The sequence below is a fragment of the Grampus griseus genome (genome assembly GCF_964374135.1).
Source record: "Grampus griseus genome assembly, chromosome: 14".
NCBI classification, from domain to species: Eukaryota; Metazoa; Chordata; class Mammalia; order Artiodactyla; family Delphinidae; genus Grampus; species Grampus griseus.
In genome coordinates, this window is record NC_139008.1 from 65,187,653 (window position 1) to 65,307,832 (window position 120,180).

Below are 120,180 nucleotides of genomic sequence, written 5' to 3' on the forward strand. Positions count from 1 at the left end.
TGTTCCACCCTCCACCCCCAATTAGAGTACAGCCCTGTTGTAGGCTCTTTCTCAGATGGTGACTGGGAGGTGAAGGAACTGTTTCTGGCCACAGGGAGAGAGAAAAAGAGGGAAGAAGCAAGCCAGCACAGGTCAGTGATTCTGGTTCCCGACTGTGAAGACTTGAGTGAGCCTCTCAAGGCTTCGGCCTCCCATCTGTAGAGCAAGAGGCTGGAGGTCTCCAAGTCCCTTCTAGTGCTCACATTGTGTTCTATCACTTTTTGACGTTACGGGTCAGTGCTTGAAGATTCCCTTCCCGGAAATCCCCGGCCAGGATCTCCAGGACCTTTTCTCGCCTCATCAGAGGGATGGAGGCCCTTGACCTGGGCAGGGTCTGGGCCCTTGGGCTCAGCAGCGTGGCTTGAGGGAAGTCCCCTGGAAGCCACAGAAAACTTGTGAGGGGTGGTTATCACCAGGGCGGAGTGGGGGGGTAGAAGATCATGGTCAGGGGCCTGAGGTCTGGCCTATCCTCCCTAAGGCCAAGTCCATGGTGTCAGTGGTCAGGGCACAGTGGGATGCAGTGGGAGAAGGCTGAAGGGGGCAGAACCAGGGTAGCAAGTAAAGGGCTGCTCCCAAGGGAAGAGTTCACTTTGGGACTGTCGGGTTCTTGGCCCACAAACTGCCCACTCCCCTTCCTTCCCCACCTCACCCCAAGCGCTGATAAACTCTAGGTTCCCCGGGCATGGAGACCAGTGTGAGCTCCCTTCCCTCTGGGCCCTCACCTCAGAAATCACTTGCCCCCAACCTGTCCTCCAATCTCTGGTCTCAGGAAAGGCTTCCCTCCTCCCCTCCAAAGCCAGGCCCTTGTTCTCCAGACCAGGCTTCCACTTCCAGAGGGATCTAACCCTAATTCCTCACGTTTGAGAGACGCTTCCTACTCCACTCATTGTGTTACACTTAATCAGACTCCTCCGCACCCCCACGCACATCTTCAGTTCTTTCCTGTGCTGAAAACACCTGCTCTCCTATCTCCTGCCCGATTCTTCTCCGTTTCTTCTCATCTAGGCACCTCCCAAGATACCACAACTATTGCCATAACCTGCTCTCAAAAGTCTTGTTCTTGGGGCTTCCCTGGTGGCGCAGTGGTTGAGAGTCCGCCTGCCGATGCAGGGTACACGGGTTCGTGGACCGGTCCGGGAGGATCCCACTTGCCGCGGAGCGGCTGGGCCCGTGAGCCATGGCCGCTGAGCCTGTGGTTCGCAACGGGAGAGGCACAACAGTGAGAGGCCCACGTACGGCAAAAAAAAAAAAAAAAAACAACCTCTTGTTCTTGGAAGAATCTAAAGCCCTTAAGCTCCACCCACTTACCCCCGGTCCTATGCTCTGCAGCACACAGCCTTAAGAGCCTCCTCCTCCTGGAAGGCTCCACCCACACCGCCCACGCCTGGCTTTTTGATTCTGCCTCCTACGCTGGTTCCTAATCTCTTCCTACCCCGTCCCCACCCTCCCCCGGTGGATGCTTTCTCCCACGCCCACCCCACTCCCTTTTCTACCCTCCACATTTCGTCTCTGGGAACTCATCCAGTTTCATGACTTCAGGTGTCCCTTCTATACCCAAGACAGGGCCAAAGTCCTTGGCCCCGAGGTCATCATCATCCCCCAAGGTCCAGGCCTGCCCTATGCCCTTGCCCTCCCTGATGCATCTTCCGTCAGACCAGCTCCCCATAGACACAACCAACATGCACCAAAGAGGTGGGGTGGGGCTTGAAGACATGAGACTGGTCAGCTTCGCTATGTAAGTGGTTTCTTGCACCGGTAAGTGGTTTCTCCTCAGTGGACCTGCTTCCCTAGTGCATCATGGGGGCAATGATCCCTGCCCCATCTCATAGGATAATGTAATTAGCACCCGAAAAAAACCACAATGCAAAGAAGATTCTTCTTTTCACGCTCCTGTCTTCTGCTAGACATCACCATCTCCCTGCTTCCAGGAGAGCCCTGAACAGCTTTCTTCAGGCTTCAGGTTCAGTGAGGCATCCAGTCCTGACGATTTTATCCCCTGCAATGCCTCTGGGGTTTGAACTTCCTCTGAATTTCTACAATCGCTCCCAGGCCTTCAAGCCTAGATGGCTAGAATCCTTCCTGACTGCACCCATCCACCCTGCACGCCGCTGTGCACCTGCACTCCCATCAGGTCACAGTCCCTGCCACATGCAGCGTTACCCAGGCTTCCCTGAGCCGTGGCCCCATCTGGATCTCGGCAACCTTTTCTTCCCTGGCAACCGACTCAGCTGCTCCACTCGAGTCTGAAGTTTCCTGCTCCGTGCCGCGGATCCTCACTTCCTATTTTTCTTTCCACCTACCTAAACCTTGCCCATCCTTTATGTTCCAACTCCTCGAAGGCTTTTCTGAACCTTGAACCTGAACTCCCTTGTTCTGACTTTTCCTGTTAGTATGTGTATGCGCCCACAGAAGCCCACATGGCTGGAATACTGCTTTAGTTTTCCTTTTACTTTTTTTTTGTGTGTGTGGTACGCGGGCCTCTCACTGTTGTGGCCTCTCCTGTTGCAGAGCACAGGCTCCGGACGCGCAGGCTCAGCGGCCACGGCTCACGGGCCCAGCCGCTCCGTGGCATGTGGGATCTTCCCGGACTGGGGCACGAACCCGTGTCCCCTGCATCGGCAGGCGGACTCTCAACCATTGTGCCACCAGGGAAGCCCCTCCTTTTACTTTTTAATGTAGCACAACTGACCCTTTCCCCATCTAGTACTCCTTTTCTAGAACTAAAAGCATTGGACTTGGGTGTCAGAACCGCCTGAGTCCGCATGCAAGGTAAATCTGGGCTTCCCTGAGCTTCAGTCCCCCTCAGCAGTAACAAGAACTTATTAATAACACTTACCTCACAGAACTGTCACTGAGGATTAAATGAGATACTAACTGAAAACGCCAAGCAGCATCTGGCGCAGAACAGAAACACAAAAAACACTGGCTGAAGTGTAGCCTGGGCTTTAATCTCAGCTTGATGTAAGAAAGCAATACTTGCAATTTTTAAAATTTTAGGCAAATCTGAAATCTTAGGGGTACTGTTCACAACATTGTTCAGTGTTTCTCATTTTAAGACCCTATAAGGAAAACATTTGTTTCTTCTGATGAATAAGTATAATTCCTTTCGTGTGACAATGGGAAGTACATAACCTTCAGCCTGTCTCATTTCTGCCTTTGGCTTCCAGGGAGCTCAGAGCAAGGTTTTATACTCAGTTGCAGATTTCCTCACTGACCTGTGGGAAGCAGTGTGGGGTGGGGAGAGAGCAAGGGCTCCAGGGATGAAGATGAGGGCTGGGCACTCTAGGCCCCTTCTTACCCTGGTTCATCTTCCAGGCCTCTCTGAGCTGTAGTCCCGTCTCGTCTCTTGTGTAAAGGGGATAAGAATCAGAAGAACAATACCTGTTGTACAAAACTGCTGCGAGACAATGCACACCTGAGATCACACTTTATAAATTGCTGAAAAAGTCACGTGAAAGTTGGTTATTAGCGGGCTAGGTTTTCTAACCTACCAATACTTGCATCTTATCTCCTTTTTTTTTTTTTTTTTTTGTGGTACGCGGGCCTCTCACTGTTGTGGCCTCTCCCGTTGCGGAGCACAGGCTCCCAACGCGCAGGCTCAGCAGCCATGGCTCACGGGCCCAGCTACTCCGCGGCATGTGGGATCCTCCCGGACTGGGGCGTGAACCCGCGTCCCCTGCATCAGCAGGCAGACTCTCAACCACTGCGCCACCAGGGAAGCCCTTATCTCTTAAACTGTGTTTCAATTGTTTTGCAGTTTTTACACCTGTGTCTCTTAATTTGCTGTGATCCTTTCTGGACATATACAGAGTACAAATAAAGTACAAAATTATTCCTAGAGAGCAATCTCCCTGAGAGCAAAGAAAACATGTCTTTCACTTGTTCTGTATAATAACAATTTGCAATAGAAAAACGTTTAGCTAGAGCAAGAACATCTGGCTTTCCTTCCTATTCGAAGGCCAAAGGAGGTACTTCGTACTGAATTATTAAAATAAGCTGAACTGTAGTACAGACTGAGAGAATGGTCCAGAAAGGGGCTTTTTGTTGGGCTTGTATAGATAATGATTGGTGATTTAGTCATTCATTCCTTCTTTCATTGATCAAAGCTTACACTGATGCCTACTAAGGTCCAGCCATGCTGCTGGACGCTGGAGAAACAAAGGCGACTGATCCAAACACCAATGCCCACTCTGAAGGTGCTCACAGTGCAGGATGGAGAGTGGGTATGTAAAAAATAGTTCCTCTGGAGAACACTGCCTGGGGTGAACAGGAGAGGGTGGTATTAGGGGACGTGTGTAATTTCTTTAGTCAGAAGAGCAGACAGGATTCCAGGCAGAGAAAACATACAGGGTAGTCTCCTCAGGTAACCCCAAGTGGTTCAGTTGCTCAGAAAAGAAATGGGTTAGAGACTCAAAAAGACAAACAAGGATCAAACTAAGAAAAGCCTTGCAGCTTCCAAGGAGCCTGGATTTTATTTTGGGGGGGCGGGTGTAGTCAGTGAAAGATGCCTACGGGCAGGAAGTGAGGGCTTCGGGACATCACAGACATGACAGATCGACTGGCTCTTTGAAACATGGCTGCGTGTCATAAGTTGCAGTGTTTGGTGATTACTCTTCTTATGGAGACAGGACTTGGCTCTGCAGGTGGGGGCTGTCTGCTGCTGGAGGTATTCATATAGGGCCCGTATGAACATAGGCAACTGGGATGTTGAGAAACGGCGTCAAGTTCTGGACCAGGGCTGGACTAAATGACCGCTAACGGTCCTTCCAATCTGAGATGCCATGATTCTAAAGCAAGCCCGGTAGCTGAACTGGTGCTGCAGGCTGGGATCTGTGGCTGGGGAGCTGCCCTGGGCAGCAAATGGGTTAAGGCTCAAATAACTTTTATATATAAATTAATGTGTAGAGTTGAGAGCCAAATCTGTTCCATTAATTTTTCCATCCATTCCAGGAGCAGTTAGGTACACACTGTAAAGTTTATTTTGGTGCATGGTATACTTCACTCCATTAAAAATAAATTAATCAGCAAATTCCTGCCTGGCCCAGCTCTGGTTTATGTAAATAGTGCCCAGCTGTAATGAGTTACAAGGTGTTATTATCTCACACACACAGGAGGCTTCACTCTAGAGCTCCTTGTGCAACAAAAGCATCTTAAATAAACTCAGGGAAGGTGGTTTGATTTGTAATGTTTTCACAGAAGTGAGATATACCTCACCCTTATAGAGTTTCTTTATATGACTCATTTTATAGCAAGTTAAATGAAGGAAGTTTGATGGGGGGAGGGGCAATATGGTTCTCCGCCCCCTTTCTTCAATTTAAAGAAAATTCCCCCAGAGATGACCCACACTCAGAGGGAGGAGGGGACTGGTCCTCAAGTGCCCAGACCAAGGTGGCTCTGCAGCACATGCTCCTCGAGTTGGGAAGGGGGTGGAAGGCTGGGCACGGGGCTGGGTCCTGGGGCGGAGCAACGAAGCCAGGAAGAGTGTGTTCTCCTCTTCTCCCCTTCTCCCCAGTACCTCGTATAAGGGGGAGCCAAGAGAGGAAAAGGCAGCATGTTCCTCACCCAGTTCAATGGGAGTGTGTGTGACAAAGGGACCTTCCTCTTGAGGCCTCTTTCCAAATGACTCAGGATGTGACAAGCCCCCTGGCCATAGAGGCCTCCTGGGTCCCCAAGGTCGTGGCCTGGAAGGCTGTACCTTGGCCAGAACAGTGACATCTCCATGAGCTGGAAGCAGAAGCAGCAGCAGAGACCCCCCTGAGCCTCTCCGCCTCCCTGTCTCTAACTGAGCTGGGCAGTGCTCCTCAGCTCGTGGCATCCACCATCCCAGGTAAGTTTCTAAAAGACCCAGGAATAAAGAGCCATGGCAGAGAGAAGTCTCTGTTTGTTTTAATGGCCAACTCAACCCCACAGCTCAACGCCGGAGGACAGAGCGTGGTTACCCGTCTCGACTCAGAAGCATTACAAACTGCTCCTAGGCCACAGTGGGCCCTTGGGGGGGGAGGGGGTGTCCCCTTTCTAACCTACCCCCATTCCCTTCTGTGGCCTTTGGGAAAAGCTGTCAATCGCATGTTTCCTAGAGGGGACCTGGGGAGTGTGGGCAGGGGAGCTCTTTCTCAGGGCTTCTCTTGAGGGAGAGGACACCTTAGAAGGGCTAAGGGTTCTCCCAGCACCGTACCCCACCCAATCAGACTCCTGGGCGTACTAAGAGGAAAATCAACACAAATGGGGCCAGGTATTTGACAGATGCTTTCAAAGGTCAGTTCAGGCCACTTCCTGGGCCAAACAGCCACCTCTCTTCTGGCAGTTCCTCAGAGCTAGTTGGCCAGCTGTTTGGAGGGACCAGCCCATCAAAGACCCTCGTCGTTGTAAGTTGGGGAATGGGGCTTCAGGATGCTCTGAGGATTCTTCTCCACTAGAGGGCGCCAGCTCACCTCCCCTGTCAGAAGCAGATCCTCACCGTTCATGGAGTCCAGGTACTGTATCTGCAATCAGAGGAACAGGAAACAGGAAAGGGACAAGGGCAGGATGGACGTGAGATGGCACAAGGAACCAGCCTCCCAAAGGAGAGAACGGGGCGGGGGCACGAGGGGCTACTGACCATCCCAGCTCCCAAGCCTGAGGCGGGTGGGGGCGGGGGGGCACGGGTAGTGGTCTCTGATCTCCCGGATTATTTCATTTAAGGGGGTTCGAAGAAACAAGTCACTAAGGAAGCTTTCTCAGGCTTTAGGGAATTCCCCATTGTGCCTCTGAATGGACAAATGTCTGACACACAAGCCCTGACTTTGTGGACCAGAACTGTGTGTCTGATTGCCCATTCAGGGTAGCGATGTTACCCAAGGTGAGCCAATTCCCTTCTCTGAGATTTAAGTTCCCTTGTCTGAGAAAGGGGCCCATAATAGTAACGTGTACCTCACAGGATGAAGGACACTGCTAGTCACTGGAACTTAAAAAAAAAATGTGTAGGCTTCTACTGTCCTCTAGTGGGCCCTGACCCCATGGTTAGTGGGCCCCAGCTTCACCCCTCTAGGATGACTGAGGGAGTTTATCCCCCTGAACAATGCGGAGAGGGGACACCTGTGATGGAGAACAGGAGCAGCGCAGGGAGGTGTGGTCGGGCAGTTTTGCAAGAGGCAGGTGCTCTAACAAGTGGCAAGTCTTAGGCGATACAGGCCACCTCTGGGAGGATTCCCAGGCTTCTGCTGGTAAGGAGATGAATAAGGACAAATGCTTTCAAGTGCACAGGCAAACTCTAGGGTGAGAGCTGGATCAGAGCAGGAGTCAGCACTGGATTCAGAAAGATGAGGCTCCATTTGAGGGTAAGAAGGCAACTGGGGGGAAAGGAGAGGTGGCAGGAGTCCAAAGTCCTCATCTTAGGCCTTGCATCGACTCCCTCTTCCAAGAATTCCTTCACTTCCGCTGCTTTGTTTTTAGGCTGCAGACCCTCACACTCACCCCCAGTCTCTTACACACACCTCAGGTCTGGATTTCCACATGTCTTCAGTGCAAGGAGGTCAACTGACCTGTTATCTCATCTAAAAGCCACTCCTCTTTCCAATTACTCCATTTCTGTCCTTAATGCCACCACTATGCCCATCTCCTGGGTTGAAAATCTCAGCATGATCTCTGACTGGGCCTCAGGCCATCTACCAGACCAACTGGCATCATGGCCCAGGACTAGCCTCCTGGCCTTCCCCGATCCACTCGCTCAGACTTAGTCCCTCCTTTCTTTAGCCTTTCATAGACTCTGCTCCTGCCTGTATACATTGCAGACTGACTTACTCCAGGGTTAGCCTTGTGCCTGACTGGCTTCCTTGCCAAATCATGAGCTGGATCCTTGAGGGCAGGACTGGGTCTTACTAATTTCTGCTTTCTCAACAGAGAGGCTGGTAGAATAGGTGCTCAAAAGGTTTGCTGACAGAACTGGGTCCCCATCAGAGCTCGCTGCTTCCCTAAGAGCTCCATCACTGTTTTCCTAGTGCCTGCCTCTCACTGGGGCAATCTGGGCCTTCTTATTGGTGTGGCAGCCCCTTCCTTCAGGGCCTTCAGAGAGGTCCCAGCTGTGCCCTTGTTGTGGCCCCTGGCACAAGCCCACCGCGGCAGATGGAAAAGTTGGGCTGGTCTCTCAGAAAACACAGCATTTGCTCTGCCAGTTGCTACTCCTGTCTGAGGGCGAGTCGAGTCAACAGTGTGAGTCTCAGAATTCTCTGTGGGTGGGGTCCTCTGGCCACAGTGCCTTCTTCCCGGATCTGGCAGATTTGAAGAACGGTCAAACAGCAGTCCTGGCTTCTGGGGTTCTCTACCCTCTGAAGAGCCTTAGTATGTAGTTTTCCAGTAATCAACCAGCTGGGCCTGCTGGCCCTGTCTTCTCCTTGGAGCCAGAGCCTGGCCTTCCCTCTCCTGGCCGTTGGAGGCTTGAAGGCCGTGACACAGGTGAATAAGAGAATAACTGTGAGGTGAGGCCCCTTTGGCTCCAGGGGCCAGGCCCGTGAAGCAAAGGTGTGACTCATGGGACAGCCTGAGCTGATGAGCGGTCTGGAGCAGCTGAGGCCTCTAGTGGCTGCATGAATCACCCAGCTGGGGGCTCTAGACCAGCTGCACAGCCTGACTCACTGGGAGACCCTGGGAAAGCCTACATGTGCCTCTTCCCTGCCACTCAGCTCTCCCTCATCTATAATGTATGGATTTCCCATCAGTACAGGATCCGGGGGCAGAGAGCACAGGAGTGAGTTCTTCCTGGGCTCGAGGAAAACTATGTAGTTAAGCAGTCCTCACCCTGGAGCTTTCTCTTAGAAGCTTTCGTGTCAGGGAGCCCTGGGCAGCCAGAGGGGTGAGGAATGAAGCAGGGGAACTCTGCTTGATGACAGATAGCACCCAGTGGGAAGAGGCTTACAGGATGTTGTGGAATGCTGCCTGGAGCCCAATCCTGTTGGAAGCCAGGAGCTGGAAACATGAATCCTGGGGCTCAGAGTGGGTACCTAAGGGGAGCTTTACTGCACCCCATGCTGCTATCTTACAGGAGGACTGTGTGTGCCCAGGATCAGTACGGCACTGCGCACACAGCAGACAGTCGAACGTGCAGTGAATGAGAGGCAACAGGTTTATAAAAGCAGCAGACTTCTCGGTGCCCTTTATTCTTCTATTCCTACTCCCTGACCCCTGACCTGGCTCATGGCTGGATCCACAGAAGGTGTTCTTGATCGGTGCCCACTGCTGACATGATCTGGTCAGAATTCCCTCAGACTGGACTCTGGGAACTCAACCTCTCATGATCCTCTGAAAGTCCAACATCCACAGACCTCAAGAAGGACCTGTTGTCCGGGAGGCTCTGGAGGGGAGGGGAAGGACTGCTCACCTGTTTCCTCACATACTCCACCAACAATTCAAGTTGTCGAGGGTCTTCACATTTCTGGTTAAAGAAGGTTCTCCAGAGGGCAGCAGCCAGCCCACGATCATCTGAAAGGACCCCCTAGAATACACAGCACAACTGTTCTTCTGGGGCATACGGCAGAGCCAGGATACAAAAGCTGGGGATACTGTGAACACGCTAGCAACACAAAATCAGCTCAGAGGGACCTTACAGATACCATGAGAGAGGAATGGGGCAGCTACTTGGTAGAGCTTGGAAGGGGTCTTCAGAGAGCATCTGGTCTGACCCCTTCATTTTATACAGGGGAAGAACATGGGACCCAGGGGGGCCAAGTGACTGGCTAATAAGGTTGATACAAAGATGGGGCACATGTCTGATGGACCCTCCTAGGCCACAACTCCCTCTACAGCCTGCCTAGGCCCAGGCAACACCTGAGAGGCAGAGAAGAGAGATGGGAGCAGCAGTGGTTCCACTGCCGTCCACAAGGAATGGGCGTGGAGTACTGTGAGTATATATTTCTTCCCAAGAACAGAGGTGAGTGTAGGTTGCACCTTCTCCCCTGGTCCAAGGACACACATCTGCAAGGCAGCTAGCTCTTTAGCAATGAGAGCCAGGTACCTTGGCCTCACTGTCACCCAGCTCTGGGCTGGCTATGGCTGGCCCAGCCTCTCCCTAAGCAGAGGAACAGGCTGCTCGGCAAGATAGCCATAGGCCCCAGGGGAATGCTCAGAGCCTGTGTGTGCCTAACGTCGGCTGTCCTGGCACAGAGGAGAGAGAGCTCTGTTGGGAAGCCCAAATATCACAGAGACCTTCATCCTGGACTAGGGCCATTTTCTAACTTGGAGCTCTGAGGAGGGAGAGAGGAGGGTCTTGCTTCCTGGGCAAGGGTGACTAAAGGGAAAGGCCCTGAGAAGTTGCTCTGTCCAGGTGCCAAGGTAGTGTACGGAACCAGACAAAGTGCTGACTGGGGCTTGGAAGTCAGTTAGAAGACGGGATCAAGTCCTGGCCCTGCCAGTACCAAGCTCAGAGACGGTGGGCAATTTAATAAAGCTGAGTCTTGACCTTCTCATCTATTAAACAGAGACTAAAATGCCTGCCCTACTTACAGCACCTTTGAATGATAAGAGATAACACACAGGTGTTTTGCTAAGTGCACTATGCTAGGTACAAAGATTAGGAGCTTGTTTTGGCATGCAGCTGTGAATACAGTTGAAACAACAGTGAGATCTGGGGATCGGACCACCTGAGTTCAAATGGCAGCTCGGTCACTTGATAGCTATGTGGCCTTTGGAAAGCCACTAGCCCTTCCTGAGCCTCAGTTTCTCACAACCTAAACAAGCAAACTAAAACCTATCCCACAGAGTTGTGAGAAGAGACAATGGCCATGAAAGGCTCTGTAAGTGATAAATCATTACACAAAGAGCCAGGATCACTTATTCGATGTCATGCTGTGGTCTGGCCCCCGAGGCACTGCAATACATGAGGTCTGGCTTTAGGCCTGCTGCCAGGAAGGGCCATGTCCAGTATGGGGTACTGACAGTTTGGTGGAAAAACCATCCACCTGTCCCAAATGTCCCCTGCTAAACACCCCTACAATTCCAAGAGACTGTCCTGGCACAATGGCTGAGTCGGGAAAACCAGCTTCTTCTGGCAGATGGGGACAGGAGCCAAGGACAAGCTCGGGCACATCACTGTTCTCCAAGCTATTTGCTAACACAACAGCCTGCCTGTGTCTGAAGTGCCCTGGGCACATGCCGCAGTGCTGCTGGCAGCGACTCACATACGCTACACGAGAGGGAACACGAGTGGGAGTGAGTGTTATAAGGACTTAGAAAATGAGCCCAGAGCACAGGACAGCAAAAGCCCTGGGAGCCACGGCCTGCCGCAAACAGGCAGCCTTGGCGATGGGTGAGATGGCTGGGAAGGGCCAAGTCCATAATCAGTCAGAAGGAAAAGGATGACTCAGAACTCAGATTAACAATGATAGCAACCTGACTGTTCCAGACTGTCAGGACTCCTTCACACACCTGGCTCTGATGGCGAGGTAGACCAGGAAGAACAGATGCTATTACCCTCGTTGGAAAGGTAAGTACACTGAGGCTTAGAGCTTCTCTAGCTAATTGGTGGTAGATTTGGAACCAGAATGCACTGGTGAGGTCAAGGGATGATGCTGACTGGCTCTAGTCAGGATGCGGTACCTGGCACAGAGTGGGAGTGCAACACAAATGGCTGAATAAATCAACGAACCCAACTTCTGCCTTCTTTCCACCACACTTCTAGTAAGTCAGTGAAAACAAACTGGTCTGAGAGAGGAAGTGGGAAAGAAAAAGGGGTGCCTAGGAGGCAAAAATTAGTTTGCATAGCAATTTTCCCACAATCTACTGGGATGCCTACTTGTTTTCCCTCACGATACAAAAAAAGCATCCTTCAGGAAATTGAGACACCTAGATCTAGAGTAACTAAGAGGCAGCCAAAGGGACTGTCCTGGCCCCGGAGGACCCTGGTTATAGTTAAGAGTTTAAAGTGGTGGCGCCTCACTCAGTGAGGGCTGAACTGACACCACTACGTGCTTAGCACGATGGTAAGAACACAGAGTCACAGTGATACGGTCACAGCTCACAAGCAGCTTGCCATCTAGTTGAAGGGACAAAGCTAGAGCACATCAAACAGCAGCACAGAATTAAATCCTGGAGAATGAACAAATGCTAATCTGTACAGGAGACTCTGAGGAATAGTCAAGACATGGTTGGTTCCTCAATCTTCAGTCTTAGCGTCTATGAAAACTCCTCAGAGACCTTCCCAGTCCACACTAGGTACACCCACCCCATTATTCTCTATCACTGTGCTCTATTTGTAATTAGATATTTATTTGCTTGTTTACTTATTTACCGCCTGTCTCTCCATTAAGAGATAAGCTCTGGTAGGAAAGAATCAGACCATGTTTGTTTTATTTACCAGCATATCCCCAGTGCATCACACATGGTAGGCACTTAATAAATACCTGTTAAATGGATGGATGGATATTGAAATTCAGGGTGAAAAAACACAGACCTAGAGAGGTCAGGGAAAGCTCTGTGGAGAAGGGGGCCTTAAGAATGGAGATTATTTGGAGAGCTACAGGACATTCTAAGCAAGAGAGAATAATATTAGTTCACTGAACATTTACAGAGAGAATGCCTACCAAGTGTGAGACCCTGAAATCCTCAGGTTCAAAGCTGACAGCCTCAGCTACTGCCCCCCACACCTGGTTGTCCAGGACAGCCTCAATCAGACACGGCATATCTGTGGAGCAGTGAGGCAAATGGTCTCACTCAGAAAGAAGGCTACACACTGGAGGGCCATGGGAGATAAAGGTGGACAGGACATGTCACAAATGGGGACAGTTCACAGAAGGCCTGCAAGTTCCATGGAGGAATTTGGACCTAATGTAGTAGAAAACAGGAAGGTTCCAGAAGTGTTCAGCGTTGGGGCACAACCCAAGCACGATTCTAGGAACAGGGTGCTGTAGAGCAGCACTTGTCCAATCGAACTTCCTGTGATGATGGAAACAATCTACAGCTGCACTGCCCAACACAGTAGCCACTACTAGCCCCAAACAAGTACTGAGCACCTGAAACGCAACCCGTGTGACTGAAGAACTGCATTTTCAATTTTAATGAATTTAAATCAAAACAGCCACATGTGGCTAGTACTGGAAAGCACAGCTCTAGAACGTTGTGACTCCCAGTGTGGCCTGCAGAATGGCTGCACGTGCCCTACAGCTCGTGGGCCACGCAGAATCGCAGGCCTCACCTCAGACCTGCTGGGTCAGAATCTGAATTTTACCTAGGACTCCAGATGATCGGCATGCACACTAAAATATAAGAAAAGCTGTTCCAGAATTATACCTTTAAATTACCTGGGGAACTTCTAAAACTACAGATGCCCACCTACAGTTAAATCCAGAACTTCTGAGGGACAGGGCCCAAATAATGGTATTTCTAAAGTGTCCCAGGTAATTAGTCTATTTCCCAAACTTTCCCACTCTGAAAAGTCACCTGGTGTGCTTGTTGAAACACCAGGCCCCACTCCCACTGAACTGGAATATATATATATATATATATATATATATATATATATATATATATATATATATATATTTTTTTTTTTTTTGCGGTACGCGGGCCTCTCACTGTTGTGGCCTCTCCCGTTGCGGAGCACAGGCTCCGGACGCGCAGGCCCAGTGGCCACGGCTCACGGGCCTAGCCGCTCCACGGCATGTGGGATCTTCCCGGACCGGGGCACGAACCCGTGTCCCCTGCATCGGCAGGCGGACTCTCAACCACTGCGCCACCAGGGAAGCCCTGAATTGGAATATTTAGTGCAGTTCTCAATAATTAGATTTTAAAAGCACCCCAGGTGACTCTTGCACTCAAGCATGTTTCTAAGATGGCTCTCCAAGATGGATTTGGCATGGGGGGACAGAACATCTTTATTAATGTGGGTAAAAGGAAACAACTGAGCCATCTGCAATAAAGACCACAAACAACTGTTAAGAGAAAGAAAATTATATTTCTTCAATTCTAAGCCTCATTCTTTTATATACTGTAAGGTTTCTGAAATCAGAATGTATCTAATTTAACAACTGATGCATAGATTTAAGCAGTGTTTCTCAATTCCCACCCCACAAAGCTCATATTGAATTAATGATGTATGCAGTATGCAGTCTTAATTGCTCTCTTATAACTGAGGATATTTAGTAGACTGGGAATTGGGAAACCTCAATTTTAACTAGTCCTATGACCCTAAGCAAATCATTTAACTTAATTTTTTTGTAAGCTCATGTCCTGGCTTTAATTATTATCTACAGGCTGATAACATTTCCTCCAGCCTGAACTCTAGTTTCTTACTTTCATCCTTTATGCATTTCTTCCCTTCTTCACTCTTCACCTGCCATGTGCCAAGCCCCATGCCAGGCAACAGAAATACAGAGTAGACACTGTAACTACACAGGAGAAATCCTCACCCAGTGGGGTGACAGTTAATGCTAATGCAGCAAGTGCTGTGGAGCCCAGGAAGGGCAGAAGGCCTTGGGCCTGGGGGGGAAGTTCTTGGGCCTGTGTCCCAGAAGGGGTGATGCTTGCATTAAATCTGCAGGTAACCACAAAATGAATAGAAAAGCACATGGTTTGTTAAAAAGATGAGGTATGATGAATCCTGGTGGTATGCATACAGGTTCATTACACCATTCTTTTGCCTTTTCCATGTGTCTGAAATTTCTATAACAGTTGAGGAGAAAAAGATAAGAGAGATGCTACAACATGGATGAATCTTGAAGACATTATGCTAAGTGAAATAAGCCGATCAGAAAAGAACAAAAACTGTACGACTCCATTTACATGAGGTACTTAGAGTAGTCAAAACCATAGAGACAGAAAGCAGAAGAGTGGTTCCTAGGGGCTGGTGCAGGGGAGAGAATAGGAGAATAGTATTTAACGGGTACAGAGTTTCAATTTGGGAAGATCAGGAAAAGTCCTGGAGATGGATGGTGGTGATGGCTGCTCAACAATGTGAATGTACTTAATGCCACTAAAATGTACACTTAAAAATGGTAAATTTTATGTTATGTAAATTTTACAATAAAAAATGAGATAGATCTAAATGTTCTCATGCAGAAGGATACCCAAGATATATTGCTCAGTGAAAAAAGCAAGTTGCAGAATAGTAGTATATGCAGTGTAACTTACATTTGCATGAAGAAAATAAATACATAGGTGCTTGTGTGTGCACAGGTAACACTTGTAAGGACACCCAATAAACTATTAAGAAAGTTTTCCTCTGGGACAGAGAATTGGGCAGGAGAGGAAAGGGCCCCTTTATTTTTTATTTCAACCATTTATGCACAGTTTTATGTATTTTTTAAATGAGTATGTATTGCTTTTATAATTAAACCAAAAAAGAAGTGTGTGATTTGACCATGATGTTGATGTGTGCATGTCTTCCTCTCTCTGAACGCATCTGGGGCTGAGACTGTGACTGATTTGCCTTTGTCCCGCCATCCAGCACTCCACAGGCACTCAATAAATGCCAACTAGTTGAATGATCTGACCATATTACCTAGTGCTTTCTTTCTCAAGTGCTAGGCAAACTGCTGGGCACACTCATTCTAGTTGCTGAGTCAGTGAAGGTGAGGAAACAGTAAAATACTAAGCCATAATGGCAGGCAGTGATGGTGGCCCCTGAAGCTTCTCTCAGAGGCTCTCATCAAATGCCTTTGTTGGGGAAGGCCACTGTTCTGCCTAAGGCTTGGTAAATAAGCTTACCTCATCATATCCCAAGATTGCCACATAGAAATTATTTGTCATAAGCATCATGTTCTTCTTCAGGATATAGGAATTAACCTACAGAAACAAAATGGCAAAAACAAAAGTATGAAAGAAAGGAAAAACCCAAAAAGTATGATTTTTGGCTCTTAACTTAGCAGAACACAGAAAGAGGGCCCCTAACAGGTCAAACTGCCAGTCCATCCTCATTTCCCTGATCTGTCAGGATTCTCCCCAATTTGACAGCTTCTTTTAGATGCTGGTCCCAAATTATACAAAGCAGTAACTCAGTTTTATGAACTGAGCCCCAACTACGCGTCGGGCTTTGTGCTAGATACTATGAACACAAATTAAAAGAAACGTTTCTTGACTGGAGGAGCACACAGTCTAGTAAACACAGACATGTAGAAAATAATCACACTGCAACGTACTGCCTCAAATTCTATCCCAAAGGTGGTGAGTGATAAATACATTTTAGTATAATGGTCTCCACTTGGTGGGGCTGGGAAGAATTCTCTAGGAGGTAATGTTTAAGTGGACCTCAGAGGCGGAGGAATCTGACAAGAGAGGGTTGCGGGGAGGAAAGAGGACATTCTAGACACAGGGAATAAGCTGTACAAAGTGCAGGGGCAGGAAAGAAAATGGGGAGTGCCAGGGAGGGTGAATGGGCAGGAACACTGGAAATGGGAAATTATGGACATCATCTCCTCTGTCACCGGGGCTCAGAGAGGCAGATATGCTACAGTCATGCTTTTAAAGACACAGAAAACTGAGACTCAAACAAGTGAAGTGACTTGCTCTAGATCCCACAGAAAATTAGTGATAAATCCTCCAGGTCAGTCTGAATTCAAAGTCCATGTGCCTGACATTCCATCAGGTTCCTGCCTGCAGGAAGATAATTTTACTTTGGATAATAAATCAAATACTGAATGATTTCATCCTGTTGTTCATAACTGGTCTCTGAAGGAGGGCAGAAAGGAGTAGTGAAAGGATCTGGATTTAGTCAGAAAACTGGGTTCAAGTCATAATTCTGCTGTATACATAGGACGTGATCTTGGGCAAGTCAAGTAACCACTCTGAGTCTATGTCCTTGTCTTTTTTTTTTTTTTTTTTTTGTGGTACGCGGGCCTGTCACTGTTGTGGCCTCTCCTGTTGCGGACCACAGGCTCCGGCCGCGCAGGCTCAGCAGCCATGGCTCATGGGCCCAGCCGCTCCACGGCATGTGGGATCTTCCCGGACCGGGGGCACGAACCCGTGTCCCCTGCATCGGCAGGCGGATCCTCAACCACTGCGCCACCAGGAAAGCCCTGTCCTCGTCTTTTAAATGCCCTATACAGAGAGCTGGTTTGTAGAGCAAATGAATTAGCATGTACTTCATTCACTCATTCATTCATTCACTCCACAATGTACACTGAAAGCCTTGGTAAGCTGCAAAGTGCTCTGCAAATGCAAGGAATTATGAGTAATACCTTCTGGTTTGTTTAAATAAAACTAAAACCAGCTCCAATACTTTATAGTCATGGACAATTTTCAAAAAGGGAAAGAGAACTGTGAAGCTCAAGACTGGAAAATGTGAGATTGGATGCAGCTGTTTATGAAATCCATGACCTTTCCCACCCCACCTTCACCCTAGGCCAAAATAGCCATCCATCCTCTGTGTTCCCAGAGCTTTCTGTCTACACTTCTCCTGGGGGCACAACACACTTTAGAGTTGTTTTTGTACCTGCCTCTCCCACTAGTTTGTGAGCTGCTCAAAGGTCCTCTAAGAAACTCTGTCTGATGAATCTCAGCACGCCTGACACCTAGGCCAGGGCCTGGCCAGAGCAGGGTTTAAGACTGGCATGCTGATGACTGAATCCCCACAAGGCCTGAGTACCACACATAGTGTGTTCTATCCAATAATATCCTTTTGTTTGTTTCCTCTTTTTTACTGCTGAGTACCTTCCATGTTTCTGAAATTTCAGAACTGCCAAACTTCTTACTGCACCATCTTTCAGAATGGGCTAAGGTAAAAGAAGAATCAAGGAACAAGCCAGAGCTAGAGTTAATTCCTTCTGTAATGAGAGGATGGGACTACAACCCAGATCTGTTGATGCCCATCTTGAGGCTCTCCCTACTCCCATACTAGTCGTTCTCCTAACTGTGCAAGAAGAACCAGAGCCACAAAAGGACAATGTCAGAGAAGTCAAGCACAAAGGCAGCATCTCTCAGAGGTAAGCGTTCACTGAACCTGCTCAGCAGAGCTGGCTTATGTGTTGCATCAAGCCAGTAAGCTTTAGAGCTGGAAAGGCCCTCAGATATCACCTAGCTCATCCCTTTGAGGAAATGGTAAACTGAGACCCAAAACGGGAAGGGACTTGTTCTGCAGGTCACAAGAACCTGGTTTCTGGACGAACGCTTTCCCTATTTCACCATCTGCAGGGCATTTCCAGAGATCACCAACACATTAATCTGCAAATTTCAATTCCAGCTTTCCAACAAGGCTCGTTTACATACAAACATACTTTCTCCTCTTGGGATGCACCTGCATTCTGGCTGGCTACTGCCCAGAAAGAATGGAGAGCAGGAGTAGAATTCCTTATTAGCAAGGATCCTCTGCCTCCTGGTCCTATATTCTAACTCCACTGACCTATAAGCTGCCTCTCCCCCTCACCTCTAGCTAAGAGATGGCAAGCTGCCACAGCTAGAAATGGTTTTCAGATATCATCACCCAGGCTGGATTAGGTCATGAAAAGGGCCCTTCCTGGAAGAGGGTGGAAGCTCCATCAGTGCAGACACATGATCTGTGGGCAACAGGTGAGGGTAAGTGAGAGCAGCTTCCTGAACTACTGGACTCGCCCTGAAGGGCCCTTCTAGCCAGCCCAGCAGCCAAGGGGAGCTGGATATTCCCTCTGGTGAACCTCTGTTGGGATCTTATTCCCTCACTTAAGCTTTTGTTTGCTGGTGCGCAGGTTCTGTGTCCTCACTGCCAGATAATTCCATATGGAGCACCCTGCCCATGAATACATAGATGGACAAACCGGATGAGAAACTCTCCCCGGTTAGCATTGGGTTGTTCTCTTATTAAACTCTTATCCTTTCCATAATGCTTTTCTTTTTATTAAAAAACCATATATAAGGGGCTTCCCTGGTGGTGCAGTGGTTAAGAGTCTGCCTGCCAACGCAGGGGACACGGGTTTGAGCCCTGGTCCAGGAAGATCCCACATGCCGCAGAGCAACTAAGCCCATGTGCCACAACTACTGAGCCTGTGCTCTAGAGCCCGCAAGCCACAACTACTGAGCCCGTGTGCCACAACTACCGAGCCCGTGTGCCACAACTACCGAAGCCTGTGTACCTAGAGCCTGTGCTCTGCAACAAGAGAAGCCATCACAATGAGAAGCCCTCGCACCGCAACGAAGAGTAGCCCCCACTCACCGCCAACTAGAGAAAGCCCATGCACAGCAACAAAGACCCAACGCAGCCATAAATTAATTAATTTAAAAAATCTATTCAAAACAAAACAAAACCCATACATATAGCACCACCACAAGGAAAAGTTTCCTTGTATATCAGTTACTCATATTTTCCCATTTATTTAAGCTATTAAAATTCATGCAGATATTTATAAGCCATCAGGATTTAGTGACTGGTATTACTGAATGTTTAATAATAAACTAAACAGAAGAAATCAGAGGGTTAAATGATGACTGCAATTCCTGTAATGACTTAATTAAATTTTTATTGAGTACATAAACTATGATGTCATTTCTAGCCAACCATGGGTCTGCTTTCCTAGCATGTCACAGGGTGGGAGCACTCAATAGGAGGCGAGGCTAAACGAGCATCAAGTCTCGGCCGAAATGGGGAGGGGAGCAAGGCTCATGTGGCACACTCAATAAATTATCCGTTCATTTTTAAACAAAGTCCACAAGTTATAATATATTTGCCATGCACTTTTTATGACATAATAAAAATGTTACCTTAAGGATTACTTAACACATACTACAGATGTTATAGCAGAAGCAGGCACCAGGGGCAAAGGAAACAAACATGAGCAGGCCAGGGACAGGTCCCGGAGTTTACATCCCAGGGGGACCAGCACAGTATATTGAAAAGGGAATGCAAAAATGGTCAGGGAGTGGGGCACACAAGAGTTCAGGGTTACTAATCAGCAGATTAATGAATGAGACAACCAACGGGGAACACAAGTAAAGCAATAATGAATCTTTCAAGGCACATGTTTAACTAATGTAGTATTCTCAAGGAGGAATATTTGCTTTAAAGAGATGCCAGTTCATTTGAGGCCAATGCGCTGCCCTCTTTCCCCTTTTCCCTGTTGCTGCTCTTAAAGACATTTACGTGACTGCTTAACAGAGGAACCAGATTATGTGGACGGAGGGTCTGACGGAGGATCAAGTTTAAACTCCTCTGTGAGCTCCGTGAGGTTTTTCGTGATCTGTTCTTGGTCATCTTTCCTGCCTCACCTCCTCCCACCTCCCCACTTTTATCTCACCCTCAGTCAGAGTAAACTATGTGCAATTTCCACAAACATGTCATGCGCTCTTATAGCTCTCAAGCACACTGCTGCCAGGAATCCCTCTCCCTTCTTTATCCACTGGGATGCTAACTCCTTCTTAACCTCTAAGACATAACTTACAAATTATATCTTCTGAAAAGCCTCCTCTCTCCCCAGTCTACAAAAGTGTCTCAGAAACAGTTCCCATAATTCACTGTTTACCATGTGCCAAGAACTATGCTAAGAGCTTTATACATATGAGCTCACTTAATCCTTCCCAGTGACTCTCTGAGATAGGTGCTATTACTGTCCCCACTTTAGAGAAGAGGAAAGTGGTGTTTGGGAAGGTTAAGGTTATACAGCTAGGAAATAGTGGGTCAAGATTAGAATACAGTGCAGTTCAATTCCATTGCTTATCTATGTTGGAACAAACACCATAAATAATGCGGCTGCCCTTTCATATGCCCTATACCTCAGGTTACCTGTAGAGGCTGGGCGAATGCTACTACGGTCTTGGGTAAACACAATGCAGATACTCCTGATCACAATGGTCGCTAGAGATGGGCTACGAGATGGGTGATCAGTGGCCAATTACTAATACGTCATACATTTCTAGCATAAGCTAAGCCCCACTCCTGGGTAAACTGGAGGAAAAAAAGTATAATTATGGTGTAGGAGGGGAGAATGGAAGAAGGTTGGTATGGGTAACACAAGAACTGATGAGAATGAAGATAAGAATAAACTTTAAGGCTACTGAGGCAAAGCTGCTAACAGGGCTAATAAGGATTTGTTGCAATGAGTGAATGATAAAGCGTGCCTAGAGTTGCTGACTGAAGCATAAGGAATATATCAAATTCACCATAAGGCTACAATGCAGCACAAAAGATGGCAGGTCAGGTTTTAGTTGTCTTTCTAGGGGTTAGTAATGACATCAGCAACACTCTGCAATGTCAACACCATGGGCTACACAGTCACTGCATGGCAATAAACTAGTGTGCACTGAACATCAGCCAGTCTATTTTTTTTTTTTTTGCGGTACGCGGGCCTCTCACTGTTGTGGCCTCTCCCGTTGCGGACCACAGGCTCCGGACGCGCAGGCTCAGCGGCCATGGCTCACGGGCCTAGCCGCTCCGCAGCATGTGGGATCTTCCTGGACTGGGGCATGAACCCGTGTCCCCTGCATCAGCAGGCGGACTCTCAACCACTGCGCCACCAGGGAAGCCCCAGCCAGTCTATTTAAGTTTAATGTTAGAAATGAGCTCACTGTGCAATATTATATGAAATACACAGAAACGGGTGGAAGTAGACAGAAAGAGAGAAGGGCACATGGAGAGACCAAATACACATGTGTGCATGTAACTCACTCGCATTATGACTAAAAGATCTACCGAGGCTCTTTCAGCAATGATCACAAAATACAAGAAATAAAACTCTGTGTGTGCGTGCGTGTGCATTTGGTAGGTCCAGAGAAAACTGTGTTAGTACCAAGAAGAAAGAAAAGGAAAAATAATAAAATATGAAAAGATGGACAATTTCTTTTCCTTTTTTTAGAAAATGATGTGAACATGAGTATAGCATGTTCCAGCTGTGATGAAAAGCCAACCTAAACAAGGCATGAGATAATCCTTACATCTCATTTTAATAAATCACTTCAAACTTTTAATGCACCAGAGAGGCTTGCTACATTGAAATGCCTTTAAAAATACTCTTCCTTATTAGTTATTTGTTTATTTATGTGTTTTGAAAGTCCCAGTTTTATTGCTTGGGATCTGAATATTCAAGATCTGCATAGCTTGATAAGGTCCTGAAAAACAAGGTACATGGTTGTTACTTTCTCAACCTTAATTTCTAAATGGTTACAAAGCACAGGAGCCTTTTCCTCAGGCTTGGAAAATAGCAAAACAAGAGATGGCTGTCCTTGGAAATTACAGTCATTTACCCTCTTAATAAGGCATTCAAACATATCAGTAAGCCTGTAATCACCTTGAAAAGAAGCTGATGAGGTACATTAAGGTCCTGGGAAAATCAAACTATCATGCCAAGTTCATTTTCTTCCATGCCAAGACATACAGCTAAGAGGGAGATAGCTCTAATCTACTCTGATTTCTGAAGTTTTTGATTGTATCCCACAGGACAAGTCTCATGCGCTGTTGTCCCAATTCTATAAACAAGGAAACAGAAGCTCGAAAATGCTAAGTTATTTGCCCCAAAGTCACACCCTGCTTGTGTGCTAGCAGTGTTGGAATTTTTATCTCCGCTGGTACCTAAATCTAGTGTCTTCTCTACACTGTCACACCTTTCTGCTTCTGATAAGTCATAATCAGAAATGGAGAATCACATAAGCAAAAATTGCTAATTTCAGTACGATGGAAAACAAAAGTAAAATGGAAATGACCCTGAAGTGTTGAAAAATCATCCTAGAAACTGAGACGAGATTCAACAAGGTCAGATGCACAGTAGCATGTCTAGGCCAAAATAAACAAACAAGTAACAGGATGAAGGAAGGGTCTGACTATGTGGTCATAATTAAGACCTAGAGCAAATCCCTGATCATGAGCTGATAAATGAGAAATGTGAAAAGGTAATCATAATTGAATACATCAAAAGAAATGCAATATACAAAGCTCAGAAAGTTTTCCTTCCTCTATTATTGTAATGGTCAAGAGTCTTTGTTTTAGCTACAGTACTTAATAAACATGAAGAAACCAGAAGAATTTCAATGAAGAATGTCAGACTGGAATGATCACATTGGGTTGGCACTGGTCACAAGCCAGGACAGTCGATTCTATGGCCAACAGAAACACCCAGAGGCCGTTCCATGGGTTGGCCTGTTTGCTTACATCATCAGCCTCAATGGATCAGTAGATCTTGCAAGTACTCTGATACTGTCTAAGGTGAAAATCACTCACTCTCTCAGCATCCCTTCCTTAGAGCCTTCCTACTCCTCTCCAACTCCATATGAGTTAGTAGGCTGCTGATCCTAGAACCATGTCCCTTCATCACAGAGAGGGGCCCAGAGTCCAAGCTAATCTAATGAGACTTGTTTCTGACTAGAAACATCCAAAGATAAAAGACAGCTAAAATTGGATCATCCCAAAGAGATTACTAAATTCCTATTACTAATACTAGGATCCCTGAGCTTCCTTTTATCTTTCCTTCCTGAGGCCTGCTGTTAAACTCTCCTTTCCATTCTGTGAGCTTTAGCTAGCCCCCAATGAACTCCTTTGTTTGCTTAACTTAGCTGCAGTCTCTGTTGCTTGCAATCAATGGATATACTGTCATTCATCAACTCAATAAAACCTCTCCATAATAATAACATTAGCTAACAATTAACATTTGTTGAATGCCTACCATGTGCCAGAAACTATATTAAAAACTTTATATGTGTTATCTCTTTAATTTTCACAATAATCCTAAAAAGGGGGTGTTACTGTCATTTTATAGAAAAGGAATCACTCCGTTTTCTGTGAAGTCTTTCAAGCTCCCAAAGCTTACTGCTTTCTCCTTCACATGGTTTTTAATATTTCCACCAGGAAGATGCACTGTATTATTTTAATAATCTGTTTACAGGTTGCCCCCCCTCACTGTATTACAGTGTGAGCTCCTTGAGGGCAAAGATGGCACACTGCTCAGCACATGTCTGTAGAATGAATCGATATAATATTCCCTGTCATAATTACCTCTTGTATTGATGCCCACGTACTTTTTACAAATTTTAAGAAAGCTCCCTGAATACAAGAATTTGGTAAGGGGTTGAGCAACTTTGTATACATGCTGCTACTGTTTTCATGGTTTTCAAACACAACTCTGCTCTAGCCAGAAGAGGTTCAACTCCTGTCCTTTCAGTATGTTTTCACATGGCCTCTGAAACTCCACACCTCTCTCAAAGCAATCTCTTCCACTGAAAAAAGTTTCAAGACCACTTCTAGTTCCACTACTACCATCTAATAGAGTTCTAGATTTGGAGGCAAAATACATACACATGGGAATTCCCTGGTGGTCCAGTGGTTAGGACTCTATGCTCTCACTGCGGAGGGCCCAGGTTCAATCCCTGGTCAGGGAACTAAGATCCCACAAGCCGCATGGTGCAGCCAAAAAAAAAAAAAAAAAATTAAAAAACAAACAAACAAGAACCCAAAATACATACACAAGCAGTTTCAAGTAAAAAGGAGACTTTATGACTGAAGAGAGAAGGAACTTCATGATTGCCAGGGTAAGAAAACACAAAGTGGGCAATTGACTTTTCCTCTCTCATTAGTCACTCTAACAAGATAATAGCCACTTAACTCTCTGATGTGAACAGATCAAACATTAACAGACCTTTGATCCCTGCCTGCTCTATAACAAGTACTATGGAAGAATAATTAGGAAACTAAGAAGTGCTTTTCTGCTTATATTTCCAAGTTTAAGAAAGGACTTATGCCCTGCAAACAAGTGCCAATGCATGAAAGTTTTGATCAGGATTTGGTTTTCTGTCGTTAAATACAAGATTTGGAAAGTGAAAACAGTCTAACTTATTAATGGTCACCAATGGTCAATAAGCAAATTAGAACCCAATTAGCAAGACAATTATCTGAAGCATAAGCAAAGGATAATTCCATTCACATCCACTAGGATGGCTAAAATTTTAAAAAGAAAAAAGAGGTCTTCCCTGATGGCGCAGTGGTTGAGAGTCTGCCTGCTGATGCAGGGGACACGGGTTCATGCCCCGGTCTGGGAAGATCCCACATGCCGTGGAGCGACTGGGCCCGTGGGCCATGGACGCTGAGCCTGCGTGTCCGGAGCCTGTGCTCCGCAACGGGAGAGCCCACAACAGTGAGAGGCCCGTGTATCGCAAAAGAAAAGAAAAGAAAAGAAAAATAACAAGCACTGATGAGAATGTAGAAAAACTGGAACCTTCATGCACTGCTGGTGGGAATGGAAAATGGTACAGCCACTAGGGAAAACAGTTTGGTGATTTCTCAAAAGGTTAAACATAGAACTACCTTATGACCCAGTAATTCCACTCCTAAGTATATATCCAAAAGAATTGAAAGCTGAGACTGGAACAGACATTTGAATGTTCCTATCAGCATTATTTACACTAGCCAAAAGATGGAAACAAAGTGTTTACCAACAGATGAATGGATAAACAAAATGTGGTATATACATACAATGGAATATTATTCAGCCATAAAAAGGAATGAATTTTTGTGTGTGTGTGTGGTATGCGGGCCTCTCACTGTTGTGGCCTCTCCCGTTGTGGAGCACAGGCTCTGGACGCGCAGGCTCAGCGGCCATGGCTCACGGGCCTAGCCGCTCCGTGGCATGTGGGATCTTCCCGGACCGGGGCAAGAACACGTGTCCCCTGCATCGGCAGGCGGACTCTCTACCACTGCGCCACCAGGGAAGCCCCAGGAATGAAATTTTGATACATGTTACAACATGGATGAGCCTTGAAAACATTATGCTTAATGAAATAAGTCAGACACAGAAGGACAAATATTGTATGATTCCTCCTATAGTAGGTACCTAAGATAGGCAAATTCATAGAGACATAAAGTAGAATAGAGGTTACCAGGGTCTGGGGGGAGTGGAAATGGGGGAGTTATTTAATGGGTATAAAGTTTTTACTGGGAATGATGAAGAAATCTGGGCGATAGACAGTGGTGGGACTTCCCTGGCGGTCCAGTGGTTAAAACTCCACACTTCCAATGCAGGGGGTGCAGGTTCGATCCCTGGTTGGGGAACTAAGATCCCAAATGCCACGGGGTGTGGCCAAAAAAAAAAAAAAATCCTATGATAGACAGTGGTGACGGTTACACAACATTGTGACTGTATCTAATGCCACTGAATTGTATACTTACAATGGCTAAATTGATAAATATTATGTTATATATATTTCACCACAATAAAAGATAATTCCAATTACAAATGGTTCTTCCCACACAAGTATTTCAGTCTGCGACTTAACCATATGTATGTATATATTAAAGCCTCTCATGATACTTCTCGATTTTGAGCAGTAGTGTCATGGAGTAACTTACGCTCCTTGCTGGACCATAAAGCTGTCTGGGTGCAGAATTCTACATTGCCTTGCATGCATTGATAAGTATATATTGAGTGCCTACCATATTCTAGGCGTCATGGTACATGCTGGGCATAAAAGATGAATAAAACACAGAACCTGTTCTCAAGAAGTTTGTAATCTCATATGAAATGACATACAAATGATTGTAACAACATACTGTATGTAAAAAATGGCAGTGGTGAGTCTGGGGGCTCAAAGGCTTCAGAGATGAGGTAACATTTATTATACTGGCTATTAAAGGATGACGGGGATTTGTACCTTTTAGACAGAAAAAATAGTATGTGTAAAGCCACAGAGAGGGGAACAACTACAGCATCCTCAGAGGAAAATCTGTAACGAAGAGCTCATGATGGGACGAAGCAGAAGGTAGAGCTGGAAAGGCAGTTTACGTTTGACTGTAAATGGCCCTGAATGCCACATGAAGGAAAGACAAAGAAGAGCTCTTAGCACGGGGAAGCTGCACGGATAGATTTGTTGTTACTGTTATTTCACTGAAGTATAGTTGATTTACGAAGCTGTGTTAGTTTCAGGTGTACAGCAAAAGTGATTCAGTAATATATATATTACTGAATATATATATATGGATAATTAACAATATATATATTCTTTTTCAGATTCTTTTCCATTATATATTATTACAAGATATTGAATATAGTTCCCTGTGCTATTGGATAGATTTGTTTTTGAAAAGTAACCCGGGACTTCCCTGGTGGTCCAGTGGTTAAGAATCTGCCTGCCAATGCAGGGGACACAGGTTCGATTCCTGGTCCGGGAGTATCCCACATGCCGCGGAGCAACTAAGCCCGTGCGCCACAGCTACTGAGCCTGTGCTCTGGAGCCTGTGAGCCGCAACTACTGAGTCCACGCACTGCAACTACTGAAGCCCGCGTGCTCTAGAGCCCATGCACTGCAACTACTGAGCCCTCGTGCTGCAACTACTGAAGCCCGCGCGCCTAGAGCCCATGTTCCGCAACAAGAGAAGCCACCGCAATGAGAAGCCTGCACAGCACAACGAAGAGTAGTCCCTGCTTGCCACAACTAGAGAAAGCCCGCGTGCAGCAATGAAGACCCAGCGCAGCAAATAAATAAATAAGGGAAAAAAAAGAAAAGTAACCCAGCAAGTACAAACCACAAAGCTGGGGGAAGGATTGGAGGCAGGAATCCCAGAGGAGGCTGCTGCAATGGCTCAGGTGAGAGTTGGTAAGAAACTGAACTAATGTAAGTGGCGAAAGGAATAAAGAGGAAAAAGTCCAGCAAGATCAACAGGATTTGATTATGAAGTGAATGTGGAGCAGAAGGTGAGGCCATGACTCACACCTAATCAGACTTCACTGAATGCCTGAAAAAAAGCTGAAAAAAAGAATGCCAACAGTTATACGCAATCATAGGCTGATGACTTTCTGACCCTGGCAGCGCTAAGTGTAGACAACCAGTCTTGTAGGGTTTTAGCAGTCACGGTGCCCTCAACGTCTCCTATGTTGTGGTAATGGAAAATCTTACTTGGACAAGATGTAATATGAGCAAGATGTGTATTTAGCTTGAGCCCGCAGGCGTCTCCAGCAGAGCAGCAGTATAGCACACCAGGGCCTAGGAGCCTGAGCCCCTTTCCTAGTAATTTGTTCACCACGTGTCAGTGGCTGTCATTCCTCTGGGTCCTCTGCATTCTACCTGCAGCCATGAGGTCTGATTTCTGTCAGCAAGAAGATGCTGACACACCTAGGTTTCCAGAGACACTTGCAGGCTCCCAATTGCACCCTGGACCTCATGACTGTATTTATAAGTGCAGAAAAGCTGCAGGCACAACTTTGCTTTTTTAATGATTTTCTATTAAATTTAGGCAGACTGCAGACAGTGGAGAACTAGAGGATGCTTGCTCCCCATCAATGCTGGCTATCTCAGATGCACAGACATATAACCAAACAGCTGAAAATGGATAATTAAGTTTGAGAGTCCTTTGTGAATGGAGCCTGGGCACTGTCATTTTTCCTGGGTGCTGAGGATCTAAACAACCTAGAGGATCTAGAGGCAACACTGAGCTCACAGGCCCCAGCCAGAGTCCTTTCCCACTCAGCGATTTTAAGACAGACATCATGTTACCTGGACAGCAACATTTTCTCAGACGATCCAAAATCTAGCCCCTTCCCGATCTTGAGATTGGAAGCCCTTTTATCAAACAGACCTGAATTCTCCTTCTCTGCAGTAATAGGGAGCAAAAGAGATGGAAAACCCTAATTAACTGAATCACACATGTTAACTGGTGACCCCAGCTGGGCAGAGGAGGTCAGACAAAAACCTATAGCTCCGAACAATAAAGTGGCTATTTCCATTGTTCTGTATGGATCACAGAATGCTTGTCTTTTACTGCTGTTTCCTTACTGCTTACTGTTCAGCACCATACAATTTCCAAAATACTGACCCTGTGGTAATCTGAGAAAGAAGCTGTTCCCTGCTGTAGAGATGAGGAAACAAAGGCTCAGAAAGGTCAGATGAATTGCCTAATTATCACTCAGCTCATAAACGTTCTAGATGTTTACAGAAACAAGGTATTCTGACTCGCAGTCCAACATTCTTTTACGACTCAAACAGAACTGCCATTCAGCTGATAGCTTATAGAATCTTGCAGCAGTATCCTGGGAATGGCTGAGCCTGGATTCTGGGTAGGAGTGATATGATCACTCCTGCTCAAGTCATGAGGAAGCCAAGGAGTAACGTCTGAATACCCCCTGAAAAACGGAATGGACACTTGGCCTTGAGCTCTGAGAGTGACCCCAACTCTATAGGGTAATCCTTTTTTGTCCTCTTTTTTCTGTACAATGTTCTTAAAAGGGTAAGCATTTTTCAAAAAACATAAATTTATTTATTTATTTTTGGCTGTGTTGGGTCTTCACTGCTGCACACGGGCTTTCTCTGGTTGCAGCGAGCGGGGGCTACTCTTCATTGCAGTGCGTGGGCTTCTCACTGTGGTGGCTTCTCTTGTTGCAGAGTACGGGCTCAAGGCACACAGGATTCAGTAGTTGTGTCTCGTGGGCTCTAGAGTGCAGGCTCAGTAGTTGTGGCACACAGGCTTAGTTGCTGTGTGGCATGTGGCTTCTTCTCGGATCAGGGCTCGAACCCATGTCCCTTGTATTGGAAGGTGGATTCTTAACCACTGCACCACCAGTGAAGCCCAAAGGGTAAGCATTTTATAAAGGAAAAAGAAAACTGCTGCTGGAATGCTGTATCTGTTAAAGAGATGCTCTCTCTAGTGATCTGTATTCAAGTCCCACTCCAGCCTAAGAAATACTCTGAAATCTAAGCAAATTCTGGGCCCAAGCAGCTCCATTTCCCCACCTTGTGACTCTAGAAGACAAATCTCTGAGTCTCAGTTTTTCCATTCAAACTATGCAAAATTGCCTTTTTTAAAAAAGAAAATTAATTAATTAATTTATTTTTATTTTTGGCTGTGTTGGGTCTTTGTGCGAGGGCCCTCTCCAGTTGTGGCAAGCGGGGGCCACTCTTCATCGCGGTGCACGGGCCTCTCACTATCGTGCCCTCTCTTGTTGCGGAGCACAAGCTCCAGATGCGCAGGCTCAGTAGTTGTGGCTCACAGGCCCAGGTGCTCCGCGGCATGTGGGATCCTCCCAGACCAGGGCTCGAACCCGTGTCCCCTGCATTGGCAGGCGGACTCTCAACCACTGCGCCACCAGGGAAACCCCTGCCTTTCTTTTTTCTTTTTACATTATCACATGAGATAAAAACGCTTAACAATAAGTAGTAAAGTTTATACAGCAAACACCTATCTCGGTCCCAGGTACTATTCAGAGAGTCTCACACATGATAGCTCATTTATTCTCCACAAAGCTGTAAGGTGAGGTAGGTAACATAGCTATCCCTATTTTACAGACAGAAAGCTGAGGCACAGAGATTAAGACTTTGCCCAGGGTCACACAGCTGGGGTGGGACCTGAGCCCAAACAGTCTGGCTTCAGTGCCCACGTGCTCTCAAACACCGTGACACTGTCTTGGAAGGGAGGTGAGAAACCGGACCCACTCCTTCACCTGAGACGAGGGCCTGGCAGTCTCCGTCCCTCCCTTCAGCACCTGGGGGCTGCCTAGTTCCCTGTGCCATCCTGCCACCACTCTTAACCCTGCTCTGGGCCAGCTTCTCTAGGAAGTCTGCACCTAAAACAAAACAAAATGAAACAAAAACCAGGTGAACTCTATCTTACTTGTTCATCTATTTAGTTTGGAACTTAATCTATTAAAGATTCAACCTCATTTCTCTTCTTGGCAAAGACTAGATTGTAAACCCTGTAAGATCATTTCTCTATGGCATACGCTCTACCAGCAGCATTTAGGGATTAGCACGTGGTGAGAGATCAAAATGTTCCTTGAATAAATACATGAGTGAAAACAATTCTTAATAGCGCCATACAAATTAATAATGCTGCTGGACTTCGAGGAAAAAAGAATTCAGTAATGCCTTCATCATTCAACAAATGTATATGCGTGCTAACCATGCACCAAGCACTGCTCTGGGAGTTGAGGCTACAGCAATAAACGAGAGGTAATTTCTGAACTCCTAGAGCTTACATTCCAGGGAGGGAGGAAGGGTCACAATAAGCAAAATAAAATATATAGGATGCTAGATAGTAATTTAGTGTTATTACCCTAACCCTATCATTCAAGGTCCCTAAGATTGGAAGGGCCTGTGTCTGGTGTACAGATGTGGGGATAGGGTGGGAGCTTACTGCTGCTAACAGTTGGCAAGCACTGACGTGAAGGTAGGGAAATGACTCAAGAACAGAACCAGGGATGTTTGATGGAAGCTTTACTACAAATTCCTGAAGGACAAGGCCACATGGTCCCATCTGTGTCCCCAGCACATGGCAGGCACTGAGTGAACACTTCATGATGGTACAGGGCATCTGGGGACTGCAGGAAGGGAAAATGGGAAGCCCCATGCCTCTATATGCTCTGCACCACCATGCCAGATGAGAAAGGGTCAAGGCAATAGTTGAGGAAAATTAATCAAGAAAAAATATTATTCAGAATACACTTTACCCAGCACAGATGTCTCAATACCTGTGTCAATTTTTGAAAGGATTATTTTTACTTCATTTACTTCAAGGGCTTCATTCCCCTTGGAGTCCCTTGCAATGCAACAAAATTACTTCTTAAATCAAATCAAGAAGCATTTCCTGTGTACTTACAATGTGCCTTGCTCTGTGCTGGGCCCTAAGGAGGTTAACTCAAGGACGCCCCATGATTCTTGCACTTGAGAAATTTATAATCACACTGGTAGAGTAACATACAAATGTAAATCTGGATGAGTTAGGGAAGATTTCAAGAGGAGACAGTAGACTATGGACAGGCAGAGACTGGAAGAAAAGTGGGGCAGGCAGAAAAGAAAATGATGGTGAACCACAAGGAGCCTCGAGGACAGGTTAAGGGGGATGGCACACACCTAGCCAGCACCGGGCAGCCGCTGTGGGTTTCTGTGTGATGAGTATTTGACATGAGTAGTGTTCAGGAAGATGAGCCAGGCTGTTAAATGATTTGCAGGATGGAACTGAGATGAAGAGTCAAGAGGCAGGGGGACCAGTGAAGTAGCCTACAGTGAGTTCAGGTGAGAGGTCAGGACCTGTTCTGAGCGTAAGACAACTGAAGTCCTGATAGTGGTTGTTTTAATGAAGGGCTCCTTGTAGTTTTTCCCGCTCCTTTGAGCATCAGAGATGTCATGTTTACGGCACATATGGCTGACACTCAGAAAAGATCAGCTAAATAGATGGCAATCAACATGGAAAAAGAAGTGCTTGCCTTCCAGCTAGGCCCTTTCAGCTCTAACCAACCCCACAGCATCATTCAGCCAGCATTTAGGGAAATGATCGGGAAAAGGAGTGTTGCAGCTGTCTCACCAATGGATCCAGAAATACTCACAGCACATCCAGGGCAGCTGCAATCAATGTATAGTTCTAATGTATCCTGGGTCTGACATCTTGGCTTCCAGAACTTTTTTTCACATAGGTATCCCAATCTTAGGAGAACCATCGCCCTCTGGTAGTGCCCAGTGCCAGGTTAAACCCACAGGGGAAAAGAGCAGACAGCTGCCTACTCTGTGGTAGGACATGGAGTGGGGGGCATCATCAATCCTCCCTGACCCCAAGAGCTCTCCAGTGCTACTCTCCAATCACTCCTCCTTCCAAAGGCACTAGTTACAAGAAGCCCCCCATTCAAGTGCAAATGTTATCAGGGACCATTAAAACATTAACCTATTAACATCCATCAACAATTTAGCGTCAGTTTATCAGGAAAGGCAGCAATAGGGAGCTGATTCTAAGGAGTCAGGAAAAGACTCTGAGTTCACTCACTCATTCACTAACATCTGATAAAGGCCTATTATGTACGAAGCACTGCACTAGACACAGGAACACTGACCTTAAAAGGACCAAAAGAGGTCTTTAAGACAGGAAGACAAAATGGAAGGTGTATATGGTAGCTCTAGGGAATGGCAAAGGTGGCAGGATGATGGCAAAGGTGATAGGATTATGTAATGAAAAGAGCAACAAAATGAACCAGCAGTGAGTTTTAATCTCTGCCCTGCTACTAATATGTGACACTGAACAAGCCACTTTCCTTGCCAGGATTTAGTGTCCTCAATTGGAAAAGGCTGAATTAGGATCATCCTTGTGTCTGTCAAGCTTCTAGGGGATTGCCAGCCACTGAAGCGGCACAAAATATAAACACTGACTGCTTTGCAAATCTGATCAGCTAGGGCTAGCCCTGACTGGGGCTTCCCGCTACCAGCCAGAGCAGTCTGGACTTCCTTTACACAGTCCCTGGGGGTCATCACCAAGTGGGATCCTTCTGACATCCACATCTACCCACTGCTTCAAACCAGACTACTCTAGCATGTTTGAACCCACATCTGTCCCCAAATCACTCTAGTCTCTCATGGGCCTTTGAGCTAAGGATATTAGGGACAGGGATAGTCATCCAGGGCTACAAGGCAAGAGAGGCTTGGAGAACAAGTGGGAAGTGTGGCAAACTACTGTTCACTCTTGTAAATTCTCCCCAGGGTTGGAAAATTCTTATCTCACAGATTTTTGTCTGAGCTGGAAGGGGCCCTTAGGAATAACCTGGTCCAGGTTCTTCATCTGAACCTGCTGATTAACGGTAAGACCAAGTTTTAATTCCCTGATCTTCCAGCTCTAAGACTAGTGAGTGGTTTTTCAACTTTCCCATCCTGTTTCCTCTAGAGGGAGGATCCTCTTTGCCAGGCAACTCAGCTGGGGACCTAAAGCACAGCAGATGATAAACATCTTCTGTCTTTGAAAGAGAAGAGGTATAGCCATAAACAAGTATGCTCAAAATACCAAAGAAAATAGAGTTCATGTGAAATTTGAAGAATTTTAGCAAAAGGGCATAGGACAGGGATGAAAAGAAGTAGTGTGGGAGACGCTGAGAATGCCATGGAGTGCTTAATGGGAATCGTCTCCTACTTGCCCCATAACCAGGTACAAACCACAAGCCTGTTGATTCTTAACCCCAGCAGCTGAACTACCCGTGGCCCAGAAAAGGGGCAACACACACAGTTTACACCTTTTATTATTCTGATAGAAATTTCTCTCCTGGGAGCAGAAAGGGGTCAAAAGTCCAAAACCAAAATTATATCTCTTTATAAGTCAGAGCAAAGAAGCATTACAGCAGTTATTTTATTTATTTATTTATTTAAAAGCCTCAGTGAACAGAGCAGAGCAGGAGGTGTTAGAAAACTCACTACAAGTAATTTATTCGCTGGGAACCACAAAGGCTTTCCTAAGAACAGCAAAAACACCATTGATTTCCCCAGTACCTTCCTTTCAAAGGACTCCAAACACTTCACACATATCGTTTTAAATTGTCCTCAAAGGCTCCAAAATAAGGGGTTACTATTTCCCCAGGTTCAGATGGAGAAACTAAAACATTCATGCCTGCCCTATCTGTCCAAGTCATCCTAACAGGTTCAGCTAACATCGACTGAGGGCCTGCTATGCACATGACCCATGCCAGGCAAACGGGTGATACAAAGACGAAAGATATGATCTCCATCCTCCAGCGAGGCAGAATCCAGTGGGGCATGACGGATGTGTACACAAATCCTTTTGAAATAAGGCAGCCTATGCTAGGTGCTGTAGAAAAGGTCCAAATACAGTGCCTTATTTTACCAAGTGGCACTAAAATGTGCCAAGTACTGTGCTAAGTCTTCACTACCATCATATTGTTTAAAGTCAGACTATGTGTGGCTTATAGAGAAAGAAATGCGAGGTAAAGAGACTTGCCCAGAGTCTCAAGGCCACACTATGGCAAAGCAGGGATTAGCACCCAGGTCTGTCTGGCTCCAAAGCCCATGTGATGGGAGGTAACTGCTTGGGAAAACGGTCTTTGGAGAGTTTAGCACAAAGTACCCATACCTTAGAGGTGAAGAGCAGGACACATGGGCTCTCACTAGGTTGTTGGGGAAAGGCCTGTCTCCTCAGCCCCAAATTGCATATGCATGTACTCATCCGGATCCTCCACCACAGGGACTGCTCTCGTGGATCAAGAAGCCAAAGGCAAGGGTCTTCCAAAAGGGAACAGAGATCTCTCTGAGCAAAGAAAGACTGCAAGGTCCTGAGCACTTCATCTTCTGTTGGTGGGCACTGAAAGTGGATCCAGGCCAGAGGGTGTGGGATCCCCTGGCTGGCTGTGACAGAAAGTCTACAGCCTGTGCGAGCAGGGCATGGTGGTCATGGTATACATACCAGCAGAGCATCCTTTTCTCAGAGCTGGAGTGGAACTCCTGCAAGGGAAGGAGCCCCCTGCTGGAGGTCCCTAGAGAAGGGCCTGGCCTGGAGATAGCTCTGCAGAGCTCACCTGGTGGGGGTAACCTCTGCCTCGTTTGCTAAGGTTCCATTTTGGAGGCTAAGGAACAAAGTGTCAGATTTGGAGGAAGAAGAGCTTATGCGGCACCAGGCTACTGTCCCCAGACCAGACAGGTTAGAGTGCATAGTCAGCCCTGGGGAATCCCTGGGTCTTAGCAAGGGTCAGGTTAATATATAGCTCTATATTAAGGCTCCAGGACAAGAAAGAGATGGCGGAAGGAGCAGGTCCTCCAAACTCTGGAAGGAAAGTTGGGCCTGGAACTAAGGAAGCCCAGTCGCCAGCCTAGCAGTCTTCCCATTTAACACGTGTGATCCTTCTGCAATTGTTTTCAAATCTTAATTTCGACCTAACAAGACAACAACAAAAATCCTTTGATGGATAAAAGTAAAAGAAAAGTGTTAACAAAGCGTGTGTGAGAGAAAGGGGATAATGAATAATTATATCAAAATACCCAAATAAGGGAAGCTCTATACTTTCTGGCAGCCATGGCAATAGGAAAGCAGGATTGTTACATCATTCTCATTGTTAAATCAAGGGAAGCATAGAAGTTCATCAGGGCAGAGAAAGTTCTTAATTCTCAGTGCAGAGAGACTCATATATACACAAGCGAATGTGTACCTGCACACATACACATACACTTACCCCATTTCTCTTTCCAAGGAACAGGGCAAGCCGCTCTCCAGAGCCCTGCTGCCTCTCTCACACCACACTACCACTGCATGCAATGAAGCACTTCAACAGTTAAAACATTTTTGTGCCAATATTTTAAGAGTGCAGAAGGTTCCAAATTACATGTAAAATAAACAATGCCAGACTGTGAAAACTCTTGGCTGCAACGTTCTCTGATGTTAACAAGAGTTTCTTTATTACTGTAACCTTTCAGAAGTGAATAAAAATTATTTCTCTGCCCTAGTTTTGCCCTCCAGTAAAAAGGAAGAGAACAGGGACCATGGAAAGAGCTGTACAATGACCTCTCATGAAGCCTAGGAGGCTGGGAAGGGGGCAGTTTAAAACACAAAGCCTTCCATATATGTTTCTAGTCAAAGGTTAGAAATTTAGTTTGTGCTGTGCTGATCATATTGTAGAATTTCACGTTCCTAGTATTTTTATGTAACTAAAACCTTTAGGGGGACAAAAGGGCATTTTCAAGAGCCCGAACTAAGCTGCTACTATGGAGAAAACCCAAATCTTGATCAAGGCTCCTTAGGCATTCAGTGAAATCTCCTGACTCAGAAACTGAGTCTGAAGTGCCCTTAAAAAACAGGGAAGAAGACCTATAGGTGGCCAGGACTTTGACAAAATGTGTTATTTTGCAGACTTTTGAGTCGATGAGCCTGTGAATACTGGACACACAGAAGGATCTCAAAATGGAGCTAGTCTGGACAGTGTTTTCACCACTGCAGGAGAAAGAGGAAAAAAGCCACCAAACAAAGGCAAACATGCTCTTGTTCTCTCACAGAACACTGCCTTTACCCACGCCATTCCTCTGCCCAGAATGTTCCTGTCTAGCAAACACTCATCCGAAAAGATACAAACCAAATGTCATCTACCCCAAGCTTTTCTCCTCTGGGCAGAGCAATTTTTAAATATCATAATCTCTTAATATTATAATTACCTGTTTATATGTTTGTCTTCTCCTACTAGACTGGGGAGTCAGGGACAATATCTTTGTCATCTTTGTATCTCCAGTGCCTAGCAGAGTACCTGGAAACTAGCAGACCACAATAAAATGGTTGGATAGATGGGTAAAACCTTGTTTGTGTCTGGGAACAGAAATCAGACAGAGAATGATTAACTGCTAAAAAAATAGAACACAAGCTCTGGGATTTAACACAAGGCTAGCTTTTCAGACTTTCACAGAGTTGCAAATGTTAAGTCTGGAAGAGAATTTAGAAATCATCAAGCTCTCCTCCCCAGAGAGGTGAGGTGATTTGACTTACTCAAGCTCACCCAGAGAGTGGCCAGGCTGGCCAGAACTCCTTCCATTATACCACACCATCCTTTCTCTTTACTGTCAAAAATTGCAGGTATAAATATTTATTTGGCAATAAGATGAGAAATATGATTAAGACTACAAATTATGAGAATGTTATTTCATTATAAACAAATGAACAATGGATGTCACAGTAGGAATTCAAATAACTTTATATAAATTACAATATCTGAGTTGCTTAAAAAGCTAAACATAGCATACCATATGACCCAGCAATTCCACTCTTAGGTATATACCCAAGAGAACTGAAAACATATGTTCAGATAAAAACCTGTACATGAATGTTCACAGCAGCATTATTCAAAAAAGCCAAAAATGGAAACAGCCCAAATGTCAATCAACTGATGAATGGATAATAATATGGGGTATATCCATACAATAGATTATCCATAAAAAGTATGAAGTACTGAAACATGCTACAACATGGATGAACCTTGAAAACATTATGCTAAGTAAAAGAAACCAGACACGAAAGACCACATATTATATGATTCCATTTATATGGAATGCCCAGAATAGGTAAATCCACAGAGACAGAAAGTAGAGTAGTGGTTACCAAGGGCTGGGGGAAAGGGGAATGGGGAATGACTGCTAACGACCATGGGCTTTCTTTCTGAGGTGATGAAAATGTCCCAGAATTAGATAGTGGAAATGGTTGCATAACATTGTGCATTTACTAGAAAAGCACATTAAAAATGCTGAATTTTATGGTATATGAATTACATCACCATTTTTTTTAATGGAAAAAAAATACAATCTCTTCCTTCTAGTAATTTAACTGAAGGAGTCAGGACCAGAGATGCTTAAGCACTCACAGGTTCTGAGTTATATGACAGTAATATAATGCAAGTTTGGGGAAGAAGTAAACACTTTTAAAATCTTAATGCTAATGCTAGAACCACAGTTTTTAGCAACGACCTTTTCAGGCAGTACACAGTAGTGATTAAGAGCATGGGCTCTAGAATCTGGCAAGTTTGGGTTCCAATCCAGGCTCTCATATTTACTGTGTAAGTCTGGTTCAGTTACCTAACTGGTAGGCTAAATAATGGTCTCCCAAAAGATATCTACATCCTAATTCCTGGAACCTGTGAATGTTACCTTATATAGCAAAAAAGGACTTTACAGCTGTGATTAGGTTAAGGATCTTCAGATGGGAAGATTATCCTGGATTTCCAGGTGGGCCCTAATTGTAATCACATGCACCCTTATAAGAGGGTGGAAGAGGGTGCTTAGACCCAGATAGAAGAGGAGAATGCAATGTGCCCACAGAGGCAGAGATTGGAGTGATGTGGCCACAAGCCAAGGAATGCCAGCAGCCACCTAAAGCTAGAAAGGGGCAAAGAACAGGTTCTTCCCTAGAGCATGGCCCTGTTAACATCTTGATTTCAGCCTAGTGAAAATGATTTCTAGCCTCCAGAAGTATGAGAATAAAGTTCTATTGTTTTAAGTCACCAAGTTTGTGCTAAGTTGTTACAGCAGCTATAGGAAACTAATATACTAACTTCTCTGATCCTTAGTTTCTCCATCTGTAAAATGAGGATAGGATTTCATGGGTAAGATTGCTGTAAAACATAAAACTGAAATGGTGCTTATAAAGTGCACAGCAAAGAGAAAGTGCTCAATAATTGTTAGCTATTACTATTGCTGACCTCTGTTTCTGTATTATGCTGAAATTCTCAACTTTCACACGTCACTAGTCCATCCCAGACCCTGCTCCTCTTAGCAAGGGGAGCAGTAAGAGCTGGCCATCAGGAAACCTGAGTTCCGTTCTTTGGTTGGTTTCTAACATAAGCTTACTCAGCTCTCCCAGAGCCAGTTTCTCCATCACTTAAATGACAGGATCAGACTAGAGCAGTGGCCCTCAAACTGGAGGCTTTGTTAAAATACAGATTGCTGGGCCTCACCTCCAGAGTTTCTCATTCAGCAAGTTCCTAAGTGATGTTGAAGCTGCTGGTGTGGGGACCACTTTGAGAATCTCTGGATTAGATTATTTCAAGGTTCTTTTCCAGTTTTAAGTCTGAGATTCTCCAGGAACATCCCATAGATGTAGCACTCCAGTAATAAACACAGCTGTATCAGGCTGAAATAGCCTTTAAACTAAGTTCTTTTCCCCGTGGGGGACAGGAGGGTATGAGGTTATATGGTAAAGACTGCTTTTAATTTTTGAACGAAGCAGAATGAAAAATCTTAAGCAATGGTGGGAACAGGAAGAGGCTGTCCCCTTATCCAACGTGCTGGCCCCATTTTAATTTATCTTAATCCCACCCTTCTTCCTTTTCACCAGACCCCTCCCCCTAATGCCCTCCTCTAGAAACACATCTAGGTGTCTCCTGAATACATTTATTGGCTTTGCACAGTATAATACCACCTTTGTTAGTCTCCCAGCCCAGCCTCTCCAAGCACAGTGTTCAGTCTCGGTGTTCCTCTACTCCTAAAAAAACACGACCGAGGAGTCTCTGAAAAATAATTGTAAAATCAACTAAGGCGAATTCAGACGATGTGGAGATATTCAGGCTCTAAATGCTGGAAAAAGAAACAAATTCAGAACATTGTTAGCATTCTCATCTGTCTTTTTTTCCCCCCTTAATCTCTATCTGTCCTGTTGAGTAGGAAACCTCTGCCGTATTGGGTTAGAAATTCTGAATAAAGGGGACTCAGGCTTGGGACTGCACTGAAGAAATGGAACAGCTCTAGATTCAAGAAAAGCTGTCCTCTTGGTCTTTGGAAGTCTTTGGTAACAAGACAGGGGAGAAGGAACCTGCCATGAAGTTGATTTCCACTTCCCCCTCACCCCCAGAGGTATCATCGTACAGTAAAGCAGACACTGGACTGGGAATCAGCATACCCTAGTTTTTGGTCCTCATTTTGCCGTTTTCTAGCTGCATGACCTTGGGCAAATCAATTAACTTCTCTGGGACTCCATTTCCTCACCACAGAAGTGAGAGGGTGGGAACAAATCTATAGTCCTTAACCTGAGATGGGCATCAGAAATCTTCTGGGGAAGTTTTTCAAAATACACACACCTCAGCACCTTCAGACCCAGAGAATCTCTGAGGCTCCCAGTCTAATGTTCTAAGGTTCATCTATCCTATAAAGTGGATTAAAAGTATAAATGATGAGAGAGCCAGGGAATCCATGAGGCAGGTCACAGAGAGAAAAATGAACTTTTTTTGGGGGGGTGGGGGGATGGGTCAGAGAAATTGAATCCAGGTGCCATAAGAGATCATTAATTCAGTATTTGGGAGATAGTGCTGGCCAGACATTAATAATAGAAGAACATACATACACCCAACAAGTATCTGAGGGGTGACTACATTAGGCACTCTGTGTTAAGCACTAGGGATCCTAGGATCCTTATCCCATCTAATGGGCATGACCTACACAAACCCGTAATTACAGTACAGCATGGTAAGTCCTATCTCAGAAGTTTGTGCGAAGTGCTGGAGGAATACAGACAAGGGAGTGTCCAAATATACTAATATTACTGGGGGGTGCTGGGAAAAGCTCCTTGGAAGAGGTACTATCCAGTTGTGTCTTACAGTGCCATGAGCAGAGGAGACAGGGTTAAGACCACTTCAGACAGAGGGAACTGCATGAACGAAGGCTCAGAAGCATAAAGGAACATGGAATATTATAGCACCAGTGAAAACGAGGCATGAGTGGAACATGTGTTAGAGTGTGTGTGTGCACACGCTCAAGTATGAACATTTGCATGTAGGAGAAGTTTGCTGGAAATTATACTACAAAGGTGGGCTGGGGCCAGAATGTGAAGGCCTCTCCCCCAATTTTTCACTTTGTAAAGCTTCAAACTTATTATTTTTTTTAAGGTGTAAGATTAATACAGCAAAAGGTTGTTGTATTACAACCAAGAAGGTTCTCCGATATAACTGTGAAGGGTTCTTTATGCCATTGCTAAAAAGTTTGAATTTTGTCCCTCAGAGATTTCTAGACAGAGGGGATATGATCAGATGTGGGATTTAAAAAGAATGCCTCTGGCAGCTTAAATGGTGGCAGGTTCACTAGAGGGGGAAAGTCCAGGAACTAGTTAGGAGGCCATGTCCAATAAAGGACAGATGATGAGGAACTGACATGAAGCAATGGAACAGAGGAGAGGATAAAATCCTGAGATATTTTGGGCAGAAAAGTGACAAGACAACTCGATGCAGAGGATGAGGCAGGAGTTGAGGACATTCTAAGAATTCTAGCTTGGGGGGCTGGACTGGTGGTGATGACCTTAGATGTGAGACAGGAAAACACAGGAAGAACAGGTTCGTGGAGCTCTTTATTCCATCTCCTGAGTGAGATTTATTTAGGAGTAGCACTAGTGACCCCTGAAAGAGAGGTGTGGAAAATGGCTTTAGCTGTGCCCGATGCACACAGCTCTAAGCAGTATTCTGACTATGGTACAAAAGATACCAAATGCAACCGGGCACCCAGAGAGATTGGAGGCAAAAGAAATGTGATGCATTGGAGAGGTAAACAGTTCTGCAGTGATGAGCTGAACTGGGAGTACTTAGCATGAGGGGTACTTAAGAAGGTATTAGGGGAAGGCAGGACTACACATGCACTGAGTCAGCCAGGGCTTTGTAAAATGGATTTAGGTCACTGTTTCTCCTACAGAAATTCCAGGAGGCAAACTGAAGATAAAAAAGGGGATGAAATTCACTTATTTATTCAGTCAAGAAACATTTACTGAATGCCTACTAAACACAAAGCTCCACTGAGGCACCATAGGAATACAAAGACAAACAAGTAAGAATTAGACCTCAGGAAACTCACGATCTACAGCTGAACATAAAAATGGCCATGAGAGAGATAAATGACCATGTGCATAGACAGCAGTTTCACGCTTTATTTAATTTCAAATACAGAAACGTTTATAACTTCTCTTTTAGGGACACTCCCTGAAGTGGAGTGAATCCAGTACGCCACTCAGAAGGTCACATGACCTGAGCCATCAGACTGGCATTCTGGTTGTATGCACCCAGGCATCCAGTCAGTTAGAAAACCACCTAAAGCATACACTCCATGCACTCTTGCTACCTCTTCAGGCCTGAGGATAAGAAACTTGCGTACAGAAAGGAACGCATCTATTAGAGGTACATCTTCAGCTGGCTCAAATTCATGGGCCAATTCCAAAATGGAATTGCTCTACCTTCTAAGAATTTAGTCTTCTCTCCCCTAATAAATAAGTATCCACTCCAACACCTTAGGGCATTTAAAAAATGTTCAAAAGAACGATTGCTATTGGAAAATAAACATGTATTCTTACTTTACAAGCTTCGAGCCCATGGGATTGCTCTGTATTTACACTCCACCATTCATATTACTGGCCACAAAAACTATACCTTTAAAGTGGTCCTTGCCTTTTAAAACAATACCTTTGGCAGTGAGTTTTAATTCTGACCTAGAGATGCAAAGTATGGCAAAATTTTTACCTCATGGTAAAACAAAGGAGTTTGATTGAAGATTTTTGTGGGGGGAAGGAAGAGATGGGAATGGAATTAGAGGTCTGGAAGGAAATTTCCAGAAATCTAAAGTACATGTAATTCTTATTTCTACTACCTTTTATAGATTTAAGGCTTTTCTGGTTTAGAAATATAATGTACCTTATTTACAAATTGTTTCTTTTTAATCAAATAATCCCACTAGAAGATGAGAAATCATGGACAAAGAAAAAGAAAAATTGAGAGTGGAGACAACTTCTCATTTCTTTTTCTTCCAATATTTAAGACTAATGAGCAAACAAATATCCTCAGAATAAAAAGGATACCTCCTCACCCTACTTTTCCCAACACTTATAGTGGGCTTCCAGAACCATCTCCTTTCATCAGATATTTACCAGGCATACGTTCTGCCAAGGAGCAATGACTGGCACTTTGGAGAATACAAAGAGGGATGCATGTGATCCCACCCCCCAGGAATCCACCCAGAAGGCAGTCAATACATGAATGACACTGATGCAAAAGAGAAACAGTAAAAGCCAGAAGAAGGGTAAAGATAAATTATTAAGGTACTAACAGCTAGCGGAAACCGGGATTGGCTTCCAATTTGAAGTGGAGGGACATGAAGGAATTGCGGCTGGCATGTTAGGGCAATCTAGGTATATGTACCACATGAGAAAAGACACAAGACAGGAAGAGCAAAACATTCAGCTTGGCTGCAGTGAAAAGTACGTGAGGCGGGCTTCCCTGGTGGCGAAGTGGTTGAGAGTCCACCTGCCAATGCAGGGGATGCGGGTTCATGCCCCAGTCCAGGAAGATCCCACATGCCGCGGAGCGGTTGGACCCGTGGGCCATGGCCGCTAAGCCTGCGTGTCTGGAACCTGTGCTCTGCAACGGGAGAGGCCACGCGGTGAGAGGCCCACGTACCGCAAAATAATAAATAAATAAATAAAAGTATGTGAGGCAAAGATGGAATGTGATGTTCACCGAGTGCTTCCTATGTACCAGACACATGTGTAGAGGTTTCTCATATTTAAGGTTCAAGAAGAATTGGGGAAATGAGTTTGGAAAGTAGTTTGGAGTATGATCAGAGGACTTTACAAAGCAAAATGCTAGTTCTGAAAAGCAAAGTAGAATTTTACAAAGGAGTCCAATTCAGCCCACAGCTCCTCCACCTCTTTCCAGGCCCTCTGCACCATTCCATCAAGCAGCTCTGCTACAGAGAGAGCAGGAGACCATGAGCTGACAGGAGGTTCATCCTTATTCAGAAAAGCAGTGAGCAAGAAGTCACCTGACATCCTGCTGAAGCCAACTGTCATGCCAGGGACCACTGACAGAGATAAACTTGCAATTTCTTAACTAAAGCCCATCCCCACCCACTCCTACCTTGCCTCCACAGTTTGGAAAGCTTAAACCTGCTTATTGTAAGCCACAAGGTGGAGATGTCTGGCAGGGCAGAACTGAAAGGAAGTCGTTTAGCCAGCCTAAAGTTACCATTAACACTTTGAGCCACTGCCTTGAGCTAATTTTTATGTTTGTTTTTTAAGTTTGGTTGAAATGTCACAAATGGAAAAATTAAGTAAAGCGCTCCAGTTAGCCACAAGACTGGACACACCTGGCTGCAAACCCAGCAAAAGAAAACTTACTTCATTAGTAGGAGAGGTAGAAAGTGAAATTTACATCTGAAATCTGCCTGCACCAGGAGAAAGTGCTGAGGCCAAAGGCGCTGTCTGTTTTTACAGCTGTGTCAAGTCTTAGTTCTCTACTCTTACCAACACTCAGGAGTGAGGCAAGGGCCCAAGGAAAAATGGTCTCCAACCTCTTCAGCTGCAACTCAGCTCACAAAGGTTTTTAAGAACCAGTTAATGAAATAAAACAAGACCAGATGAGGTGATATAATGAACTTTATTTCCACAGCTAATTTATATGTTTAAATCCCAAATAATGTTTTTTTTAAAAGTCAGAACACTCTAAATTATTGATGTGATTTTTGTAACCTCAAATTTAACACTTACTTTTTATAACCAGCTTCACTGATGATATATGAGGCTGCCATATTTTTCACAATAGTTGGGCTCCTAAAAAGCTGGTAAAAAGCAAATTTTTGGAAAGTGAAAATTTTCTCACCAAATGAGACTGGAACTCTAATTTCAAAGGATTTCTTGATCCAAATTTCTAATGTGTCATTAATTCGCATTCTCAATCTTCCCCACACAAATCTACTCAAGTAAAGTAATGGCCTCTAAGAATTCTTTGGCATAAGAAAAATCACCACTACATTGATCAGTCTTATAAATTCTACTTTTTATATGAGTTTTCTTAAAGATGCCAAGTAACACAGAAATAGATTTGCAAATTACCACCTTCACATCATAGGTTTTCAAAGCTGAAAAGAAACTTGGAAATCATGTAGTCACCCACCCCCCCAAGTTTTTTTTTTTTAACCAAGAAACTGAAGGAAGGAGAAGAGAAAAGACTTGCCAGCCAGGGTCAGAACCAGGCCAGACTGGCTCCCTCTGGCTGCTACTTTTCTCCAGCCACATGCCATTCTTCTCCAGCCTAACCTTCTCATTTCTTTAGGTTGTACAAACACCAAATACTGAGGTCCCCTCTACACACACACAGTCACGCTAACAACTGAGAAGTGGCTAATGTATAATTTTCTTGCCTGTAAAAAGGGTGTCTGTTTATAGCATGAGGTTGGAAAGGGAGGAGCAAATCAGTTATAACAGAAACGTAATAATATTAATTCCCCAACTCTCTGAAATCTCTATTATTTTTTATAAATTTATTTATTTATTTTTTGGCTGTGTTGGGTCTTCATTGCTGCGTGCGGGGTTTCTCTAGTTGCGGCGAGCGGAGGCTACTCTTTGTTGCGGTGCGCGGGCTTCTCACTGTGGTGGCTTCTCTTGTTGCTCGTGGAGCACGGGCTCTAGGAGCGCGGGCTCAGAAGTTGTGGTGCACCAGCTTAGTTGCTCCACGGTATGTGGGATCTTCCCAGATCAGGGATCAAACCCGTGTCCCCTGCATTGGCAGGCAGATTCTTAACCACTGCGCCACCAGGGAAGTCCCTCTATTATTTTTAAATCATCTTTTATTTATAGTCTTTGTAACTAAACTTGAGCTTGGCATTTCTGTTCATGAAGACAAATTTAAGAGTCTATACTTGGGGAGCATTATGGATCATCTGAAACCCTGCTATTCAGCGTGTGGTTGCCCCTCCCCCACCCAGCCCCACCAGTGGAATTGGCATCACCCAAAGCTTTTTAGAAATGTAGACTCTCTGGCCTCACCGAAAACCTACTGAATCAGAATTTGTATTTTAACAAGATCCCCAGGTGAACTGTAGGCTCATTAAAGTTTGAGAAATGGTGGTCTAACATACTTCTCTATAGGACAGCATCATATGTAGAACAATTGAGATAGAAAAAAATGGTTGGATAAAATGGGAGAAAAAAAAAAAGAAAGGCTAATTTCTGCAGGACTGCATTGACGTACACCTGGACCAGAGACTAATAAACCGAGTATGATCTATCTGACAAATAAGTTGGCTTTAAAACAGAATTTCAGAGGCTGAAGTTCAATTTATTCATTCATTCAACAAGTATTTATTTATCCAATGTTTACTGTGTAAACAAAAAACTGGATAAGACAGGTTTCGCGCCTTTATATAGCATACAGTCAAGCAGAAGGGACATTATAAAGTAACATGGGAGAAGGTTCAAATTGCTGAACCTTGTGATGGAGATATATATATGTAGGTCCCAAAGGAAATCCATTTGGAGGTGGAGGTGGGGTAGAGTAAAAGGTTACTGTGGTCCAGGAATTGGCAACCTATGACTCATTAAGCTATTCAGTTGGGGACAGCTGTGGTCCACATGGCTCTAGTGGTCCCACTTCCAGCAGAGTTTAATCAACAGTGATAAGAATACAGACTAACTCATAGAAGAACTACTGTGTAACTGCATGGCAGTAAGCCGAGGCTTTGGCTGGCCAGGGGGTATCACTGGTCATCATTAAATGGGATGATTTGAGACTGCCAGCACTACTGTATATCCACTGTGAGCTGCCACAGAGTTGAGCAGTAAGTACTTGTGGGCATGTGGAACACTCAGCTGGTTGAAGAGCTTAAAGACTGCTGATCCCACTCTGGGCAGCTAAACAGCAGTAAGGTATGACAGTGAGAAAAATGAAGAAGGAAGCAAAGAGTGTAATTACAAACACACATTGACTCCAAAACAGATGATTATAATGATTATGATGACGAAGATGATGATGACAGCAGCTAAAACTTTGAAATATGCTATCATCTTCTTAGAATGAACAGAAATGCTAATGGTCTGCTGTCCCAGAGAAAGGCATGTAAATGTCAGTGAAGCTATCTAAAGATGAACCCGAAACGAAATTGAGCTATTTGTAATGAGGTGGATAGACCTAGAGTCTGTCATACAGAGTGAAGTCAGAAAGAGAAAGATAAATACCGTATGCTAACACATATATATGGAATTTAAGAAAAAAAAAATGTCATGAAGAACCTAGGGGTAAGACAGGAATAAAGACACAGACCTACTAGAGAATGGACTTGAGGATATGGGGAGGGGGAAGGGTAAGCTGTGACAAAGCGAGAGGGAGGCATGGACATATATACACTACCAAACGTAAGGTAGATAGCTAGTGGGAAGCAGCCCCATAGCACACGGAGATCAGCTCAGTGCTTTGTGACCACCTGGAGGGGTGGGATAGGGAGGGTGGGAGGGAGGGAGACGCAAGAGGGAAGAGATATGGGAACATATGTATAACTGATTCACTTTGTTATAAAGCAGAAACTAACACACCATTGTAAAGCAATTACACTCCAATAAAGATGTAAAAAAATATAATAATACTAAATAAATTACTAAGCAATTTAAAAAAATAAATAAAAAGATGAACCCATGTCTACTGTGCTTTCTATACACGCATTTCCTCCAAAGTCATGAGAATCTGAAAATACCCTCAATCCAGATTCTCAGTAGGCAACCATCATTTCCATGACTTAGTCTCAAAGACTATAATTTCACACATAGAGTGAGCACATGATACCATCAGATAATAACATAGGAAGTGTGTGAAAATAATTATAGTAGATAAAAGTAAGACATGGGAGATCTCCCACTTAATTCCCATGCAGCATGGAAAGATCTCTAAAATATATTGTTGAGTAAAAAAAAAAGTTGCATTTAAGTGCATAGAGGATGATATCATATATGATAAAATATATATACGCAAAACCACAGAACTTTGTGCTGTAATGAAAGAAACCAAATTAACCCATTTTGTGACCCTGTCTGATGGTTTGGCTTTAGATGCTCCCAAGCTAGGAGGCAATGATATGGGAAAAAAACAAGGAACTACAATCTACTAAAACACGGTCTAGATACACAAAATACACAATATACACAAAGGAAGAGAGTACTATTTATATAACCAATTGTATCCTAATGTTTTGGTTTTGGTTTTCTATTGTCATCATATTCTGTTATATACATACTACATATTCTCCTTTCTCAGGTTATTAAATATACTAATGTAGCTTTTCAGTAGATACCTTGCCAAAGTATTCTAGGTTGTCAGTGATCAAGAAGCTTGTTTTTAAGTTCTTGAGCACAGTGCAGGCCCCATGCCAGGATCTTTCCATCCAAACTAATTGTGAACTGACACACTGAACTGGTATCAAAGGCAAAGTGTCCTAAAACTGGATTATTATTATTTGATTTTATCTGTTCACCAAATCCATCCCTCCTATCACCATGATTTGGACTTAATAATCCCATCTCCGTACATAGGATGTACTCACACTGACAAACCATGGTAATGTGGGCAAATACATAAATAAAGTGTCAGTAGCATGCCAGTCTTCATAGAGGCAGAAGTGACTCTAGGTGAATTACCACTTGACATCAGGCCATTCTAGAACAGATAAAACTTCAACTCCAGTCAGGCAACCCCTCATTGGAGTTTTCCAGGACCAGAATCTGATAGCACTCACTTACCCCCATGATTCTGCCACGCTGCTCAACATCCTCCCACATAAAATGAACTATGATACGACACATGTATTTCCCACTCCGGCCTTCCTGCTTCATTCGGACTAGACACATCCTGGGTGGGAAGAAGACATAAAGAGTCACTGGCTGTTTGCATTTTTCACATCACTCATTTCCACGGAAGGTCAGCTCATCTAAGTCATTTTATCAAAGGGCACAGAATCAAAAAACTAGAAGTGATTAAAAAAATCTTTTATTGAGCTATAACATAGATACTGAAAAGTACATAAATCTTAAGTGTACAGCTTGATGAATTTTTACATATAATATACACCCATGTAAGTACCACTCACATCAAGACATAGATTATTTAGAGCACCTCAGAAGGCTCCCTCATACATGAAAGGGACCACTTTTAGTTGTTTAAAGATAAGTCTGAATCCTTCATTTTACTGATGAAAACAGGAGTTCTAAAGAAGGAAAATGATGTGCCCAACACCACAGAGCAGTCTATAAAGGTGGGTATAGTACTGAGCTCTCCCATATGGACGCCACTAGCTACATGTGGCTACTGAACATCTTAAATATGGCTAGTTCAAACTGAGATGTGGTATAAGTTTAAGATGTCAAAGATCTAGTTCATGAAGAAAGAATATAAATATCTCAAATTTTTTACACTGCTTACATGTTGAAATATTATCAGGTATATTGAGTTAAAGAAAACCTATTATTAAAATTAGTTTCATTTTTTTTCTTTTCACTTTTTTAAATGGAGCTACTAGCAACTTTTAAATATGTGACTTGCATTATATTTCTGTTGGATAGTACCCGTCCAGAATATAGATGACAGAAAGTATTATGATTTCATCTGTATAATTATCAAATTGTTTCCCCCATTAGAATGTAAGTTCCATTGAAGGCAGACATCAAGTCTGGGTTTTTTTGGGTTTTTTTAAATCATTGTATATCTAGGGCTTAAGTATAGTATGCACTCAATATATATTTTCTGAATAAATAAATGAATAAAACATCTCAGGGCCAAGTTTAGGGCTCTTTCCCCTAAACCACATTGCCTCTAATCAGTCCAGAATGCTCTCTGCTTAAGACCTTACATAAGAATATAAGAATATAAACAGGGTCACCAACTTTCCAAGATAGCTCCTAATCTCATTCTTATGACCACACGTATTTCTATTATCTCTTGTTAAATAGTTATTAAGCAGCTACAATAGGACTACTCACCTAAACGACAACTCCTACTGTAATTATGGAGTATTTAGTCTAAACCGACAATTCTATCTCCATACACAATTAATCCTGCCCATTTAAATATCCTAGCAATAGTAAGGTCCAATGGAATGATTCCAGCCTGGCCTGCCTCAACATCTCTGTTAATGACTAAGATGGAGAAAAGAAAACATACTTATCAAATATGTAGATTGCAAGAAGCTGGGCAGGAAGACAAATAAGTTGGATGACCCAACCATGAACCAAAAATACTTCAACAGACTGTTTCAATGGGCTAAATCTAACAGGGATAAATCTAGACCCTGCACTTGGGTCTAAAAGAACAGCTGTAGAGGTACAGGATTGGTGAGTCATGCCCACCTATGTGTGAAAAAGCCTTACTGGCTTACGTTGACAGTATACACTGAAGGGGAGTCAAGAAGATGATATGGTTGCCCCCCAAATTAATGTGATTTTAGAAACAGTAATGCAAATATAGTATCTTCATGTACAAAGCGAGATTTTTGTTCTATTCAGCACACGTCAGACTCTACTTGGAATACTGTCGACAGTTTTGAACATTATATTTTAAGAGACAAGAGGAAGAGTTGTAAGATCAGAAGATATTTAACCTGGAGAAAAACAGGACAGTTGACTTAAATATTGCAGAAAAGTGATTAGACTGTTTATCCAAAAGGTAGAATCAGAACGAATGGGTGGGTCACAGAGGGAGAAAAACTACTCAACATTGAATGCTGAAAGTAAAAACTTTCTAATAGGGGAGTTTCTGAAGATTTGAATAATTTAATGGATGACCTCAAAAAGCAGAGAATTTGCAACTTGGCTATCTATCTGATGGAAGGCTGACTACGCGATCTCTAAAGTCCCTTCCAACCTCGGGATTTGCTGATGCTGTGATTCTAAATTTGTAACCTCTGAACCCAGTTAGTGCCTAAGAAATAACACTTTGTGACAATAAAAACAGGTCATGGAAAAAGACTTGGCCACTTTATATGATATAGAGCATATTCCAAGGCAGAAACAAACTGGGGAAAGTTCAACAGTCCTTTTTCATAACATTTTTCTTAAAGTTAACCAAAGTTAGCCTCTCCACCTGAAAAGACGCTGTGTGTTTTGATGCTTAAGTGTCGTCAGAGGCCAATTCATCAACAGCAATAGTGAGGTAATGGAATTCTTCATTTATATAAAAATTCTCTAGTTTGTTAATACACCTGCCCTCTGAGGTTTAAAAGGCACAGATTTTCTCAGACCATAAACTTACTAACTATATCAACATGGAGTGAAGTGTTTTTTGTTTCAGAGCAGTTTGTTTTATAGCCCTTACAGTCAAATGGTTATCTGGGTTGAAAAGGTAAAGCAAATTGAAGATACTTTCAAGATGCTGACTGACACTTAATTCACTCAATGGACATAAATTTACTTCCTACTGTGTGGAGATTAGAGTGATGGTTAACAAGAGCCCAGCTTCCAAGGAGCAGTTAGTCTCCTTAGGGGAGACAAGAGCCCTAAGAGAGAATGCAGTAAGTGTCCCAAGAGGAACACAAAGTGCAATGGAGTTTGAGAGGATTACTCTTGGCTGAGTGGGATCAGGGAAAGCTTCACGGAAAATGAAACACTGTACCTGGGGCTTGGAAAGGTGAGCTGCAGGTGGACAGATAAAGGTAAAGAGAATTTCCAGAAGATGGAACATTATGAGCAAAGACAGGGCCATGGAAAGCTCAGCACATGGACAGGGACAATACCTAGATTTTGTGGAAGGGAAGTATAGGAAACAGAAAAATATGCCAGAAAGGTCATGAAGGGCTTTTAAATGTCATGCTGAAAAGTCTGGACTTCACTCAGCAGACAAAGGAGAGCCACTGAATGTTTTTCAGGAAGAAGGGGTGTAATAAGATTAGGGGTGTAATAAGACCTTGGCTTTAAGAACAGATAAGTCTCTCAGAAGTTAACCCTTTCTTTCTTCCCAGCTGGAAACCCTTTCTTTCCAAGGCTGAAAAATGACAAATTTGGTGAATATTTACTTCAGTAGAACTATGGTATTTACAATTGTCTGATCCAGAAATTTAAATTAAGTGTGCATCTACCTTTTGAGAGAAATGCAACAGCAAAGTTTGCTGCAACCTGCACCTAATTTTGCTGATACTAAGAGTTTAAAAAATATAGATTCAAGCCTGATAAATGAAAGAAGGGCAAATTCTAATTATTCCTAAAACACCGTACCTAATTAGTTCTGTAGACAATTGATGACAATTTGAAAGCACTATCAAATATAAAGTTCTACAGTAAATTTCATCTCACATAGTTAAAGTTATAAAATCAAAACAATCAGTCTTCTCATTAACAGGAAGTGTAGTGAAGATAACCATGAGTTCTACTGGGAAAATAAGATTCTGATCCACAGGGCTGCCCGTTCATCCACCAGCACCAAACTCAGCTAACTAAAGGCTCAACTTATTTTTGTCCTGAATTTGTGAATCAAATTCTCTAGGTAGTTAAGGACAGAAAAGTCATCTTGTTGTGAAGAACTTTTGTGTTTGTCCTCTTCAAGGAAAAAGCACAGCTGAAGGCTGGGGCCCACATCTTAGACAGTCAGCTACCTGGAATGTCCAGATCAAGCTGAAGGTCAATTCTTAGGGTACCTAACCTTGAAGCCTACAAGTTCAGTCTACTCCTTTCTTTGTTTAGTAAATGTTTTGAATAGATAATACATGCACATGTTAAAAAAAAACGTTAAGTCCCCTTCCTACCCACATCTCCCAATCACCAGGTTCCTCTCCCTAAGGCAACCACAGTTAGCAGCTTCTTAGGAAACCTTCCACATGTAATCTATATATATACCAACTTAGTGTATATGTACTCTCTTTACATAAATAGTAGCTTCCCTTTTCTCCCCATTTTCCACAATGGTAGCATTCTACACACACTTTTCTTACGTTGAAAAAACAATCTGTTACAGAAGGATGGTGGTGAAGAAATCTCAACTCCAACTCTGTGCTTCATCCACAGATACTACAGTCACCCCAGTGAAACCCTTTTTAGGATAATAGAGTTGTAGTAATTTATTTAGCAGTTGTTAGGGTAACATCTGATCCAGGCTGAATTCAGCTTATCTGGCAATTTTTTCCTATTCTAATAAGACTAAGAAATAGGAAAAAAAACCCTTTAATAGCAAAAATGGACAAGTGCTGTAATTAACAGCTAACACAACTATGTGCCAGGCACTGTGCTAAGTGATTCAGATACATTATTTCATTTAATCCTTACAACAACTATCGGAGGTTGGTATTCTTCCTGTCCCCACCTTACAGTTGAGGAAACTGAGTCTTACAGAAGTAACGTGCCCAGAGTTACAAAACTTGTTAAGTGTCAAAGCTGGGATCTGAACCCTGATAATCTGATCCCAGAGTTAGACTGTTTTTCTGCCTCTTTTAATGACTAGAACGAACCTTCCAGAATCCATTTGCTTTTTCATTTAATCCTCACAAGGGCAATAATTTAAGTTTCAAAACTAACATCATATTAGAAATAAAATACCAGAAGGGAAAAGACTGGCTAACCTGAGGCAAACACACCTACAACAGCAAAAAGTAACTGCTGGCAGACTAAAAGGAAAGAACCTAAAAATGTATTTAAAATAAACACAACAGCAGTTCAACATGGAGGCTATAGCTACGAGTACAACTCAAAGAAGGCAGCCTGGCAAAATACAGTTGAGAGTTATCAGAACCGGGACTTCCCTGGTGGTCCAGTGGTTAAGACTCTGTGCTCCGAATGCATGGGGCCCAAGTTCGATCCCTGGTCAGGGAACTAGATCCGGCATGCAGCAACTAAGACCCAGCACAGCCAAAAAAATAAATAAAATTTTTTTTTTTTTTTTTTTAGAAAAAGAGTTATCAGGACCTCCTGAATGATCCAGAATAGGTTAAAGTATGTTGGAAGGTGAAAAGAAAATGAGTAAAACAAGTTCAAAATGGTAAACAAAAAAGATTTGATGGTCCTGGTACCCCCTACAAAACACAGCCAACACGTGTCACAGGCTCTGACCATACAATAATATTTGAGCCATTAAGTAAACTATTCCACAATTGAGAATACTAGGTTTAAATAAAAGATCAGGACAGCTTTACTTCAATTTACATCACGGATGCATTCCTCATAATAAATGCTTAAATTAAATGTTGAGGGGTCAAATTACATTTTGCTACTGATTAAACTTCATAATTTCAGAGCTGTTCTGGGGGGGAAGAGGAAGGGGAAGAGGGGAGACTTCAATGCTAAAACATAATAAAAATTGCCCTTGGGCTTCCCTGGCGGCGCAGTGGTTGAGAGTCCGCCTGCCGATGCAGGGGACACGGGTTTGTGCCCCGGTCCGGGAGGATCCCACGTGCCGCAGAGTGGCTGGGCCCGTGAGCCATGGCCGCTGAGCCTGCGCGTCTGGAGCCTGTGCTCCGCAACGGGAGAGGCCACAACAGTGAGAGGCCCGCGTAAAAAAAAAAAAAAAAATTGCCCTTAAGAATGCAAAAGAAACTTTAAAAAGAGACAATATTCCACTCAAACCTAAAACTGCTCTAAAAAATAAAGTCTAGTTTTTAGTCTTTTTAGAAAGAGACAATCTAGTAATTTTTAAATTCTTATATTAAATAATTAATTTAATCATTCATTAACAAGTATCTACTTAGTACCTACTCCGAGTATAGACTTAATCTATGCATCAACTACCCTCTGTTTAGAAGCAATTCCAGTTGCCCCTCCCGAGTCTGATGATGTTCTTAACCCACAATTTATTATTGAGGTTTTGAGCTTCACAGTACTATCCTTGTCTCTCAGTGATTCCAGTGCCTCATAAATAATACTGATCTCTTTTACATATAAGGAAAGCAAATAACCCAGTTAGCAAAGTAAAGAAAAAAAGGAGTGTTCAAACCCTAGTCTGATGGTTCTCTAATATCTAAAATACAGGGGGAAAGGGAAGAAAGACTCATTCACTAGGAGTCTCAAAATATAAAGGGCTAAGATTTAAATTTTGCCTTATGGCAAATAGTAATAATGATTATTACCGTCTATTAAGTCCTCTAATATGAGACTTGTCACTGTAAGATGCATTTTCATTCACCATCTCTTTCAACGTACATCACCATCTAAGTATAACTGTCCCCATTTCACAGGAAAGAAAACTGACACTCTGAGGACGTTAAGTACCTAAAGGTTGCTCAGTGAAGGAGAGTGGAGCTGGAGTGAAGCCTGGGCTCCCCCTCTCTCCCTCAAGCCACAGTGCCTCCCAGGGCAGTGTCAGTATTGACTGCTCCCCCATCCTGTGACAGCACAGCTCCAAGGGCCTCTTCCTGCTAGGTCAGACTCGGAGGAAGACAACAACACTGCCTGCAGAGTTCAAAGGAAGGAGAGTTTCCTAGCCACGCTTTCCTCCTCTCTGCCTAAATCTGGGAAGGAAGAATTCTTGTTATTCCTGACTCTGACCTCCTGCCATGTCCTGGCAGCTCTCAGCATCCTGTCTCACTTGCTCTGCTTGGGCCTTCTGACAATGCCAGTTGTGTTTTGGCCTTGTTTCTCCCTCATGGTAGTTTATAAGCCGCTCAGAGAGGATCTGATTTTGAATTCAGTGAAGACTAGTGGGCACTTGGGCAGGTTTGTCACTCTGGCTGCTATGAAGGAATCCCAAAGGGACACTCACGTAGCTTGTTTCCCTTACTCCGCCACCGGCTGGGGCCAAGAAAGCAGAGCTGACATGGCCACACTCAAGTCTCAGCAGTGTGCTAATGAATGAGTTTATTTATTTGTGAGCTGGCACGCTGACCCTTTCCTGGGGCTGTGTGCATGGCTATCTCCACCTGGTTTCCTAAACTCCCTCCCCACCAAGCCTACCCTTTATGTGGGGAGCATTGGGGCCACAGGACAGTCTGTGGGCAAACAGACAAGTGGGGCAAGGCACTTCCCTAAGCCATCTCACCTGACAGAGGGCCTCCTCCAAGAGCTACACCTGGCCTGTGGCCTGCCTGTCAGATCCAATATAATGAACAAGCTCCTGGGGAGCAGGTACCAGTGCTCTTAGGTTGTGCAATGTTGGTAAAATGATGCTGCATAGGCCTTTGGTTTGGGAAAAAAGCTACGTGTGTGTGTGTGGTTTAAAGAGAGTGACTCTGGCTGGGGGAGGCAGAGAGGGGATGTGCACATGGCCCGGGCTCACCATATACAGCAGGTCTAGAGCTGCTGGAATCCAGCATGAGCTAGAAAGCCCTACAGCTACATCAGAACTGCTGTGGTGGTGTTAAAGAGCCCTCTTGAAAAGGCCAGGAGTGTCTGCCAGGGCAGTTCTCTGGCTGGACTGAGACTGGACCCAGTCTGTTTTCCAACCCCTTCCGTCTCCACACTTTACTTCTTTCTCTTCGTTCCCAGAGGCTTCTTCCCTTAGGCTTATAAAAATGTTCTAGTGTTTCCCCATCTTAAAACAAAAAACAAATAACAAAATGCTTCCGACTCCATCCTGTTTCTTCCTCTAGTGACCATCCTCTCATCTTTCTTTCTCACTTGGGACACCTTAAAAAGTAGTTTACAATTAATTCTTCCTCTCCTAATAACTCCTCAAGACCCCATGTCCTCTAGTTCTAGACCCCAGAGGGCCAATGCAACTGCTTTCTTTGACTATCCCCAGGCTGCCTGCCTTCCCTGTGCTCCATAAGATCTGTATGTCTGCTTATCAAACGGCCCTTGGCACCCTGTACTATTTTCAGGTTTACTTGTTGCCTCTCCCAGGACACAGACAGTGAGTGCTAAGAAACACAGTTTCATACAGTTGCTGGTCGGTGGTATGCAGTTCAAATTCAGGGCCACAGACTCCCATCCCACAACCACCGAAAGGGGACAAGCACACAGGAAGCAAAGTGTTGCAGAAGGAGCAGTTCGCAGAGTCAGTTTTGGATTTGGGTCTCGGATCCTCCATTACTGATAAAGAGACCTGTGAAAAATCCTTTAAAATTGCCAAGGTCATCTCCCCATTTGTAAAATGAGGGAGCTGGACTAGATCTGCGGTTTTTAAACTGTGCTCTGAGTTTCCAGGGAGCTACGTAAGGGTCCCTTACCAGTGGGCGTGTTGGGAAGACCTGAAGTGAGGTCATTCCCACTTCTTCAACCCAATTAGCAATCCTTTTATCTATTCATACACTGTGGCTGAGCATAAAAGCTCATCTGTAAAAAGGGCTCTGCTGGTAAAAAGATGGAAAACCATGAGGTCCCACTGCCTGCAATGCTTTTTCATCCACTCTTTGACTTGCTAACTTCTACTCATTATTCAGGGGTCAGTTTAAATGTCACCTCTTCAGTGAAGCCCTCCCTGAGTGAGCCACACCCCCTCAACTAAGTTATGTATCCCTCTTCCCCCACAGAGCCCTGTCACTTACTCTCACAGCACCCATCCCAGTTGTATTTTATTAATGATTTCTTCCAGGTTTTTCTCCCACACCCTCAGCCCTATGAGGGCAGGGAACAAATCTGCTGCATACCGTAGGTTCAATTAGAAAACAAATGCTGTAATTTCATGGATTTATGTTTAAGAATAAGCAGGTACTTAACTAAGTAATAAATAGTATTAGTAATATTAAATATTATTCATATTAATAAATAATTATTTAATTAGATACGTCAGTAGTTTTAGTTACCAATGAGGAAAGCAACTTAAAGCAACTCGAAGTTAGCCAGACCCATACTGGAATTTCCTCTCTACCATGCACTAACTAGCTCTGCGGCCAAGCTCTCTGATGGCTCTCAGTCTTTGATCTCTCATGTAAACAGGAATAAAGCAGTTATAAGAATGTGTGAGATAATATAAGTAAATAATTTTTAAAATAGTACTGTAAGGGGCCCAGTAGTTATTATATTTATGATATACCTGACTTTAAAATAAATTAAAAAAATACAAACTGCATTTTCCTCTCCACTCTACCTCCATCATAGGCATATTCTAATTTTATTTGTTCTATTCCATTTTCTAAAATTAATTTCTGTATCTATAACGTACTAGTGTTCCATGACAAATTTTAAAATGGGGGTCTCTGCAAATCTATTAATACTTAGAACACCAACATAAATTCTACCTACATATACCTCACCCCCCAGGGAAACTTAAGTAGGTGCAGAGCTTTTGCCACTAACAGGCAGTGGCCCCGAACCTTCCAATTGCCATAGGAGCCAAGTCAGATCTGAGGCCATAAATTATTTAATCAACATTTATTGAGCTGAAGAAATACCTCATTTTCATATCTCTCCAAAAGGAAAATAAATATAATTCTTGGCCTCAATAAATTCACCATCCACAAGGAAGACTGATACATATACGATAAAATATAAAAATGTTATGTGATGAGTGCTATAAGAGAGGTATTCAAAATATTAAAGGAACTCAGAAGAGGAACTAACTCTGCCTTCAGAGGGAAGGGAAGGCTTCAAAGCAGAGATATCTGAGTTGGATATTGAACAAAAAATAGGTGTTTGTCAGGTGGAGAGGAAGGAGAAGGACTTTCTAGGCAGAAGAAAGCTTTGTGCAGAAGACCTGAAATTGCTATTACATAGTTTAACTTTTTCTTGCAGGGGAGGGAGTGATGGTGGTAGTGGTACCTAGAACGGCACCAGACGAGAGTGGTAAAGGTGGCATATTTGGTGGGATATGAATGCCATGCTAGGAAACATACTTTATCCTGAGAACAATGGAGAATATTAAGGAGAGAGAGTGTGTGTGTGTGTATACTAATCCAATTTGTATTGAGAAGACCAATGGCACAGGAAGAGGGAAGTTGGAGGCCAAACACCAGTTTTCAGGTACTGTTACTTGTAACCCAGTGAAATCAATTTAGTGGGTGACATCTTGAATTTCTGTTTTAAATGAATTCAAATGGAGTAGAAAATATCAGAGATCATCTGACATTGTAAGGATAAGTTTTATAAAACTTTTGTGTCAGATGCATGTGTGTGTTCTGGATTGCAAGGTAAAATGCATTTGTTACTATGGGTCATGGTCAAAAAAGTTTCAGATGGTGAAACTGGTGCCTGACCAGATGAAGGGAGTGAGGGAAAAGTCAAGGAGGCTTCACAGGTTTCTGGTGTGGGTACCTGAATGGATCACAATGCCACTGTCCCAGACAGGGAACAAAGGAGGAGGCTGGCTTTTATCAAGTCCACATGGGAATGCTGGAAACCCCTCACAGCAACCTCTCTCAGCATTTTTTCAGTAGCCATGGTGAATACTAATCTTGTTCAGCAAAGACAAAGGACACATAGTCACCGAAGCTGCAAGCTCACAAGAATACACAACTGATAAGGGCCTTCTAGGAACTGGAGGGGTCCCAGTTCTAAATCCCAACACACATAAAAATTTGGGAACCAGAGAAAGCAGACAGGATAAGGGAAACATCAACACCTCTTCCAGGGAACTAACAGGATATGAGAAATCCTGTCTCTATTCTGAGAGCCAACAGGGAGTAATCACCCTTGGGAACCTAAGCAAGCTTTCTGTAAAGTCTACTGCCAGGGTATTCTAGTTTTGTGGTTTTTTTTTTTTTTTTTCACGGTGGGGGGGGGGCGGATTCTATTTTTATGACTGCTTTCTAAGCCTCCCCACCTCTCCCTCACACTACCACCCACAGGAGGTATTTCAACCCTGCACATCCCTAGCAAGTCCACTGAGCCCTGTAATACTGGATTTGGTGATCCCTCAGTTACCCTCCTGGAGCTTCGGGCTAAGAAAACAGGACTTAGAAGAGCATAGCTTTTCTGCAGACTCGGGGTGGATCCCTTATTCCCTCTAAGAATCCTATCCCCTGGAAGAGAGTTTCCCCAATTCTTCTTGGAGGATCATAGCACAATTGGACACTAAAGTAACTTCCTGGTGACCCTTTCTACTACATTTCTCCACAAACCAGCCCTGAGTGCTTCAGACAACTTGGCTGCCCTCAAATACTCCATGTTCTTGTACATGTTCTATGTTTTGCTCCTAATAATTCCCTCAACTCAAATGCCCTTTTCTCTGACAGAAATTCTACTCACCCTTCATGGTACATCTCAAATGTCACCTCTACCACAGAGCAACTCTTTATCCAATACATACTCCCTCATCCACCAAATTTGGATTTAGTCACACCTCCTTATCCTTCCATAGTATCTGCTTATGCCTTGGGCACAGCACTTTTTTCATTGTCATCCATTACAGGCAATTGTACTGTGCCTGTTTTCCACTCGACTAATTTTCTTGAAGGTGCACACCATGTCATGTCCTACTCTCCAGTGCCCCCCAGTCCTTAACACAATAAGAGTTTGCTGATTCATCCCACCGAAGCCCGCAGATCATGAGAACCAAGGAGGAAGGATGGAGGGGACACCAAGCATAGACAGGCCTCCCTCCCCCTACTTAACTGGTGGTGGTACACCCCACTCCTCTGAGAAATTAAACCAACCTCAGCAAGGAAGGCTCAGCAGGCACATTTGGAAATGGTGGCTAACTGGAAAGAACTACAAGTAGTTTCAAGGTTCTCCCAGCTGCTAGTAGTCAGGTATTGACGTTGGGATGTGGTCACAAGGATTATATTTTTTATTTTGCCATCCACTCCCTCTAACACTCTGATACCTCTGGCTATTGGGCAATAAAGAGTCTTTCATTCTGACTCTGAATATTATCTTTGAGCTCCTCTGGGAACAGCCTAGCCTCCTCTCATCCCTCCCACCTTTCCAGTGAGTAATTCCACAGGGCCACCTCTGCAATCCTCTCCTCTTGAAAAAGTAGTTTTCCTCTCAGTACATCCAGCTGCCCTCCCTGAACCTTTTCCTAACCTTCACCATTCAGACAGAAGGTGGTTGGCCTTCTTAGCTGCCTGACTAAAAGACATGGCACATTTCAAGGGTTTTGATAGTTGCAGCTTCCTCTGTGATCCTACAGGCACTACTTACTCAGATTTATTATAGAACTTAGCCAGTCCAATTTATAACTGACTATTATATATGTCTTATCTCCCTCACTAGACTGTGAGCCTCCTGACATAGCTTACTAACTGCCCAGGACACAGTGTACACTCAACAAACTACCGGCTTAGGAAAAAACAACATGAACTGCCACCTTAGGCCCCTTAGCCAATCTCACTGACTATGTGAGTTCAGAAGAAATATTTCAGAGGTGATCAAAACCAAAAAGTCTTTATATAGTAGTCAGTCCTGTGATGCAAAGCTCAGCTGAAGGCAGTCTCAAACAAGGGTCCTTTTGACAGGGCAACCATTCCCCACGTTTCTCAGATACTACGGTCAAAGTAGTAAACTTAGTTCTCCAGAATTTACTTTCCCAAGATCTGGCAGTTCAATAAATAGTCCCCAGCCCCCACTTCAACGTCTCTCCTATATCCTTCTGACCTTTAATACTGTGTAACATTAGATGAAAAATTGATTTTTTTGGCTACTTAATTTGCAGCTGAAGAAAAAATATACTGTTTAAGGTGTTAAATATTTTTACATGCAACAAAACTGGCATGAATCTAACCTGTATGCACATTTTAGAGGTACAGGCGTAAATGTCAGTGCTATAATTTGTTATAGGTTTCTGATGACCAGCAATGAAAATGACCACGGATGCTCACAATTCAAACCACTTTTACGTAAATGTGAACTTTCCTAAAACAGCGAAGGGAAAGAACTTTCCACCCAAGCTCATAGGGTCTCTTACAGATACTGATAGCATTGTTCACTGGGTTAGGTGTTCTTTGAGAAAATCCTACAAATATTAGTTTCTTTCTGGGACTATGCTTTGACCTTTAATAAAAAAATGTGCTACAAGACACCAGTTATTAAAATGAAAGGAACAGCTTTTAATGCCTGAACAACTGCGATTTCATATAATCAGCCCTGCTGAAGGCTATACCTTAACAAGTCAGCAGTGTTTTAAAAAAAAAAAAAATACATTTGGTGACTTCACTCAAATTGCTCACTTACCAGACATGAAGTAGAGTTATAAGAAACCATGAATTGAATGTATCAGGCATCTGACACCCTAGAAAATAACAATAAAGTATAAATATGTGAAGGTTTAGAAGAGGCATATGGACTATATTTGAAATATCGGTAGGAATTTGTTCAACTAAAATATATGGTAATCACAGTGCTCTCTGATTATGCTATCATAGAGGAGGCCAATGGAACCACAAGGCAAGCCCATGGGTTGATAAAGCACTGAATGCAGTCAGACAAACAGGCTTCTAGTTACAGCCCTGTTACCACCTTGCTGTGTGGACTTGGGAAAGTCACTTCTCTTCTCTGAGCCTCAGTTTTCTCACTTTGTATAATGTGGCCTGAACAATCTTTATAATTCCTTCCAACTCTGATTCAATGTTATTTTCCCCTCCTGGTCTCCAATTCTTCTGGAAAGCTAGGCAGACACCACCTTACCTACCCCACTTAACTAGAGGCTTTTTTTCACTTGAGCCCTGCTGAGAAATCTAAGTTCTTCTTGTCCATCTCCCTTTCCTGTTTTCTTTCTCTAAGGTGACCCAGTGGGTATGCTAAATGATTCAATCAAAATAAATGATCAGAAGAAAGAAGCAGGACTCTAGGGAGCTACAGTTGAATAAGAAAGCAGATAATATCTAATGAAAGGTTGTTCATCACCCCCAGGAATGACAAACCTGGTAGGGTTTCTCCTTGGTTTAAGAAACCAAAAATCAGCTCAGGGCTTAGACATCCAAGCGTCTCAATTCTCAGATCTCTAAGAAATGCCTCTGGCTGGATGAGGGGTCCCCCACAGAATATGCCCTCCTTATTACACGGCAGGGAGAAAAGCTGGAGCAAGAGGATAAAGAAAAAAGAGAGGGCTTCCCTGGTGGTGCAGTGGTTAGGAACCCGCCTGCCAATGCAGGGGACATGGGTTCGAGCCCTGGTCCGGGAAGATCCCACATGCCACGGAGCAACTAAGCCCGTGCACCACAACTACTGAGCCTGCACTCTAGAGCCCGCGAGCCACAACTACTGAGCCTGCGTGCCGCAACTACTGAAGCCTGAGAGCCTAGAGCCCGTGCTCCACAACAAGAGAAGCCACCACAATGAGAAGCCCGCGCACCACAGTGAAGAGTAGCCCCCGCTCGCCGCAACTAGAAAAAGCCCGCGTGCAGCAATGAAAACCCAACGCAGCCAAAAATAAATAAAAACAAATCAATTTATATCAATAAATAAGAGAATCAGTGGGAAACTTGGGCCCTTAGAGTAGAATCTGTCCTTTGGAGTAATGACGCAAGAAGGAAGTAGTATCTTCTGCCTTTCAGCAAACGAAGTATACAATGTACTAAATGATAACAAATAGGGGCCACTAAGATAGAAAACACAGAGCAGGACCCCTGTGAGGTACACTAACAACGCCAATAATAATAAAGAGCTGTAATTCACTGTGTGCTTACTATGTGTCAGAAATAATAGGTACCTTACAAGCATTAGTTCAATGACTCCTCCTAACATTCCTAAGAGGTGGGTATTGATATTATCCGCATTTGACAGGTGAGAAAACTGACTTAGAGAGATCATGACAATTGCCCAAGGTCACACAGCTATGAAATGAGACATCTGGAATCAAATTCAGATCTGCTTGATTCCATACACTGTTGGCTTAATCGCTAACTGCCTCTCTAATACTAGTATCAGAAACTAACATTCACTAAGGGTCCATACTTCCTGTCAGGTCCACCGTTAGTCATGTCAATATATTATCTCACTTAATCCTCACTTTAACCCTGAAGGAAGGCATTATAAGCCTCATTCTAGAGATAAAGAAACAGGGCTCGAAAAGTCTAAGTAACTTGCAGGCAGCCACAATATTAACAAGCTAGTGGCTGGGCTGGGATTTCAGTCCAGGTCTGTCACAAACTGACACCAAAATACGCTGGTGAGCTTACTGGGAGGTGCCCAGCAGCTGTCAAGTGGACTTCCTCTTGGAGCCCAGCAGGAGGGAGGTGAAGGCTAGCCTGGCTAGCCATTCAGCTATTAAGACACATGCCATCTGAGAGTGGGCCAACCACCCTCCACCTAGAACAAGAATAGCCATGAGAAACTCTCAAGCCCGGATCTAAAGTTGGGTCTTTTTTGGATGCTAGAACAAAACATTAAAAAGAAAAGTTTTCTTGGAAGTCTGTCTTTCAATCTGGAAAATGAAATTTGGCTGCTTCTAAAGGACAATCTGTTCAGTTGCTACCTCTACATCAAAGCTTCCCAGCAGCCTCCAGGAGCCTTTCCAATTTTCTCAAAGAGGGAATCAGTTCTTCGGCTGGAAAGCATAGACAGACAGACAGGCCAGCAACTGGACTTGGGTCACAATTTTCCCTCTGGGGGTCAGCTCAGGGCTGAGGATGGGAAAAGAGCTGGCATATGATTGACTTCCTGTACCCACTGGGGTCAGAACAGAAACCCACGGGGTAAAGCCCTAAAAAACAAGACCGCTGAAAGTTTGACTGTGAGCAGCTCAACAACACAGCAAACTCTTTAGCTTCATGAAATGTCTTTAAACACTTCAAAGTTAAAACCTGCTATAGGGTCTTGCCATGATCACACTCTTGCTCCAGTACACACTCAGTGCACTATTTTCTGAGGCTAGGTACTTTCCTCCTCAACATCAAGTTGGATAAAATTAAATAATTCATTACTATTATGGGGCAGCAGTATTAACATAGTTGTTTGTTTAACGCAGACACCAGGGTCAGATATCCTGATTCAAAACCTTAACTCTAGGGCTTCCCTGGTGGCGCAGTGGTTGGGAATCCGCCTGCTGATGCAGGGGACACGGGTTCGTGCCCCGGTCTGGGAAAATCCCACATGCCGCGGAGCGGCTGGGCCCGTGAGCCATGGCCGCTGGGCCTGCGTATCCGGAGCCTGTGCTCCGCAACAGGAGAGGCCACAACAGTGAGAGGCCTGCATACCGCAAAAACAAACAAACAAACAAAAAACCTTAACTCTACCTCTTACTTGGTATATGACTCTGGGTAAAGTTACTTTACCTCTCAGTGCCTCAGTTTTCTTCTCTGTAAAAATGGGAAAACAAGAGAACCTACCTTACAGGATTCTTGTGAGGATTAAATGAGATAAGGCCTGTAGAACATTTAACAAAGTAGTTAGTATTTAATAGGTACTCAATAAATATTCACTATTGATTTTTAGTGAATTGTTTAAACACGAGGGTTTAAATTATCTTTGAAAAAACTCACTATTTAAGACTGCATCAATAAAATGATGAACCTCAATCTTTTTTTTCTTCAAGTTTTAAAAAATATATTTATCATATACTTACACAAAATTGATATATTTGATAGCTGAGTATTAGTAGCAGAAAGAAAGGTAGAACCTCAATTTTATTAACTCAAAATTTATTCACTAAGGAGTTCCTCTCCAAAGTATGAACTCTTAAGGGCTAAAAACAAAGCAGTCTGCAGACAACAGTGTGGTATTAAACACAAGCTTTACTGATTGGCTGGACGCCTCTGCCCCTAAGTGCTCTTTATAACAGAAATGATCTCCAAAAGACCAGTTAGCAAACACTGTGTGCTCACAGAGGGTACACTCATTTATGCCACAATGACATCATCAGAACATCCTGGAAACAAGAGTTGGCTCTTAAGCTATCTCACCAGTCAGAATCCCCAATATCTAGGTCTCTGGATCAAGACGTCTGAACACTTTGGCTCTGAGATGACAGAGTATCTATAACTTTGGCATTTTGTGAGGGCCTGTCCAAGAGGCTGATAGGCATATTGTTTACTGAGTAAAGAAACTCAATCTTCATGAAATATAACTGGTCTCACTTTTGTTGGAAGAGTGAGAATGACACTGACCAGCTACCTGGGACTCTCTCTCCTTTTAAAAAGCTACTGAATTCTCAGGACTCTAAAAGTCAAGCCCTAAAAGACCAAAAAATCCAAGGGAGTAATAGCCACTTTAAAGATGTAATCTTAGAAAGCAATATATCTATACACATTCTCTTCTTTTACCCCAAACCTGTCTGGCCTACTCTTTAGAATCCAAGGTGCAAGAAAGTCAGTCTCATTATTTTATAGATATTCTTTATCTGCCTCTAAATGGTACTTTTCACACTTGCTCCCTTTTTTATTCACTGGCCACAGTTTGGAACCACTTTGGTTTGATTCTGAAATTTAATCTAACCACAAATGACAAAGATGGACCACAATGGAGCATAATACAAAGGAACATGATATAGGTCTAAAAGGTAATTCTCAAAGTGAGTCTTAGAAAACCTGAAGTAAGAGTGGTGTCACTGAAAAATGTGACATCAGATAACTACTTCAAAGGGCAAGACTAGGACAAAGCTCACTGAGACGTACACACTCTAATATACATAAACATCAGCTCACAATACTAACAGAACATCTCACAGAGGTAGGTCTCATTTAAAAACTATAAAATAGGGCTTCCCTGGTGGCGCAGTGGTTAAGAATCTGCCTGCCAATGCAGGGGACACAGGTTCGAGCCCTGGTCCAGGAAGATCCCACACGCCACGGAGCAACTAAGTCCGTGCACCGTAACTACTGAGCCTGCGCTCTAGAGCTCGCGTGCCACAACTACTGGGCCTGCGTGCCACAACTACTGAAGCCCGCGCGCCTAGAGCCCGTGCTCCACAACAAGAGAAGCCACCACAATGAGAAGCCTGCGTGCCGCAACGAAGAGTAGCCCCCACTCGCCGCAGCTAGAGAAAGCCTGTGTGCAGCAACGAAGACCCAACGCAGCCAAAAATAATAATAAATAAAAATTTTAAAAAGTAAAAAAAAAAACTGTAAAATACAAAAAATTATAAAACACAAAAATATTAAAATGGATTACAATTTCTATTTTGCAGTTATTTTCATTCACAGGCAATATGTTATAGTAGAAAAATTCCTGGATTTTAAGCCAGATGACACAGGATCAAGGCTTGACTAAGCAACCTTGGGCAAATCACTTAGCCTTTTTATAAGTTTCAATTGTTTATGAAAACAAAAGAAAAATGAAAATAAGAATACAAGCCCTTCCGGTCTCACATGTTTTGTAATTCCTAAATGAGACAAAAGTAAAAGCATACCATGTAAGTGTGAATTATTAAAATATAATAGTTAATAATTTTAATAAACTTTTATTTTTATAAGTAGTTTACAACAGATTATAAATTGAAGCATGATATATTAATTTAAATATGTAATAATAGTCTCATTATTCAAGAATCTTCAATAATGAGGATTAGCTAAACAAAGATAGCTAGTAAACATCCTTTCAAAATAATTATAAAAAGTTTATGAGTTATTTAATATTAAATAGATGTGTAGGATGAGGTTTTAAAAAGATCTGATGAAAAATACTTGAGTACATGGATTCAAGAAACCACTTGAGAAAAATCCAGCTTCTAATATTAATAGTCTCTTCATCAGGTAGAGAAAGATTATTTTCTCCTTTCACACTAATTTCTCCTAAAGTAAGAAATTGTTAGAGATTAAAAAAGGAGGAAAGTTTTCTTTCCTGACTATGAGTAAATAAGAAATGGAAGGTGGATACTAAATTAGGATTACAACTCAGCACAGTATTTTAAGTTTCCAATGAAATATTGTACCAATCTGCTGAAATAGTAAAAATGACAAAACTTGCATTTAATTTAAAAAAACAAAATAGTTATTAAATAATCAAAACTTCATCTCTCTCTTCATTGTTGTTAACATAATTATATATAATTATTGGCTGTCCATGAAAAATATCAAGTATATTTAGTTAAGTGTTTGTTGCTTTGAGGATAATGACTGTTACCACAGATGTGAACAGAACGCATTTCCTTCCAAAATCTGTGGAACTGGAAACAGCTTAACCTTTCCCAATGACTTTATAAGTATCTGCTTTAAATGACATGTTTATAACTACAACAGTTTACATTAACAAAATGAATACTGTATTGATATAATCAACTGCTAGTGAAGATGATATAAACCAGTAAAACACTTTTGGAAAGCAATTTATCAATGGGATAAAAATAAAATTATATGTGCCTTTTGACTCAACAGTCCTTCTACAGAAAGAAGAAAAATCATGAGGCATATTCCAGGGTTAACTAAAACAATTATAAACTAGAAATAAAAGAGGAATGATTGGGCAGAAGTTCATGTCAAAAATACTGAGTAAAACACCCAGAACGTAAAATAGGATGTGTTTACTCTGAGTACACTCTTATGTAAAAAGATGCATGTGTGGACAAGGGGGAATGATGATGTCAAAGTACTGGACAAATTTTTAGGTCTTTTTTCAAACTTGTTAAAACGTCTTATTTATAGGGTTCTTTTGGCCTTTGTTTATTCTATTAAAAGAGAAAAATAAGCAGCTTTTATTACACATTTTGTTCAGGAAAAACTGTTTTACTGGTAACTTAAAAAGAAACCCGATCCTACCAAGACACAATCATAAAAATGAAAAGTAGATTTATTTTCCTTTTCACAACTATCAAAAATAGTAACTTACAAAAAAAAAAAAAATAGTAACTTACTTCGAAAGAATTCCTCGAAGTCAGTTTTCTCCACACAGCTAGTATACATGCGCAGGGCCGCAATCTTAATCTTCTAGACAAAGAAAATAAAACCAAACTCAAGACATGACCAAGTGAATGTTCTACTGCCATTAGATGTAGGTCACAGAATCTTATATGCTTTTCAACTAGAAGGATGGGTCCAAACCTGTCTCTAGCCATTCACAGACTTCACACAATTTTACGATTTTGGCATCAAAATGTCAAAAAGGTTTTCCCAATATTTAGACGAACTCTCTCCTTTAATTCAAACCCATTTCACCACGTTTCAGCCTCTAAACCACCATTCAGAACCATCCACATTAATTCTTTATAATCTGAAACCCTTTATATTAAAAAAATTACCCATTCTCCTTACCAAAATCAAACAAACAAAACCCTCCATCCTTTGATCTTTCCTCAGAAGCCCTATTAACTATTCTGTCTTTTTTTTCCCTGAAGGGAGGGGGTCACTTTTTTTTATGTTTTCCCTAGTTTTATAGTTTGCTGATTAACAGAATACTATGTTTATAAATAAGAGTTTCTAATGAATGTAAAATATAGTAAAAGGATCAACCTTTTACTATTCCCCAAAGCACTAAGAATTCTCTTAGAATCTTGATCTGGGTGGTGGTTTTAATTTATTCACTGAGCTGTATACTTAAGATTTGTATATTTTACTGTATGTACATTATGCCTTCACAAAAACCTAAAAATGAAAAATAAATTCTTGTAAGGGTTGACTGTAGGTCTGAAGACCAACTCAGTGCTAAAAGAAGAAGAATTTCTAAGGGCTTTCAAAATATTTCCTTCAGGATACAATTAAATTAGTCCATCAACAAAAGGCTCGTAGAAGCTTATTTTTCCTTAAAATGACAGAGAAAATTACTCAAATATACACAGACTAAAAAATATGTATATGCAAAGAGAATGGCATAGCAACTGAAGAAAAACCAACCTAGAATTTTAGCAGAGCTGTTTGGTTATTAAGGTTCAAAGTCACCAAGGATATACTATATCCAATACTATATAATATTTATATTTCAGTTTCTGATGGGCAGAAATACCTATAATAAATTAAAGTATTATGTCTTTGATTGCAATTAAGATTTTTTCATTTGCTAATGTTAAGTTTTCAATGATTTTAGTCTAAAGTTCATATGGGGGAAAACAGAACAGAACATATAACAAATGGAAATCAGATATACTTATATGAGCAGTAAATCAGCATTGGAAGTCCACATTTAAACAAATGGTGAGACACTAAAAAGAAAGAGCAAATTAAACCTAAAAGCAAGCAGAAAGAATGATATATAAAGATAAGAGCAGAAATCAGTGAAATTGAAGACAGAAAAATAACACAGAAAATCAAAAGAGGCCAGAGCTGGTTCTCTGAAAATATCAATAAAATTGACAAAAATTTAGTAGAACTGATCTAGGGGGGAAAAAAAGGAAAAACAGAGAAGATACAAATTACCAACATCAGGAATCAGAGAGGAGAGGAACATCACTACATATCCTGAAGATATTAATAGGATAATAAGGGAATATTTTGAACAACTTTAGGCCAATAAATGTGACTACTCAGATGAAATGGACAAATTCATTGAAAGATACAAACTACCAAAGCTCACTAGAATAAATAAATAACATGAATAGTCCTATCTCTATTTTAAAAATTGTATTTGTGGCTAAAAACCTTTCCCCAAAGAAAACTCCAGGCTTGATGGCATCACTAGAGAATTCTATTGAATATCTAAAGAAATGATACCAAATCTACACAAACTCTTCCAGAAAAAAAGACGAAAGAACACTTCCCAGCTCATTCTATGAGCCAACATTACCCTGGTGTCAAAACCAGTCATCAGAAGAAAACAAAACTACAAAACCATAGCCTTCATAAGCATAGATCCAAAACTCCTTAACAAAATACTAACATCAATATTTTAAAAGGAGATCATATCATGATCAACTGGGATTTATCCCAGGAATGCCAAGTTGATTCAACATTCACAAATCAATAAGTGTAATTCACCGTATCAGCAGTCTACAAAAGAAGCATGTTTAACTTTTTAACACCTGAGGTTCTTGGAAGTATGTGACATAGAACACATTTGGGGAAGCACTGGTTTGTACCATCACCAAACTAATGATATCCTAATGATATCGTTATCCTAATGCTTTGGCCTTGACAGGCCTATTCCTATCCTTGAAACAGAGAGTTTAGGACATCTATAAGCTTTTGTTCCAGTCAACAAATAATTTATTGAGCACCGAACTCAGTGCCTAAAACCGATTTGGACACTAGGAATACAGCAGTAAACAAAGCAGTTAAAAACTCTTTTCATGGAACTTAAGGCCTAGTTCAACTATCAATACATTTATAATTTTAAGTAAAATTCCTAATGGCCTGTGTCTTGATTTTTTTTTTTAACTCGGCAGTTTCCTTCTGATTCTGGTTCATAATTAATCACTCTGCCTAAGGAAAAGCACACTTGCCTCCAAGGCCCAAATCGTTCCATGAGAAAGAGGTTTTTCCCCACAACATGTTCATGAAGCAAGCATTCATTACAAATAATGAAGACTTCACCAGATTGGCCAGTGTATGTATACAGTGCTCATACTGCAGCAATCAGGAGCATTTTAGAGTTCCTCACTTTTCCTGCAGCGAGGCCAAACCTTTATACTTGGGTGAGCCATTTTCCTGGACAAATCTCTAAAGCAAGTCCCTTAAGACCATCACACAGGGACTGGAAATAACAACTCAGGGAAAGAACCTCTTCAAGATTCATGCATTAATATAAGTTAAAGAAGTAGGTGGACTAAATTTCCATCCAGTCAATACAAATTGTTCTGGTCCTCAGATGACTTCATTCTAACTTTGGAAGACTTCATCAGTCTACTTGACTAAAACACAAGCACCTAAGACAGGTTTAGGAAATGAAAATCAACTCTCCCACTAACTGATGCATTTTGTACCATCCCACAAGATAAAAAAACGAATCTAGTAAAAGGCTTACACTAAAACAACTGTGTGAGAGTTGGAAGGGGCTTTGAAGTCATTTGAACTTTCTATTCTGTACTGGAATTCCTTCTACAGCATTCTTGATTCATGGTCAACTATCTGGGCCCCTGTTCAAACAAGTCCAATGACCTTGTGAGGCTACCTATCCCACTGGAGGACAACTCTTGCTAAAGTTTTGTTATATTGAACATAAATCTGCTTCATGTAACATTCAGTAAACACTATCTGCACACTGGAATACCTCAGATTAAGTCTCCATTTTTTTTACATTTGCCCCTCAAACACCTGAGAAGAACCATTATGTCTTCTCTTTTCCAGGCAAAGTATCCCTATTTCCTTCAACCACTCTGCATTCAACAGTTTCTGAAGCCTTCACAAGGCTCACTGCCCACTTCTGAATGCATTCCAGTTTGTCAGTGTCCTTCAGAACAGGAATAACTTTTTGGCTTAATGCTAATCTGAAAACCGCCTATTCAATGACATGTGGCTCAATCTGTTAAATGTTATCCTTATCTTATCTGATATTGCTCCATAAAGATAATGAAAAAGAATGGTTATTTCAGGATAATCAAATAGGTAAGGGAAAGCCACATTTAAATTCCTAAATATGGATCTAGAAGAAAAATGGAACTACACATGAAAACATTACATAAAAAGATGGAGGAAAGCTGGCTGATACTGCTGATGCAGAGACAAGCAGACATTTTACTCCCTAATGAAAGACATGAGAAAACACAAAATTCAAAGATTCTTGCCAGTGCAACCCAATACACGTGTCTGCCACAGATTTCTGAGTCAACATTTGCTGAAAAGGGCTCTCAATCTTTCAATATGGAAAATTATACCTACATCTTCCCACCCAAAATATACTAGAATGTCATACTTTGATGTTTTGATGTTACAAATTTAAAAAATGAAGGTTACAGGAAGTAGACACTGCCACATCACAAAAGAGTTTTTAAATGCAAATATTAGGGACTTAGTTGAGGTCACAAGGGAACCAAGAAAAATCAGAGACTAACTTAAACAGTGAAGAAATTTTCCTGATGAGTTAGTAATCCTCCAAATGGTAGCCAACTTTGCCCCTGGAATCATAAAAATACGGACGAGACAAAGCATATGGAAGCAACCAAGTGGAACTCAACCATCAAGAAATGAATAAAACAGTAAACTTTTTCTCTTTTCTTTCTTTCTTTCTGCTCTCATTTACCTTTTAATTTCTTACTTTCAAACAAAACACACATTTTAAGTTTTTCAATCCAAATGTATTATCGCAAATATTTTTTTAATAAAGGAAAAGATCCTGGTTAATAATATTACCAAATATACCAGTGATTATCATTTGTCAAGAATTATGATGTAAAAAAAGATAACTTTAATGAGCATAACTAATATTTCATTAATGATTAAGAAGACACTTCATAACCTTAGGGTCTCAAGGACATCATTATAACCTAGTTATGTGTGTGCTATCTTCTATACTTTTCAAAGCCCCTTACAAACAAAATGCTTGTGGAATCACTGTTCAATTTATGTAAAACGGAGATTATAGAGAGAAGCCTATATTTGCTACAGTGAGAACTGTTAGGAAGAGAGCCAGATATTATAAGAAGAAACTAAAAGTAAAGTTCACAATAAAATTGAAATTCTAATTTAACTCCAACTTGTTAAAATGGTGTAACTGGAATAATTTAGTCATTTTGGGCAAAGTTATAATGTTTTCTAGAAAAGTCTTCCCTACTGCTTTTTGTTGGTTTGCTTTAATATATAACTTATGACTGATTAGGCTTATCCAACATTCTAGCAACCTTGAAAAGTATTAAAAGGTACTTTTGCCATAACTGTAGAGAGAAACAGTAGTACTAGGAGATAACTGGGCTGAGAAAAACCCAATGACTTGTGTTTTATTATTTTAATTGGTTAGAGGCATTGCTATAAAAGTCCAGGGGCAGTAGCACCTGATGTAGAGAGGACATTCATTCATTTATAGCAAGTACCATAAAACAGATAACATGCTAGGCCAAGACCTGATTAGGAATGACACAGTTAGCAAACAGCCCTCATAATAAAATATGAATTACAATAAATCATAGAATTGATTAATTTTAAAAATGCTTATTAGGAAAATTTTAAAGGAAGTCATTACAATGACCTAGGGAAAATCACTTATGAATCACAGAGAGTGTTTCCTTAAGAGCAGTGCCCATCAAAACATTTGGCCCATCTAACTTCTGAGAACTCATCTATATGGCATAACATGTAGCAAAGACCTGGAAAGACCAGTGTTATTGGATTGCCTGCTACTGAGATACTTCTAAGGAATCAGGTTAAGGGAGTAGAGGGACTATTTCAGCCCCACATGCTGTATAGACCTGACCTGGAACGGGGGGCAAGGGGACAACAACATATTTTGAAGCTCTCAAAATAATATAAGTATTTCACAAAAAGCAAAGCAGAAGCTTTAAAAAATTCTTCTGTGAAGAGCAGAAAGCACAAAGCTCAAGAAGAAAAATGAAAACAACTTAAAAGACTTTACCCATTTACTGTATTTCAAAGGTCCTGTGAATCCCATGGCTTCTATTATCTTTGTGAAGGCACCAACCTTCTCCTCAACAGGCTGTGGGGAATCCTTGGTAGAAGAAAGCTATTTATTCAAAAAGAAGGAAACCAAAATTAGTTGCAAAAAAGTTTTTTTAAAAGAATGCTTTTATTTCTCACTAGGGTCTAAGGGCATTTTTTATTGCTTAGATTTTTTTTTTTTTTAACCTAGAATTTTTCATTCTCATTTTTCTAGGTACCTTATCACTCAGTACAAACACATCTGGAACCCTAATAGGTGTCCTCTAAATTCCAGAGCAGACATACCCACCTCACTGACCATATGTCTATGAACCCATGTCTAGGAAATGATAGATTTGGGGTATCAGAATAAAAGTTCTATGGAAAAGAGTACTTTAAAAAAGAAATCTTGATCCCAACCTCCCAAAGAACAATTCTGAGAAACATGTTCTATGTTTATTGACATTATGGGAAAAGGAAAGAAAAATACTGTCTGAAAGCAGTCAAAAGTCATTCAAAGTCATAATCAATCAAAGCATGCACTGAATAAATGTTTTTAAACTCTTTTATTTTTTATTAATGACTATAGGAGATATAGTTTTGTAGTTTGCAAATAAATTCAAAGGAAAACCTATTCTAATGCTAATCCTCTCTAAATGAAGGCAGGCTATACATCCAATAAGAAATTCTCCATCAGTTAAATATTACTTTATTTTTAACATATAAAAAAATCTACTACACTTTTTCTCTAAAGTGTTTTCTAAGCAAGAGAGTACAATGGAAGAAATATAGGACACGGGATCAGACACCTTAGGTTCCAATATTCAGTTGGTCTGTCTCTTCCCATCCTTGTGACCTCGGGCAAGTCACTTTACTTCCCTGAGCCTCACCTTCTGCATCTGATAAAATTTCTTGCCTCATCCAGCTAACAATTTTGCTGAATTTCAAGTAAGAACACTTGTGTGAAAGCACGCTATAGACATAGAAAGAACTTGTAAGTCTCACCTTATTTGTGGTATGATACTTCCTACTTAGCTGAATGTCTACTACTGATCCACCACATGCTAGGGCCTGGCTCATCTGGGGCCACTGGGGGATTTAAAAAAAAAAAAAAAAAAAACAGAGGTAAGCAACACTGACCATTCACTTAGAGGGTTAGTGTGATCAGAGTTGTTTCAAAGTAAAAAATACAGAATCTTTCTAGCCTTGTTTAACTCAATTCCTAATGTTGCCTACTACATGCTCAATAAACATCTGAATAACTGAATAAGTAAAAGAACGTAAAGTACCTTTCACAAAATAGGTACTCAATAAACAGTAAAAGTCTTCATCATCACCATCATTATCAACATCATTGTCGTTTAGATCAGAACTGTCTTCCTCCAATGTTCACACTGCATTTGAAAGCACTTTGGCAATATAATAGACATTAGTTAAAATTATATGCCAGGCACTATGTATTTGCCTTACATATATTACCTTATGTAATCCTCACCACAATCCTACCAGGTTGGTATTATTATAATCAAGACGAGTAAACATAGTTTTGAAAATAAATTCCTAAGGAAAAAAACTATGCAAGAGATCCTCATTGTAGCATTGTTCACAAGAGTGAAAACTGGGGAATAAGTCCAATAAGAAAGGAGGTGGTTAATTAAATTAAGGTACAGTCACCCAATAGGAAATCAGATAATCAGATTTTTAATAGGCTTTATTTTTAAAAGCAGTTTTAGGTTCACACCAAAAATGAGCAGAAAGTACAGACTGCTCCCATATACCCCCTCCCACACAGCCACAACATCCTCCACTATCAACATCCTCCAGCAGAGTGGTACATTTGTTACAATGGATGAACCTACACTGACACATTATCACCTAAAGTCCACAGTTTACATTAGAGATTATTATTTTTAGCAACATGAAAACACTTATAATATGTATAAAATTATAGGTAAACACATGAATGCATAGGGGCAAGTCTAAAAAGGAACACACAGAAATGAAAGAGTTACTTTGCTATGCTGGTAGAATTACAGAAGTGTTTAAGAATCTAGTTTCCAAACTCTCAGTAATGTTTTATTTCCTTTACAATATAAAGGGGTGGGAAAGGAGCAGCAGGAGGGTTCAATTCTGGCTTATTCCAAGAGATGGGACACATGAAATGAAAATGATTTTTTCTTTAATCCTAATGAAGGAAAAAAATAGAATTTCTAAATGTGGAGAGTTACTATTTACTTTTCTTTCCAAACAAGGATATTAAAAGATTAGTCAGGATTCTTCTGGTCAGTCCCAAGAACACTTATGCTTTAATTCACAGGTATCAAGCAGGCTTTGTAACACAGAGACTAAACACAGAACACCTCCCATTACATCACATATATCAGTGTAATGGTCCACTAGAACATGAAGCACTTAAACAGGCTCAAAGAACACAACTAACAGCAGTTTCAACAAGCTGTGCTTTGGGGCAAGGTGTATGTCATGATCTTTTTCTTCCCCTATAGCTCCTTACTTTTTGTATTACCCATTCTTGCCCTTGCCCCCCGAAAAGATTCCCTTGACCTTTAAAAACATTAATTTTTCCTCTGTTTAAACCAAAAAGATATCAAGTAACTTTCTGTGAAAGAGAAAAAATACCCCAAAATACTCAAATGTCACTTTTTCAAAGAGGCCTTTTCTGACCACTTTATCTAAAATAGTTTCTTATCATCCCATTATTCTCTATCATAGCAGTACCCTGTTCACTTTACTCATAGTACTCATTACAATGTACAATTATATATTTATTACACACTCTTATTTTCTATCACCACCACCAAAAATATCCATGAAGGTAGGAACTAGGTGTAGTACCAGAATCAAGTACAGTGTATTATACACAGGAAACCCTCAAACATTTGTTGAATGAACAAACCCAACCACCTGTATGGTTATTTCTTATTATATCCTTCTTGTTCTTATCCACACACATGCCATGCATACATGTTTCATTTATCAAACCTTTATTAAATACCCACAATATGCCAGCCCTTGTGCCAGTTTTTAAGATAAAACAATTACTATCCTATGGAGCTCATAATGTTGTGGAGAAGAGAAAGAAAACTCACTACACAAGAAAGAGAACCGAATATCACATTTAAAAATGTTTAAAGACCACCCACCAAACACACACACACACACACACACACACACACACACACACACACAAAGTGCTAGAAAGGATACAGAGCAACTAGAACTCTCATACTCTGCCGATGGTAGTGTAAAATGGTACAGTCACTTTGGAAAATTATTTGGCAGTATCTATGAAGCTGAATGTATACATTCTGTAAGATTCAACAATTTCATTCCTAAGTGTATATCCCAACAGAAATGTGTACATATATTCACAAAAAAACATGTACAAGTATGTTCATAAAAGCACTATCAATAAAAGCCCAACTGGAAGCAATCTAAATATCCATCAATAAATAAATGTCATATAGAGTGAAGCAGGTCATAAAGAGAAAAACAAATATCATATATTAATGCATATATGTGGAATCTAGAAAACTGGTATAGATGATCTTATCTGCAAAACAGAAATAGAGACAGACGTAGAGAACAAACGTATGGACACCAAGTTTCTACTATATGGCAAAGTGAATCAGCTATACATGTACATATATCCCCTCATTTTGGGATTTCCTTCCCATTTAGGTCACCACAGAGCACTAAGTAGAGTTCCCTGAGCTACACAGTAGGTTCTCATTAGTTAACTATTTTATACATAGTATCAATAGTGTATATATGTCAGTCCCAATCTCCCAATTCACCCCACCCCCCTTCCCCCTTGGTGTCCATACGTTTGTTCTCTACGTCTGTGTCTCTATTTGTTTTGCAGATAAGATCATCTACACCATTTTTCTAGATTCCACATATATGCGTTAATATATGATGTTTGCTTTTCTCTTTCTTACTTCACTCTGTATGACAGTCTCTAGGTTCACCCACGTCTCTACAAATGACCCAAATTTGTTCCTTTTTATGGCTAATATGCCGTTGTATATATATACCACATCTTCTTTATGCATTCCTCTGTTGATGGACATTTAGGTTGCTTCCATATCTTGGCTATTGTAAATAGTGCTGCAATGAACATTGGGGTACATGTGTCTTTTTGAATTATGCTTTTCTCTGGGTATATGCCCAGTAGTGGGATTGCTGGGTCATACAGTAGTTCTATTTTTAGTTTTTTAAGGAACCTCCATACTGTTCTCCATAGTGGCTGTATCAATTTACATTCCCACCAACAGTACAAGAAGGTTCCCTTGGGCTTCCCTGGTGGTGCAGTGGTTAAGAATCCGCCTGCCAATGCAGGTGACATGGGTTCAAGCCCTGGTCCGGGAAGATCCTGAATGCCACGGAGCAACTAAGCCCATGTGCCACAACTAGTGAGCCTGCACTCTAGAGTCCACAAGCCACAATCACTGAGCCCACATGCCATAACTACTGAAGCCTGTGCTCCTAGAGCCCATGCTCCGCAACGAGAAGCCACTGCAATGAGAAGCCTGCGTGCCGCAACAAAGAGTAGCCCCCGCTCGCCACAACTAGAGAAAAGCCCGTGCGCAGCAATGAAGACCCAACACAGCCGAAAATAAATAAATAAATTTATTTTTTTAAGAAAAAAGACATATTAAGATTTTGCTTTTATTTTTTGCTTCCTAAAAGGTTCTAAAAATGAAAAGACCTCCCTGATAGAGGGAGGGAGAGAGGGGGAGAGAGAGAGAGGGAAGAGACAGAAAGAGAGAGAGAGAGAGAGAGAGACAGAGAGAGAGAAAGAGAGAGAGAGAGAAGGAAGGAAGGAAAGAAAAGAAAAGAAAGAAAGAAAGAAAAAGAGAAAGAAAAGAAAGGAAGGAAGGAAGAAAGAAAGAAAGGGAAAGAAAAAAGAAAGAAAGAAAAAGGGAAAGGAAAAGAGAAAGGAAAGGAAAGGAAAAAGGAGGGCAGGACTCAAGCAATTCTTCAACACTATATGTATCTTGTCCTTTCAGCAAAGCTATAAGCTCCACCAGGAGACAGTCTATCTTATACTTCTTTTATTTTCTGTCCCATTGCTCAACACCATTCTGGGCATGGAGTAGGCACTCAATAAAAACTAGGTGGAGTTTTTTTTTTTTTTCCAAATAGAAGGACAATCTGGAGAACGTCCAGAAAAGAACCACAGGAATGATCAAAGAGATGAATAAAAGGTCCTAGTGGAAAGGTTAAAATAAATTGAAGCTGTTTAGCTTGGAGAAAAAGCAACTGAAGAACTAAGGAGTAACTTAGAATAACAACACTTGAGCTGGAAGGAATCTCAGAGATCTTCTGGAAGGAATCTCAGAGATCTTCTAAGTCCTACCTTTTCCTTTCACAGATGAGGAAACTAAGACACAGGGAGAGGGTGCAACTTGCTTAAGGTAGTTTTAGGATTAAAAAAAAAATTTTTTTTTAAGTTTCAATTTACAAGCTGAGGAGAACATTTACCCAAGTAGCATGAACATAAATAGCAACAAAAATAGCAGTTACAAGTTACTGAAGATCTCCCATATGCCCAGCACCTGTACACTTGCTGTTTTACTTATGTTATCTCACAACAACCTCGAAAAGTTGATACTATTTTTTCCCATTTTAGAAATAAGAACACTAAGGCTCAAAGAAGTAAAGTTCATTAAGGGGTAAAACATGTATTCAGAGCTATCTTCTTTGCCCTATATCTAACTGATTTCAAAAACCTGCGTAGAGTTCAACAACACTGGCTCATGTACACTTAGCACCCAGATCTTAATTTCTGAATATTCCAAATATCATTCTCCAATAAAAGGAACCAGGGCTCCTGGGGGGAAACTGTTAACTCTAGGGCTAGAGCAAAGAAAATACAACATGAACCTGAAACATCTTGTGGTGCCAAGAAACAAGGAAGTGTTCAAAAAATGAAGGCACGTAGAAAGGAACTTGAAGGAGTTCTCAACAGCCAAACATGGAACAATTTGATAACAAAATAATGAGAATAATGTATTATAACTCACAGAATAAATATCCATTAGCTCATACTGATACAAACAAAACAATCGAATAAATAAATAAATGGAGAGAAAGTGACAGCTCTTCCTTACAGTAGAATTCCAATCAAGAAATGTAGTAGGAAATGATGGAATTCAAAAATGACCATCAAGCAAACACCATAGTAATGACTGTCGCAGTCAAGAACCATAAATAGAATTACCACATGATACCACAATCCCACTTCTGGGTATATATCCAAAAAAATTCAAAGCAGGATCTTGGAGAGATGCTTGCACACTTATGTTCACTGCAGCATTATTCACAATAGCCAAGATATGGCAGTAACCCAAATGCCCACTGACAGAAGAATGGATAAAGAAACTGTGGCATAGATATACAGATATAGATATAGATAGATAGATAGATAGATACAATGGAATATTATACAGCCTTAAAAAAGAAAGAAATCCTGCTCCCACCCCTCACCCCTGGGTGCCCACAGACCCAACAATAAACCCTTATAAGACATTTTACACAAACATTTACAAGTTGTTGTAATAAATTATTCAGCTTAGGCTGCTTCATCTTTTGTAGTTTTGGGGCCTTTTCTTAATCCTTTAAAATGAACATCACTGATTGATCCTTTCAGTCACTATCTTCTAAGATCTTGGAAATTTTGGAACATTTTTATATTTATGCAAAAAAAGGAACAAAATAGTTGAAATAAAAGTTTTTATCAAAACTCCACCTCCTGGGGCTTCCCTAGTGGCACAGTGGTTAAGAATCCGCCTGCCAATGCAGGGGACACGGGTTCGACCCCTGGTCCGGGAAGATCCCACATGCTGCGGAGCAACTAAGCCTGTGAGCCGCAACTACTGAACCTGGGCTCTAGAGCCTGCGAGCCACAACGAGAGAAGCCACCAAAATGAGAAGCCCGTGCACCACAAAGACCCAATGCAGCCAAAAAAACCCAAAAAAAACCCACAACATTGTAAATCAACTATATTTCAATAAAAATTATTTTAAAAACTTCAAAAAAAGAAAGTATGATGAGAAACAGGATATTTGCATAATCTCAAAGTATCTTCTCACAAGACACCTACTAATTACAAAGGGGAAAATAGTACTTTATAGTAGAGGAAGCTGACGGACACCAATTTAATAACCAAGTCATCAAAGTTAACATCACCAGTAATAACTGGCATCATGTATCCCCTGATGTGACCCACTGAGAAGGAAACAATATCACTTTTGCCAAAAACGCATAGCCTCAATCTAATTTTAAGAAAATATTAGATGAACCCCAATTGAGAGACCAAAAAAAGGACATTAATGGGGAAAAAAAGTAAAATTGGAATAAGGTGTATAGATTAGTTAATAGTATCACATCAATGTTCACTTCCTGGTTTCAATAATTGCTATAAGATGCTAACATTAGAGGAAGCTAGATGAAGGGTATAAGGGAACACTACCATTTTTATAACTTTTCTGGAAGTTTAAATTATTTCAAAAATTAAAAAAAACTTTTTTTTTTTTTTTGCGGTACGCGGGCCTCTCACTGTTGTGGCCTCTCCCATTGCAGAGCACAGGCTCCAGATGCGCAGGCTCAGCGGCCATGGCTCACGGGCCCAGCCGCTCCGCCGCACGTGGGATCTTCCTAGACCGGGGCACGAAGGCGTGTCCCCTGCATCGGCAGGCGGACTCTCAACCACTGAGCCACCAGGGAAGCCCTAAAAAAAACTTTTTAAGTAGACTCATCAAAGTATGACAGAACTTCAAGAGGTTACTTAGAAAAGACAGATTAGAGTCCAATGTCCCTAGCCTTTTGAAAATGATAATAGGATTATAGCATTGGACATTACCTTAGAGATCATCTGATACTACCACTCATCCAATGGAGGATACTTTTATGTCAAGCCCCTAACATAGCCTTCCAATCATTGCTTGAATACTTCCAGTAAAAGTAAATTTACTTTGTCAAAATACAGCCAACACATCCCATTACACCACAATTCTAGTTAACACAAAGTTCTTCCTCATTCTAAGCCAAATTTGCCTCCCTGTCAGATATGTACCTAAGGATGTCATTCTGAAGCAGAGTTTTCCAACCAGGAGAACTCAAAGATGGGAAGATGTACCAGTGAGGTAACGTCAATATGACAAAATGTCCAGTTTATTTATAATCTTGTCAGCATGAGATAAACAATTTTAAGTTATTTACATGGATGTTTCTCTATAATGCCATCCCAGAGCCTAATATAGTATCTGGTATATATTAGGTACCCAATAAATGTTTATTGATTCAAAGAATGAGGCACAACTCAGAGACTGATATAATGAGTTCCTCCTTCCACCATCTCTGCACACATTATTTACAAATGATTTAGAACTATAGGATAAATTCTACTAAAATTTTCCAGTGCACAGAAATAAAAATAAAAATAGAACCTAGCCCAACTCTGAAAAGAAACAGCTACATGACTACCCAAAGTAGATGCCTCTTTTGCACAAGCATATTCTTCATTCATTCAACATACATTTAGTGCCTTCTCTGTGCCAGACTTAGTGAGAAGCCCAGGAAATACAGGTAAAAATAAGACATGTCCTCAGAAGGGCAAGGCTTATACACTAGCTGGAGGGAATTACTCTATATTTTAAGTATTTTAATATATTTTATTTATTTATTTAAATTATATAATATATAATTATATACATCAAAAATAATTTTTCATTGCATTAAATATGAAAAATAAAGTGAATGGCTATAAAAGGAATTTACATAAATTGGTAATGAAAATAAATTCCCAGTAGATAAACAGAGAAATGATGTAAATATGTAATTTTTACAAACCAGAATATAACTGATAAACAGAAAAATGTTTAACCCTGATAAAGAAATGCAAAGCAAAACAAGGTAACATTTTCTACCCAATTAGTTTAAATTTTTTTAAAACACCCAATTTAGGGGAGGTAATGATGAAAAACTAGTTATATAAACTTGCTGGTGGCAGTATAAATTAAAACAACTTTTTGGAGAGGAAAACTGCTTATACCCTTTGACCTAGGGTACACCCTCCTAGAAGTTCATCTTTAATAAATAATTAAAAATGAGAAATACTATATAACAATAAAATGGTAACCACATTAAAGTCTACAAAAAATCTGTAGATAATTTTAATATAAACAAAGGTTAAATAAATAACATGTAGCCATTTAAAAAATTAATTATGAAATCTATCTAACAACATGAATAATGTCTGCTCTAATAAGTGAAAAAGCACCAGAACATAAAATTCTGTGGATATTTGTTAAGGTACCGAGGGAAAAAATTAGTACACACATACATACTTAAGGACTGGAAAAGAACCAGCAAATGTTTTCAGGTTTGAAGTCATGGGTGATTTTTATTTCCTTTATTACTAAATTATTTGTACAATCAACAAAAATCAGGAGAAAAAACTCTCAAGGAGGGTCCAAAGTAAACTACTTTATAAAGAATCATGTGATCAGTGGTAAACTAAGGCCTGAAATAATTGTTCCTTGGATTTTTATGTTCATAAAAAGGAAAAAAATGAAGAAACATTTCTTACCCCAAATAAAAGCGGCATAAAGTGGCTACAAAAAGAAAACTGAAGAAAAGTTAACTCTGAGATGAATATCTGGAAACACTCCCAACAGTAAAAATCATCAGACTGTAGCATGGTATCCTAGGCTAAGTTCCACTGCTGGGGTATTTAGAAGCAACGCCCTAGACACCATACAGTAGGAATCAGTCCTGAGCTGGCACCACAGAGACCCAGAAGTGGTCTCATGAGGTTTTTCCATCACACAATTTGGTTGGTTAATCTATAAATACATGACATTTGCACATAAACACTAAGGTTTTTTCATACCAAGCAAAGGAATAACAAATCTTACCTGGGAAGTACCAGACAGAGCCCTGCCCCACTGTCCCTGTGTATGAGACACAAGTAGCAATCGGCTGCATACTGGAACCCACTGGGAGATGCTAATCCGGTTCCTCTAGAGAAAGAAAAAAATAGTTTGTCAGGAATCTATATCAGACTCCATGTGTAGAAGGCAAAGAGCATACCTAAGTCTAGAAATTCTGCCAGAACAGGGCACATGAAAGGAGAATTTCCAAAACAGGACTAGGACCAAGCCTCCCCATGCTCACCTCTCCAAGGATAAAATGTACCCCTGCCTACCACGGACTAGACGAATTCTGGTAACAGCTGACCCAAACTGGAGGACATGAGCTCCCTCTCAGGAAAGTAACAAAATAAACCTATTTCAGGCATTTTACAGTTAGCTTATCATTTAAATCAGAGTTTGCAATTCCTTTTCATAAACACTGATTTATAAGCTCTTCATAAAATCCCTTTACAGTGAACAGTGCCAGGATTACCATTAACCCCAAAAGGATGAAGAAACTAAGGCTGAAATTTTTATTTTTTATTTTTTTGCGGTATGCGGGCCTCTCACTGTTGTGGCCTCTCCCATTGCGGAGCACAGGCTCCGGACGCGCAGGCTCAGCGGCCATGGCTCACGGGCCCAGCCACTCCGCGGCATGTGGGATCTTCCCGGAGCGGGGCACGAACCCGTGTCCCCTGAATCGGCAGGCAGACTCTCAACCACTGTGCCACCAGGGAAGCCCCATGGGCTGAAATTTTTAGGGTGGGAAAACACACTTGGGCAATTTGATTTCCAAGACAAAGGGAGATTAAGTGGCTGTTAGAGCTATGACTGAGGTCCAATTTTTCCCTCTGGCATTAATTGACCTCAAAAAGGTCTCTGGACTAAAGTGAAAGGTTAGGCTGGAGAAAGGAGAAGCTCTACCTTGCTAAATGAGAAGCCTGCTTTACTTTATGAAGCTGAAATACAACCCACTGTATAAATGGCATCCACGTACACAGCACTGGAAATCTCTATCCTAGAAACCAACTTTGGGAGATCGAAGGGTTTCTTTCACTTGGCCTGTAGACTTTATAGAGCCATAATGAGGACTGGATATACCAAACTATCTGAAAACACTTTGCCAACCATCAACTACAATAGTAGGAGTCAAAGATCCGGATCCTAGTTTAAACTCAGCTACTTTAATATAATCTTTAGAAGTAATTACACCTTTATGATACTCAGTTTCCTCTTAACAAATATTAGTAATACTTATAAACACTTACTACGTGCCAGGTACTTTACATATATGAACTCATTTAAACCTCATAATCACCACCCAATGACTTAGGTATATTGCTATTATTCCACGTATATGGATAAAGAAATGGAAGTACGGATAAGTAACTTCCCAAGGTCACATGGTTAATAAATAGCGGGGTTAAGATTTGAATCCAGAAAGCCCAGCTCCTGGATCCATGCTCATTTATGGGATGAAAGGGTAGAGGAAATATCCCCAAAGTCCCTTCTAGCTCTACCACTCTATGACCTAGTCTTGAACCAATTAAAATACAGCATAATACTATGGGAAGAGTCCTGTACTTGGAATCAGAAAGCACTGATTTGACTCTTGGCTCCCCTGTCAGTGAGCTATGAGCCTTTGTTGTCTCTTCCATAAAATAAATAAAAATCCCTACCTCTCAGGATTTTAAGGAAAAAAATGTCCTTTGCAGTATGTCCAACTCAATAAATATTAAGTTGAATCTGAATCTCCATTTCCTCATGACTAGGCAGGAAGGGCCAGGGGTAAAGGGGAGAAAGGTATTAGAATTTTAAACCTAAAGATGCTTTCTAAAGTTGTGTAAATGTTTCTAATAGGCTACTCACAGCAACTTATGTTTCAAATTAAAAGTAAAGCTTAAAAATAGGATTTTATTTCAGCTGAGGTTTGACCTGTTGGGATTGTTTTCAAATGAGATACAATTACTGGCTTCTTGTTTACTAACAGCTGACACATTTACCAGATCATTCCATGTCAGATGTTCCTTTCCTAAAAATGTAAATACGTGCTAAGATGAAACTTCAGCAGATTCAGGCCCAAAGCGGAGTGGGGGTGGGGGGTGGGGGGTGGGGGTAAGGTAAGAGGAAATTACAAGTAGGAACAATGCAAACTTTTGGAAGATTTTCTGAAGAATTTCATCATATTTTTTCCAATGTCAATAAAAATTTTCTCTGTAACATTTGACTCTACTTGGTTTCATGCCAATACTTTAAATCACATCTTATTAGAAGAAAGTACTAATCAGCTGCTGTTTTCTTTCCTTCTCCAATCCTACAACAAAAATTCTTTGTCGAAATCCTTAATTGAAACTGAGGTGTAGCAGAAAGGGTATCTGAATCGCAAGCCTACCATTAAATAGCTGTGTGACCCTGAACTAGTTACTCAAAACTCTGGACCTCCATTTTCCCTTACTTAAAAGTGGGAATAATAAAAGCTACCTCACAGGAGCGTCCCAAGGACCACCTGTAAAAGCACTTCAATAACAGTAAAACACACACACAAAGGCTTCACTATTGCTATTAACAACTGTTACTGAATTATGTTAAGTAAACTCCTCTTTCCCCAGCAAACTGTCACAGCAGCAAGAACCATTTTCTTAAAATATTGCTTTGAACCTGGAATTCCCTTTCTCAAAAGCTTGCAGTGCCTCCAAGTGTCTCTGTAGTCAAACTTAAACACCTGATCTTTACCAACTGGACTCCGACCCATCAATATACTTACATACTCTGCCTTGCATTCTCCACTCAGCAGTTCCAAAACCTGACTCATACTCTCTGGTTTGAGAATTACTGCTCCTCTCCACACAAGCTAATCCCCTTGGAGTTCCTCTGGGACTCTCTTCTTCTCTCCTACCCAAAGCATGAGCTCATTTGCTTCAACCTAGACTCCAGGTTCTGGTTCTACTGATTCTACTAAGTCCTTTTTCCTTTCCACCTCTCCCAATACTTCATTTATAAATATATATCAGTAAATCTGTGGAAGTACTTATCATCCTCTTATAGATACTAATACATTAGGTCTATAACAATTAGCAAACCTCAGTTCTCCCAAGTTCAGAAAAAAATTCCAGTGGTTAAAATCATTGCTTTAGGGCTTCCCTGGTGGCGCAATGGTTGAGAATCTGACTGCCGATGCAGGGGACATGGGTTCATGCCCCGGTCTGGGAAGATCCCACATGCCGCGGAGCGGCTGGGCCCGTGAGCCATGGCCGCTGAGCCTGCGCATCGGGAGCCTGTGCTCTGCAATGGGAGAGGCCACAACAGTGAGAGGCCCGCATACGGCAAAAAAAAAACAAAAAACAAAACACATTGCTTTAACTTAGGATAGTATAAACACCATTACTCAGTGGGAACTGGTTTTATCATCCTTTTGCCTCATCAACACTTCAACCAAAATTTTAAAGATACGTTTTATGTTTGTATTTCCTGTGCATATTGTGATTTGCAGGTGATTTTACATCGTATTTGAAAATATTCTCACAGATCAGCTCTTTTTGTGACTACACTTTAATTAGTCCACTGACCAGACTCTTTCTTCATGTGGTTTTTAAGATACATAGTATTTTCCTTTGCTCACCCATGAGCTGGAAAAGGCTTTACAGGTAGTCAATTCTCCTACTCCCCATAGTTATGTTTTACAAAGTGACCACAAACACTAAGTTAGCAAACACTGAACCATTGCTCCTAGGGGAAAAATACAGGGTTAGGTTCCTGCAAGCCTCTGGTCACAACATTTTCATCAACCAAACAATACATGAACTTGTTTTGTGTGTTTCTGTTTAAAGACACCTTATTTAATATGTTGTTGATTCATTAACACTGAACTCAGAGCCAACAGCACTAACTCTCTCCTGAACAAAACTCATCTATAACACACAAATCTTCTCCACAAGAAACATCACAGCCTTTTTGCACTTAGCAGCACTAGACAGCACTTCAGCACTACACCTGGGGGCGATTTTAAACAGAGAAATCACCAACAAAAGCACAAAAATGCAAAAAACATGACACTAAATTGACCATGAGAAGGATACTTGTTTACAGCATAATAGCTAAAACAAGAAGTCAGAGTATCACCTCAGCCAGGAATATGCATGTTGCAGTTCAAATTTTTCACCCCCTGCACATGTCCACAAATGACTGCAAAAGCACCACAAGTATTGATTCGGGTTACAAATAAATTTTAGCAAGTATGTGAATTCACAAATACAGGAAGGATTTGAGCAAATCAGTAAATATATTAAGGATGAGGGATCAGGTTTCTATCAGAGAAAGGAGTTAACAAATATGAAAAGGCAAAAGGACAGAATAAACCCTGTGCTATTGGGATGGATTTAGAGTAACTGGTGTAAGTTTTTAATATACAGAGGTAAAGAAATCAACATATGTGTGTTTATGTATATGTATACACATACATATACTTCCTACTCCTGTACTGATAGGGCCTGGAAGCAATGACACCTCAGTTGCAATGACAACATGTAGCATCCAAACTTGGTTTCTAAATAGTAGTATTCACTGAAAGGAACTAGTCTTCTCTGGAGAAAAGTTGACTCCTGAATGGGGTTGAAGCTCCTCAAACCTTATTCACAAAGGTCTGGAATTATTTGATCTGTCTAGCAGTTCCTTGGAAGACTCCATCCGTCTTGAAACTCCTCCAGTATGATAACCATTTTCCCCAGGAGCATTAGTGGAAAACAAATAGAGGCAATTGTTTAACTTTGTGGCTGCCTGAGGCAGTGGATAATACTTGGGGAAAACAATAGGCTAATCAAAAAGTTTAAAAGGAAAATCAGAGGAATGAGATATGCATAGGGACCTTGAAAAGCTCTGACATATTCCCGGGAATTTGAAGGCCAAGCAGATGCACAGGTTTGTGCACATGCCCAGAACAGGAAAGACCTGAGACTGCTCTAAGCTCTCATCTCTGGTTGACCTTGAGGTGCTTCGCAAGCAGGAAGTGAAGGTTAAGGCAGAACTGTCAAATGACTGGCAGAAGGATGAAGCCATGCTCCAAAATGCACACAGAGCCCCTCAACAAATACTAAGAGACTCATTGGTTCCAGGCATTTAAGGAAATCTCCATCCAATCATTACTTGACCACTAAGCTAACTGGGCAGAGACCACATGACAAAGAATACAGACTTTACAGAATTAATTCAGAAAAGTCACTAAACAGAAAAATAACAACAAACTCTGGGAAAACAAAGTCCTGATTTCCAGAGGTGCCACATTATATTATTTAAAATGTTTAGTTTTCAACAAAAACTTGTGAAACATGTAAAACAACAAGAAAAGCATGGTCAATACAAGGGAAAATTTAAAAATCAGTAGAAACTGTCCCTGAGGAAGCCCAGACATTAGACAAACCAGACAAAGACTTTGAACCAGCTATTTAAAAATTTTAAGATCTAAAGGAAACCATGACTAAAGAACAAAAGCAAAGTATGAGAATGATATCTCACCAAATAAACAATATCAATAAAGAAAGAAATTTTACAAAAAGCCAAACAAAAATTCTGGAGTTGAAAAGAACAATAAGGGACTTCTCTGGTGGTGCAGTGGATAGGACTCTGCACTCCCAATGCAGGGCGCCTGGGTTTGATCCTTGGTCAGAGAACTAGATCCCACATGCATGCTGCAAGTAAGAGTACACATGCCACAAATGAGGAGCCCGCAGGCCACAACTAAGGAGCAGGCAAGCCACAACTAAGGAGCCTGCGAGCTGCAACTAAGGAGCCCATCTGCCACAACTAAGACCTGGTGCAAGCAAATAAATAAATAAATATTTTTTTAAAAAAATTTTTTAAAAAGAAAAGAACAATAAATAAAATTAACATTTCACTAGAGAAGTTTAACAGCAGATTTGAGCAAAAGAAAGAATCAGTAACCTTGAAGATAGATCAATTGAGATTATCCAGCCCAACGAACAGAAAGAAAAAAAAAAAAATGAAGAAAATTTAATGGAGTCTCAGAGACCTACCAGCAAACGTACCTACACCATCAAACATACCAACATATGTATAATGGAAGTCTCAGACGGAGAAGAGAGAAATAAGGAACAGAAAAAATATGTGAAAAAATACTTGCAGATGGGACTTCCCTGGGGGCGCAGTGGTTGAGAATCCGCCTGCCAATGCAGGGGACATGGGTTCGATCCCTGGTCTGGGAAGCTCCCACATCCCACATGCCACAGAGCAACTAAGCCCATGTGCCACAACTACTGAGCCCACATGCCACAACTACTGAAGCCCACATGCCTAGAGCCCATGCTCTGCAACAAGAGAAACCACCACAATGAGAAGCCCACACACCGCAACAAAGAGTAGCCCCTGCTCACTGCAACTAGAGAAAAGTCTGTGCGCAGCAAAGTAGACCCAATGCAGCCAAAAATAAATAAATTAATTAAATTTTTAAAAAGACTTTAAAAATAGTCCAAATCAAAAAAAATCTGAAAAAAAAAAACTACAATGAGATTATCCTCTCACACCCATTCGGATGGCCACTATAAAAACAAAAAAAAGAAAGAAAGAAAATAAGTGTTGGAGAAGATGTGGAGAAATTGAAACCCTTGTGCTTGGCTGGTAGAAATGTAAAATGGTGCAGCTGCTATGGAAAACAGAATGGTGATTGCTCAAAAAATTAAACATAGAATTACAATATGATCCAACAATTCTACTTCTGAGCACATACCCAAAAGAAGTAACAACAGGGACTAGAACAAATATTTGTACACCCATGTTCATGGCAGCACTATTTGGCAATAGCCAAAAGGTGGAAGCAACCAAAGTGCCCATCAACAGATTAACGGATAAATGAAATGTAGTATATGCATACAACAGAATATTATTCAGCCTTAAAAAAAGGAAATTCTGTCATGCTACAACATGGATGAACTTTCAGGACATTATGTTAAGTGAAATAAGCCAGACACAAAAGAACAAACACTGTATGATTCCACTTATATGAGGTACCTAGAGTAGTCAAAATCATAAAGACAGAAAGAATGGTGGTTGCCCAGGGCTGGGTAGAGTGGGGCATAGGGATTTATCTTTTAATAGGTACAGAGTTTCAATTTTCGAAGATGAAAAGAGTTCTTTGGATGATGGTGGTGATGGCAGCACAACAATGTGAATGTACTTAATACCACTGAACTGTACACTTAAAATTGGTTGAAATGGTAAATTATGTTATGCGTATTCTACTACAATTTTTTTTTAATCCAGTGTGGCTTTCTGCAATTTATACTACTATCAAAGAAAAGTAAAAATTATTACCAATGTCAAAACAGCTCATAAAACCATAAAAAAGCCCCAGCGCACTGCTCAAATGCCCAGTTCCTCTGCTAGATCTACTCAGCAATAGCAGTGTTTCAGTTTACTCCTCCTTCCCAAACCCATCCTTGGAGAAGGGTAAAAACTGGTCAAAAAGACAGAAAGAGGAAAAAGTAAGGGGAGATTAATGAGAATATTTCAGGAATACTACTTCTCGGTGGTTCAATTTTCTTGTCTGCAAAATGGGGGAATAATAGTGCCTACCTTTTCAAAGGGCTGTCATAAGGATTTAGCAAGTTCACACATATAAAGTATTTAAGAGTGCTTACCACATGGTAAACGCCCTATAAATGTTCCCTATCAATATTATTGCTCGAGAAATCTCAACATTTTTGTTTCAACTACAACTTACATTTCAGCTCCCTCTCCTGAACACCAAATATCCAGCTGCAAAAACAAAAACCAACAACAACAAAAAAACACCAACAAACAGAAAACCCCCAAAAACTCCAGCTAGATTTTCTCAGTGAAGAACACTGCTATTAACTCAGTCATCCTAGGCTGACCTGGGACAAGCTGTTAGACTCTTGCCTCTTCCTCATCCTTAACATCTAATCTCTCATCAAGCTCTGTAGACAATTTCCTCAATACCTCTTGCAACCATCCCTTCTTCTTTAACCACACTGTCCATCTCCCACTTAGTACAGGCTTCATCACTTCTTCCAGGATTACTTTAGTTTCTGACTGGCCTTGGGGACTCTAATCTCAGCCCTCTCTGACTGACCCATCTGTTACATCCACCCTTGTTACAGGGATCTATTAAAACAAAAATCTATGTTTTTTGTTTACTATGTGGATTGGACTTTTTTTTACTTTTTTATACTTTCAAATTAAAAATTTTTAATTTCAATTTAAAAATGAGAGAAGGAACAAAGTGTTCCCCTGATCAATGGTGGCTGGAAGCAGGGAGAGCAATATAAGGATTGCAAAAGGGCGCAAAGAAATTTTGGGGAGTGACGGATATGTTCGTTATTTTTATTATGATTATGACTTTTCGGGTGTATACCTGTGTCAAAACTTATCAAATTATACAATTAAATAAGTGTGATTTACTGTACGTCAATTATTCCTCAATTTAAAAAATTTAAATAAGAAAAAAAACAAGAGTAAATGCATCAAAAAAACCTTTAAAAATAAATCTTCCCTTCGTTTAAAATACCTCAGTGGCTGCCCTCTGCCTCAAGATAAATCTCCAACCCCTAACTATGACATGCAAGGCAATGTCTCCTCTACTGCCATTTCCCCACAAGTGCCCCCGAGTCCAGCCAGAGAGATTTACTTAGAGCGCCTTTGTTGTCTAGCATAGTAGCATAAGCTAATGCTTCTCCTCTATTTCCTTTCCCCTATTCCCCATCTAATGCTCCCTCATTTAGTTTAAGCATCTAAATGCTTGTCCTCAGGCTGGGTTAGGTGCCTTTCTACTCTGCTACCACAGCACCTAGTTAAGACTTCTATCACAGCATTTCAAGAACTGTTATCAGTAGTTTTCTGTCTCTGCTATTAGATTATAAACATGAGAATAAGTTCTATGTTTTTCATCCTCAGTCCCTTGGAGAGTTGCTAGAATGCAGTGAACACTCAAAATAGTCGCTGAATTAAAAGGAAGGGAAAACAAGCATTTAAAATGTCATTTGTATCAACTGATTCTCTGATCAACCCTATCAAACTTACCCTTAAGAAAATCTGAGGCTCAGAGAAGTTAGGTGATTTGCTCAAGGCTATACCCATAGTAAGTAATGGGGCCAAGCTTTCAAACAAGGCTCTTCCGACACCTAGACAGGTGCATTTTCCTGTATTTGTGAATTCCTCACAGTGCCTAACCCTAATGCCTCTTCAGCATAGGTGATCAATAAATATCTGCTACTTTCATGTTTACTGTAACTCTCTAGTCCTAAGGGAGTTTCTGTTGCTTTGTCACACATTACAACATATAATAAGAAGACTTCAAAGAATTACAGTATACCGTATAAAGTGAAAGTGACTTTCCTTACCTAATCTTGCTTTCCACCTAAAAAGATGAATAGAAAGGGATAAATGGGGGGTAGAAAAAGATTCAACTAATAGAAGGCAGTTAGAAAGGTGGTTTCACTGGATGCTACCAACCAAGAAGAAAAGATCCTGTAACCATCCACATGCTCAGCAGCATGCTCAGCTGAGGAAGTCACTAACTTCCAAGACAAGTCAAGGTATTCATTTCAGATCTACAGCCCAATAAAATTCTCATCTTTCCCCCCCAAAGTATCTATCTTAAAAACACCGAGGATGGGACTTCCCTGGTAGCACAGTGGTTAAGAATCTGCCATGGGTTCGATCCCTGGTCTGGGACGATCCCACAGGCCACAGAGCAACTAAGCCTGTGCACCACAACTACAGAGCCTGTGCTCTAGAGCCCATGAGCCACAACTACTGAGCCCACATGCCACAACTACTGAAGCGCGAGCGCCTAGAGCCTGTGCTCAGCAACAAGAGAAGCCACTGTAGTGACAAGCCTGTGTATCACAACGAAGAGTAGCCCCTGCTCACAACTAGAGAAAGCCTGCACGCAGCAACAAAGACCCAACGCAGCCAAAAATTAATTAATTAATTAAAAAAAAATACATCTAGGAGGGGGACTTCCCTGGTGGTCCAGTGGTTAAGAATTCACCTTCCAATGCAGGGGACACAGGTTCAATTCCTGGTCAAGGAACTAAGATCCCACACGCAGCAGGGCAACTAAGCCCATGCGCCACAGCTACTGAGTATGCGAGCCACAACTAGAGAGAAGCCTGCGCACCGCAACTAAGACCCCAACACAGCCAAAAAAATAATAATAATAATAAATAAATATTTTTTTAAAAAACAAAACACTTAGTAGGGAATTCCCTGGTGGTCCAGTGGTTAGGATTCTGCGCTTCCACTGCCAGGGGCCTGGGTTTGATTCCTGGTCAGGGAACTAAGATCTCACAAGCCGAGCACCATGGCCAAAAAAAACCACTTAGGACATCCTAGTTGCCATTTCCTCAGCAGTCGTCAGATCTGAATCAGTTCCTGCCCTGGCATCAACAATTACTTCACCAAGTTACTTTCTGTAGGTTACAGGAGCTACTCTTCAAAAAAACTTTTACTACGCAACAACAGAGGGCACTGCACTTTGCTAGGCTGACAAGGAATACAAGAAGGAAAATCACAGGCCGTGTATGCCACATATAAAAAGATTAGACACAAATATTTCTAATATCAGAACTCAAAAGAAAGCTGGAGGCAGGAATACACAGTGTCTGCTATGAAAAACAGTCTCCTTGACCCAATTTTTAAAGACTTGACAAAATTATAAATTCTACTATCCCTCCATGATTAGGACCCAAGCTCTGTATCCTCCTAACTCTTGTTCTCTTTAATTTCTATAAGTCAGAGTCGGCTAGAAGTTCAGGACTGAATCACAAGAGGTGCAGCAGCTTCCCATATGGGTGTTAATTAGTCGAGTAGTTCTTCATCACTTATTTCATTCCTTCAACAAATCTTTACTGAACACCTATGATGTGCCAGACACTGTGCTAGGCAGAGTGAAAACGACAGATATGACCCCAGTTCTCGTGCAGCTTTCACTCTAATAGCATATAAGAGTATTCCACTTAACTATAGAGTTAATAATTGATCTACTGATCTCTGAAACAAACCCAAAGAACCTCAGAATCCCAAAGACTTGCAGATTTACGTCCTCGCTTTGCCCATGGGAACTCTGAAGCCCAAAAGTGACTTGCCCAAGGTCACCCTGAGCGTTAGTGACAGAACAGGAACTAGAACCCGGGTCTCCCGAAACTACAATCAGTGCCCCACGCGCTGCCTCTGTCCCTGAGGGGAAGGAGTCACAGGTGGTGACCAAGGAAAAGCAAGTTTCGTCAAATTTATATCTGACGTCAGTCTCACGCCTTCTCCAAAGAGGGGGAAGCCACGGCCAAACCGAGGGTCGGGGGAGGTGGGAAACTGCCTCAGTTTCCCCGAAGAGACGCGGCCGCGCAGCCTCGCTACCGCACAGGCTCCGCTCCTGCACTTCCGTTCAGTTGCTCCCGCCCCTCCCTCTCCGACTCCAACCCGGAGGCCCGGTGGGCGCCACCACAAAATTACTCCTTCACTCACAAGGACTCGCACCAGCAACGCCATGTTTCTCGACAACCATTTCCGGGTGAAAGGTGGGCTTCCGGAGTCCCCGCTGCCACCACCCCTCCCCTAGGTCGTCTTTTCGCCGGCGGATGCCCGGCAACGGCGGCGCAGGCGCACAGAGGTCGCTGCGCACACGAGCGCGCGCTTTCACTGCTGTGCGCGAGGAGGCAGGGCCTGGGGCGCGGCCGGACGGTCGGGACGCGCGCGCGCCTCCCGCTCTCCCTAGTCTCCGCCAGACACGTCACAGAGGCTCAAGTCATCACAACACCTGTCCTCTTTGACCTCTGCCTCGGGCTTTTCATAGCTCTTTCATTAACCCACGTCACCCAGCCTCAGTCTTCAGCACCACCTTGTCGGAGTCCCTCTTTCCCAGACTCTGTCCCCACAAGGATTCCCTCCTCTTCACCGATGGTTGAGAAGAACAGAATCCTGGGAGAATCCTAGCACTTCAGAACTCCCTAAGGGACTTCCCTGGTGGTGCAGTGGTTAAGAACCCGCCTGCGAATGCAGGGGACGCAAGTTCGAGTCCTGGTCCTGGAAGATCCCACATGCCACGGAGCAAATAAGCCTGTGCGCCACAACTACTGAGCCTGCAAGCCGTAACTACTGAGTCCATGCTCTTAGAGCCCGTGCTCCACAAGAGAATCCACTGCAATGCAAAGCCCATGCACCGCAATGAAGAGCAGACCCTGCTCGTCGCAACTAGAGAAAGCCCGCGCGCAGCAATGAAGACCCAACCCAGCCAATTACTGAAAGAAAAAAAAAAAGATTCTCTAAAACGAGCCTGAGAAAGAGTAGGAGGAAGAACAAAGGGCATGGCTGAGTCCTGAAATTCAGGGGAAGAGGGTGGTCACAGGCTGACCTGAGACCCAAAGAAGGAACTTCAGGGGCTTCTGGTTGGTTGGTTGTGATTGGGAGCATCTTTGAGTATTGATAGGAAATTATTATAAAGATGAAGATACAGAAGAAAGAATCAAAGACGCAAAGAGTTTCCACAGGAGGTTGGGAGAGAATGGCCTTGGCTAGAACACCTCTTGCATTCATTGTATCCCAAGAACAGTAGAGGAGAGAAGGTGTCAGTGCTCCTGGGGTGACTGGGAGCAGAAGGGCAGGGTGCTGAAGGACTCCCTTCTCTTTCATTCAGTCAACATAGACCCACTGAATGGTCACTATGTGCTGGACACAAGACAGGTGTGGATACTGGCTTCCTGGAGCTCATAGACCTGCGGCTGGGGGGGTAGAGGCTGGAGGTGCTGTGTCACAAAAGTCTAGTAAGCCGATGAAAAAAATAAAATAGTTAAAAATTGTGGTAAGTGCTATGAAGGGAACAACAAAGAGCTAAATTAGAGAATAACATGCGGGGACTTCCCTGGTGGCACAGTGGATAGGACCCTGCCCTCCCAATGCAGGGGGCCCAGGTTTGATCCCTGGTCAGGGAACTAGATCCCACATGCATGCCGCAACTAAGAGTTCACATGCCACAACTAAGGAGCCCGCCTGCATTAACTAAGACCCAGCACAACCAAATTTTAAAAAATAATAATAATAACATGGGAAGGAAACTACGCTTTAGAAACTACCCTTTAGATGCTTTGCACTCAAGTGGACAGCTTATGTGTTTGGTATTGGAAACAGTGGTGTAGCGCTCCCACACATAAGTTAGGACAAGTTGCATCACATATTAAAAAGGGGGAGTTTCCCGGCTTCCCTGGTGGCGCAGTGGTTAAGAATCCGCCTGCCAATGCAGGGGATACGGGTTCGATCCCTGGTCCGGGAAGATCCCACATGCCGCGGAGCAACTAAGCCCGTGCGCCACAACTACTGAGCCTGCGCTCTAGAGCCTGTGAGCCACAACTACTGAAGCCTGCGCGCCTAGAGATCATGCTCTGCAACAAGAGAAGCCACTGCAATGAGAAACCCGCGCACCACAACGAAGAGTAGTCCCCGCTCGCCGCCAACTAGAGAAAGCCCGTGCACAGCAACAAAGACCGAATGCAGCCAAATATAAATAAATTAATTTATTTATTTTAAAAGGGGGGGGCACTTCCCTTCCTACAGCTACTGAGCCTGTGCTCTAGAGCCCGCAAGCCACAACTACTGAGCCTGCGTGCCGCAACTACTGAAGCCCGTGCGCCTAGAGCCCATGCTCCGCAACAAGACAAGCCACCGCAACAAGAAGCCCGCGCACCACAATGAAGAGTAGCCCCCGCTCGCTGCAACAGGAGAAAGCCCGCGGGCAGCAATGAAGACCCAATGCAGCCAAAAATAAATAAATTTATTTAAAATAAAAAACTACCTATCTATAAAAAAAAGGGGGGGATAAGAGCAATATTCTTGTTAATCAGATTCAAGAAGCAAATGTGATACAAAAACTGTGCAAATTTAAGACCAAGTAAATAATTCACACAATAGATGATGAACTAAGATGTTGGGGACAAGAGAAAAGACTGATATTTAATTTCCTTTCTGATGGCTTCTATTTTCTCTGTTAACTTGGCAGGAAAGTTTTTCTACTCAGAGGAAGGCAGATGGTATGAGATTATAGTTTAGAAGAAGGAGAAAGTTTAAAGTTTAACAAAGAATGAAAGAAAAAGGGGCCAGTGAAATATGGAGAATCTAGTTGAAGCTGGTAACTCTCCACTTTATAAATTTTAATTTATTAATTAATTTTAAATTAAAAAGTGATTTATGATTACACTGTATTTTCTAAAAATTAGCATGTTACAGATAAAGCTAAAGTCCCTTTTTACCATCACCTTGAATCCCAACCTTCCACCCTCTCTAAAACTGAATTTCCTTTCAGATCTTTTTTAATGCTTTCATATACATATACATGTTCCCTTAGAAAATATGTCTTTCTGGTTGGTGTGGGTTTTCGTTTTTTTCCTTTTATTTTTAACTTAATTGACAGCATAGTTTTGTTTTATTTTGCTGCTTCCTTCTTTTTACTAGTTTCTTTTTAAAATTCTATATATGTTGCTCTACATAGATCCAGTTCATTTCCTTTTAACAGCTGTTCTATCATATGATATATATGGCATATAGTTTGTTTCTTTTTGTTGTTGTTCTTATGACCAATGTTTCCATGAATATTCTTATACACTTAAGAGCAAAAATTTTAATGGCATCCATCTATTTCTGTGTGATTTTTCTTCAAAATCATTAGCTAACTTGGGATTAGCAGAGGAGAGAGCTGATAGTTGGAGTCAATAAAGGATTGTTTTTCCAGGCCATGGAATAGATGTCATCAGTGCAAAGATGGTGATGATATTGTCAAGAAAAAGTTTCAAGGGCATTCCCTGGCAGTCCAGTGGTTAGGACTCGGTGCTTTCACTGCCGGGGGTCTGGGTTCAATCCCTGGTTGGGGAACTAAGATCCTGCAAGCCGTGTGGTGCAGCCAAAAAAAAAAAAAGAAATGTGAATGAAATGAGAGAGTGACCCATGTAAATATCTTGGAAAAGAGCATGCTGGGCAGAGAGAACACAAGTGCAAAGGTCCCAACATGAGAGAATGCTTGGTGTTTCCAAGGAAGAGAAAGGAGGTTATCACGGCCTAGAGCCAAATGAATAAGGAAGAGTATGGTAAGAGATGAGGTTGACAACCTGGCCCTAGAGGCCAGATCATGGGGGAGCTTGTTGGCCATGGTAAAGACTTTGGATCCTATTCTAAGTATGTGCTAGTGTAGCTGTAGAAAATCACTGGAAGGAAACACAAGAAACTGGTAATAGTGGTTATGATGGTTGATTCTGAAGAAGAGGGCTGGGAGACTAGGAGGTTAGGTCTGGAAAGGAGACATATTTTTTTCACTATATATCCTTTTGCGTTGTTTGGAGTTTGTACTGTATCTATATAATTACCTTTAAAATTGAAAGAAAAGGGAATTCCCTGATAGTCCAATGGTTAGGACTCTGAGCTTCCACTGCCAGGGGCCCGGGTTTGATCCCTGGTCAGTGAACTAAGATCTTGCAAGCAGCGCAGCGCGGCTGAAAAAATAATAATAATAAAATAAAATAAAATTGAAAGAAAAATATCCATATCACTCTCAAAACCTTATTCTGAAAAAAAAAAAGTTTACTCATTGGTTTTATGGAAAATACAAAGAAGTAGAACTTGGTCCTTGCCCTCAGGCATATTACAGCTGTGGAGGTATAATACATATTCACAAAAATTTTAAAAGACAATGCAAAAGAATGAAGTTGGACTCCTATTTCACACCATATGGACAATGAACTCAAAATGGATCACAGATCCAAATATAAGAGCTAAACTATAAAGCTCTTAGAAGAAAACATAAGAGTAAATCTTTGTGACCTTGTTTTAGGCAAAGCCTTCTTAGATAAAACATCGAAAGTACAAATAACAAAAGAAAAAAATAGATAAATTGGACTACATAAAAATTTAAACTTTTATGTTGCAAAAGATACCATCAAGAAAGCGAAAAGGTATAGAATGGGAGAAAATATTTGTAAATCACATATCTGATAAGGGACTTGTATGCAGAATATCCAAAGAAGTCTACAACTCAGTAATTAAAAAAAAAACACCCAGTCAAAAATGGGCAAAGGAGGGCTCCCCTGGTGGCGCAGTGGTTGAGAGTCCGCCTGCGATGCAGGGGACACGGGTTCGTGCCCCGGTCCGGATCTTCGTGCCCGGAAGATCCCACATGGCGGCGGAGCGGCTGTGCCCGTGAGCCATGGCCGCTGAGCCTGCGCATCCGGAGCCTGTTGCTCCGCAGCGGGAGAGCCCACAACAGTGAGAGGCCCGCGTACTGCAAAAAAAAAAAAAAAAAAAAAAAAAAAAAAGGGCAAAGGCTTTGAATAGACGTCTCTCAAAGAAGATATACAAATGGTCAAGAAGCTAATGAAAAGATGATCAGCATTATTAGTCATGAGGGAAACACACACACACACACACACACACACACACATACACACAATGAGATACCACTTCACATGCCCACTAGATGGCTATAATCAAGCAGACATGTAATACAAAGTGCTGACAAGGATGTAGAAAAACTGGATCCCTCATACATTGATGTATGTGATGTTTGGAAAACAGTCTGGTTGTTCCTAAAAATGATAAACATAAAGTTACCATATGGCCCAGTGATTCCATTCCTAGGTATATATTTAAGAGAAATTAAAACATATGCCCACACAAAAAATTGTATATGGTTGTTCATCACGACATTATTCATAATAGCCAAAAACAACCTAAATATCCTTCAACTGATGAAATGGATAAATAAAATGTGATATATCCAGAAAATAGATTATTTCTCAGCAATAACAAGGAATGAACTACTGATACACTCCAACATGGCTGACCCTTTAAAACATTATGCTAAGTGAAAGAAGTCAATCGCAAAAGACTACATACACTATGAGTATGATTCCATTTCTATGAAGTGTCCCGCCGCCCATTCCCATGGCCAATTCCTGAACCGCATCACCAGAATTGTTTTAATTAAGAAAATTTTAATTTATGCCATTCTGGGTTCTCACCGTCCTTTTTTTTTTTTTTTTGGCCACACCATGCGGCTTGCAGGATCTCATTTCCCCGACCAGAGATCGAACCTGTGCCCCCTGCAGTGGAAGCACGGAGCCCTAACCACTGGACAGCCAGGGAATTCCCTCACCATCCTACTCTTTAAGTGTCCATTCATTCCTAGGACACTTGTCATTTCTACCTCATTGAGACCTCCAGGCTTTTTATCTCTTCTCTTTACACAGTAGTCTGTCAACCCTCTCATCTCTCTCCTTCTATCTAACTCAGATCATACAGTCTGTCACTGTAATTGCTTATCTCTTGCAATATAACTCCCTTGCTCAAATGTCTTTCTATCCCTGCCCCCCCACCTAGAGAGACACCATGCCTGCATCTAGGTTATTGAGTACTATTGGAGAAAATCATGCAAGGAACATATTGGTACCATCAAATATGGATACCAACCTTTATTACGCTCAACTCTGTCCCCCCTTTCCAAAACTACCGTTTATAACTGTATTAGATTCCTAGGACTTCCATAACAACAACAACAAAAAAAACAAGCCAGGTGGCATAAAACAATGGAAATGTATTGTCTCACAGTTCTGGAGATAAGAAGTCCAAAATCAAGGTGTTGGGCTTCCCTGGTGGCACAGTGGTTGAGAGTCCGCCTACCGATGCAGGGGACACGGGTTTGTGCCCCGGTCCGGGAAGATCCCACATGCCACGGAGCAGCTGGGCCCATGAGCCATGGCCGTTGAGCCTGCACGTCCAGAGCCTGTGCTCCGCAACGAGAGAGGCCACAGCAGTGAGAGGCCCGCGTACCGCAAAAAAAAAAAAAAAAAAAAAAATTCTGATCAAAATCAAGGTGTTGACAAGGATCACGCTCTATCTGAAGGCTCTAGGGGAGGAGGATCTTTCCTTGTCTCTTCCTAGCTTCTGGTCATTGCCAGGAATCCTTGCTGTTTCTTGATTTTTTTAACTCCAGTCTCTGCCTCTGTCAGCACATGGACTTCTTTTGTACCTGTCTCTGTGTCTCTTCTCATCTTATAAGGACTCCACTCATACTGGATTAGGGTCCACCCTGATGACCTTATCTTAACTTGATTACATCTGTGAAGATCCTTTTTCCAGATAAGGTTATATTCATAGGTTAGGGGCAGGGGTGTTGGACTTTAACATATTTCTTTTGAGGGACACAATTCAACCCATAACAGGAACCTGTTCCACGTTCCTTGACTCTGACCCCTTCTTACTGTCTCTGAACAGATAGCCTCACCTCCTGCTTCACAGAGAAAAAATAAATTAGAAGCCATCAGAAGGAAACTCAACTTCCCACCACCAAACAAACCTACTTGTATAGCGTGCATGTATCCTTTCTTCTTTATATCATTTCAATAGAAGAATTGCCATTTTTCTTAGTTAAAGCTAACCTGGTAAGAGTTCTTCAAACTTGACGTGTCCAAAACGGACCTCATCATCTTCCTCTAAAAATCTGTCCTCCTTCTGTGTTCTCTCTTTTCATTGTTGTTGAATGGCACACCATCCGCCCAGTTGCTCAAGCAAAAAAGCCACAGGATTCACCCTTGACTCTGCTTCTCCCTTATTCTCTCCATCCCAACACTCCCCAAGTCCTGCTAAGAGAGCAGAACCACAGTCTCTTTGGGTTTGTACAGTACATGTCTATTAATAAAGCCCACACTTGTATTTGCACTTAGGCACCCACATTACATTCAGTTGATTCTACTAAGTTCACAGCTACCTACAACACTATCTCTTTCCCATCTGAAGTTGTGAAATCACACTTCGTATCTTGTACTTGTATGGTTGGTTTCATGCATTCTGATGACTTTCCCCCCTGTTTTATTTCATTTCCTTTGTTTCAGTCTATTACCTTACCATCTTAGTATCCTTTGGGATCTTTATTTTCTCTTTCATTCATGCATGGAACTTGAAGGCATGATCATTGCAAGATAAGAGACTTCATGTAAAGTGCTAAGCACAGTACCTGGCACATAATAAGCCCTCAATAAACATTGTAGTTTTTATTATTACCCCAACATTCAGAACAGTATTGAGCCATAGAAGACCCTCAATAAATATTTACTGGTTAATAAATGAATAGATGGATCAAAGATGGATGGAATGAATGAATATCCCCTTTCCTGCATCCCAGGTCCATTAAATTTGATATTATTATCCCTCTTTTACAGTTAGAGAAACTAGAGAGGTTAAGTAACTTGCTCGAAGTCACTCAGCTGGAAAGTCGTGGAACTAGAACTGGAACCCAGATCTGCTTGACTCCTAAGCATATATGACTATTCTACTTAACTCTGCTTCCTCACATTACATTCAGATCAAAAGAACTAATTGTGAAGTCAGAGGCTTCCCAAGGTTGTGTGTTCCAAGCCCTAGAACAGCTGATTCTCCAGCTTGTGGCCCTGGGACACGGGGATGTGGAGGAGGCCAAGAGATGGCATCAGAGCTTTGGGGGCCTCACTTCTTTCCTCTGCTATGGACCTCCCATTTTCCCTGCCCTAAACTATATGCTTAGCTATTTCTCCCTGAGAACTAACAATATTCTGTGTCCCCAAGGAGATACTTTAAGACCAGGGCGCCAAGCCCCGGGAAGATAATTCTACTACTTGCCAAGACTGGGGTCAGTGGAATTGGGGGTCCAAAAGAGTGGCAAGAATGGTACAAAGAATACAGAGACCTGCAGGAGACCTGCAGTTACCTCTCTGGATTGTTAGCTTCTCATCTGTAAAAATAGGGGAGCAGAGGGTAACATTCCTTGCCCTGCCTGCTTCACAAGACTGTTTGAGGCACAATAATGATAACAACTAACATTTGTTGAGTGCCACCTCTGTGCCAGCTACTGTGCTGAGTGTCTTTCGTATCCTCACAGTTAGCCTCATGAAATAGGTACATCGTTTACCCGTCCCCCCACCTTTTATTTTCACAAATGAGGAAATCAAGGTTCATGGAATTAGACGACTTGCCCAAGGCCTCTAACTCTAAGTGACAAATCTTGAAATTTGAAACTGGGCTGCCTTTTGTGGCCAGCAGAGCTGTGAGACCACAGCTGAGACAGTGTTTGTGAACTCTAAAGAACGATATAAGCCTTGAACCCTTTGGTCTGAGAATGCCCTGTACAAGTATGCAGCCTGTTATGATTGGGACTGGAGGTGGGTGCCTGGTGGGGATAATTTTCCAAGGAGGCAGTTGAACAGATCAGATGGTTAGGATGGAAGGGCTGTTCCCACCCACAACAGTCTGATTGGTTCCCCATAGTCTGGGTGGGAAAGGGGGTCAGGTAGAGAGTCTGAGTGGTTCTCTTGCGAAAAAGTGTTCTAGGACAGGTGGAGGAGGGAGAGGAAGCTCCTAGGGTGTCAAGCTGGAGCCACAACATTCAATTCAATGCCTGGGCCTCAGCAGGAAGAGCACCGTGGCTGAGAGTCCTTGAAGCTCTCTGATAGGGATAAGGCAGGGAGAGCTCCAATCTGTCAGACTTTCCAAGAAACCAGGGATGTACAGCCCAGGAAATCAGTGCATGTAGGAGCCTGCCCCACCTGTGACCCCTTGGTCCCCTGCCTCTCTGCCCTTGGGTCTCCAGCCCCCCTGCTTCTACACTGCTCTCCCTGTGTCCACAGTCCACTGCTTGGCCTCCCCGGGCACCTCCCTTCCAGGCTCACTCTCCTCTCACATACACCAGAACTCTGTCTGCCGTGCAGCTCCTTTGTTTACTTCCAGAGCTTGTGGGCCTGCCCCCAGCCAAACACAACGAAACTCGGCCAGGGAGGGCTAGGCTCCAGGCTCAGGCTGGCCCCTCAGGGACAGGGAATGGCCTCCAAGCCAGGGAGGTAGCTCGAAGGTATGCTGCCCCCCACCCTGGGCTCTTGCTTCAGGTCCTGACAACCCAGGTTTCAGGCCTAGAGGGAAGAAACACAGGATCTGCCCAGAGCTGGGCAAGAATTCTTACTGTTGAAACAGCTTTGGCTAGGAGCCCTGGGAATCGAAGACCCAGCTGGAGAGAGATGGGGGAAATTTTGAGGCCCCCTGGGTGGGAAGCTGAGGCCTAGGCTTTCTTCTGCTGGTCCTCCCTTTCTTCAGCCAGGCAGAACCTGGTCCTGAGCCCTTGGAACAAAGACTCAGGTGCCCAAATTTCCCTACCAGAAGGCTGTATTCCCCTCCCAAGAGCTCATGCCTCGCTCTTCCCCATAGGTTCTAGTGGAAAAGGGAAGTGGGCATTTAGTCTGGGCCAAGCCCCAAGCAGGAATGTGTCTGGCATTGGTCCGTCTAAGGTCAGTAAGGTCAGTGGGGAGGTTACTAATGTATAATTATGTATTTATATATGGTATAATGTAAAGGGGAGGAGCTCCAGTTGTTTCTAGAGCTGGGGTGAAGGGGTGGAATGTGTGCCGAACTGGAGGGTAGCAGGTAAGATAAGATCACAGGTAAGATTACATGAGGAACCGTGGTCAGTGACAGAAAAGAGATGCCCCCATAGGGGAAGAGGAGATCGTGGCAGCCCACGTTCCCCAGTGAGAGGTGGAGGGCCCTTTAAATGGTGACCAGTTGATTCTGTGAGTATGATGTGGGGATGAGAGGGGACAGAGCAGACACTGGTGAATGAAGTGGGGATGACTTTAGAGGAAATGAAATCCCCAGTTTCCCTCCCATTTAAGGGATCCATTTTGGAGGCAACAAACTTGACTAAGGAATGTCAAAAAGGAAACCTAACTCTGTTGCTATGCCTCAGTGGAATAGATGGAGCTCTGGAAGAAAACCAGGAATGGGGTTAGAGGTAGCACTGGCCCTGCTCAGCCTGTGCTCTCTGTCCCATTCTGCTTTGGGCAGCCCGCCTCCCCTCTCTGGGACAGTCATTCTTTGAAGGGTCACTGGGTCCCCTGGGGTAAATAAGAAATCTGCCACAGTTTTAGGCATGGTTTTGTTTTTTATCTCATCAATGTACATTTTAATCCAACAGTCTAAGAGCCTCACACCCATGCCCAAACCCGCTCCCCCTCTTTCCCACCCCTGCCCAACCAGCATCCATCTGCCCCAGGGGCAGAAAGTCATCAAGCACAATGGTAATTCAAGGAGGAGGTGGCACCTGTGCCTCTCCCAAGGCGAGCCCTCCCTGGAGAGTCCAGAGATCGAGAAGGTCCCGGTAAGGAGAGGTGGTGGGCTGAGTTTCATTGGAAGACAAGGCCTCCTGGGTCTCAGTCCCATTCAGAGTCTGTCTCCCTGGGCCTGTCCCCGCCAGTCAGAGCAGCAGAAGGGCAGAGATCCTCAGACAGGGGGACTTGTGGATAGAAAGAGACCTTCAGCCCAGTTCTCACTCTGAGAGTGAACAAGGCTGTTGAAATCCCCTTTCACGCAGGCTGTGTAGATGCTCCTGGATGTAGCTTCCCGACCCCTCTGTGATTCCAGGAGTGCGTGGAGGGGCTCTTGTGACCAGCATCCTGGGATGTATCACCCAGGAAGACAGAGGCCAGTGCTGCTACCTGCAGCCACAAGACTCCACGACCATGTCCTCATACTGCTTATAGACCACGTTGTTGGCGGAGTCAATGAAGAGGATGCTGATGGGACTCAGCCGCGTGGGCACACAGCAGGTGGGTGGCGTGGACTCAGGGTCCATGGAGTTCATCAGGGTCTGGATGACTGCATGGTTCGTGGGCTCCAGGTGGGAGCGCAGGGGGAACTCACATAGCCCCTCGCAGTGGAAGGCCTCGTACTCCAGGGGCGCGATAATCCAGTCGTCCCAGCCCATGTCCTTGAAGTTGACATGCAGCGCCTTCCGACTGCAGCGGGCCTTGGGGTTCTTGCTGGGCCGCTTGCCCTGACGTGTGGCCAGTGGGGCCCGCCGCTTTCGCCGCTGGCTGAACAGGTACTCGTAGACGGTCTTATCATCTTGGCCAGAGCGGGCCTTAATCTCATTAAAGAACAGGTCCCGTTTCTTGGTGCGGCCAAACACCAGGAACAGGGCCTTCTCATGGACCTGCCGGGCAGCCCGGTCAAAGCCCAGGCCACGGAGGTCCACGGCCCGGCCCCGTTCCCAGGCCTCCAGCTCCAGGCACAGCTGGGCCGAGTTCTTAAAGTTTCGGAAGAGCTTCCAGATGTCGAACACCTCCCAGCCAGATCCATCCAGGCCTGGCATGGAACGCACATCCAGCAAGGCCGCCGGCTGTCGGCCGCTGGGGCAGCTGGACAGCTTCAGCTGGGCAGCTCGCCCACTGCCGGGGGCCACTGGCTTAGCTGTGTCCGAGGGCTTCTTCCGCAAGATTCGCAGCTCGGCCCCTAGTAGCCCATCCTTCTCCAGGGCGCTAATGTCAAACATGTACCTCTGCTTCCTGATCGCAGGACCTCGGTCATCTAGAGAGAACACCCATAAGTCATTCCCCACAACCTCACCAAGGGAGCTGGTCACCTTAAGGCCTCAGGGGAGGACCACAGCTCTTCTCCCCTCGAGAGAACGTTCTTTAACCTCTTCCCCACTCTGACAGAGGGCAAGACCCAAACCACTGGGAGCCTTTTTCAAAATAAGGGAGCTTCCTATACAGTCAACCAAGTAGGATTGTTGATCTGTAGATGTGGCTGTAGCTGATTTGAGTGATTCTGGGTGTTTCTGTCAATGAGATGCATAGCAGAGGTCCATCAGCCTTAGAACTGCCTTCTACCTGCCCCTCTCCCATCTGTTATCCAATATGATTTCTCTTTGGTAAGATAGGTGGAATGGGCATTATAATGACTCCTGTTTTTCCAGGGGAGGAACCTGAGGCTCAGAGAAGTTAGTAACTTGCTCATGGTCACCCATCTGGGAAAAAGCAGAGCTGGAACTCCAGCCTAGAACTTTTTACACCGGATCCTGAGCTGCTTCTACTATACCATGCCTTAAAGAAGATCTTAGTGTTCTTGTTTTACGGATGAGGGACAGAGAGGGGGAGTGACTTGCCTAAAGTCACACAGCAAGTTAACAAAAAAGCCTGTCTATAAGCCAATTTTCCTGGCTTCCCAGTATAATGATTTTGTTGTGTATGTTTCTTACCCTGCTGGGTACGTGAATGTGTGTGTGTGTGTGAATGACAGTTGTTGTGTGTGTGTGTGTATGGTTCAGTTCACATGTGAGTATGAAAAGTAATGCATATGTGAGTGACATGTTATATGCATGTATGATTGGGCTTGTGTGAATATTTGAAGGGTATGTATGTATATGTGTCTATATATATGTAAGAAGATTCCTTGCATATATGTAAGGTGTGTGTGCACGTGTGTACATGTGTGTGTGATTCAGCATGTACGCATAAATATAAGGCTGTGTGTGTGTATAAGAAGCTCAGTAGTATGTCCGAATCAGCATGCCTTCCTTCCTAAATACCAATTTGCCATTGGGAAACATTCATAATATTGCTCTAGAAGCTAATTAGGCCTTTAAACTCCCCATCTCCCCCCTCCAAGCTCCCTGAGAGCTGGGGGGCACAGGGACTTATTTTATGATTTCCCCAAGGGGCCACAGCTTGCTCTGGCTGGGCAGGCAGCCAGGCCACCTCCCCCAACCTCAGCCAGACCTGCTGCCTCTGTGCCTCCCCCCACCTCTGTCATTCCCCCACTGGCCAGCTCTAATGAGGAGCCTCTTCCTCTCTCTGACCCTTCCCCCACCCTGCCAGCCAAAGTCCCAAGACTCCCAGAACCAGAACGTATGAGCTGCCAGCAACTCTAGCAATCAGGTCCACCTCCCTCTTCACACTTATGGAGAAACTGAGGCCCTAAGAGGGGAAGGGACTTGCTGAGATCACACAGCAAGTTGAGAGGAAAAGCCAAGACAGTGATGTGGGGTGGGCAGAGGGAGAAGTGAAGGGAGCACATCGTCTCCTGGGTTCATGATAAAAATGATGTGTGTTTAGGACAGGACAAAAAGTTTTCATATTTGAAGGGCTCTCAGAAATCACCCAATCCAACCTCCATAGGGTTGTACTGATGGGGAAACTGAGACCCCAAAGGGAGAAGGGGCTTTCCCAAGGTCACACGGTGAGTTAGACCCTAGGTCTGTTGTCCACCCTGCCCCATCTCGTATATCTAGAGGTTGTTCCAGAACTCCACTATGCCTCATTTACTGTCGTCACCTATCTTGTCCCCTCTGCCCCCCAGGCCAAAGGCAAAGTGGGAGAACCATGGGTATCTGAGATTAATTTCTCTCTCTGCCATCTGAGAAAACCTACAACCCTCTGCAGCCTGGAAAGTCTGGCCAATTCACATAAGCACAGAGCATGGCCTGGTAATCAAGAGTCTTAGAGGCTGGTCCCCAACTCTGCCACCAACAGGCAGGTCTTATCTCCTTCCCAGGCTTCAGTAACCCCCTCTGCACCTTGCAGGAATGGCGCTTGGTGATCCCCAGGTGCCCTCCAGCTCTGACATGCCAACAGCCTGGGACCTGGAGTGTGTGAGGTAAGTCCCAGATACCACCCAGGCCAGATGCACACACCGTCTCCCACCAGTGCAGTGGCGGGGCTCTAAGAGCCCCCTCCATGCATGCAGATGCCCCTCCCTCTGAGCCGTGCCCCTGCCCCCCCCGCCCCCTCACCTTGCCCTTTGTCAATAAAGCTGGTGATGGTGTTGGCCAGGCCAGCCTCCAACTTCACGCTGCTGTTGCCTCCCTTTCTGTCAGCCTCGGACAGCGTCCTGTACAGCGAGAGCATGTATTCGTGGGGCGTGATTGGGGGCGGGCGGAATGGCTCCTTGGGCTCTCGAGGGGACCCAGGCTCCCTGGCCTTCTTCAGCAGGAAGGGGCTGGGGACAGATCCTGTCTTTGGTGGTGCCTTACCCCCAAGAAGCTGTCCTTTTGGGGTCACAGTCCGCGTTGCAGCCTGCCTTGTCTGGGGAGGGTGTCCTGGCTTGGGTTCAGGGCCACCCGATCTGGGGGGCAGCTTTTTGGGTTCATCCTTCTTGGGCTGTGTCAGGGCTCCTGTCTGCCCAGTGCCCCCCTTTGCCCTGGCATTGGTGGCCCCCCCACCGTAGCTGTGACCCCCCGGCCTGAAGATGTTCTGGGCCAGAGGGGGCCTCTCCTTGGCTTCTGCTTTGGCCAATCCTGGCCTGGCCCCCTGGGGTCTCTGGCCCAAGTCAGGGGCACCCAATACAGTGCAGATGAATTCCAGGTCCAGCCAAGCCAGGTGCCAAAGCAAGAAAGTGAGGACTTTGGGGAGTCTCATCCTCTGGACAGCCGCTGAATGACACCAAAGAGAACAGTGGCAGCAGCGGAGGTGCCTCTGGTTTGGCAGGAAAAACCATGAAAAGAGTGGACCCTCAAAAGCAGCGGCAGCAGCAGTAGCAGCAGAAGGAAAGGCTTTCTCCTCAGTCTGAGGCTCTTGAAGTCTGCCGGGTGTGTGTCTGTATCCAGTCCCATAGTGGAAATGCTCTCGTATCCAGACGTGCACCGTCTCCAGTCAGCAGCTGAAAATAACTCGTTCTTGAAAGGAGAAAGCCGACCGCCCCCTTTCTCCTGCACAACTGACTGAGGGCTTGAAGGAGGCTTGTATAAGGCTGAGGGATTTTTCCAAGAAGGAAGAATGGCGTAATGCTGCCTGTGTGCTCCAGTTCTTTTTTTTTTTTTTTAAGTTTTGAATCCTTTCCAGTGAAAATACTTACACACACACACACACACACACACACACACACACACACATGCCTGCAGGTGCTCAGAAAAATCTTTTACAAACCTGAACTCAGGAATTGGAAACGGAATTCCAACCCAAACCAATTTAATTACTCTCTGATGTCATGCTGTCTAAACTCATTTAAGTGCGATATATTTATGTGAAAAAAATCACCGGTGCCCTCTGAGGCCATGGCTCATGGGGACTCTTGGCACACAGCCCCGAGGGGGGCTTCTAGGCTTGGGGGGGGCTCTCAGTCCCACGGAGCAGACTCTCGGGTCTTTACCTCCACGTCACGGGGCAGCCCACCCCACCTTCCTGAGGAGAGATGCTGAGGAGTGAACTCAAGGATCTTAAGCCCCAGAAACATGAGGAGTGTGGGTTTTCAGTTAAGTCCTTGGGGTGTTTTTAAAGCAACCTTTGCGTCTAGTCTGGGACCTGATTTTTTGTTGGGGGGTGGGCAGTACAGATGGCAGCATTTACCCACAGTTTCTTTTACTTTATTAAACTTGTGGTGACCCAGAGACAGAAAAGTATCAGTACCCACTACACCCCTCCCCCCAGATGCCGTTGACTGAGCTCAGATTGTTACTTCAGGCTTTGGGGGCGCTGCCACCCTGAGCCTACTCCTTAGATGGAGGCAGATCCAGAGTGTACCTCACTGCCACCCCAGCAAAGACAAACTCAGTTTTGTTGGGAGGGACTGGCTGAGTCCAGGGGTGGCAGCCCCTGCCTGGGGCAGCAGCGGCCCCTTCAGGAGGCTGGAAAAATGATTTCCCACACAGTGCTTTTCTGGTAGTTCTGGAAGAAGTCTCAATTCCAGCTGGACTCGTGGGGGAAAACTGTTCCCTTTACCTGGAATACCCTCCTTTCACTCCCACAATGGGAGGTAGTCCTCCTCATCCTGAGAGCTTCAGCTGAAAATTTACCTCCCCCTTCCCTGGTTAAGAATCCGCCTGCCAATCCAGGGGGCAGGGGTTAGAGCCCTGGTCCGGGAAGATCCCACATGCCGCGGAGTAACTAAGCCTGTGCGCCACAGCTACTGAGACTGCGCTCTAGAGCCCGCGAGCCACAACTACTGAAGCCCACGCGCCTAGAACCCGTGCTCTGCAACAAGAGAAGCCACCGCAAGGAGAAGCCCGCGCACCGCAACGGAGAGTAGCCCCGCTCGCCGCAACTTGAGAAAGCCCACATGCAGCAACGAAGTCCCAAAGCAGTCAAAAAAAAAAAGTTTCACCTCCTCCAGGAAGCCTTCCCAGATCCCCACACAGAGCCAATTACCCCTTCTTGAACGTTTTGCTACAACACTTGTCACACTGTGAGAGGTATAGCAGCAGCAGAAGCAGTCAGGTAGGCTTCCTTCTTAATCCGAGATTCTTTGAGCCTGCCTGATAGAGATCCATTCCTACTCTAAGGTCACCAGATTGGTTTCCCAGCACAACCTGGCACAGAGTAGAAGCTCAGTAAGCATTTGATGAATGAAAGAAGATGAAACTCACAGCCCGGTTGTCCAGGTGCTCGACCAGCCTTTTCATGGTGATACGTCCAGATTCTTGCTGATCTTCAGAGCACAGCTGCATAACTTGGCCATTTCAAGCTTCATCTGGTGCCCCTAGGTCAGAAACCCCAGGAGAGCTCCACCTTCCCATCTCAAAGTATCAATACACTACCAGACACTGTTCAGGGGGAGCTTTACGGAAGAGCTGAATTCCTAACTATCCCTCCGGTTGCCCAGATTCACAACACTTGGCTTCCCTTTTGACTTGTCCACTTAAGCAGTCATCTCTGGGGCTCCTTTATCCTCTCCATCCCCACTGCCTCACTGTCTCAGTCCTCCTCACGGCCTGTCCTAATATAATTCCCTTATAACTGGCTTCTAAGCCTCCCGGATCTCTCTGTTCCAATCCTCCCTCTCTCTAAAACCTGCCCATTGAAAAGTGCCAACTCATGTGCCCTCTCCTCCATGAAGCCTTCCCTCATTCACCAGAAAATACACACTCCTGATTTGCCATCACACATTTTCTGTGCCCCTTTCCATTTTGGCAGCTCCAAGATTATCCAGTTCTGCCTCTGCCCCCCTGTCTCCGACACAGTTCATTTCTTCTACTCTGTGTACTTTTTTCATATTTAAAAAATCATAACGTAATTCCTTATAGCAGTAATAATTTATTTACATACCTGTCTCCCCCATGAGATTATGACTAGACGGCACCATATTTATCTTTCAATTATTCCCAGGGCTGGGCACAGGGCCCAGCACATAGCAGGTTCTCAGTGTGTCGTATGGATGAATGAATCTCTAACCGGCCCTTATATACAAAAGCCATCATTTTCTACTTTAAGGTATAGTTACTTACAGACATATCATGCCTTCCCTGCTGGACTCTGAGTTCCTGAAAGGAAGGGATTCTTGTCTTGCCACGAATTAGGTATTTTGTAAGCCTGAGTGAGCGAATAAATGAAGGGATGAATAAATCAAAAACATCGGGAATTCTCTGGCGGTCCAGTGGTTAAGACTCCACGCTCTCACTGCCAGGGGCCCGGGTTCAATCCCTGGTCAGGGGAACTAAAATCCCACAAGCCGCGTGGCCAAAATAAACAAACAAACAAATGAACAAAAATAAATCAAACAATCAAGATGCCCTTGAACATGGTTTTATAAAGAGTAAGGGCTCTTGGAGACAAACAGGCCTGGTTTTGAATTCTAGTTCTGCTATATGGCTTAGTATATTATATTATCTTTGGAAGCCTCTAAACCTTTTTGTAACTCTGAACAGGAATCATGGCAGTACCTACCTCACAGGGTGTTTGTGGGGATTCAATTAAATAAATTATAAAAAGTGATTAGCCTGGGCTTCCCTGGTGGCACAGTGGTTAAGAATCCGCCTACCAATGCAGGGGACATGGGTTCGAGTCGTGGTCCGGGAAGATCCCACGTGCCACAGAGCAACTAAGCCCGTGTGCCGCAACTACTGAGCCTGCATGCTGCAACTACTGAAGCCTGCGCACCTAGAGCCTGTGCTCTGCAACAAGAGAAGCCATCACAATGAGAAGCCCGCGCACCGCAGCGAAGAGTAGCCCCCTCTTGCTGCAACTAGAGAAAGCCTGCACACAGCAACGAAGACCCAATGCAGCCAAAAATAAATAAATAAAATAAATAAATTCATTAAAAAATAAGTGATTAGCCTGGTACCCAGCAAATAATAATAGCTGCTATTTATTGAGCATATACTGGAGTAAACTAGACTCTGGCCTTTGTATTGCACTGCATTTTTATCTTATTTATCTTCACAAGAACCCTATGATGAAGATACTCTCAGTACCCTGATTTTGCAGATGAAGAAACTGAAGTTCAGAAAGGTTAAATTACTTTTTAAGCCTAATTCCCTCTCTGACACATTTTATACCAAAGAATCCTAACCTAGCTTCTAGAAACACGAAAAGTGAAAGGGTGGTAGGGGGCAATTATGGTATTCTTGGCTTTTAGTCAAGGTCTCATCCAATGGGCTGGGACTTTGGGAACATGGAGGAGTCTCTGAGCAGGGCTATTATTTGAGGACCAGGGAACTCCAGAAATGGGGTGGGAGTCGGGGAAGGGGACTCTGGGCCTGCTTAGAAGGCCCTCTCCAGGGAGGAGCCCAGGGGACTGGCCTGGCTCTCACTATAAAGGTGACTAATCACTTCGGTCCCCTCTGGTAATTGCAACCAGATGCTGCCGCTGGCAGCACTTCAGTCCCAACATGTTTAATTACTGGGACGGAGAGTCCCTCACCCACCGCCCCCCCCCATGTCCCCCTACCTCCCCCTCTCCTGTCAGCAATATTAATGTCAAACTCGAGGTAGAAGATGGGAGTCTTGGGAAGCCACTGGCATGGAAACAACCTTTACAGTCCTTTCTACCGTGCAGAGCCTTTAACTTTTTTACATGTTTCCCTATCCATCTCACAGGCACTCCACAAAACATCCTCTTAAAGTTGGCAGGCCAGAGTATTTTTTATACCCATTTCACAGATGAGCAGTTAACTGAATCAGCAGCAGCAGCAGCAGCAGCAACATCATTTTTCAGGCACTTAGCAATTTTCAAAGTGGCTTCACATTCTTTATGCTATCTGAATCTCCTAATTCTCAGAGTCAGTTCAGCATGGGTGAGAGCTGGCTAAGAGTATGGGTTCCAGGATCAAACAACTTGGTTTGTGTCCTGGCTCTGCCACTAACCAATTGGGTGACCTTGGGTATTCATTCATTTATGTACTTAATTATCCATCAACTATACACTGGGTGTCTACCATGTGTTACATCCTGGGCCTAAGCACTGTATCTAACAGTGGACTACCAAGTCTGTGCTCACATTCTAGTGAAAAAGACAGACAAACAAGCAAACAAATGTATAATTTCAGAGAATTCTAAGTGTGTGAAGAAAAATTAAGCAGGGTCAAAGGGATGTCTATTTTAGATAGGAATGTCTCTTTGAGGGGGTGATGTTTGAGCAGAGATCTAGATGTAGGGAGGGAATGAACTGTACAAAGGTCTGGGAGAAGATCATTCCTGGTGGAGGGAACAGCAAATGCAAAGGCCCTGTGGCATGAATGTGCTTGGCATATCTGAGGAACCGGGAGAAGCTGGTGTGACTGAAACAGAGTGAGCATGGGGGAGGTGATAGATGAGGTCAGATCATGCCAGGACCACATTGAGAATGGCCTTGGAAACCAGAGAAAGGAAGTTGGATTTTATGTTTAGTGCAGTGAGAATTTTAAGCAGGAGATTTGTCTAACATAATGACTAAGAGCTGGACTACCTGCCTTTAAGTCCTGGCTCCCTAATTTACCAGCTGTGTAATCTCAGGACAATTACTTAAACTTTCTGTGCCTCAGTTTCCTCATATACAAAGTGAGGTTAATAATAATATACCTGCCTCAAGGTTGTTACAAATTTTTGTTGTAAGTTCTTAAAACAGTGTCTTATGCAAAGTAAGCGCTACATAAATGTTACCTATTATTGATATCTTTAAAAAAAATCACTTCTCTGAACCTGTTTCTTTACCTGTAAAATTAGAATAAAAATATCTGCTTCACAGACTGCTTATAAGAACTAAATGTATTTACATATGTAGAGCACCTTTCTTTCAGTAACTATCATATAGTAGGTACTCCATAAATTATGGTTAAAAAAAAGGTCAATTGTTAATATTGTCCTTGTTCACAAATGAGGAAATTGAGTCTCAGAGGAGTTAAGTGATTGACACAAGGCCACGCAACCAGAAATGATCACGGTAGGACTCAACCCAAACTCATGACTCTGAATCCAGTGCTCTTCCCCACAGCAAGGAAGGATTGATCTTTCCTGACATCACCTTATATGAAAGGGATTGCCTGGGAGGAGGGCCTGCAGCCCCTGGACCTCCATCTGTGCTTTTTATAATCTGTGGGGCATGGGCCATCCCCATCCAGGGAGCCCAGAGCACCCCAGCGGGAGCAGAGCTGCCTAATCCTCCCCCACATCCCCATCATCATTCCGGTTTGTGTTGTTTTAAACGTCCCAGGAGCTGCCACTCTTCTGGGATATTCTCCACCAAGCTCTCAATGGTTCCCCCAGCTGAGCTCCTCGGGAACTGCACCTTGTCAGAGCATGTGGGCGCTCCAGTGAGGTCGGTCCATCCCACTCCCTGCAGATACTATAATCTGGAAACTGCATGTGGGTGTATGTGTGTTTTTGCCTGTTGCAGGTGTGGTGCACAAACAAAGCAACCACACATTTTCACTTTTATTCTTTACTTAAAGTATTTTTATTTTAAAACTTCTTAATATTTAAAAAATGTTTTTTAAAAATTTAAAAAGTAATGTGTATTAGAAAGAAAGGTAATACAAATTCATGATGAAAAAAAGTTCAGACAGTACAAGAGAATACACAGGAAGTCCCCCTCCCACTCCAGACCCCCAGTTTTCCAGACCTTCTCAGAAACAACCATTTCTATCCGTCTCCTGGATGACTTTCTATGCAATATAAGCTTTGAAAAAAACCTTTTTATTGAAGTATGATTTCTATACTGAATATATTTAAATTACAAACTTAAATAATTTTCATTGTAAAAAAAATAGAAGTGAAACAGTACCAAAGGATGTTAAATTAAAAGAAGCCACTCCCCAATCTCTCCGCCTAGAGGTAACCACTGTTAATAGTTAGGGACCTGGAAACCTTATTGTCATTCTTGAGCTCAGAAACCTCAGATTCTTGCTGGACTCCTTCCACTCCTCCCTCCATTCATCTACTTTATCTCCCACTTTGCAAGTAAAAACTCTAAGAGGTAAGTATTATTATCCCCATTTGCAGCGGAGGAATTTGAGGCTCAGAGAGGGGAGGCGAGGCGGGTTGCTCAAAACACAAGGCAGAGCCAGGAGTTCAAACTCAGGTGAGTGTGTCTGCCTCCAAGCCCGACGTTCTTCCTGCCATGTTTCTCCACCTGGTTCCTGTCCAGATTCTTAGAGTTTAGTTTCTGTGTCACCTGAGGCAGCAGATAGAGTCTCAGGTTAGAATATAATTAAGGGCTCATCTTTTTTTTTTTTTTTTTGGCCACACCTCATGGTATGCAGGATCTCAGTTCCCCCACCAGGGACCAAACCTGTGCCCCCTGTAGTGGAAGCCTGGAGTCTTAACCACTGGACCACCAGGGAAGTCTAAGGGCTCATTTTTTGAGGAAAGAGAGGACCCAGTCCTATGGGAGCTGTCCCTATACATCTTTTTACTGCCCAAGCCCTGAATGGTGGTGAGCAAATGGCACCCACTTCAAAGAAATGTCAAGCTTGGGTGAGTGGGTATTTAGAGCTTGACTTGGTCAGTGGGAAGGGGCAAGGACTGGAAAGAGACCTGCCCACGGAGACAGGGTCAGCGCCACGGGGGGGAATACCCAGCTGATGGAGGGGATTGTGTTATTATCTAATTATAAATCCAAGGAGACTCATACGATACAACCAAGTGGCAGAATCAGCCAGAGGAACGCCCAGAGGAAATCCCCGGCAATCCCCAAACATCCATGCTTTTGCACATCACTGTTCCATGAACACTGCTTGGAATGCCCTTCCTGCCTTTGTCTGCTCAGCAGATTAATCCTTCATCATTAGGTTATATTGTCACCACCTCTATGAAGCCAGCCACTCCCTCTTTACAGAATTTATCACCCTGTAAATGTGTGAAATATACATTACTCACCTGCCTCTACTTAAGTCTGTGGACTGAGGCTCTAGGCAGGGTCCATGTGTTATTGTTCTTTGGGTCTCTCCCAGTGTCTAGCACAGGATTTGACACATAGTAGGTTCTTAATCAATATTTGTTTAATGATAAATAAATGGACTCTGATGGAAAGCAGCGAGTGGTTCACAATCTATTACAAGATGCTATATTCTTTTGGTGCCTCGAGCTCTGCTTCTGGCAGTTAGCTTGCAGTGAGAAAGAGGGGAATGATTGAGGGTTATTTTTTTTCCCTCAATTTTTCCCCTGTCATCCTCAGCTCACCTTGGTCACTCAGAGTGCTGACATGGAGAGGAAGATGGAGAAAGGGGTGGGAAAAGTCTTCTCTGAATTCGTGTCGTAGCTGGCTTTGTGTTTTCTGGGTTTGGCAGATGCTTTTAGCTGTTTCTGTCCATCAACGAAACATCATGGAGGGCTTTTATGGGCTCTTCAGGGATTCCCTGCTGGAGCCCTCTCCTGCACTCCTCTTAGCAAAGGCATCTCTATTGCCAATGGTCATTTGTCTTCTCACTTCTGGAGTCCCTTTACCCCTCTGGGAGGCCCTACCAGACAGGACACAGGATAGGCCTATGCAGCTCTCCTTCTTTTACTTAGTCCCCATCCAGCCTACAGAAAACATTCCCTGACAAATTCTGGGAGAGCAGGACAACCCCAACACAGCAGCACTCTCCTGGGTCTGCCACCAAATCAGTTAGCAGGCTTGTCTCTTGTTGATAGATTTCCTGGGCAGGAGGTAGATCCAGTCATTATGCTCCCCAACTGCAATGGGGTTGGATGTGGTACCTCCAACCCTCCTGGAATGCCCCTCTTCCGATCACTTGGCTCAAGCAGTTACATCTTCCCTGAGAAGGGTGGGGACTCACAGCCAGAAATATCTCCACACAAATTTTCTATCCTCCATTCTCTTGACACCATAAAGGATTTAAGAACGTTAAAACAGATTTTAAGCTATTAGAAAAAAATATATAGAGAGAGATATATATATGGGTTTTTAGCCCATCACTTTGAAATTTCACATATGTAAGTTTAAAAAGAAAGAAAGTCAGTCAGTCCAGGCAGCCTCTTGGTATGGGGCAAGGGGAATATCCATAAATAATGAGCAAGCCTGGGGTGCGGGATCCACTTTACAGTCCTGAAAAAGGGTTGAGATAAAAAGCATGTTCCCAGAGATGGAATTTAGGGCATAAAGAAAGAGCTCCAGTTCACTTGGAGGGGACTAGGGTTGGTTTTCTTTCAACTGATTCGTTGTCTCTCCCTCCAATCCAGCCTCCTTTGAGGACTTCTCCCCACTCTAGTTCATCAGACAGGTTTGAACATGGCCAGACTCTAACTGTGGCTGGATTAAGTCTTTCCCTACAGGGCTCTTGGGTCCCAAGCAATTCAAGTGCTGTACATGAACACCTTTTTTTTTTTTTGTCCCAAACATTCCTGGCACTTCATAGGATGTCTGAAGGCTGATGTACTCTCAAAGCCTACAGAATCTCTAGGGGGGAATGCTACCCACTCTCACACATCAGCTAACTCCACTTTCTTCTCTGGCCCAGACAAAATACCCAGTTGTACTACTTTATTATGTTTTAATACAATTTCCAACTTGCTGTTAATACATTGTATTATTATCCAATACTAGCACATAACAAATATTCCATAAATGTTTGTTGGATGAATGAGTAAATCAATAAGGGAATGAATGAATGAATTCCCTTTTACAAAAATCAAAGATTACTGTTTGTTTTAATCCTCTTTGCTTATTCTTCATGGTCTTAAAGTGTATTATGTAGTTTGTTGATAGATTTTATGTCATTAACCTTTGTAACACTGAGGCTGACTCCATTCATTCATTTCATGGATGCTTATTTAGCACCTACCCAGTGTCAGGCTCTGTGTTAAATGCTAAGAACAAGTCAGAGATAGCCTCCTATTCTCATGAAGCTTAAATTTTCAAGGGGGAGAAAGATAATAGGTAAACCAAAATAAGTAAAAAGTACTATGAGGGCTTCCCTGGTGGCGCAGTGGTTGAGAGTCCATCTGCCGATGCATGGGACACGGGTTCGTGCCCCGGTTCGGGAAGATCCCACATGCCGCAGAGCGGCTGGGCCTGTGAGCCATGGCCTCTGAGCCTGCGCGTCTGGAGCCTGTGCTCCGCAACGGGAGAGGCCACAACAGTGAGAGGCCTGCGTACCGCAAAAAAAAAAAAAAAAAGTACTATGAAAAGAGTACTGCAATAGAAAATGATAGGGTATTACTTTACATAACATGATCAGGGAAGACCTAGCTGAGGAAGTACCATTTAAGTTGAGACGTGAAGGAGGGGAAGCTGTCAGGTAATCCAAGAGTT

General features: G+C 43.0%; 2 protein-coding genes across 3 annotated transcripts; both read right to left on the minus strand.

The window, feature by feature from the left end:
* Positions 1-4,995: 4,995 nt before the first annotated feature.
* UQCC1 (ubiquinol-cytochrome c reductase complex assembly factor 1) lies at positions 4,996-95,563 on the minus strand. 2 transcript variants are annotated; one of them, XM_082670330.1, is made up of 10 exons: positions 95,431-95,563; positions 83,941-84,045; positions 75,004-75,087; positions 73,976-74,083; positions 68,397-68,469; positions 61,844-61,901; positions 48,626-48,734; positions 15,709-15,786; positions 9,392-9,505; positions 4,996-6,521 (listed from the first exon to the last, which is right to left on the minus strand). In XM_082670330.1, the coding sequence occupies exons 1-10, from the start codon at positions 95,452-95,454 to the stop codon at positions 6,387-6,389; spliced, it is 888 nt and encodes a 295-aa protein (XP_082526456.1). In that variant the 5' UTR covers positions 95,455-95,563; the 3' UTR covers positions 4,996-6,386. The 2 variants fall into 2 exon arrangements, with proteins under 2 accessions (XP_082526456.1, XP_082526457.1); XM_082670331.1 differs by lacking the exon at positions 75,004-75,087.
* A 10,887-nt stretch (positions 95,564-106,450) lies between these two features.
* GDF5 (growth differentiation factor 5) lies at positions 106,451-110,156 on the minus strand (the record flags this gene model as incomplete). Its single annotated transcript, XM_082670441.1, has 2 exons — positions 106,451-107,325; positions 109,532-110,156. The coding sequence occupies 2 exons, from the start codon at positions 110,154-110,156 to the stop codon at positions 106,451-106,453; spliced, it is 1,500 nt and encodes a 499-aa protein (XP_082526567.1).
* Positions 110,157-120,180: the final 10,024 nt, after the last annotated feature.

Bases quoted from the DNA above. Each gene is read 5' to 3' on its own strand.
- UQCC1 (XM_082670330.1), bottom strand. From the start codon at position 95,454: ATGGCGTTGCTGGTGCGAGTCCTT. The intron at 48,735-61,843 runs GTAAGTGAGCAA...CTTCCCACCCAG, and splicing joins ATAACTCTACTTCATGTCTG to GATGTGTCTAGTCCGAATGA. The intron at 15,787-48,625 runs GTAAGTGAGTGC...TTGTTTCTGTAG, and splicing joins AGCGTGGCAGAATCATGGGG to GTTAATTCCTATATCCTGAA.